This window comes from Podarcis tiliguerta (genome assembly GCF_965153285.1).
Source record: "Podarcis tiliguerta genome assembly, chromosome: 2".
In the NCBI taxonomy this organism is placed as follows: Eukaryota; Metazoa; Chordata; class Lepidosauria; order Squamata; family Lacertidae; genus Podarcis; species Podarcis tiliguerta.
Genome location: NC_139535.1, coordinates 67,725,135 through 67,833,012, shown reverse-complemented (window position 1 = coordinate 67,833,012; position 107,878 = coordinate 67,725,135). Strand labels below are relative to the sequence as shown.

The following is a 107,878-nucleotide window of genomic DNA, read 5'->3' as shown; positions in this document are numbered from 1 at the left end:
TTCTCTCTTGTTTCTTCATTGCCTGCACTTTTCTCTTGTATTGGAACCAGAAAAAGGACTCCTTGCTTTTGTCAGTTTGAATAAAATGCCCTCTGGCCTTATGGGATAGACAGATGTCTCTGTGGCTCAGTACTTCAACCAAACTTTTGCTTTGGTGCAGTCCATGTCCAATCTTAAATATAGGTTTGGTTCTGGCTTGGGTTAAAATCATCCTCTGTGCTGGATATTTTGGATAGTTGGCGCTTGTAAAAGTTCACTGGATGCTGCGAGTCAATTTTTTTAATGAGTTTTCTTGGGTATAAGCATTTTTGGGGATGCAAATCCCTGCGTCCTAAAGCAAGGGTGGGCAGGAAGTAAATCAGATCTCTGGGTTAAGGATTTATCATTACCGGTGTTTAACAATGGTAGCAGCAGAATGATTCTCCTCCCCTAAATTATATACCTTCCTGAAATAAAGAAAGCTGGAAGATGGTAACAATAAGTAGATTTTTGTGTGGAAGGCCTGTTGACTCTTGTATGAAAGACACAGAACATAATATCTCAGCAAGAATTCTGAGGGTTAGAACTTTCTGGAGCAGGAGAGCAGCTCTCTGGTACTTAATCACGGTATGAAATATTCAGGGCACAAAGCCTATGCAAAACCACAGAGCTGATTTTGGTCTGAATTTGAACTCTTGCTAATATTTCCATTTATGGAGTTCGTTTACTTCAGCATGGATATTGCATTACTTTGTGGCTGTTAGAGATGAGAGAAAATTTTTATGATAATCCAATCAAGTTAGGAGTCTCATTTTGTACCCCCCAAATAACTCCTTAAGTGCTAGGTTTATATGCAGTTTTCCAGCTGGGAGACTACTTAAAAATATCAGATTCTCAGTAGTGACTTTGTTAGATTCACTGAAGCTGTTTTTTGTACTGCTTGACCTTCTATCCTTATACACTGTTATTTCAAAAGGGCTAACCTCTAACTTCTCCACTATTAGCTGCTAAAAAACCTTTTTTTTAAAAAAAAAAAAAGTTAAATGAACAAGAATCTGCCTCATAAGCTATCCTACTCATTGAACAGAGTGATGCAATCAAATCACTTTCTAACTGAAGATTAGTGATGATTTCTGGGTGCAAAGACCTGGTTTTGCTAGAACTGTGTGGCTGCCACCAAAAGCCACAGTCTTGTGTCTCTTCTTCTTATCTCCTCATAATATGCATTCAAACAAAGGATGTAATATGACATCAGATCTGACGTATTTTGTTCTACCACATCTTTCCAATGAAAGAGAAGGACAGGAGGTGTGGGGTGAAGCTTTTGGACACAACCACGAATCTTTTATCGTCTCACAGAGTTGGAGAAGGCCTTGTAGCTCGTCTAAATCCAACCCTTTGCTTGAAAAAGGATATCCATAGCTAGAACACCCATTTTGCATGCCCTTTTAATAAATACCACTCATGAAATCACCTTCAACTTATCGGATATGCAAAAGCTATCCTCACTTAGATTAGCTTGGCACCGTGCATTAAGAAAGCTGGGGGTTTGGAGGCAGTACTGTCTCAGCTCTTCATTCCCACTGAGAGCTGAATGTTGAATAAGAAATGTCAGGCCTTGACCCCTTGCCCTCTCATCCTCCATTCCCAGTGTTATGTACTGAGTTGAATAGGATCCAAACTGCAGCAGTCTGATTGGTCCTAGAACAATAGGATCCAAATCGCAGCAGTCTGATTGGTCCTAGAACAATAGGATTCAGAATGCATCAGTCTGATTGGTCCTAGAACAATGCAGCAGTCTGATTGGTTGGCAGGAACCACCCAATCATGCTCCAGATATAAGTGAATCCACAACCTGATTGGCTTACAGTAGAATTCCAGAATTAGCCAATCATGTGCAGCCCATTGTGTAAATAATTTATACAAAGCAGATACTTTGAGGGGACTTTCATTCATTCCTCCTCACCACTATGAGCTGAATAAAGAGCATGAAATCACTTTGCGACTCTGAGTATATTTCACTGGCGACGAGGATGGGATCCCGCTGAGCTGACTGCCACACACCGCACCGCAGTACCGCCACCTGCCGCACCGCTGCCTCGCACCGTGTATCCAGGCTTCAGCTCCGGGACACAAGGAACTCAGAATGGCAACCAACAGCAGCTTCTCGCCGTTCAACCCAGCATCTGGAGACTGGGAAGCGTACGCCTCTCGTTTCACCTTCCTCCTAGAAGCCAAAGGGGTCACCGATGAAGAAGACGCCAAGAAGAGGGCAATATTCTTCAGCGTCTGCGGAGAGGAGACGTTTGAAATCGCCCGGGCTCTCCTTGCGCCTGAAGACGTCGCTACAGTTCCATACAAAACAATAATGGAACAGCTGAAGGGGCACTTTTCACCACAGCCCTCAGTGGTGGCTCGTCGAAATGCCTTCTACGCAAAGCGGCAAGCCCCTGGGGAAACCATAACTGGGTTTGTGACCTCTCTCCGCCAAGCCGCCCGGTTCTGCAACTTCTCAGAGCTGGAGAACATGCTTCGCGACCGCCTCGTCGGTGGCCTGAGGGATGAGAAGCTGCAACGACGCCTCTACGCTAAGAAGAACCTAACGTTCCAGGTCGCTCTGGAGGAGGCCCTGACAACGGAAGCTGCTGAGAAGTCGACGCAAGAGGCACGGCCGAGCCAGCCATCCCAACCGAGGGTCCACCACGAAGACCTCACCGACGACTCAGGATCCAACAGGGAGGAGGTGCACCGAGTACAGTAGCGCACTCAAGCAGCCCACATACCACAGCTGCCTCGACGAGAAGGAGGGAACTGCGCAAGCTGTGGAGAAAGTCACGAGAGGAGGACCTGCCGTTTCCGCAACGCAGAGTGCAGGCAGTGCAGAAAATCGGGGCACATCGCCCGGGTGTGTCGGGCTCGGCCCACCCGACGCCAGGCATCAGATGACCAATCCAAGAGCCCCAGGTCCCGGGGCCCAACGCACCAAGGCAACTCAACAGAGCTCACGGACTTCCAGGTATACCAGTTGCCCCACCCCAACGTAGAGAAAATTTATGTAGAGGTACAGATAGAGGGGGCCCCATGCCGCATGGAGCTTGACACGGGTTCAAATCTATCCATAATCTCGGCAAGGACCTTAAGGAAACTGTGTCCTACTGGGGGTCCCAAACTCAGGCCGGCCCCATTCACCCTCCGGGACTTCCAGAAACGTAAGGTCCCCACAATGGGGGTGGGGACCTTCAGGGTGCAATACCGAGGGCGGACGCGGCAACTGGACTTGCTTGTGGTCAAGGGCCCCTACATTAGCTTACTGGGATTGGCATGGTTTGGACCACTGGGGCTAGCCGTCACCGGGGTGAACAACACTAGCTTACAAGTGGACGTGGACGCCATATGCAAGGAATTTCCGGGGGTTTTTGATGGGAAATTGGGACAGTATACGGGCCCCCCCATTGCTCTACAGCTTGACCCCACAGTACGACCAGTCAGGCTCAAGGCCCGCCGGGTCCCGTTCGCCCTGAAACCCCGTATAGACGAGGAATTGGACCGGCTCGTGGAGCAAGGAGTGCTCGAGCCGGTGCCTAATGCCCCCTGGGAAACCCCAATCGTCACACCCGTCAAGCCTAATGGTTCGGTCCGCATCTGCGCAGACTACAAATGTACCATAAACAAGGCCCTCACGGCCCATGCATACCCAGTGCCAGTGGTCAGCCATGTCCTTGCCACCCTGGCTGGGTCGAAAATTTTTGGCAAGCTGGACTTGGCCCAAGCATATCAACAGCTACCAGTAGATGAGGCACAGAGGAGCGTTCAGGGTAAAGCGGCTGCAATTCGGCGTCAGCGTGGCACCAGGCATATTCCAGAACCTAATGGACTCTCTCCTTAAAGGAATTCCTGGCGTCACCCCCTTCTTCGATGATGTGTTGATTGCCGGGCCCACACCAGAGGAGTTTGAGGACCGCCTCCGCACCGTTCTGCACCGTTTCCAGACGGCGGGTCTCAAGGTGAAGCGGGAAAAATGTCTACTAGGAGTGCCTCAGGTGGACTTTCTGGGATTTATGGTGGACGCAGAAGGGGTACACCCGACTGGGGACAAGGTACGGGCCATTTGTGATGCCCCAGCGCCCAAGAACAAGACTGAACTTCAGGCCTTCTTGGGACTATTGAACTTTTACCATTCCTTCCTTCCCCACAAAGCGGCGGTAGCAGAGCCCCTACACAGACTTCTGGACAAGCGGGCCCCTTGGGTGTGGGGCCAGCGCCAGGAGGCTGCATTCCAGGCAGTCAAGGACTTGCTTGTCTCAAACTCGGTCTTGGCACACTTCGACGAGAGGCTGCCGGTGGTGCTAGCATGCGACGCCTCACCCTATGGCATTGGCGCTGTCCTGGGACACCAACTCCCGGATGGAAGAGAGGTACCAGTAGCATACTTTTCCCAGACACTCAGCGCAACTGAACGGAACTACTCACAAATAGACAAGGAGGGGCTGGCAATTGTGAAGGGAGTAAAAAATTTCCATGATTTCTTGTACGGGCGGCCCTTCACCGTGGTGACTGACCACAAGCCATTGCTTGGCTTGTTTGCCCCCGAAAAGCAGACCCCCCAAGTGCTGTCTCCTCGCGTCCTCAGGTGGTCAATTTTCCTTGCCAGCTACCAGTATGCACTGATTCACCGACCTGGGAAGGCGATGGGCCATGCGGACGCTCTCAGCAGGCTACCACTACCGGAAACAGGCCCCGACCCAGCACCTGCACAAGAGGTTATGAGCCTGGAGCTGCTTCCCGACCGCCCCATTCAGGCACAAGAAGTTGCACACCATTCCAAGAAAGACAGGGTCATCTCCCGGGTCCTGGACTGGGTGTGGAGGGGATGGCCCAGCAACAGCCCTGGGCCAGAATTCGCTGGCTACACAACCCGCAAACATGAACTGTCGGCCCACAAGGGGTGCCTGTTATGGGGAAGCAGGGTCGTTGTTCCCCAGCCCCTCCGCAAAAGGGTCCTCACAGCCCTACACGAGACACACCCAGGGGTAGTAAGAATGAAGGCTCTGGCCAGGAGTTATGTGTGGTGGCCGGGGATCGACGGAGAGATAGAGGCCTGGGTCAAACACTGCCAGGCCTGCCAAGAATCCCGCCCAGATCCCCCAAGGGCCCCAGTCCAGTCCTGGGAGTCCGCCCGAGCACCATGGTCACGCCTGCATGTGGACTTCGCTGGCCCCTTTCAGGGGAAAACATTCTTCATAGTGGTGGACTCCTACACCAAATGGCTGGAAGTCGCACTGGTACCGTCCACTTCTACATCCGCAGCCATCCGGGTACTACGCAGGCTGTTTGCAACCCACGGGCTCCCTGACACTCTCGTCTCAGACAACGGGACTGCATTCACATCAGGAGAATTCCAAACCTTCACAGCACAGAACGCCATCCGCCACATCCGTTCGGCGCCATTCCACCCTGCCACCAATGGCCAAGCAGAACGCATGGTGCGGACCACCAAGGACACCCTTCGCCGCATGACGCAAGGGGATTGGGAGTACCGCCTTGCCACATTCCTCCTAGCACAGCACAGCACCCCCAGCTCAACGACTGGCCGGAGCCCCGCTGAACTACTAATGGGTCGGCGCCTTGCAATCAGATTGGACCGCCTTCACCCCGATAGAGCTCAGGATGAGGTAGTGGTGGGGGAAGGCAGGAACCCCCGGACCTTCGAGGCCCAGGACCCAGTGTACGCAAAGAATTTTGGGGCAGGCCCAGCATGGGTACCCGCCACAGTCACCAGGGTCACTGGCCCCGTGTCATACGAGGTGCTAACGGATGGGGGGCAATGCTGGCGCCGCCACTGCGACCAGATACGGCGACGATTCCCGGGAGAAAACCAGGAGGAGGAAAGGTCAGAGGAGTCCCAAGGGAACAGAGCGGCAGTGAGGCCCATAGAGCAGGAGGGGCCAGCAGGAGAGGCAGAATCAGTAAATACAGAGAGGACCCGCGAGGCCGAAAGGACACTGGAACCAGAACCACGACTGAGCGAGCCGGTTGCGCCAGACCAAACAGGCCCATCACAGCCAGCATCCTTGGAACACGAGCCAGAACCTGAACCCCGGACCAGGGAACACCACAGGCCGCAACACACACGTAGGCCGCCGGCGTACCTCGAGGACTATGAATGTGACCTCCCGGGCAGGACTGGAACTTAGAGGGGAGGGGTGTTATGTACTGAGTTGAATAGGATCCAAACTGCAGCAGTCTGATTGGTCCTAGAACAATAGGATCCAAATCGCAGCAGTCTGATTGGTCCTAGAACAATAGGATTCAGAATGCATCAGTCTGATTGGTCCTAGAACAATGCAGCAGTCTGATTGGTTGGCAGGAATCACCCAATCATGCTCCAGATATAAGTGAATCCACAACCTGATTGGCTTACAGTAGAATTCCAGAATTAGCCAATCATGTGCAGCCCATTGTGTAAATAATGTATACAAAGCAGATACTTTGAGGGGACTTTCATTCATTCCTCCTCACCACTATGAGCTGAATAAAGAGCATGAAATCACTTTGCGACTCTGAGTATATTTCACCCAGCCTCCTTTGACCCCTTCAATAATGCTTTCTGTTGCTCTCCAACTAATGGAGGGAAACCATTGCAGAAATGGAAGCACTCTTAACTAATGAAGGTACCCCACACCTTTTAGTTGAACCCTGTTTTCCCAAGGTCTAGGAGGCTCCTGGCTTCAGAAAGTTGCCTTCGCTGAGAGGGAGGATGAAGAAATGATGATGAGTGGGAGGGAGGAAGCACATCCATTCCCACTTCTTGCCCCTCACTTGTTTGCTGAACACTGAAAGGTAATCCTGAACACAGCTATTATCTATAATCATTTCGGATTTCTCAGTTTCATATTAGACTGTGCATGGTTTGCTTCATGAACTTCTTTACTGGAAAGAAAGTAAACAAACATAGTGGTGTTTTAGATCATAATTAGATCATAATCTTCCGCCCCCTTTGTGCTTTTAAGCATGCCGAGTCATGCCTTTGTTTTTCTAGTTGCGCAGACTGTCAAAGATAGCCATGAAATGACCTGTAAAAGTCTAGGTCTTGCCTCTTATTTCTTTGTTTTTGTAGGAAATAGTCTTCCTGGACCACCAATGGGCAGATGTTATCAAGGAATTCAGCTGTACAGATCCCAGACACAAATGAATATCCGCCGGAGGTTCTTCTGGACATCTGGAATGGTTTATGCTACAGCAATGTGTTAGTCCAGTGGGATCTATGTGCGCTCTCACGCGTGTTGACCTTTGACCTTTCAACTCCGTGTAAATGCTGCTCAGGCTTCCTAAATATTTTGCAGCAATTACAACAGAGTATCATGTCTCTCTGTCATTACCACTTCATGGATGTGTCATCAGCTTCTTGGGGTCTGTTTTGTAGTTCTCCCCCTACAGAGCTTGCCGTCTTGGCTAGACTTCATCAGATTTCATGCTCTAATCTGAGGTGCCATTTCAGGCTGGGGGGCAAAGAAATTTTGGTTGAGCCTGCAAGCAAAATCTAAACAAAAAACAGAAAAACGGATTACATAAAACAGTTTAAGACCATGTTTTGTGATCCTTTCATCATAACTAGCATTGCGTGTTCCCGAAGAAATGACTAATTAGATGCTGCTTGCTAGATTCTGCTAGACACAGAAGATGGCTGTCCTCTGCCTTTGCTGAATGGTGTGCTGAATGACCATCATAGGTGTGTGTAAAACAATAAGGAATTTGTGAAGTATGCAATCAGAATGCTATGAAGTTTCCAATTGAGGTGACACTGATCAATAATTCTGGTCTCCAAGTTCATACTATATCTACTTGTGCAATTAAGGAAAGCAAGAAGATGATCGCATGTTATGCCATAATTTTTCCATCCCGGAGGGAGGAAATGATAACATGCATGTAGCAGTAAAGAATGGTTCCACTTGTTTTGCCAAATATTATTTATAAGATACCAACAGAAAAACTGTAGTGCTGCCATAGCAAATGGCTTCCGGGGTTCTGTTTCTTGAAAGAAAAGAAGCCAAATTATCCAGATGTAGCCTGCAGTTTCCTAACCATTGCCTTTGCCCACTTGGTAGAAAAACCCATTTCAGATCTTGGACAGCAACTTTTTATGAGTCAGTGCTTGCTGTTGGAGCAGAATACTGCACCCGTTTGCCCAGGTAGGGATGGTGTGGGTTACGAATGGGGTTAGCTGATGAAGACAGTTATAACACAACTCCATTGCTATTGGGCTACATTCAGACAGCTGAAATGGCATTTTATTTTCAGCTGCTAGCATGATGTGTCTTTCCAGCTGTTCTTTTTTTCAGGCCTGCTGACGCTGCACCCTAGAATTAAAGAAAACATGTCCATACATCTCTCAGATGGAAGACCATGAGCTCCAGCCTGTCTTTTTACAATGACTGCAGCTGGGAGGTTTGGCTTTGGATCTTCTCAACTCTTTCCCAAAAAATGAGTAGACATGGATTAGGAGACACAGCATTTTTTATTAGGTTTTTCTTAAGGCATTTGGAAGCTGTCCCCTAAATCAGTTTCTGCCTCATTGACTATAAACTGTCAAGTGGTCTTTTTCTGTGGCATAAATTCTCATCTGGTGTAAGTCAGCACACCACGTGGAGTGTGTGAATTTAGCTTGGATGAGTTGCTGGAAGTGTTGAATGAGTGCACTGAGTGGGTACTCAGTCATGAGGTTCACTGGGTGGCCAGCCCAACCTACCTCACAGGGTTGTTGTGATGATAAAATGGGGGTGGGGAGAGAACCATGTATGCCACCTTGACCTCTCTGGAGGAAAGATGCCATTATCATGTGTGCACAGCCTATGACTTCTTTGGGACTGCAGTGGTGGTCCAGAATTTCAGCCATTTGTTCGAACACTTCATTGCTTCCTGACCACTCAGTCCTAGGCATGCATATTCCAAAGTGAGGCCCATTGTGTTCAACAAGACTTACTCCTCATTGCAGTCTAAACCTGCTTACTCTCCCTGCACCCAACTTCTTTTTCTGTTTGAAGATGACCTCCTTGGAACTTGCACATTCTTGCTCCAGGAAAAGGTACCGCCTCGCCTGCTTTGCCTCTCCCATCACAGGCAGCTGCGCTATCTTTGCTGTATCAGTGTTGTAATAAGGTGAAAAGCTTCCCATGTCAATTCTGGAGGTGCAAAGCACAGAAACATCCCGTGGCATTAAGAGGAATTTGGCCCTCCCAACATAAATCAAGCAGAAGAATCTCATGGACTTCTGGATAACATAGTGCACCGTCGTTTTGGATTACCTCAGGGTAAACCCCCTTTTAAAGAAAATTAAAATATGTTGATTCTGATGTAAATTTTGTTTCTCCCAGCAGAGAGGAATATTCACATGAAAAATGTTGTGCTGTCAATACGAAAGCATATTGCTTCAGCAAGAAGCATCTAGGAGCAGAAGTGAGTCTAGTGTCAGGGTGACAGCTCTTTCTTAGAAGATCTTCTCTGCAGATTTGTCCCTGAAATAAAAACCTGCATGTGAGATATAGAAAGGTGGTTGCATAATGCTCTGATTTAATAAACCTTATTGGTGAAATACTCTTGAATGTGCCTTGAGATGATTCTATACCAGAGCCTGCAATTTGCTGCCCTCCAGATGTTGTGGACCCTACTGGCTGGGGTTGTAGTTCACAACATCTGGAAGGCACTACTAGTAAAGATAGATCTGCCCTACCAGTGTTTCTTTATCGTTTGGATTGTGCGCCCTAATTCAAGCTGCCAAGGCTGGCGATTTCTTGATGGAAAGGCCACTGGACTTTGTTCCATGAAACAAATGAAAGTCATGCAGAATTTGGGTTTTGACGTTCCTTGAAGCACAATTGCGGCAAATGGCAGCAGTCAAATATCTGTATAGCCAACAATAAGTTGAGATCTGCTGTGCTTCACATGCATATTTGACCACTTTAGCTCTGAGTATCTGCTCAAAGAGGTCTGGTCCAACCCTGGCGGGGTGACAAGGAAAGCCTGATGTTCAGCATAAACAAAGAGTGTCATAGTGGTAGGGAGATCGATTGCACACGTGCTCCAGCTGTTTTAAAGGATTATGCCGCACTCTCTAAGCAACACTATTTTCAAGTGCAAACAGCACTGTTTATTCCATTTTTTCCTGGTGCATTGGCAAAGTTCCCAGGAATGCTAATGGGAGTTACGTGCACTCAGAGGACAAGGATTTAGCTTGGGATGGATCATTAGAACTCTCTTCCATAGTAAATCTCTTGTAACACCTTCTTAGGCTTCTCTCCCAGCGTATTATTTATATGAGCTCTCTTTTTAATTATAAGGAGAAGTGCTGCCTTTGTACCACATATCTATAACCAAGCAACTAAACAGGAAACTAAACACAAGTATCTGGACACAAAACAAAGGCTAGAGTCCTTTGGTTTCCCTCCCCAGCTTAAACTGGGGCTTTCCATAATATTCCATTGCTAAGTGCCAAGTTATAGATATTAGCACCTGGGCCTAGCAATTATAGGTATCTCTACAGCTAAAGACGCGGGTGACGCTGTGGGGACGCGGATGGCACTGTAGGTTAAACCACTGAGCCTAGGGCTTGCTGATCAGAAGATCGGCAGTTCAAATCTCTGCGATGGGGTGAGCTTCCATTGCTCGGTCCCTGCTCCTGCCCACCTAGCAGTTCAAAAGCATGTCAAAGTGCAAGTAGATAAATAGGTACCGCTCCGGTGGGAAGGTAAACGGCATTTCTGTGCGCTGCTCTGGTTCGCCAGAAGCGGCTTAGTCATGCTGGCTACATGACCCGGAAGCTGTACGCCGGCTGCCTCGGCCAATAAAGTGAGATGAGCGCTGCAACCCCAGAGTCAGTCACGATTGGACCTAACGGTCAGGGGTCCCTTTACCTTATAGCTAAAGAAACAGATGTAATACAATTCTAAAATTCTCTAACAATTAAGGTGCTTGCAAATTCACTCCTGCACCAAAAACAAACAAATAGCAAGTTAAAATGCCGGATTTAATTTCCTTCCTGCAGTATAATTAGGATACTTCTTCTCACATCATATTGTGATTGCTTAATTACAACTTAATCTCCATATAGCCACACTTTCCTTTGGTTTCCCAGCCTCTTCAGCCTATGCTATTTCCCCAATCGAAATCACCTTTAAAAGGTGCTTATTTACCTATACTGGTTTTTTTGTTAAGGAATCCATATAGTGTTGTTCAAAGCAAAGGTTTTTTCTTCTCCTATACTACTTGGAACCTTTCCCTTATGGAGAAAATAGCTTCTGGTGGGGTTTTTTTTTACTGCAAAAATAACAGCAGGGAGTGGATTATAAAACCCTACCCAGCACATTAGTTCAAATCCAATGGATTCCTCTTCTAACATTTTAAAGAAATAATGCAGGGAGCCTTCAGAAGTAAATAAAGCTCCCCACTTTAGGAGACTGCCTTTCAATTTGTAACAAGTTGTGTGGGAAAGTGTGATGATCCAGTGATCCGATTATCTCAATGTCTTGTTTCACACATATTGGGTTAGTAGGGTACAGCCATCATGAGTAGGAGCCAGCTGCAGTAGTGGCACCTGCCCTGTGGAACGCCCTCCCATCAGATGACTTTTAGAAGACATCTGAAGGCAGCCCTGTTTAGGGAAGTTTTTAATGTTCGGTGTTTTATCAAGTTTTTAATATTCTGTTGGAAGCCGCCCAGAGTGGCTGGGGAAACCCAACCAGATAGGCAGGGTATAAATAATAAATTATTATTATTTATTATAATCGGTCTCACTACCATAAAACCGCCTCTGAGCAGAGAAAATAAAAAATGTGCATCTCTTCCAAGCAAAGCTGCTTTCTAAACTGCAAGAACTTCAGGCTTGTTGGGAAGGAGAAGTCTTTCCAACTTTTCACATTAGATAGGCCTGAGACAATATAGGCATACATTCTGAAATAAGCACTTGAATGCATTTCTGCATACTGAGAGGGTTGAGAGGCAAGCTTTTAGGTGGGTATAAAAATCTATTGCCTGGATTTGTTTAAGATTAGAAATCTTGTGGCATTTCTCTTACCAGGTTCCTGAAGACAAAAATGAATTGTGCATAAGGAAACAGATGTTCAGCCGGGGAAAGCCAGTTTTGAAGCCAGTGTGTTGCTATGTTAATTTATATTAATGGAAAACATGATCCAGGAATGATGCAAAATGACAGGAATGTTCCAATTGGAAAACAGAGACAACGTAAAGACTTCCAGGACCTCATGTTACATATACAAAAGCAGAAAAAGCAGGGGCAGATACTAATTTAGCCTTCTCACAGCAGGAAACCGAGGCCCAACTTTAAGAAAGCCCACATTTCCTTGTGTGAATGTTTATATGGGCATCCTTTATTTTATACCACCTTTCATAAATTAGCAGCATGGTGAATTACAATAAAAATATCAAAATGCAATAAAAGGAAAAAAGACCTAGAAAAAAACAAACACAACAACCCCAAAAATCATATTCTGATGAAATATTGAAAGTGCTAAATCAGAGCCTAACTGCAGTAACTGGTGGGCTGGAGGCAAATAAACTGAACCTCAATTTTTAAAAAAGAAAGAAGGCGGTACTATGGGACGTTGGTTTGTTTTCCCCAAGGAGTGTGTTCATCCTCTATCAGAAGATGCCACAGTTTCCCTAAAGCAACAGGTTGGCCCTTGAAGGTGCTCCATGATCCATCTTTGACACCGGAGGCTCATTTTGCTTTTGTGATATGGAATACCCTTTAACAGTCTATGCTGGTGTGCCATCTGCAATACTCCCTGGGCAGAGACTTCCATCCCTCAGTGATCCATGCTCTGATAACCTCCAGGTTAGATTGTACCAGGAGCAAGCCAGCCAGCAGTGAATCACACAAAGTAAGTGGAGTTAACTCTTTATTAGAAAAAGAAGAAAATAGGATCTGCACAGGAGTGTCACACCTAACAAACACAGCAACTCTTCTTCGGTAGGTCTTGCCCCTATGAAGCAATTGTGAAGGTCCTCACCTCCTCACAGCTGTCTAAGTCCCCTCCTCTTCAGGGTTTGCCCCCAAGCAATCTGAGACTACACCTGCATGTCAGTCTTTGCTCCCCCAGCTTCATGTCTCTTCTGGTTCTGAGAGACCAGCAGGGAGGGGAGCTTGTCACAGCAGGAGGGGGCGGCACCTGTGCCTCTTCAACAGCCAGACTCATCTCTGCCTCTTGGCCTCCCTCCTCTTCTGTTTCAGCTTCTGCCTCTGATAGTCTGCTCCCTCTTCTGCTTCTGACCAATTGTCATTGTCCTACCACCAATGCCCTGGCTCTGAGCCTTCTTCCCTTGAGGGTTCCTTAGATGGTTCCTCCCACCATTACTCTGCACCCATCCAGTCCATGACAGATTGCTATAATTCACTCTATGTGTGGCTGTTTTTGAAGCTGGTACAATAAACTGTAGTTCAGAACATGATAGCTAGATTACTGCCCGGGTGCTATTATCATATTATACCAGTTGCACTGGTTTTGAGTTCATTTCTGAGCCCAATGCAAAACCCTTTATGGCTCTGGACCAAGATACTTGTATTGCTGCTTGTATGTACCTTCCCACTCATTAATATCTTCAGTAGAGGGATGTAAAATATTCCTGTCTCAGATTCTGTAGAGCCACTGTTTATAATGCTAAGTGAGATGGACCAGTGGTTTGACACCGTATAAGGCAGTTTTCTGTGTTCTAATAGACATATACACTTCCCCCATCACTTTGTCCATATACACTCCTGGTGCATATGTGTCTCTTTCAAAGAAGATTGCATATATTTGAGTGACTTTCTCTAGAATCTCATTCCCATCCCAATCAAAGGACTCAGCAGCATATAGCACTTTCTGCAACCACATCACAGAGGTTCCACCAGCCTGGATGTCAGTGCATCAGTGGTGGTTCTGGCAGGTATTAAACATATTGGCAGTGATGGCAGGACCAGGTCCAAATCTAAACCATGGGAATGAAGTTAGCAATGGCAATGCTGATTTTGTGCTGATGTGAACCATCTGACTTGCCACAGTGCTACAACAGTTGCTCTCTGAAATTAAAGCACGTTTGAGTGGATCAGATCTGATTATTGTGTGAAACAACCACAGCATTGCTTGCATGCCTGCTGCTAGCTGTTTTGGCAGTCTGTTCCTGCAGAAGGTTGATCACACAAAATATGGTTTCAGCTGCTCTGAACTATTTGGCATGGTGTCATTAGTTTTCAGGAGACAACTCGGCCTGAGAATTCTATGCTACAATTGTGTAGAAAGGGATGGCAGTGGAAAAACAGACAAACACTGTCAATAGCCTTCCTTCCAACCCCCTTGCCCTCAAATAAACCCAACTCTTCTGCCTTCTCACCTTCTGCCTCCCCCCCATAACAAATGGCCTAATTGAAAAATCACTGTATGCATTGTGAATGACTGTTAGCTCCCAACTCTAATAGTCATCTTCACAACAGTCTTTGACATCCTCCTACCTTAGAATGACTTCAGCTTTAACTCAGCAGACAATGATATGTAGCGTCAAGGGATTCACAGCATCTGAAACCACCCCGCCAAAAAAACCCCCAAATCCCCAAACATAAACATGTTGTTGGACCAGAAAGTCTATTTCTGATTCTTGTTCCTTTTTGGCCATGGGCCAGTTTCCATATTAACTGCCTTTGTGTAGAATAAGCATGCTCAACGAAAGGATTGCAATGGCCTCGGACCACAATAAATTGCCTTTGGCTCATCTCGTATTTCAACATTATTCCCTGAAAATGCCTCTGGTGTTAGGGAACTATCTTCCTGGGACTGTGTGAAGCACTCATTAGCTGTCTCTGGAGCAGTCTGAGCTCAGTGGGGAAGCAGAAGAGGGGAGAGTTGCTGATTGGTTCTAACTCTTCTCAGTTGGCAAGTTGTCTACTTCTAAGCTATTCATAATGTGGGCATACCCAATTAGCTGGCCTGCACTGGGTGTACTTTTCCCCTTCAGAATCCTGAAGAAACTAGCAACTACCTTGGAGCTATCGTTTCAGCCATGGACTTCTGGGCATCAGCTTCCTGGTCTTTATTTCTTGCATGTTGCAGTGAAGAGAGGGAATAATAAAATCACAGAACTGTAGAATCTGAAGAAATCTTGAGGGTCATCAAGTCCAAATACCTTTAATGCAGGAATCTTTTGCCCAATATGCCCTAAGATTAAGAATCTCATGCTCTACTGACTGATCAAGTTGTAAGTTGTCAAGATGTAAGCAAGTATACGATTCAGGAACAAAACAAGCTCTAAAGATGCCCAGCCAATCCCACAATCAGGGGAAATGGTACAGAAGGACCACAAGGTCAATGTTGTCTACAGCACTCTGGTATCCTCCAAATGTTCTTGGATTACAGCTCCCGTCATTCCTCATGATCTGGATCTGGAGTTCAACAACATATGGGTGAAGCTGATCCACGCTGACTTGCAGCGACTATCCATGATTCTGGATAAGTGTCTCTCCCAGACCTTTGCATGCACTGATCTGCATCCCTTCATGATCTGGCCAATACCTAAGCAAGCTCTTGAAAAACTTGTTCCATTTAGTATTGTCTTTAGCTTCCATATTTCATTGCCGTCACATTGAATAGGAACCAAACCAAGGTGCTAGAAATCAAATTTAGCATCTGAGTGTTCAAATGAGGTCCAGCAGTTTATACCTGGTGAGGGTCTGACTCAGCTTCCTCCTGAGCTCCATTCTTTGTGCAAGCATTTCAGATCCTGTACGCAGGCATGCTTCTTCTCTCACAGACATGGTGACATAGGTTTCCATTCCAAAGCTTAGTGGAAACTGTGTGAGCAGATGGAAAAAAACAATAATGGCCCAACGTCTGTTGCTGTGGGAACACCAAAAATATCAAAGGGTTACAGTGAAGAAGGCTGACATCTTGAGCTGGCCACATAGTGAGCTCTGGTCTTGGAAAACAAAGTAACTAAGAAGCTAAATATGAATGACTAATTACCACTTTCATTCACTTGCTAGTCTCTTAATTCACTCTGACCTTTTCCATATAAATTGCTGCTCTCATCAACTTCTGGCAGACGTTTGACCTGCAGTCTGCATATTTACAGTTACCCCTCTGTTTATAAGCAAGACAACATACACTAGGCTGCCTTCACTTTTATTTTGTCTTTCTCTGGTGTGTCTTCTATGAAATAGTGCTCTTTCCCAGAAAAAAAAAGTTGGAAACTTGGAACAGGAACCTGATAAACACAGGCACACTTAAGAGCATTGTGTCATTTTAGCTTGCAATGACATTAGAAAATGTGGAATTCCTTGGCACGGCTGATTTTTTAAAATAAAAAATTGCCACTTTTTAGAATATATTTAATTACTATACATCCAGCCCTTCAATTTTCCTGCACAAGTGATATCTGACATACACATAGCACAGAGTCAATAGTTTATTTACAATAGGGTTGCTGCTGTTGAAGATTCCCCCATCAAATAAAAAACAACAACAGGATTTTGGCAGGGAGGGATCCTTCTGAATTTGCTCTCTTGAATTCTGTTGCTCTCTTGAATACATCACAATCGCCTGGAGCGCTGTGATGTATTCAACTCGCTGACTCTTGCGCTTGTTGTTCTCTGTGCGCAAAGTCATAGCGCTGGTGGTTCTTAGTTGGCTGGGGTGCGAGGTGTCTTGTCATAGCCAGTGTCAGCTCATTGAAAGTGCATGCCTCTATGTCCCTGGGTGCCACCAGACCTTCCAGTAGAGTGATGGCGGAACTTCTCAGCACCATCAGTAGCACTTCCACCTTGTCTGCCTCCCTAGTGAAGCCTTGTAGTCGGACATAGCTCCTTATTTGGCGGAGCCACTGCGGCAATTCTGCAGGATGGCTCATATCGAAGTCCGGTGGCTGCCGACTATGACTGGTGGCCATCCTCAGACCTGGAGCAGTCACTTGTGCGATTGTGGGTGGTTGCGAAGACGCGGCAGGCGCGGTTTATTTTCCGGGACTATTTGCTGAGTCCAGTGGGGCAGTGAGGTCGCGCTTACTGCAAGGTGGCAGGCGACAGTGCTGAGGTGCGGTCTTGGGCCTTTGGCAGCCGGCAGGAGCTCATACATCCCATCCTCATCACCAATGTTAAATGTTTGGAAAAAGTCAGAAGCCCAAGGCAGTATAAGTTCCTCAACTACGTTTATTCATCATTGTCAGTGACAATGGCTCACTCATAGGAAAACAAAACCCGAACTCACAGGACTACTGTGATGGCCTGGGAATCTGATTCAGAGGCTGAAGCGGAGGAACCCCAGCCTGCACAGGAGTCCCCGCCTCCATGGCCGGCTGAGCTGGGGCAGGGCCTTGGATCTGAAGCGCCTGCACCTGTGCCGGATCCTCAGGAGCAGGCACCAGGTGATTCCACTCTGGCTCTGGAGGTGATTGAGGACACAGTGCCTACAGGTGCGCCTCTCCCAGCCCTGTCAGGGGAAGGTGAGTCTCCCCCTGGGTCCAGTAACCCTCCAGCATCTCCTGAGCTGCAGAGGCTCAGGGCAGAGAGGCGGAGGGAACTGGGTTCTCTCAGGAGGAGTGCTCGCCTTAAGGCCAGGAGAGGCGGGTCACCCGTGGGCCGGGACCGCCCCTGGCCTCAGAGAAGATAAAGGCCAGTCAGCCCGGTCCCAGGTTGCGGGAGCAACGTCCTTGGAAACCTGTTTCTGCCAGCACCCAGACCTGTTCTTCAGGAGTTCCTGACACGCCCGGCTTCCTGCTTTGGACCCCGCTTCGCCCTTGGTGGACAGTCTCCAGATCCTCGACCCAGGACTGGACTCTGCCCACGCCTCTCGGTAACCCCCCCCCCGGGTCCAGCACAACTACACAATAAAAGCCCCAATATGAACTGACCGTTGACAGTTGACAGTTGAAAGTGCATGCGCTTACTTGCCATTAGAATGTTCGTCTACCAACACTTATACGATTGGTTAGAACGCACCTCGTAACATAAAAAGTGTGAAACCCAATACATAACAGTGATGGTAAGGTAATCATATGTGCCAGGAGTTGCCAACCTTTTTGAGCCAGAGGAGTATTGAAAAAGTTCTAGTTTTAGTTACAAATGACTGCCATGGGCACCAGGCCAGATAGATCACAAAATGGCTGCCATGGGGGCACTGCATAGCACAAAATGGCTGATGTGGAGCATGTGGCATGAGAGAAAATGGTTGCCATGGGATAATGGGTCTACAAGAGCAGAAAAGGATATCTCACCAACCCTTAACCCCACATCAGCCGCCCCATCAATGTTGGCGGCGGGGTGGGGGTGGGGAGCCACCACTGTGCAGGCCCACAGAGATAAGCTCTTTGTTCAGAACAGATGGAGGGTGAGCATTCAATCCTAGCATCCAATGAAACATAGACATGTTAATCAGAAGTGTTCGACGTAAGAGCAACTGAGGCAGTGCAGACAAGAACTGAGCAGGAAAAGCAAACAGTCTCATGTGTGCTGTGGAATTCTGAGGAAACAGTTACTGAAACCTTTTGTGGGTGCCACTGGAGATACCGGTAGGCCCAGCTGTGCTTATAAACCTAGATAATAAATAATGCTTAAATGAAGAGCCTTTTTTTTTTTGAAAAGCTGGCAGGGAGCCTTTTTTGAATAATTTACAGTGTACAGCAGGAGGCAACGGAGCAAAAAACAAACAAATCCTTTAACTGTTAGTTTGGCTTGCACCCTGGAGGCTTGTGTCAACAATCAGAGCTGGGCACCAAAATAGTAAAAATATGTCTGGGCTGTTCTATTTGTGCTGGGGGCTCACACAATTGTATGCTCCTCCATACAAAAAGGTATTTCAACACCAACAAGTTATGTACATTTCTGTTCACTGCTTCTTACAAAGGTTGTTACAGAGCTGGGAAAGAAGCATAAAAGGCATCTCTGGGTGGCATATAATCAATCAGTATGTGTAAATTAAGATGGATGTATTGGTGTTTATTGTACTTACGGTCCCTTGCTAAGGACCACTCCGCCTCTACCAGTCCAAAATCAGAAAGTATATCAAATTGCACTGCCTATATGCCTACCATAGTTTCGTCTGAGATTGAAATGAACCCAAAGAATTCAGCATGTACATACGCATTCCCATCACTGTCTACCACAGATCTCATACCAAGAGACAGTCCTATGCTAGAAATGTATGCTGCTTCATCTGCTAAAACTGAGTCTCTCTCAAAATTTGGCCACACAAATTTATTAACTCATTCTGTGCCTTCTTGCAGATGTGTACTTAGTATTTCCTCCCTGTTTTCAAATGTTTTTTGAATATTCTATCCCGTTCCTCAGCAAGAACTCAAAAGGTCTATCCTGTTACCTGTTGTACTGGTTTTCCAAGAAAGAGCAAAGTCAAGTCATCCACAATACACAATGGCTGATATTATCTAGAATACAGCTTCTATTTATTTCCCTCAATAGCTCTTGCATTTGATTTATTAAGCCAAATGACACCTTTTTCCTGTTCATGATAGAAAGGAAGATAAAAGCATCTTCATGTGAAACCTTATGCTATTGACTTTGTGAGTGCTCTTTGTACTTGGTACAGACTTTTGTATTAAATGTGCCCTGTACCCCTTGTGGGGAAATAAAATGCAATAACAGTATACAGGTGCTTTCAAAACAACAGAGAAGGCTAACCAAGGGGAACATTCAGAAAGCCATGCTTGGCAAAATACTCTTGGACCTCTACTATCATGCCTAAAGTCATAGCTACCTGAAGGGGTCCAGCACTGTGTGCGCAGCTCAGTTTTTAACAATTCTAATGGGGGATTTGCTTTCAATATGTATTTCCCTCCATCCAGCTTTTCCTGCTGTTCAGGTTGCACTGTACTAGCTTCCACCTTAGTATTTTCAGTTGGGATGTTCTCTGACCCTGGATATTTTCTGGTAGGAATTTTTCCACTTGGCAAATTGGGATGGGCCATTTGGTTTTCGCCTACCTTGTAGCAATCGTCACAGCTTTGTCAGGTTTGGTGGTTAGGCATTGGTTGATCTTATGATGGGGGAGGGGAGGTGTGGCCATCACCTGCCCCTCCAAGCTTAAGGGTATTCCATTAAAGGAATCCAGGGGTGTGGATCTTATCCAAAGTCTGGGGCTGGGCTAGGGCCATGCCACGGGAACCCGAGTTGGTTTGCATTGATGGGGCTCCCCCTACTGGTGGTTGACCCTTACTGGACTCCCTGCATGACGGGCAGGAGTCAGATATAGTTGGGTCAATTCCAGTGCCTAAGCCAATACCGCTCACATTCTGTAACCAATAAAGTTGTCGCCTAAATTTGCTCAATAACATTAACCTAATATCTGTGTCCTTGTGTCTTATTCATCAACAAGGGGGTGGTCTCTAGGTCTCGACACTCAACTGGCCTTCAAGGAGGCACTGATAGTTGGGCTTGGCAGCCATTTTGATAGAGTTAAGTGTTGTTTCCAAGGTGAAGAAAATATTGATTGAGGCCCATAGGATTTATCCAATAGTAAACATTAAGAGACAAAAGCTTAATGTTTGTGAGGTAGGATGGAATGTAGCCATTTTCAAAAAGCTGGGTGTGGTGTTTGTTTCAGGACTCCCACAACTTTCAAAGAGAGTCTCATGACTTGAATCTCAGGAAATATTTCATAAACAAACCTGACGGTCGCATGCAAATAACAAGTGAGATGCAATGCCAAGGTTTATAAATGAGCTGTCAGCCACATCTCAATGACCTGGCTTTGTTTGTGTACTCATGCCACAACTCCCTGGCTTAGTTCCACAAAGAGAGGTTTTATGAGAGTGCATTTATGAGAGTGCATCAAAGGCACTGATCAGCATCAGGGGAGTATGTCAGAACAGCTTATGCGTCTTCATTGGTGTAATTCTCTATGGCATATGAGAGAATCAGTTTAAATGCAGTGGCTGTTAATCTTTAAGCTTCATTCATACCAGTGGTGGTAAATCCACATGATGCCTTGGAACTCTTTACGAAATAAGTTCTCGATATTCTGGAAAAGCCACCAGGCGGGATTCACCCGACAAGCCCTGTCAGTGGAATCCCTGCGCAAGGACTTCTGCTTGCCTAGTGGGGCTTTTCTCCATCTTTCTCTCCCCCCCCCATGGACCCTGCACCAACATACCCCCAAATTGTTTCAGAGGGGTGTGAACAACTCCAGGACTGTACAGCGGTAGGGCAGCAGACCTGGCAAACTGGGATGCTTGTGCAGATAGAACAAGCGGAAGCATGCATCCTTGAATTCCACCCACTAGGTTTCATTGAAAGAGACCCACATCTTTTTAAAAGTGCTGCAAATGACTACCATTCACCCACATGCTAATATGTAGATAGCCATTTGTGGCTTTCTGAGGAGGGAATGCTTCTTAAGATGGCGCCTCCTGCTTTACATGTGGAAGAACAAAATGCAGTTTTTCTTTACAGCTATTGCTATTCATATATACATCTGCAGACGGAACCAACGGACCAATTGATTAACGTGTTGATATACACACTACTAACCAACATTTCTTCAGCTGGGTGTCAACCCCATTCAGCCCCTTTGCGCACACAGAATACAAGTCTGTGTTGGTTCCTAAGAGATTGGGAGAGATTGCTCCTGGATAATGTATTGGCATTCTTTGTTTTGTTCTCATATTTTTATTGTAATTCTTGACATTTTAGAAACTGGGAGGTCCAAACAAGCACATATTAGGCAGGCTTTGTACTGCTAAAGCTGCATCCTAAACCTGACATGCTCGGCAGGGACACCTGGCTCTGCTATCTGCCAGGATAACCCAATATCTGGTCATTTACATTTACTTGGAAATGTTTTGGCTTTCCTGCTTTGCTGGCAGGACAGTTGATGGGCACAGGCCCATCTCCTCTAATACTACAGAACACACACTCAGCATGTGAAAGAACTATGTTCAGTCTCTGGCCTCTCCCAGGGTAGAAAGATGTTTTTCCGAAATTCAGAAGTCACAGTAGGCAATACCAGGCTCGATGAACAAATAATCTGGTATATGGCAGCTTTCTATATTCCCTTGCATAGCTGTTCTGCAACAGGAGCAAAATGCAAAACTGTGTAGATGGGTCGTGTTGATGGGAATCAGCTATATGCTTTCCCTAGTGCCCTCCTCACTCTGTATCAGAGATGCAAACACAAATCCCAGATACAGGGAGCTGCTGCACTGTTTCAACATCCCATACCCTTTTAAAATGTGGCTCTTTTTATGGGGAGGGTATTATTGGGTTGGGACGTGGGTGGCGCTGTGGGTTAAACCACTGAGCCTAGGACTTGCCTACCAGAAGGTCGGTGTTTCGAATCCCTGTGATGGGGTGAGCTCCCATTGCTCGGTCCCTGCTCCCGCCAACTTAGCAGTTCGAAAGCACGTCAAAGTGCAAGTAGATAAATAGGTACCACTCCAGCAGGAAGGTAAATGGCATTTCCGTGCGCTGCTCTGGTTCACCAGAAGCGGCTTAGTCATGCTGGCCACATGACCAGGAAGCTGTACGCCAGCTCCCTCAGCCAATAAAGCGAGATGAGCGCGCAACTCCAGAGTCGGCCACGATTGGACCTAATGGTCAGGGTCCCTTTACCTTTTTTATTATTGGGTTCTTGTTTTTATTTTAATTTTATATACTGTGAACTTTTTATGTGAACCGCCCTGAGACCTTTGGGTATAGGGTGGTATATAAATTCAAATAATAATGATAATGATAATAATATACACACACTGCAGTAGCAACATTAGTAAGAGCCTGCCAAAGGCCCATCGTGGCCAACCAGATGTCTTTGGGAAGATCAAAATCAGGACCCGGGTACAATAATAATCTCCTCTCTTGTGCTCCCCAGCAACTGGCATGCTACAGTGATGCCAAAAGGGCAGTGCTGCCTACATTGCTCCCCTTTTGGTCCACAGTGTTTGTTTGTATTCACTGAATTTATATCCCGCCCTTCCTCCCAAAGGAGCTCAGGACAGAAACTGCAGATCTCACTATTGCCAGGAACTGCTGCAGATCTAAACAGTGTCTGCCAATCTTCCTGTTTGGAAGGTAGAACTCTCAGAGAGGAAAAAGTACCTGCATTTCCCAGGCGTGCATCCCATGTCTCCAGCTGCATCCACTGGACAAAACTGAGAGCACATTAAAGAGCCTTGAGGGGGTTACCCGAAGTAATATTTTAGTATTATTGTTGGTAGGCATTTTTAGTAAAGCCTTGCTCCTTGCTCTTTGTTCCTTTACCATTTCATAGTGAAATGTTTGCAGATGAGAATCAGTAATGCCAAGGCTCCCCCTCATGGCCATACTGTTAACATCTCCTTGTATACATTGTAGGAAAGATGCAACAGAAACACTGGTGGTTGTTTTTTAATATAAAAAATAAGCAAGTCATATGTGGCTTAATATTGGAATGCAAGAGAACCTAGCATTTTAAATCCACGCGTCAAACTTGTCGCAGTAGAACGACGAGTCATTATTTGACTATCAGTCATTATTAATACATGTAATAATTAAAATGCTGGACTGGTTTCTGGTGTGGTCCTTTGCCTACCTGCTCAGAGGTACACGCCGCGGAGTTCAGCAGAACAATTGTACAATTGCAGCCTTAGGCATAGTATGGCACTGTTAAGATCCGGTAGTTTGTTCATTCTACTTACATCCCCATGACCAGCGGGGGTCACATTTATCACCCATCCACTAAGGTAAACAGGGCTCAGACCCACCAACCTCCGTTGGCCCTCAGTCAGCCTCCACCTCCCTGCCTTCTTACTTACATCCACGGTAGGGGCTGGTGGACCTGACTGCTGGCATCTTCCTCCTTAGGCTCAGTTTTGCCCTTGTAGAACACAGTACGGAGAAAGATGGGGACAAAACTAAAACTGGTTCCACCCACTGTCAGATTCCCTGCCTTCAGCCCCACAAGTCCCAGCCACTACTGCCTATGACTTGAATTAAGTTAACTTTATTCCTCTTTTATAGATGGGGAAAGAAAATTGGACAGAGAACAACTTTTTTCCAAGGCTACCCAGACAGCATGAAGCTAAAGATGGGGTTTTAATTCAGGTGTTTCAGATAAGGATACAGATACCTACCTATCTCTGCTGGTTTTTGTTCTCTTCCTGGCCTCCTCTGACTCATTTTTATTCTGTGTCCTTCATGTAGCCCAATATTGCCAGAACATTCCTATATATTCTTGATTACTCAGCTGCATGTTGTGCTATGCTGCTCTGATACATAAAACCTTACTATGATAATATTTTAAATTCCACTTGTGGAATGCACAACCATTGTTATTCACAACATATGACACTGAAATCACCTGTTTTTTAAATTGAGCATGTGATTGTAATTTGTGACTGCCATCCATTGTTTCTGTTTGTTCAGTACCTTGCAATATCGTTACTCAGAGCACTGGATTGGAAAACTCACTGTCAGAATCCACACCCTTTCCCTTGTCCCCCCCCCCCCCCCCGGATGGATGCTCTCCCCATCATCAAGGTCTGCAAGGAAAGACTACACATCCATCAAAGTCCTGTAGTGACATAGAAAATATAAATCAGAGCCCAGGAAACTGCAGCAGTGTTCTGTATTCTGGTCCTATTCTTAAACAAAATACTGAATAGAATGAATGTATTTTGCCTATAATCTGAAGAGAGAATCGCAACTATTTCCCAAGCAAGAAAGAGTTCATATTTAGTTGTTTCCCTGTTTTAGCTATATCAGTGGTACCTTGGGTTACAGACGCTTCAGGTTACATATGCTTCAGGTTACAAACTCCGCTAACCCAGAAATAGTACCTCGGGTTAAGAACTTTGCTTCAGGATGAGAACAGAAATTGCGTGGCTGCGGCGGCGCGGCAGCAGCGGGAGGCCCCATTAGCTAAAGTGGTGCTTCAGGTTAAGAACAGCTTCAGGTTAAGAACAGACCTCCGGAACGAATTAAGTACTTTACCCGAGGTACCACTGTACAGTATAGTGCCATATGTTTTGGTGCCCCCTTGTGGAAAAATCATGCTATATTTACACATAGTTCATTCCTTGGGAAGATGCTTTGGGCCAGCTAACCACTGGTTTAGAGCAGCAGTCAGTTTCAAGCTGAGGTTCAGTCAAGTATCATGATCAGATGGGAGTTTCTAAAAGTATGAGAACTTGTTTTGTTTGTATATAGGTAATACATAAATAGCATAGAGTGCCTGGGTGTAGCCAAGGGGGGCAGGGGAGCAATTGTGCCCCCCAGATCAAGTAAAACAATACAATGGTACCTCGGGTTACATACGCTTCAGGTTACAGGCGCTTCAGGTTACAGACTCTGCTAACCCAGAAATAGTACCTCAGGTTAAGAACTTTGCTTCAGGATGAGTACAGAAATCGTGCTCCAGCAGTGCGGCAGCAGCTGGAGGCCCCATTAGCTAAAGTGGTGCTTCAGGTTAAGAACAGTTTCATGTTAAGCACGGACCTCTGGAACGAATTAAGTACGTAACCAGAGGTACCACTGTAGAATACTTAACTAACTGACCGATCACTTTGGTTCTGCCCCCCCAACAAAAGTGCCCCCGCCTAATTAAAAAAAACCTGGCTATGCCCATGATAGAGTGATACCCACAAGGAAGCCGAGCTGCCCTACTTTGTTTTAGTTCAGGAATATTTATTTATTTACGAACTACATTTCATAGAATCACAGAATCATAAATTGTGGAGTTGGAAGGGACCATGAGGGTTACCTTGTCCAATCCCCTGCAATGCAGGACTCTTTCACCCAGCATGGGGCTTGAACCCATGACCATGAGATTGAGACCCTCTTACTGTATGACAACAGCATGCACATTCAGTGAAAAACTTATTATCATTTTCCACTCTAATTTTGTATTCTGATTGCACTGCAGAACCTTTAGCTTTGCATGAATGTTTGGCTAAAATGGCATCGTGCAATAAGCATCATCCCAGTGGCTTCATTTCACCATGGGCTTGTCTCTCACATGACACTGAGGGCATGCCTGGGTTTGCCACCACATGGACCCTTGACAGGAAGCCATATCCTATCCTACTCCTCTGTCTAGTGCATTTGCATAATGCTGGTGTTTGCAAAGATACGTGTGCTGTATTCCCATGTTATATATTTAGCCGCGTACATATGGTGGCCCATGGAGGGGGGGGACAGAGCCACTCTTCTGACACCAGCACTGCTGCAGCTCACCTGGATGGAGGTTGAGGTGGGACAGGGTGGTGGGTAGATGGGATTGTGTGGGTGCTTTGAGGGAGCCAATCCAGGTCTACCATGGGTGTAGCTGTGCAACAATCCTGGTGTCAGGAAAGTGACTCCACAGCACCACCCCTACACACAGGCCACTCTTGGTACATGCTGAAAGCATGAAGCCCTTGGTACAGGCCAGACGTGCCATCTTCTCAAGATGATTGAGGGGACCTAATGTGATTCTTGAAGTCATGCTAGTGTTAGTGCGTGAAGCCAGGGGCAGAGCCAAATGCCCTCTGAACCATTGAGGGGCCCGGCCCCCTAAAAAAACAAACACGGGGTGTGGGTGTGTGAAAGTGCCTCGACCCTCAGGAGCTGACATCTATGGTACAGGCAAGATAAGCTTGCTTCTGTGGTAAATAAAACCTGTATTACCCCTGCATGTGTGACTGTAGTGTAGTACAGGTAAAAGGAACCCCAAAGGGGCTGAGGATATGTATTTGGGGGGGGGGAAACCTTTAGTCCCTGGTTATGTATGCATTATACCATTAAAACACATTCAAAGCACGTTCTTTAGCCCAAATAATTCTGGGCACTGTAGTTTACCCCTCACAGAGATGCAACTCCCAGCAACCCTTAACAAACTACAGTGCCCAGAATTCTTGGGGGCAGTATGTGCTCCAAGTGTGCTTTAAAGGTATGGTGTGTGTACAGTCCCAAGGGAGAGGAAGGAATTATTCCATTTTTAAAAGTTTTTTAATTGGTCTGGAAAGTTATAAACTAACTTTCTAGAATGTACTCTTAAGTACAGTGGTATCTCGGGTTAAGAACTTAATTCATTCCGGAGGTCCGTTCTTAACCTGAAACTGTTCTTAACCTGAAGCACCACTTTAGCTAATGGGGCCTCCAGTTGCTGCCGCGCCGCCGGAGCACGATTTCTGTTCTCATCCTGAAGCAAAGTTCTTAACCTGAGGTACTATTTCTGGGTTAGTGGAGTCTGTAACCTGAAGCGTCTGCAACCTGAAGTGTCTATAACCCGAGGTACCACTGTACATAACTATGAAAGAGTTCAAACTCTGATTTATTTATTTTTTACAAAGTATGCATTTCTGCTCATAAGTCCTATGATTAACATAAAAATAAATCCCTTTCAAAATAATCCAGAAACTGTACGTGTATTGATGTATGAACACTAGAGGGGGAAAATCCCTTTCTCGTATTCTAAGAGCCCCTGTGAAGTGTGCTGGTTAATTTATTTAATAAATCAGCCCTCTGAAGAGTCTACATGCTCAGTCATCCAACTATTTGCTTCTGCTGTGCAAACAGGGCCCAAGGAATTGCCAACAAGGAATAAGGCGTTATAGTTTAACTCCAGGAAGTTTGCTTAAAATAAAAAAACACTTCAGCAAGCACTCTTCGAACTCCATCACTTAACCATTTCTCGAGGAATCTGCCTCATTCCCTTCCCCTGCTAATGACTGACAAGGCAATGAAGAAAACCTACTGCTTTAACCTAGAGGGTATCTCAGCAATAATTTCTTTTCTATAATCAAGCTACTGAATCATATAATCAAACATCAAACATCATGAGGACAAGGATATTGAAAGTATCATTTTTTTTGTTAGTTTTGGGTAGCACACGTATGGGATTCTGCTCATGTGTAGAGAGAGAGAAAAGTGCTTTTAAAACAGAATCACAGTTGTACTAGACCAAAACTGAACTCCCTTTCCAAAGCCAAAACCACCAACTGCTCCCCCATCCCAGAATCAACTACACCTCCAGACTACAGTGTTCCACAGAGAACAGCTTTAGTGCATGACAATATTTCAGCATGACTCATGGAAATAAGTAATGTTGTGTGGTCAGGAGAAGGGAAAGCCACATCCCGTACGGTTCTCCATGTTACACCGTTGTATCAGATTTTGAGCTAATTTAAGGTGGGGAGTGATGAGTCACCACTTCTGACTATATGGACTACATATAGCCATTTATAATAGTAGTGTTACATGTTCCCCCAATCTCCGAGCTGTGCGGGATTCCAGGGGTACCAGGCTCGCTTAGCAGGGTCTGTGTTTCCTTTTGGACAATGAGGCACAGCGGACTCTGTGGTGTCTTTATGATATACAGTTTATTTGCACATATAGACAATCTGCGTCTAGATGGAGAGAGTACAGAGCATTCACATGCTATTAGGGCCCTGCTCCTTCCATTACTGCAGCCTCCGATTCCAACCCCCCCCCCAAAGAAACTATCATGTCTGACCCTCTCTGCAGAATAAAACAGTCAACCCACCCATTGGCAGAGGAAGAGGAGTGCGGGGGGAGTGCACCGCTCCCGGTAGCTCGATCCTGGTGGGGTGCCATCATGGCTGTCCCTCCGCCCGCGCTGTGCGCCACGCCCCTGCAGGTGGTGTGTCACGCCCCTGAGGATGCCACACCCCCTGGACGTGCGCCTCCCCCCCCCCAGTGCCGGAGCATGAAGCTCCACCACTGAGCCCACCTTCTCTCTGCCCCCCTCCAGCTTCCCAAACTGACGCTTGTTTCCTATTCGCTCACATCATCCAAACGGAAAGCCTACCCCCTTTTAAACCCTTTTGTCTCTGTCCACTAGCACACAGTTGGAGGAGGAGCACTACCCCTCCTTGTCTGGCATAGTCTTTGCTCTCCTAATGGCTTTCTTGATGGGTTAATGGCTCAGCCATTATTAGCTTTGTTCCTCCAATGACCCACACTCAGCAAGCTATGCCAGCCTGCGCTGGATTGTTAGCATGAACTGAATCCAGCAGAGTTTGGCACAGTTTAATCAAACCTTGACTCATTCTAATTTTTATTAGACCCGGGAATTTAGGGGGATCGGGCCCCCCACAAACTAATAGTGAACTCAGTCTCCAAGTGCTATCCTTATGTGGCCAAAATGGCATCACTCATGCACAATATGAGGTGTGTATTTCTGGCGTGTTTATGAAAATATGTTAAAATATTATATAGCTGGCAGCAAGGAATAGACTATGACCTTCAGATATTCCAAAATCTCTTTTCAACACAGAGTAGCGGGTAACTATAAACTGAGAAATGTAGTCATGCCTATTTTTAAGCAGCAGCTGTAATTTACATCGCTTTGAAGACAATGGGAAAATTCCATTTGATATATACCTTCAAAAATTGTGGAGCCCAGCTTGGGGTTCTCCTGCAGAAGAGAGAATCAGATCATGTCTCAATTTTAAAATGCAGACCTTGTACAAAACAGGATATGAACAACGTTGCTAAAGTTTTGCCTGTGTAGAATAACAATAAATGCTAACATTTGTGATGACCGTTTAAGCTATATCTGTTGCACATAAAAAGACAAATCAAGCCATTTTCTCCTTACATGCACCGTGGGTTCTGACCTCTCAGAGACATGTCTGGCCACATGGTAACGTTTAGACATTTTAAAAATAAAGCAAGCCACAGGCAATTGCTGGGGCTTTCCGTATTCCAAATGTCAGTTTGGTGCCTTTGCGAACGTGCAGGAGGGCATGCTTTCTAAGGCTGCCAGAGAATCATTTGCTTTTACCATAATTACATTAAATGAGCCACCAAAACCATCCCTTGGGCTTGCTTCTAAATGCTTCCGTTACTTTGCAGCCAGCCAATACTTGGTTTCTTAAATTTAGCAGAAGCAAAAGAATGTTATTGTTGAACAGGGCTTTTTCCTATCATATATGAGTTTGGTTTTGGTCAGTTAAGTTCTTGTTTCTACCTGTTAAAAGGGGGAAATGTAATTCTGCTGCTGTAATTTCTGCAATTTGATTTCATGGTTAAATCTCTGCCATCAAGGAATGCAAGCACATGAAGACAATTACCTTATAAATCACTGAGGGCCAAGCTGAACATGACAAGGGAGACCTGTGAGTAGGATTTCTAGTGGGTTTGTTTTAAAATAGTAGTAATTTATAGTAAGTTGTAGGAGCAGGCAGGCACCTGATTCAGAGTAGGATCATGGTATGAGGGGAAAGGGGATTTGAGACTTTCCTCACCACCATTTGCCCAATTGAAATTGCCCCATCTAAAGCTGATATTTACCCCATTGGGCATTTCCCATGGGTCACATCGGGAGAAAAAAATGTGTTAAGAGAAATACAAAGGAGGAGATGAATTGCAATCAAAGAAAATTAAAGACTATTAAACGAAAAGACTAGAACCTTGAAAATCATTCAGAGCATGATTTGTGCATTGTTCAGTATAACCAGTATGTTTTAAAAGTGATTGTTCTAGGAACAGTGCCCGCTGTTGATTAGGAATTCAAAATCTAAAACAAACCAGGCAAGTCTGAAGGATGATTTGCAAACCAGATGCTCTTCTTGTTTTGTAATTTAACATGAACACAACCCTTAAGAATAGGATCCTTTAGTAAGAAGAATTCTTACTAAGAATGCTTTTCCTTTGGCTGTCAGTCAACATGTTACTGACAGATTCAATAATAGTATACAGGCAAGTGTTTTCTTTTTGCGTATTGTATTGCATATTAATCTGAAAGCAGCGTAGAGGAAATACTAATCCTTCCACTTAAATGCTCCCATTGCAATATATCTGTATGTAGCAGCACAATTGTTTGTTGCAAGTCCACCAACAAAGCAAGGCTGTTATGTGGTTTGACAAATGGAGAAGGTTCACTAAAAGTTGTTTTTCAAGACCACCACCACCCCAGTTTCAGAGAAGTGAGATTCCAGTTGTTCCAGGTGCTCACCTAGGGTTTGTGTTTCTTTCTGGAAATGAGACATAGCAGAGACAGGTGGAGGAATCAAATCAGTAGTAGTTCCTCAGCTCCAGGCAGATGGCCCTTCTTTGCTGGACTTCCCTCCTGCACCCCCTTTTTCACAGCAGGCTCCCAGGGAGTAGAGAACTGTGTACCCTTCTCTGAGGCATCGCCTTCCCCCTTGTCTTCAGCTTTTGGGAATGAGGAACAGTGGAGACTGTGATGTCTTTAAGGTGTTTGGTTTATTTACACATATGTACAACCTGTGGAAGACAGAAGTGCCTGGTGTGCTCTGGTCCATGGGGTCACGAAGAGTCGGACACGACTAAATGACTAAACAACAACAATGTACAACCTGAGCCTATTACAATCTGCCCGCGGACTGTTTTGCCAGAGGGGTGCATGCAATAGTTATCTCTCGCTTGGACTACTGTAATGCACTCTATATGGGGCTACCTTTGAAGGTGACCTGGAAACTACAACTAATCCAGAATGTGGCAGCTAGACTGGTGACCGGGAGTGGCCGCCAAGACCACATAACACCAGTCTTGAAAGATCTACATTGGCTCCCAGTACGTTTCCGAGCACAATTCAAAGTGTTGATGCTGACCTTTAAAGCCCTAAACGGCCTCGGTCCAGTATACCTGAAGGAGTGTCTCCACCCCCATCGTTCTGCCCAGACACTGAGGTCCAGCGCCAAGGGCCTTCTGGCAGTTCCCTCGCTGCGAGAAGCCAAGTTACAGGGAACCAGGCAGAGGGCCTTCTTGGTAGTGGCACCAGCCCTGTGGAATGCCCTCCCACCAGATGTCAAAGAGAACAACAACTACCAGACTTTTAGAAGAAATCTGAAGGCAGCCCTGTTTTAATGTTTAACAGACTATTGTATTTTAATATTTTGTTGGGAGCCACCCAGAGAAGAAGAAGAAGAAGAAGAGTTTGGATTTGATATCCCGCCTTTCACTCCCTTTAAGGAGTCTCAAAGCAGCTAACATTCTCCTTTCCCTTCCTCCCCCACAACAAACACTCTGTGAGGTGAGTAGGGCTGAGAGACTTCAGAGAAGTGTGACTGGCCCAAGGTCACCCAGCAGCTGCATGTGGAGGAGCGGAGACGCGAACCCGGTTCCCCAGATTACGTGACTACCGCTCTTAACCACTACACCACACTGGGGAGGCCCAGCCAGATGGGCGGGGTAGAAATAATAAATTATTATTATTATTAGCATCAACACCCCCAGGGGATCTTGTTTCTCCCATAGTCACAGCCTTGGATTCAAGCAAGAATTAGCCATTGCCTTTCCAGCCTACAGCTTCTTCCTCTAGGTCACATCACAGCAAACCATCAACTCTGGCTGTTGTTCTTCTCACTTTCTCTGAGCTAGAGAAGGGGCCCCACCCATATGCCATTTGGCTCAGACAGCCCTCTCCTTGGCTTCCTTAATGGCTCATCACCCTCTTTCTGTTCTCCTGATGGCCCATCACCCCAGGCAATTTCCTCACCAGAAAACTGGCCTAGCTTATATGTTAACATTTGCTGAATCCAGGGGTTCAGTGTCTGGCACTCAGAAACTCATAACACAGTGGAGTCTGGCACCCAAAAACACATAACAATATATTCAGTGGAAAGTTGTTTCTATTAGCGGTAGTTTCTTCATTTCTTCTCTTGTTTTCCGTGAATGAACCACACACAGTCGTCTGTGAAAATCATCAGGATCTGAAGCCAAAAATCAAAGCATGCTGATTATATGGACAGGCAAACACTGAACTAAATTCCTTACACTGCAAGGATGTTCATGTTGGTTTGGATAATTTCCTCACTTTCAATTAATGCTGTTAAGTGTATCACTCCCCAGACTGAAGTGCTTCTAGGAATATGGTGGAGAGCCATAAAGGACCACGAGGAATTCCCTTCTCTAATCTGCTGCAATTAGTCTGAAGTGGTCAAAGCTTTCTCTCCCCCCCCCCCCTTAAAGTTGTTCATGGCTGTTAAGTTCTTCAATCCCCAAAGGTGCTAGATGCTGCTGCAGCAGAAATAGAATGTTGCAAGTTTAAAGAATGCCCGCCTACACGCTGCTCTAACTGTCATCCGAAAGCAGGTTGGTTGAGATCAGCAGAGTGTACTTTAAGGATCAACTTTTCTGTTTCACATTCTTTTATTGCAAGCTCCAGGACCATCTGGTTCAATATCTTCCACTGCAGTAAGCTTTTCTCAACGTAAAACAATCTCTTTACCTTGGAAACAGTGAGTGTGTTTTTCCTCACAGCGTCCTGTAGGCAGGTGGTTGACTAAAGTGAGACCTGTCTGTTAACATGAGCATTCAATCAGTTCACTTGTCAGTTTGTTTATAATATGATAACTTCACTGAAGGAGGAGGCAGCAGAATGACACCTGGAGCACACGTTCAAAACACAATTCTAAGCTTCATGTTCAAATGCCATCCTGATCCACATACCAATTTGAGAGAGAGAGAGAGAGAGGTGAAAACACAACACAACAGACTTCTCCCTTCAGGCTAGCAGGGTAAAAACTGACATGCAGTTCATATACAAAAGTATGACCCTCCACCACCACACCTGCCAGTTGTTTTTTTTTAGGCCTGTCTCTTTGCTCCTTGCTCCTACCTGACCTCCTACAAATGTCTAGATTAAGATCTGCTGCCCCTATGGGTCCTGCTGCCTGAGGCGGTCGCCTCACCTTGCCTCATGGGTGGGCCAGCTCTGCCTCCTAGAATGCGATAATGCCCCCCACCCCCACAAGAGCATCTCTCTTTTTTTGGTGATCACTCATAGCCGAGTAAGATTGTCTTCCATGAACACGGTCTAAACAGTGAGTCTGTAAGTGACTGTGGAGGCCAATTCTGGATCCACACATCCTTCCACAGTGGGGACATAGGTTTCTGGGCAGGAGTTGATCACGGTGAGGGTTTGCCAGGAGTGCCTTCCTCTTAGCACATTTCTCCCCTTCGTCCTGAGTTTGGGGGTCTTCAAAGTCCATGACACCTTTGGTAAAGTCTGTTCTCCAATTGGAGAGCTCGCAGGCCAGTGTTTCCCAATTGTCGGTGTTTATGCTATACTTTTAAAGATTTGCCTTGAGAGAGTCTTTAAACCTCTTTTGCTGACCACCAGCATTACGCTTTCCATTCTTAAATTGGGAATAGAGTACAGTAGTACCTCGCAAGACGAATGCCTCGGAAGACGAAAAACTCGCAAGACGAAAGAGTTTTTCGTTTTCTGAGTTGCTTCGCAAGACGGATTTTCCTATGGGCTTGCTTCGCAAGGCAGAACGTCTTGCGCCTTTTTTAAAAAACCGCCAATGCATTCCTATGGGAAACCGTCAATACACAGTGGTGCTTCGCAAGACGAAAAAACTCGCAAGACGAAAAAACTCGCATAACAAATTAATTTCGTCTTGCGAGGCACCACTGTACTTAATTCATTCCAGAGGTCCGTTCTTAACCTGAAGCACCACTTTAGCTAATGGGGCCTCCTGCTGCCGCTGCGCCACCAGAGCACGATTTCTGTTCTCATCCTGAAGCAAAGTTCTTAACCCAAGGTACTATTTCTGGGTTAGCGGAGTTTGTAACCTGAAGCGTATGTAACCCGAGGTACCACTGTAATCAGGCATCCACACAACATGACCAATCCAACAAAGTTGATGTTGAAGAATCATTGCTTTGACACTGGTGATCTTTGCTTCTTCCAGTACACTGGCATTAGTTTGCCTGTATTCCCAAGTGGTATGTAAAATTGTTCGGAGACACCCTTGATAGAATAAAGGAGCTGGAGATGATGTTTATAAGTGGTCCATGTTTCACAAGCATACAGTATGGTTGGTAGTACAATAGCTTTGTGAATAAGCATTTGGGTTTTCCTGCGAATGTTTTTTCTATCTCTTTGCACCATCTAAAAGGCCTTCCTTTCCTTGCCAATAATGCGTTCAAACTCACTGTCGTTCCCATCAAACAAGAGCGTCTAATTCTTGTCGGTGCTGAGTCTAAACGACCTAGGTAACGAGACGTCTCACTGACAAGTTGGGTGCTGCGTGCGTTTCGGGGAGGGTGTCGAGCGCACAGCTCTAACACCGTCGTCCAGGCTCCATCATCGCCGGGGAGGCTATTGGGAGCATTACGGTAGCGCTCTCTCCGTGCCGGGCGGAGGCGGGGCTTCCGACGTGGCAGCCGCTCAATCGGAGCGCAGAACGCCAAGGGCCTCCGCCAAAGGGGCGGGGGAAGCGCAGCTCCGGCTGGAAACGCCAAGGCTGTTCTAGAAAGCGCGGCGCGTGAAGCGGCGTGTTCCCGGGCGAGGCGCGGAAGGTGCGCCCCGCGGGCAGGGCAGGGTTGGCGCGCGCTTCGGGCGACCCCTTCCCCGCGGCCGCGGCGCCTTCAGCCGGCCGCTCCGTCGCCTCTGGCGCGCCCGGGGGCGCTTGTTCTCCGGCCGCTGTGCCCTCCCGCTGCCCCTTGCCCACCTCTGCTTCCCGCTGGGCTCTTCCTCGCCCTTGGCGCTCCTCACCTCTCCGCCTTCCCTCCGTGGGGCTCTCCCGCCCCCCGCCTCCTTCCGTGCCTCCCTCCCCGCCCGGTGCTGCAGCCTGGAGGCGACGGCGCACCTGCATGGCTCCCGCTTGACCTAGCATGGCTTCTCGCGGGCCCCCGCGACGGCGAGAGCCGAAGCCGCCGGCCGAGGAGGCGAGACGCGGGTGGAAAAGCGGCCGGGGATGACTTCATCTCTGGGACGAGCGGCGGCGGCGGCAGGGGAGGTTTCCGCGCCGTAATAAACTCCTGCCTAACTTGGTTTTCAGGCTCCCGAGGCAAGAAGTCCGACGGACGAGGCGGGCGCTGCCAACTTGTCGCCACAGCGGCTGCGGGCAGGTAAATCCGCTCCCTGGTCTGTACCGCTAGTGGGGAGGGAGTTATTTGGAGCAGTGTGACTTTCCACACACCCCAATCCGCCCCCCGTAGGCGATTTCCTACCTGAGGAATGTCTGTGGGAAACTTTGAGCTCAGGTAAGCAGCAGCAAGGGGGGTTGCAGTCCGCACAGCAAGAGAAAAGCTCTTGGCAGCATCCTCTGCATTTCCGAAGGGAAGGGAGTAATGTAAGTACAGGGCCACCCTCAGGTGCTTACCTGGGGCATAGACTAGCTACCTATGGAGTTGGAAGGGGCCACGTGGGTCATCTAGTCCAACCCTCTGCCATGCAGAAATCTCTTTGCTCGAAGTGGGGCTGGAACACACAACCTTGAGATTAAAAGTCTCATGTTCCTACTGACTGAGCTAGCCCTGTTTTTTCCAGTATACGCAAATGGTTGTGTGCATAAGCTGGGAAGGTGGACTTCTTACAACACAAAAAAAAAACCTGGAATGTCTCCTGTGGGGATTTCGAGAGGGGCAGTCCTCTTAGTCTTGTGGCACCTTAAAAAGCAGACTTCATCTGACACATGTATCCAGAGTTGTGTACATGCATGGTTTGGGGAGGGGGGTCGTGAACAGTGGGGGTTGGAAGGAAAGAAAATGTGTTTTATTTTCAGAGAGGAGGAAGCGGGTATTGAGTGGCTCTGAAAAATAATGCAAACCATCTTCTGACAGTGTCGATGGTAGATGGATTGAAGCAGGAAAGCTCCATTCTGTTTGTTTGTTTGTGGATGGGTGGGTTGGTGGTGGCGGGGAGCCCCAGGAGAGGCAGGAGAGCTCCCACTTCTCAAGGATCTCTGAGTTCAAGAGGCAATGTGGAGTAGGAACCTCTTGCACCTTTACCTTGCAAAACAGTTCTTTGACAGGAGAAAATATGAGAGGGGTCTTATGAAAAGTATGGCAGATTGATCATTTGCTGCTCAGAAAAGGAGGAATTAAGGGTAGTGACTTCTTGGTGATAGTCCTTTCCATCTGCCAGTTTCTCTACCTCCATAGAGTGCTATGGATAGCCTGATGCTCATTACTCTCCCCCTCCCAATGACTTTGATTTGACCCACCTTAATCTTGCACTTTTAAGAGTGACATATAAAGTTTGCTGCATAACTGTTTGGAGTGGCTCTTTGAAAATTGCAGCGCTTGTTGTTGCTGCTGTTATTGTTATATTTATTTATACCCCACCTTCTTCCCTGACAGGGACTCAAGGCGGTTTACAGATAAAAATAAGACAACTAAAAACTTTTTTAAAAAACCAATTATTTTTTTAAAAATATTAATCAATGTTTGAATTAAAACTATGCTTTGGAACTTCCCTGCTATATTGATTTAGACAGCCTGCTAAGAACTTATTTATTTCAGCAATAATTTAGTTATGTATACTTGTTTTTATTGATAAATCATGTATGCTGCGTGGAGACCTTTTGGTTAAGTGGTTGATACATTTTACAAAATAAAAAATTTAAAAAGCTTATCAGCGATTCAACAACCATTTCTTCTTGCACTGTTAAAGCGACAGTGAGTTGTGTTGTTTTCCTTCTTAGTTCTCAAGAGCTTTGGAGAAAAGGGATTTTTACATTTGGATTTTACCCAAGTCTTCTGGTGGTAGAGGAAAGGCATTTGTTGGATTTCTCCCATATAAGGTCGCCTAAGGCCACCCTCACACACCAAGCTTGTTACATAAGACTTTCCTAGTCTCTGGAAGTGGAGCAATGTGGATCATCTCATGGATCATCACTTTACCTCCAGGGTAGTCAACAAAGCTCTCCAGATTTTCAGCTCCCATCATACCCCAGAAACTATGGCCCAATAGGCAGGAACAATGGGAGTTGTAGGCCTACAGCAGCTGACAAAACATTGGTTAACTGTGCTTTACATGACATGGATGACATGGGTACATGAAATGGTACTGGCCAATTGTGGTATTTTTGTGCCCAGGCTATGCAGATAAAAGCTATGCACAGAAAATAGCATCAGGGAGATTTGGAAAGTGACAAATCCATTGTGATACAGATGTTCACTTTTGCTAGCTCATTGAAGTCTCTTCAAAATCTGCAAACCTCTTTGACCAAAACCATGGTGGGATAAAGAGAATGGATCTGTGTAGCATGTATAAGAATATAAATATAATAGTTCCATCAAGGCTCTGAAATATTATTATTGGTAGTGTCTTCAGGATACTGAATGCCAGTACCACTTTCCTTTGATTAGGGTGCATGCAATCTTGCAGATGGTTTATAAGATCATCCTTAAATCAGCATGAAAAAATCCACACAAAGTTGAGACAAAATGCAACAATTATAACAGTAATTCACCATGGGCCCTAGTAGTTCCCAAAGGAAGTGGTGGCTGCTGCTTCTGATTCCAGCGGGATGCCTTTCTACACTACATGATCTCATTTAACCACAGTCTGTAATTCATGATTCATGAGTGCTGTGGTTTACGTTATCCAAGAAGCCAAATGAGATTGGGGACACTTTTCAGTCCCACTGATTTCAGTGGGAACAGTTAAGCAACTTCTCAGGAAGCAGAATTGATCACCAGTTCTTTATAGCCTCCTTCCACTGGTGGGACGATGTCCTGAAATTCAAGGTAATGGGTTTCTTTTACCACACCTACCATAATGTCATTTTTCTTTCTTTGGTAGTTCATATTTGTATACTCTGGTGGTATCCAACAAAGTTGTTTGCTGTTGGGAGATACATTAGCTGAGGTCGGGGGTAGGTCCTCTCTGTTACAGCATCTGCTCCATTGGGTGTACACCTAGGAGTAGCTGCAATATGTAGGACTGAGTTAGCCTTCAGCTAACTTGTAAGTGTGCTTTTGACAATAAGGAGTTAATTCTTCACTCCAGACAGAGGCAGTACCTGGCCCAAGGTCATCCCAGTGAGCTTTGTGGTCAAATGGGGATTTGAAGCCTGGTCTTCCAGGTCCTAGTCCAACAGTCTTTCTCATTATCCCACACTGGCTTTCATACAAGTTCCATTAGCACAAAGACTTCTGGCTGCACAACGGAATCTCTCCTGCATAGCTCCCTGTGAGTCTCCCAAATGCCCACTGGACCTGTTCCGGATAGCGCCCCCCCCCCAATCCCCTGGAGCAGATTCAGGGAGGGCACCAGGGAGACATAGAAAGAAGAGAGAAGAGAAGTTCCATTGTACAAACTGAAATCATTTGTGCTAATATAACTACTTCATGGCGTTGGGTTATTTATAGTTTCAAATTATAAAGTTGAAGTTCTGCTTTAACCAAATATGAAAGTGAACTTGTTTTTGACTAGTAAACAAATATTCAGATTCAATGAATACTTCTTCCTCATTATTTTTCCACTCTCCCCCTACATTTCTTCCTTTTTTAAATCCTGATTCCTCATCACCTCTGTTTGTCTTTGTCCATTTGATATCTAAAGCACACACACACACACACACACACACACACAAACCCAGTGGATATCTTTCCTACCTTATTCCATTTGGTAGTGTAAGACATATATTTTTCCATGTTCCTTTCGATTTTAGGGACACAGAACAGGGCTAGCTAAGAGCATTGCTTTGTGCCCTACCACTGCTTAATATTAGACAGTTCGTGAAAGAGGATCCCTGGGTCCCTGCAATAGTCAGCCTGCAATTATGTAGAAATGTTGTGGAATTCTTAGAGCACAGAGCTGGCTTTATATGCAGTTGCCTCATCCATCAAAATTACATATAACTTCCTTGGCACAGTACAGATGACCTGGCTGCTGCTTGCGCCAGATGCATTAAATTTGCATGAGTGCCCTAGTGCACCATGTTTAGTATGGAGTTTCTGGGATAGAAAACATGCACACACCCCACATTTCTATCTTCTAACAGCTCCACATACAGCGAAAGGGCATGCATTCTGCTTAACAGAATGAAAACGAGTAGCACTTTTTCACTGTTTGGGTGGCAGTGGGAACTTCTACCATCTCCTCTTCCCCCGTCCCCCTTTTACTGATTTGGAAGAAAACAGAAATCCCATCCAAGTCATTGACATATAGTGGTCTCTTACATCAGTGGACTCTCTCGTCTGTTTTGCAGCTACATTAGGAAGAGACAAGTTGGTTGTGTGGAAGAATTGCCAATAATTTTCAGGAGGTAATTCTTCAAGCAGATTCTGCTAAACGAATTATAGGTAACCACAGCGGTTATTTGACCAGCAGGGAGCCATATCTTAAGTTGACAAAAATGATACTAATGCGCAGTGTGCCTGTAGTGTTTTCCCCCTTGGGTGTTTTACACGCTACATTGCAGTCTGGTCCTATGTGTGTTCATTTGTAAAATAGGCCAGTACTGCTGCAGTATAGCCATAATATACGTAGATGGTAAATTGAAGGTACAAGATAGTGGCCTGTCTCAGACCACCCCTGAGTTCATAGCTAAGCAGAGCTCTGAATCAGAAATGGCCAGCACATAATCCTAACCACACAGTACTGCGCTAGCTGTCTCTGTAATGGGTAAAAGCTTAAGGGCAGTTTATGGAGCTGCATGATTTTTGTTTATTTACCTGTTCAATCTCTCTGATTTGTGCAGCTTGTGTGAGTGGGAGGAGTGTTTGCGTAAATGGGTACAGTTTTATACATCCATTTAAGCTTAATGATTCAATCGAGTCTATTGCTTTCCTGCTGCTTGGAAGTAGTGCCAGTTCAATGACTGAACGTAATCAACATGAGTCATGCTTAAAGGACATTTCATATATGACTCTTTTGAGGTTTTCCATATGCTTAAAAAACATTAATTTGTAGCCACAGAATGTAGAGTTATGCATTTCAGAGCCATAGCTAGAAATCATCACCAAGGATTAATGACTAACCCCTGCAGGTTTTATAATATTTAAAAAGAATATGAAGAAAATCTGATCACTCTTGTCTCTGCTAGAAAATGTAAACTCTTGCCAGTGTCAATAGGTTGAGACTTTAACAAAAATCTGGGCATTGGCAGAGTTTACATTCTCTTGCAAGGACTAGAGTGATAATCAGAGGGATATAATTTTATATATGTGTTAACATCTAATTTATTATTTTTATATCCTACATTTCCTCCAAGGAGCTCAAGGTGTCATCCAGGGTTCTCTTCATCTCCATGTTATCCTCACAACAACCCTGTGAGGTAGGTTAGGCTGAGAAATAGTGATAGGACCAAGGTCACCCAGTGATCTTAGTGGCAGAGTGGGGATTCGAACCCAGCTCTCCCAGGTCCTGGAGCCTGACACTCTCGCTTTCACTCCTCCTGCCTATCTGTCCCTATATAGAGGCACATAGACATAAATATATGAGCCGTTATAGGGCCAGGATAGAGCAGTTGTTTCTGTGGAAGCAGACCTGCTTTCTAACCACTGAAAACTGCCTGGTTTTGTGGACCTTAAACTCCCTTCATCAAGCAGATTCCATCACCTTAAGTTCTAGTAATTGGACCATAGACTCATTTTAGGTTTGATACAGTTGTCCCTTTGCAGTGGCACAGAGCCACATATGTCTAGGAATCTAGTCTAACTTGAGCTTGTATAACCAAAAAGCACAGAATTACAATGTTCAAACAATGCTGTCTCACTCAGGACTGGCAGGGAATCAAGCAACAGAACAACATAAGACATAGGAGCCAACCAACTTTGTAGGACTAGATAGAATCCCATTAGTCCTTTTTCTGTCCTGATTGGCAGTTGCAGAGAATATTCTTGCCATCTGCAGCGGTGCAGTTACTGCAGCGCAGCAGATAACAGACTTGCATAGCAATTCCTACCTCTAGCAAGTTGCTGCAGTACTGTAGTGAGTAAGATGTCTGAACCTCCTGCTGCCAGAGACCTTGGTTTAAGACATTGGTGTAGCACTCTTTAATGTGGCATGTGCTTATTACAGACTGCTGCTTGCTTCTGCTTTGCCAAATGTGATTATGAAGGCCTACTTTCATAGCTGTCAACTTTTCCCTTTTCTTGTGAGGAATCCTATTCAGAATAATGGAGTTTCCCTTAAAAAAAGGGAAAAGTTGACAGCTATTTCTAGGTCTCACAGCATCAAACGAGGAAATAAGCTTGCTTCTAGATTGTACCATGTCAGGCTACAAGACAGGGTCCTGTTACTGGATTCTTCTCCCGACGTAGAGAAAGTTGCTATCCACAGAGAAGCACAGCTACAAAGCTGTCCCTCATTTAGTTTTCTGTGTGCAGGAAAGCGTTCTTTTTTAAAATCTCCATGTTCATTTTGAATTTGTACAATCAAGAAACAGATTAAATCTCCTCATTTGATGTTTATAAAAACGAGGTCTATGGATAATGCTTGTAATGTTTACTCGTACTGAAAAAGAATGATATATATGGAAGGATATGTACAAAGGAATGTTGCCCATGGACTGAAAAGAGCTCCCCACCTTGACCGTAGGGGAGAGGAAACATTTCATAATTAAATATAGTCGTTAAGTTAAATGTTTCTGATTACTTGAGCTATGGTCTACAACACACCTAATTCCATTGGGATTTGCTTCCAAGCATTTTGGAACTGGGATTTTGGAATGATTTTCAATTTGGTCTTCATGATATATATATATTCCAAGACTGTTTTTGATTTATCTGTCAGGATGTTACTTATTAACATTCTGGGCTTTCAGCACCAAAAGGCAGTTTTATGTCTGGTACTCTATAAGTCTTGGCTAGCTCCAGACTGGGAAGATAAAGCAGACAATTCAGAAAGCGTAGATCCATCGCTGTACTTTGCACTGGATTTAAGTGATTATTTACATCTATATACAGGGTAAGAGAAGGTTCAAACAGTGGAATTTAAAAGTGCCAGAGAACTGTGAGCTTTGGCAAAATAAAAAAAATAAAAAAATGCTTTAGCTGTGAAATGCAGTGAAGCATGAAGGAGACTTTAGGAGCTAATCCAGATTCTGGGTATTTCTTAAGCTTACATAACACAAATCACAAGGTTACTAACATTATTGGAATAAGGACCCTACTGATTTCTAAGAAACAGCATTTGAAGCACCACGTCTTCATATGCTGTTAGGGAGGAGGAGGAAAGCCACACCCCAAGGATTTGATTATTGTTTAGCATTTAGATGCTTTAATAATTTGCAGATGCACATTAGGCACTTGGCAAGGGAGGTGGTGATGCAGGCATGTGGAGTGGATGCATGCAAAGCTTTGAGGGGTGTAATAATGCTGAACTCCAAAGCAAGGAGCCAGCTGGAAGGCAGATATCTTTCAGGAAAACTGGGGGGGGGGCTTAGAATGAGGGCTCTTGTATTTGATGGGTGAGCGCAGTCCTCTGGAAATGCTAGTGCGCTCCTTAAGGGTTTTTAATCAAAGCACTATGTTGGACCAGAAAAGGCTAAGAATAATACTGACCCCTGGGTTTCATATTGCTGGACACTCAGACAAATCTAGATTGTTCTGAAGACACGGAGCGGATTGGGAATGACTCCAGATTCTGGAAGCTCTGTCTTGTGATTTCTGTGCGATTGGAAGGCTGCAAATGAGAAATACGATTTTAAACATTTAGAAGTACGTTCTGGAGACAGTAATTACAGGGTGAAGAACTGATGGATACTTTCCAGGGCAGATACCACAATGTAAAAGGAATAACAAAACAGTTTCTCCTTGTGTAATGCTGGCTATTTCCTCGGAAAGTGCCTTGGAACTGCATCACAATTAGAGATGTCGAGCCTCAGTATTCATGGGCAAAGTTAACTCTTCTCTGAGCAGGAGACATGCTGCTGCCTGCTGTATATTACACCAGTAAGAAAGGGCCTGTGATTTAAACAAAAAAAAAGCAGCAAGTTATTCAGGCTTATGGAACTAATTTCACAGTTCTTTAGATTCTGGCTGATATAGACAAGAGTTGTTGTTTTTATTTAGCTTCCTCCCCCCCCCCCTTCAGCTTACAGAATATAATATTCTCACGCAATGATCATTTTGTCCAATGTCACACCCTCACAATTTGCGATGGGTTTGGCATTTAAATGTTGTTCCCTTGGCCTCCTTGTTTCAATATTTTTTGTTTTCAGTCCTGTGCACACTTACATGTAAGTCTAATTGAACACAGTGGGACTTACTTGCGTGTAAGCATACATAGGCTCAGGCGTCAAGACACTGAACTGTAGCCACGCTGTCTTAACAGAAAGGAGGCACATGTTTGGCATTTAATTGGCTTTGGCTTGTTAAAAAAAGCAAAACCCCTTTGTTTATCCCTCCCCCCACCAACAATTTAATGAAGAGTGCTGTGGGTTTCTCCTCACTGCTTCCATACGTGAAATCAAACAGGCCCAGAGGAAGGCCTGTCCTGAATCTAACCTCAAATTGTTGTTTATGTAAGAGACATGTCTTCATGGATTCAGCACAGGGTCACACCCCAGAAGCATATACTAAGTGTCATCTAGGACAAGCCCTCATCTAAATTAAGATTGGTTAAACTGTGTCGTACAGCTCAAATTTAGATACACTGAGAAGCAATGCTGTACAGTATATAGACCCCCTGCTTCCCAGTATAACTATCAGCTTTATTAAAGCAGAGGATCATTCTCACCTGCAAGTGCTTGATTCTCTAAAACAGAAGAAGGTGAACCTCAAGGGCTCAAATTATGGAGGGAAAGATGTGACGCCCTTAAAAAAAATCCACTTTGTCCCACCCCCAAATTTTTACCCATTTATCTCCCTCTCTAGATTTCTGAAATGAAGTAGCTAAGGGGGCAGATTCCCTTGGATGTGGGGACGATCTGGCTGCGACATCTGTCACCCCATTGATCGCCAGGGTTGATTTGGTTGATCTGGCTGGCTGGGCGGGTGTCCCCTCCCTCGCTCACTGCTCCATGTGCATCCCTCCCGAAGCTGCACGCTCGGTGGAAGAGGACGACCGTCCCAGATAGAAGGAGTGTACCGTTCTTCGGTTAAGGGTATACGATAGCTGCCCTCCCCTGCTAGAACCTCCAAACAAGCTCAGATACGTAGGGATTCCTAACCACAAGGTTGTTCACGTAGACATGGGACAGAAGGTGAAAATGGATGATTCACCTAACTAAGGGTCAGATTTTGCAGGCTTATGTTGGCATCCATCTATCTCGGGAGACAACGGAGAGGTGCGCCTTGGGGTGGGGGTGAGGTCAAGCTTTAGGAAGGTTGCAGCGCTTGCTGTGGTCTTACAGACTGATGTGGGAGAGACATGCAGCTGGGGCAGATGAAGGCGTCTTGGTTTTGCAGCTACAGGTGCATTTCAGCAACAATAGCTAAAGAAAGTGACTGACCACAGCAGCATCAGGGAGGTATACCTTATGGTGTATAGTAACGATGTTGTCACAGTCGCTAACAGCACTATGTAGAGATTGGGGTAGATGTTCAAACCTTTTGGACATGGGTTTCACAGTCCAAGTTAAAAATAGAGTGTTTATTTGAGGAACATTGGAAAAACAGATTTGTAGTAAGCCCTCCCTCAACTGACAGAATTCCCACCCTCCCTCAACTGCCATCCCATGCTGCTGTCAAAAACCCCTCCTATTTCACACCCCCAGCATTTCATACACCAAGTGATGTCTTCTCCCATCTCCTTGAAACACAAGCCCCAAACATGGTCCTTTATTATGTCCTTTCCTGTTGATCTTCACAGTCTGCAGTGGATTGTATTAAGGTCCCAGCCTGCTCTCCCGCCTGTAGCCTCTCTTGAAGCAGACAAAGTACAAATCAGATTAAATGTAAAATGTATAAAAAACCTCCCAGAGAGTGGCCATGTTTATAATTCACAGTGAGACATAAGCTATGATAGGCTTCTCGTGAATGAGCAAGTCTGTTCTTGGCTTGCTGATGTGGTTTGTTTAGGGATAACCACAGTTTGATGACACAATGAACCATGGTTTGTGGATTGTTCTGCTTACGGGAGGAGCAAAGCAGGAGTGATTGGGCAGCATTGCTTAGTACACTGCTGGTTCACGGCAAGCCATAGTTAATGGCCTACTGTGGCATGCAAACACAACCAATGTTTTGTGTCCAGATCAATTTATAGACTTTTTTAAAAAAAGTCAAACTTTTATTCTGAGCTGGATATTGATATACTGAATTTTGTTTGTCAGCAGGGGGTGGTTAGTTCCGGTTTGGGGAGAAAATACAAAGTTAGGTCCAATTGTTGCTTCAGATTTGGCTTGACTTCTCTTGTTTAATAAGGTGTTGCTTATTAAGGCTATAGTCTTCTGCACACTTACTTGGGAATAAACTCTTAACTCAGTGGGACTTAACTTCAGTGTATAAATGCATAAGACTGCACTGATAATCCACTAATGAGTTTTGGAGATACTAAGAGCTCTAGAGCAACAGGTGACATTGAAGAAATAAATTCAGAACAGCCATATGGAATGCATAAGACTCTTCATGGTGTTCATCTGTTTCCACAGCTGTGATATGCGGAACTGTTCAGCTTCCTTAAAATCCTGCATTTCTGAAACGTGTCATCTGTACTGGTATATTTTCTAGCTAATCATGTGTGACACGTAAGTTCTGGGCAATATATACTTAGAGGGAGAGTGCAAAAATGTAAGAGACCACTTCTTTTCCTGCGGCAGGAAGAAAGACGGTTGTGATTTTGACTGTTGCTTTAGGCCAGCTTGAGTTTTATTTAGAAATGTAATTTATCAGCCTCTTTCTTTTTTTAAGCTAAGCAAAATAATACAACTAGCTTGAGAAAGAGGAAATATATTTGCAACAGTTTGGACTTGTTGACTTTTATGGTTCTCAGATGTTTGCGGAACCCTTGCAGTAAAATCTTTTCAAATTATTTTTTAAAGGGGGCGGAGAGAGGGGTTGATTATTTGGACAGGAAGCAAGGCAACACCAAACAGCTCGAGCTTTTAAAAACAACAACTGAGTCCTTGAAAAAGGTTGCTGTGGACCTCCCGATCTCCTCTGATGGGAGAAGCTTTTCATACATTCATAGAATCATAGAATTGTAGAGTTGGAAGGGATCCTAAGGGTCATCTTGTACAACCCCCTTTGCCTGGGTGGGCTCAAACCACCAACCTTCTGGTTTACAGCCAGATGCACTGACTGGTTGGGCTGTGGCTCTAATCCAGGCTTCCTCAAACTCGGCCCTTCAGATGTTTTGAGACTACAATTCCCATCATCCCTGACCACTGTTCCTGCTAGCTAGGGATCATGGGAGTTGTAGGCCAAAAACATCTGGAGGGCTGAGTTTGAGGAAGCCTGCTAATCTCACTGCAGCGTTACCCTTGCCTCTAGGCTGCAGCTCAATAGAAGAGGCTAAGGGGGGGGAATGAGGGAGTCACATGACAAGAGCTTGAACAGCACTTTTCACCCAAGTATAGCAGGGCAGTATGGGCTGGGCAGTGTTGCTTACCTGAATTAACAGTCGGAGAAGGAAAGGAGGGGAAGGGGTTTCCAGGGAAATTGCTTGAGCAGTGCATTTATTCCTGATAGCTGCAGCTCAGTGGAAATCGCGGAACCCCTTAGACTGCTTTATGGAACACAGTTTGAGAAATGCTGGCTTAAACTAATACTGTATGTGCTGCTGTAAAGAGCAAGATGACACAAAGGGACTTGATGGATTAACCCACAAGATTAACTGGAAAATGTTGTGATTATTATCCACTTTTGCATGCATTAGAATTGTGGCCACAGGGAGCACATGTGGCATATTAGGAATAATTGAATGTAACAACTAAATTAAATGCTGCTGTTAAAATAACAAGACTAAACGTATTTTAAATAGAATATTATTGTCCCTGTCTATACATTCTGCTATTCATTTGCCTCTAAGCTTCCTGTTTACATTTCGTTCATATAACAATGTGGACTCTGATCCATGAAAGTTTATGCCCAGAGTAGCCAATGCAATCTCACTCTTTCTCCTTCCAAATGTGGATTTCCCCAGTCTGGGAGTAATCCCATTAAGTGGTTACAAACCCAGACACCTGGAGCAGCAGATGCAACGTAGCAGTATTTATTTTGCTGATGGATCAGTAAACCACATCAGCTACTCCCTTTTCCACAGCCCTTAATTTCTCCTTACCTTCATTATTATTATTATTTATTAAAATTGTTAGTCACTTTTTACAAAAGTAACTCAAAGCAGCTTACTGTAAACAAACATAATACATACATACATACATACATACATACATACATTAAAACAATCATAAAACAAACAGGGAAAAACTAAAATACAAACCTGTTTTTAAAAGGCAGGATTTAAACCAGCTCACCCACTCAAGGAGGCCTCAGATGAGTAAAAGCGGAAAGCCTGATGAAAAATAAACACTTTAGCCTGGGTGCCTAAACATATGTAATGATGGCGCCAGGGGAGCCTCCCTGAGGAGAGCGTTTCACAATCAGAGAGGCTCCACTGAAAAAGGCCTCTTCTCGTGTTTCAAACCTTCAGACCTCTTGTGGAGAGGGCACATGAAGAAGGGCCTCAGGTGACAATTGCAGGATCCAGGTAAGTCCGTGTGGTATTGGAGTATAAGGTTTTATAGGTCAAAAACCAGTGCTTTGAATTGATCCCAGAAACTAATGGGTAGCCAATGTAATTGGGTTAGGATTTGTGTTATGTGCTCAGACTGTCTTGACCCAGTGAACAACCTGGCTGCTGAATTCTGCACCAGCTGCATTTTCTGAACCATCTTGCAGTAATCTAACCTAAAGGCAACAAAGATTAGGCTATCCCTGTGCAGGAAGAAATGTTGGCACTCTGAGTAAGAATCATGGCTACATGGTGGGTAGTGCGAGTGGCAAGCCCAAGAGGCCCAGTGGTTTAGACCACAGCGCCACCTGTGTCCCTCACCGCGATGGAGTGAGCTCCCGTTCTCTGTCCCAAAACAGTTCGAAAGCATGCCAGTGCAAGTAGATAAATAGGTACTGCTGTGGTGGGAAGGTAAACGACATTTCCATGCGCTCTGGTTTCCGTCACAGTGTTCCGTTGCGCCAGAAGCAGTTTAGTCATGCTGGCCACATGACCCAGAAAGCTGTCTGTGGACAAACACCAACTCCCTCGGCCTGAAGTGACATGAGCGCCACAACCCCATAGTCACCTTTGACTGGACTTAACCTTCCAGGGGTCCCTTACCTTTTACCTATAGTCTGAGTGGATTTCAGATCATTTGATGGGAATATGGGCTGATTTTCTACCACTCGTCAAATATTATTAAGAAATATTTTTTTCTTGCACAGTGGTTAATTTATGGCTTGGAAAAATATAAAAATACAAGGCAACCCTAAATCCATTGTAATTTAAGGCAGTTGCCATTTTGGGACACATGTATCTCAAAGTCAAGTCGTTGTGCGTGTCTTGGTGTTCCTGTGCCAGATCATCAGTGCTTTCTGGAATGTGAAGAAATAAAAAAAGGCCAGAGTTTTTGTTAGGTTTGTGTGCAATGCTGTATGAAAGGCTAATTTCTTAACAAAGCACAGTCTGAATGAGCAGGGTGGTGATACATTTTGTGAATAAGAATATAGAGGTTTGCAAAACCATAACATGCTTAGACACCCAAGTGAGTCACTAATGCAGCGGACAGGCATTTTAGCAGCTGGAAAAATAATGATACTGCAGGTGGGCTGGAGAGAATACCTATCCTCTTTTGATATCTTGGACTGTTTCTCCGGTATTAAGCTGCATACCTTTTCTTTTGTGCTGCCAGGAGCCCTGAAGAACGCCCATACATTCCTCCCGAAGTAAGACTCCCTTGCATGTTTGAGGAAGCAAATTCTTTTTGCTGCCTCAGCCAGCCAGGGGTCCCCATGCTTTCAAATTATAATGTAGCACTTGGAATTTTTCAGCATGTAAAATGATCTTCTAAATAAACCTGTCAGAACATGGCATTTTCCTTTCTGTCTTCTGGCCAACACAAGCGAAACGTATCATACAAAGGCAAAATAGTGACTTTTAATTTTCTCCTCCCCCACCTCCATCTGCTAATCCAAAACATTTATTTCTCTGCCTGAATGAACAAGTTGTGTGTGTGTTTTTATCATTCACATACTTATAAAATCCTTATCCATAAGCTTCCCTTCCACTTTAGACTCTAGGAAGATGTGGGGACACGTAAGCAGGAGTCGTACAGGCTCTCTGCACATGTATACTTTTGCTCTTCTTCCCCAAGCTATAGCCATGCTGGGATGATAAAGAGTTGTTTGCTTTTGTTTGAAGTTAAACAGCTGCACAATATGGAAAGAATATAAAAGTCCATTGCCAGGTGTCTTCCTTCTTCCCAGCAAAATCCATCTTTTGTGTTTACTTTCCGCTTATTGACGCTCATAACTCTTGTGTACCATGGCAAAGCTGCAAAAGATTCAGACCACTGGATGAAGTAAATAATGTTCTTGGACTTGGCAGGTACCCTGAACTCCGAAGCATGTGAGGCAGGAGGTGGGGAGGGGAATGAGAGCGGCGTTTGCTCGTTTTAGCTGGAAAATTCCTTCAGTGTCGCTTAGCCAAGATGTGTGTAATGTCTCCAGGAAACAAGAACAAGCACTTCAGATGGGCTGCCATGGCATAATATATCCAAATATATGTGCCTCCGGAATTCTTTTGGCTGGCTCCCCTGTTCTGTTATATCGCTTATTGTGTTATTGCTCTTGGCAGACCCCTTCATGGTACTTGTCACTCAGCTTTACAAAAGTCTCAGATTACCTGTGAATTGGTTTAGGAGCTGAAACTTCTTTCTTTTCTCTCTCTCCTAAGGGAGCTCTTGTTAAGTGGCACTGGGCAGATATTTCGGTGTGACATCATTTAGCGTTTTATGGACTAGCAAAGAGTCCATGATTATAATGGGCAGGAGGAGGCTGTAGGGAAAGGCCTGTGGATCAGCAAACAAGTGCCAGCATAGCTTAAGAGACAGAGCGCAGCTGGGGATATTTCTCTTGGTTCAAGAACTGGGACTGACAGCACTCTATGCTTGCCCAACAGCTGCTGGAATCCTGGTGGTGATGGGTACAAGGGGGTGGGGAAGTATGTATTCCTGTGCATTTCACAGGACCATTGCCATCCCACTCCCAAGCCAGGTACATCTGAGTAAGTTTCCTTTAGTAGGGGAAAGAAGTGGTTCATGGAATCTACTCTGAGCAAAAGTTAGTCGACTACAACCCAAAGGATTCAACTAACCTGGATGCCAGTGCAAGGACTCCTGTTAGTTTAACAGGGCTTTCCTCTCTCTCCTGACTCCAAATCTGCTCTGGAGGGTTGGGAGATTTCCTAGAACACAGGAATGGAAGAGGGGGGAATCATTCTATCTAGAAAGCAAAAAAAATTTGCACGGATTGAACGATCGTGACAGCGTGATGTTGAATTCCGCTCATCACTTTCTACTGATTCATCTTTGGAAATTGTTAACTTCTTTGGCACAATGTTTTCATTGTGTCAGATTTCTGCACACTAAATAGGGGCATTTGGTTTGCATGAGATTTGCTGTGAATGGCAGCCTCCCCATTTTAGGCCGAATTGGACAAATGCGCCTGAATTGCAGTGTAGGTTTCTTTTGGTATGGCTGAACATTTGAATTCAATAAAGTCGGAAAACGTGGCTGATTTTTTACTACAGATTGTGGAATTTGGGGCTTGTATTTTCCTTTTTTCTTCAGTTGTCATGAATTTATTTATTTTTAAATATCTTGCAGACATTTTATTGATTCAGAATGACGCCGTGGATGATACCATTACTGCTAACCTGCATTATTTGCACCAGCCTGACAAGAGCTGAATTTTTCACTTCTATAGGTATGAAAAAGCTCAGGCAAAATAGGAAAATGGTGAAACATAGTTTACATCAATTAATGTGTGATCATAATCAATATTATTAATGCAATCATCTGGAATAGACTCCACTCTTTGGTTGTGTTTTACTCTTTCCAACATGAGAATTACCATTCCTCTCTTTAGAATGGTTTAAAGGTGGTTTTCTTGTCCTGGATTCTTTGCAACCCATTAACCATCTTTTGCAGTTGGCGCACAACAGGAAACTCTATGTGGCTTTCTGGTTTGTTTCACTGCTTACACTATGGGGCTGCATGTGGGTGCATGGGGCTTATATGTATTCTGGCCATTGCTAGGTATTAGTAGTGTTCTGCTATGGGCTAACTTGAAAAAACATGTGACATTGTCTTTAAAAACACATCGCATTATCACCGCTGTAGATTAGAATTGCCACTATACGTTCCTCCTTGTAAAATCACCTCATTTATCCCACTCTGAACAAATTGCTGCAGTTGTGGAGGGTGCTTATGAATGCTCCCCTGGAAATTTTGAGAATGTCCCAGAATTTCTGTTTTTAATTGTTCCATATATTTTTTTTACAATGTCCCAAGAGAGTTGGGCTGTAATTGCATTAGAAGAATATCTGTGGAAATATGCTGACGATGTTATGCCATTCCAAATAACTGATGTGAGGTGTGTGCATCAGTTCATTTTTGTGAACTAATTAGCTGTTGTAAGCATAATAACTCTAGAAACTCAGAATTGACAGGAGGAGGCAGGGAGACAACCACTACTTAAAACCTTTCTGGAGCATTGCACCTGTTACGCCTTTGGCATTTTCAGATTTTATTACTGCATTTTGCAATAAAATAAAATACAGCATGACTTCAGATTAAAATATAATTTTGCAGATTTTGCATGAACTGTGGCAGCTTTATAAAGGCTATGAAGGATCAAATTGCTGTTGTAAACAAAAACATCACATCAAACGTAATAGGCCATGCTGAGGATTGATTGCTAGATTAATTGGCATGTCTTGCTCTTGAGCTAGTATTAAGCTAGTAACTCAATACAGTTAGTCTGAAGCTCTGTGACTCTGTGTCACCATATCAAGTTTAAAAGGCCAACTTACTCTTGCATGTTCCTTTTCTTCAGGATACAGTGGCCTAAACCGAACAAACTGTTTAAAGTAACTCTGTGTTTGAGCAGACAAAGGTAGCATGGATAAGTGCTGCTGATAAAACAGCATACCCTTGACTATCGAGAAAGCTAATATGCATGGTTCTGTGAATGATTACAATGAATGTTCTATGCCTTGGCCAAATAGTTTTCTGTTTCCCATTCCTCATGCATGAATTATTTTCATTTTCCTCTCTATGAAATATATATACAGATATACTCTTAAAGCTGTTGTGAAATAAAATAACCATGGCAAAAGGAATGCAACAAAAACTCCCTTCCCTAGATTCCGAAGGCCAGATTCAGCTTAGTTGTTGTGCTAGTGGAAGCTGGTGCAATGGGACTTCTCCCCTCTCCTCCCTCCTCACCCTCCACAGATCTGCTCAGGTGGGTCAGGAGAACCCCTAGAACTGCCCATGGGAGAGGAGAAGGAGGCATCATTCCGTATGGCAAGCAGAAGCGTTTGCGCTGGTAGAATAATTGCCTGAATGTGATGTCGAATTCCACCCATAGATTGTTAGAAATGGAGCTGCAGTAACATTGGCAGAATACATGTTCTGAACTAGAACAAATGCTTTAGTGACGTTATAAATTCCAGCCTGCTGTGATAGTCTCCCTGTGTCTTTTCCTTAATCTGCAGTATTTATTTGCTCTCAACCTATATTTCTGGATACAGATGGCTTCTTGGGTTTCTAATAATACTTTTCTTTCCTTTTTTTCATTTAAGGCCAGATGACAGACCTCATTTATGCAGAAAAAGATCTGGTTCAGTCATTAAAGGCATATATTCAAGAAGAAGAATCTAAGCTTGCTAAAATCAAGAGGTAAAGTGAGATTAGACAAAGTGATACTTTGCCATTTTAACATAGCACCTCTGCTCTTCCTTGTCACTGGAGATTGTTGCCCCTATGTTTGTCTTTGGGATCTGAGCCAGAAGAGTAAGTGAGGAAGCACAGAGGAGGTTGCAGCACTGAGGCTCAGGTGAAAGTGGCTCAAGGTTTGAGAAACTCTGGCTCTAGCACTCCACCTTATCAGATGCTGTGTCAGCTCAAAGGCTTAAAAACCAGGCTGTAAAAAAGCAATGACAAAAGTGTTTTAAAATAAATTTCCCTGTGGCGATTCACTTTGCAATTTGATTGTTTAACTAGCAAAGTGCAAGAGGCATAACGATAGCTGAGCAATTCACACAGCTCAAGAAAGAAAAAGGATACAGGGACGGAGGAAGGCAATTGGGGCTTTTGTATCTCTATCACAACCCTCCCAGAGCACGTCATATGCCTGGGCTAAAAATAAAATCAAAACTGCACTTGAGGCATATACTCGTGTTTTCCAGTTGGGCTGAGAAGATGGAATCCCTAACTGTTAAATCGACTTCAGATCCAGAAGGTTATCTTGCCCACCCAGTCAATGCATATAAACTGGTAAAGCGTCTCAACACAGAATGGCTGCAGCTGGAGAATCTGGTTCTTGAGGATGCAACCAAAGGTGAGGATCTCAAAGAAACCAAGCTTTTGAAATAATCAGTGTGGAAAGCAACATGCCTTTTCTTCTTTAATGCCACAGTGTCTGTTCAAGAAGCCTCCTCTCCTCATCTGTGTTTGTTTTCAAAAAAGGGTCAACGGGCACCCATGTTTGTGTCAATGAGTTCAGTTCCTTGCCCCATTCACAAGAACATTGGGGTTGCTTTTAATTCCATTCAGCGACAGAAATATTCACTAACCAGGAATCGCCATTAAACTCTTCCCAATCGGTCCTAAACTATAGTCACGAGTGTTCACTAATGTGTATGTAGGCTCCCTCTCTTCCTCACTCGTGGTCTTCAAGCAGGGCTGGTGGACAGCCTTCTGCTGGGGATGCTCTTGCTCGTCCATCGTCCAAGGGGATTGGAATAGATGGCTCACAAGCCACACCATTCCAGCTTGACTGCTTCTGCCATATTCAGTAAGATGGAGTGGTGCTGAGTGGCCCAAAACCTTTCTCTCCTTTTTATTCATTTATTTGAAATATTTGTATACCACCCTTCCTTATAAATGCATATGCATATAGTTGCAAATAGGTTCATTAAAACAACAAAAATAATAATACAGCAAATCACAGTAGAAGACATCAATAAAAGCAAGGTTTTAGAAATAAGCACTTGGCACCACAGCAACAATGTTTTATTCAAAACTAATGAAACAACTCCAGATGTTTCTACAGGAAAGAAGTCCCAAATGTTTCCCTCAGGGTATCATTAATCAGATGTTTCGTCAAAAATATGTTGCTTTTGCTGCCTCTCCAGCAAGTGATAGCTGTGTTGAACTGTCCTTAAAAATCATTATTTGCCACCTGGCAAACCACCCACAACTGGTGAGTGCGTTCCATAACAAATAGGAATCATGTGCCCACCAAGTCTTCATTCTCCAAAAGGTTCAAAAGCACATGACGTAAACGATGTCAGAAATATTCAGGGAATAAGATCTGCACAATTCAGCAAGAGAGTTAGAGGGCAGAGGGCAGAATCCACAAGGTGAGTGGGTTTGTATGCTAATCTAGAAGGCCCGTTCCCACTAAATGAACTGATGTTCCTACCCTCTCGGTCATGTGTGTATGGTATTATGGCTGTGATACTCACCCAGAGCAGGTTTAACCAAGAGAAGGTTTTCCCATCCCCATCTCCTTTCAAATCTGGTCTTGTAGAATATACGTTGTCATTGGAACGTAATGCTTGAATCTTGTATGGATCACTTTTCCTTTCATATACAGGCTTCGATGCTTTTAGTTGCTGGCTTTGTTGGGTCGCAATGGCGCATGGCAATTAAATTCTCCTCTCCAGCTGTGAATTTCAGAAGTTCATGAGTTTGCTGCGAACCTAAAGCTTGTGGAAGCTGTTTTCTAAAACGCAATGTTAAGGGAAGCTATCTGTAATACTGTTTCGTTGTTCTTCTAGAACTGTCCCATATACTAAAGCTTACCTATTTTGCAAGACAGCTTTTGGGACAAGAAAGATTTTGCTAATGCTTGACTATAAAGGAGGAAATGCTGTTTCTCAGAAATCAACCACATATGTTTTGTGCGTGTGTGCACTCAGGCTAAAGGGGAAAGACTTTGAAACGTGCTCTTTTCAGCCAGGAGGTATGGCACATGTTGCAGCGGTTTTCCAAATAAAATCGAACTTCTACAGCCTTCTGAGAGCAGCAGAAGATGGCTATCTTTATTGATGAAGGATTTGTGCAAAACTGATAATGGATGATGGTTGCTTCACAGTTGGTGCTTCGTGTTTCCTTTGTTTCTAAGATATTGGCCATATGTGACTGAGTACTGGGAGTGCAGCCAGGCCTATCTCACATCCTGCTGCAGAATGGCTTGTGCTTGAAGCTCTTTGCCTTCTATAGCTGACAGTGAAATCTGGCTCTGTACATTGTTTGCTGGATCACAGCTATTGGAACAGGGTGGGTGGTTTGGAACTGTCTTCTTTTACAGCTAAGGAAAAAGCCAGTCATAAGCTACTTTTCCTCCTGTTATTTCTGGTACCGGAGCCGTTGAAAAGGCTGTGCAGTTTGAGCTTACCTCACTATATCTTCTCTCAAACTCTTTTTGTTGTCAAATCTTCTCATAATTCAATTAGTCTACAGCAGACTTCTGCAACCTGGTACTCTCCAGATGTTTTGGTGAACTACAACTCGCATCATTCTTGGCTATTGGCTGTGATGACTAGACAGGCTGCTCTGGAACCATTCCTTTCGGGGAGCACTCATTGTTGGGAAACCTTGTTGGTTTCTTTGTTTGGGTCACAATTTTTATCAGCCGTTTCCATTCCTGGAATTTTCTTGAAATGATGTCTACTAGCTTCAGGAGAACCATCGCTTCTGATAGTCCCATAAGAGAAGGTGTGCTGTATGTATAAAGCCATGTTAATGAATACATCACCCTTGCATTAGGTTGGTGGCCCTTAGCTGAATGTTGAACTTTTGTACTTGTTTTTATTTGAGGTGTTACTAGATCTGTAAACAGGAGATATAATTAGAATACATATTTAAGATGGATTCAGAAGACCTGCATTTTTCCTTCCATGTGGGATCGGTTGGGCAGAGATACATCATGGGAGCTATGTGTGATGGATGGCAACCATGCTCTCAGCAAGTCACTGCTCCATTTCAGGTGCAAAAATGAAACCATAGTCTGGCCATCAGAGTGGAGCCTTGGACTCGTGTGTTCTTTTCTCCCCACCTTTGTTTCTTCTTTCTTCATTCTCTGCATCATTTCTTGATTTGGGCAAGCCATGAGTTCTCATTGCGTATATCCAGATTGGTCAAACAACGGTTTGTGCAAATCACAGTTAGCCTTCAAACCAGAATTGGAAACTATAGCATGGTATGGTTTGTCTAAACCAGGTGGTGAGTTTGGGATTTGGAACATGTGAGGAAAAGCAGGAGGATCAAATGTGCAAATCTGAGGCGTATTTCCAGTAGCCAATCCATGGTTTTGTTGCTACATCCGAGCTGAACCACTGGGTACTGGGAAAGCATGATAGCCATTGAGTGCATCATGTATTGAACCCCATTACTCTGGATGGGATGAGCCTGTATCACTCCAGATGTTGTTAGACTCCAGCTCCCCTCATTCCTGACCATTGACCATGCCGGCAGGAGTAGATGGAAGTTGGAGTCTTAAGAACAACTGAATGGACGCAGGCTCTCAATTTCTGCCGAACGTGGAACACTTCATTAGAAAGCTCCAAACATTCCTTCCCTGTTGCCTAAACCCACTTTTAATTGCTTGCTTATTCAGATTTCCCCCTGTAATATCTCTTGCGTGTTTAGTTCATGAATTTTTATCTTCATGCCAAATAGCAAAAGCTACGGTATATATATTTATAGTTTTACAGAGCCCGATGAGAACATTGATAGTTCATGTTTAAATTTCATCTGTTGGAATTCCACAAGGGATTGTTGTAGATAGAATAAATGTTTCCTATTGCCAACCAATCTGGTATCACTTATATGCATCTGAGACCCATAGTGCTAACCATTTCCGTCTTGTTCAAATAAAGGTTTTATTGCAAATCTCACAATTCACCGTCAGTTCTTCCCAAATGAAGAAGATGAGACGGGAGCTGCCAAGGCATTGATGCGTTTGCAGGACACCTACAAGCTTGACCCGGAAACAATATCAAAAGGAGCATTTCCAGGTGATGGTCAGAAGCTACTTGTTGACTTTATTAAACACACTGATTCTTGTGTTTTGGTTTCTCAATATATATGTTCAATAACAGTTGAGTAAGCGGTGAAGCAAAGTTTTCTTCTACAGTGAGTTTCCTCTCAAACACAATTGCTGGTGGTGGTACCGTGCCAGTTTTTCTGCATTTCCAGACCTGTGGTCAGCCGTGAAAGTCTTGTAATCTTCACCAGATTTTGGAAAAGCCTACTAAGCCATATCTAGAGCATCAACATGAAACCACAGAAACAAGCCTGGGGATTTATAATACTCTCGTCATAGTTTGTTGCAATTTGCTTATGTTTCCAACAAGAATACAGAATCTAGATTGTTGGCTGAATTATTTTTGCAAATGCAAGCACTGCTTAAGTAGAGCTATTCTCCTTAAGACTGGTGTTAAGCAGTGGAGCTATTCTCCTTAAGACTGGTGTGTTAGCTCAGTATTTCTGGACTAGAGGGCATTTTAAGGTCACCACGTAGGATTTTCAAGCAGAACAAGAACTTGGCAAACTGTATTAACACAGATAATTGAGATTCTCATGCATTTGAACATTTTTTAGGCAAGAAAAGTAACTCACACAGGCTTCGTGTTGAGTATAAACATGTTTGGCTTTAAATCGCATTAACTCATTCTGGTTTCTCACATGGATCTGTTTATTTGGAAAGTAGTGACTATGAATGTCCGCAGGCAAATGTATATAAATATAGTTTCACCATGAAAGAATTATGCCCACAATCTGTTAATTCTCCAAATCAGAGCACTGAAGCTTATAGTAGGGGTATGTTGTTCCATTTGTGGACAAATTCTAGATTCACAACAGTTCTGTGAGGTTCTCCAGGCTATTTGGATAATGCTTTGCACTCAGTACTAGAACATACAGCCTGTGTTTGCACATCACATTAAGCCATAGTAATGTTTAACTGCTCAGGTAGCTTTACTTGTTGTGTCTTCCAAATCCATGTGTGCAGAAGTGGCTGGCTTCCATAGTGTGCCATCTCCGCCCTGGTTAGAAACAGTGGCATTGCTGCTGGGAAAGCCAGCATTACAGCTCCACCTCGCCAGGCAAGCCACTTGGGCACATCCATACTTGTTTACTTTGTTTGAGGGAAACAAACAAAGCGTGAGTGGTGAAGAACAAGCCTTCGCTATCCCTCATGGTTTGGAGCAGGCTTCCTCGAATTTGGCCCTCCGGATGTTTTGAGACTACAATTCCCATCATCCCTGACCACTGGCCCTGCTAGCTAGGGATCATGGGAGTTGTGGGCCAAAAAATATCTGGAGGGCCAAGTCTGAGGAAGCCTGGTTTGGAGAGAAACAAACCACAAATTACATGCCATGCCTCGGCTCTGAGCTGCGAAAAGGCAGCCCTCCCATTGAAGTTAAAAAGGACCCGGTGGGTGGGTGGAAACGCTGGGTTCAGAGAAGGCATGTTTCAGGACACTCCTTCTTTGCGTTCTTCTGCTCATCCTGCATCTTTTTTAAAAGCAGAAGGTCTTTCATTGTAGTTTAAAGGATCCTTTGTGAAGGAGGAATTTGGGCTCTGAATGTTCTTCATGTTCCCTCTTCTCCACTGGTGGCAACAAGCGCTGCATTATTAAAACACACCACTGCTTTTCATTTTCAAGTTATTTAATGTATGTCAGCCAAGAGTTTGAAAAAGGGAACGAATGACGTCCTCTTCAATGGAGTGCTTGGTTACTCACTTTCAGCTGCACAGCAAAAAAGGAAATACGTTTTTTCAACCAGCCCCACCCCAGTCCTTTCAACTGCAAGTAGCCTGTCTAGCAGCTTAAAGGATCCTAAAAATTGGGGGGGGGGGCGGATTGAGCTCAGAGGTTGTGTCCTGGATGGAATGTGTCCTCCTGGCTCCAGCCATCCCCCTTTAGGCCCCAGCTGGAAGGAAAGTGAGTGAGAGGCTGAAATCAAGTGAGTGGTCCAACTTCCAAGTCAGTTTTCTCTGGGTTTGCTTTTTCAATATTCTGCAGTGTGCCAAGGCAGCATGAGAGCAGTGAACATGCACAGACATTGTTTCTGGTTGGTTCTGTAGGCGTTGTGGGTAGGCAAGTGAGGTCATTTAAGAAATCCATTGTTTTCTTGGATTGTCATCATTTTATTAGTGTGCCGCTTTTCAGTAGTGCTCAACCATGCTCAAAACAGCTCACAACAAAGTCGGGAGTGTTTTGCATAATAACATATAGCAACATTTCAAGAACATAAGTATGATAAAATTGAAATACAAATGTTTATAGGCCAAACTCCTCCTGTTAATAAATATATAGGAAGATTAAATGATCCACTCATGGAATTGCAAACGCAGTGTTACAAATAGCAGCAAAACAGTACAACATATCAAATGCAAGGCATTGCCCCCAGCTACAACCCCAAAGCTAGTCTGGACTAGGCCGGGTGGAAATGAGCCAGAGAAGCTGATGCCAGGTTTTACAGGACTCAAAACTGGATGGTCTCTAGGTACCTTCAGCAGCAAGAGCAGCCTTTGGAGCTGAAGGCCTGTACCTGACAGAGAAACAGGGACATCGGCTCAGTGTGTCCATTTGAAAACATGGGGGTGATAAATGGAACAGGATAATTCCAGATGGCTTTAACATTCAGGAAAGTTGTAAATGTGAGTAGAAGTCACTAGGGCTTACTTAACATTTGCGTCTCTCAAATTCAGGAACAAAGTACAGATCAGTCCTGACAGTGGACGACTGCTTTAGCATGGGCAAAACAGCGTATAATGATGCGGATTATTACCACACCGTGCTCTGGATGCAGCAGGCGTTGAAAAAGCACGATGATGGTGAAGAGGCAGCCATCACGAAGGCGGAGATCCTGGATTATCTCAGCTATGGCGTCTTCCAACTTGGCGACATACAAAGGGCTATGGAGCTCACGAGGCGGTTGGTGTCTCTTGGTAAGAAGGACACATCATGCATTCTTCTAGCACGCTGGAAAGCTACCCTCACCTCAAGTGGAGAAGCCAAAGTAGGATAAAGTGCTGCTTTTTGTGATATGGTAAACATTTAGGACCAGGGCGGAGGAACTGTGTTCCAGCCTAAGGACTGCATTCCTTCCTGAAGAACCTTCCAGGGATCATGTGCCAGAGGTGGGCGTGGCCTAAATTGAAAGTGGGCGGGGCAGTGCTCCATTCCAGCCTCACTACAATCAGAGGTTTCTGTACACAGGAGACAGCACATTTGAAGGGCACATTCTGTACAGACAAAAGCAGTCAGAGAGGGCCTGGAACCAGCTTCAATCTGATAAAGGTTTCCCTAAGTGGGAGGGAGTGGGAGACAACCAACCAACTTGCTGCATTGCATAGAGTCATCCTGCTTTCTGTGTTGAAATCCTGCCAAGATTTTCACTTCTTTCCTGATGCCTCACTGCTGTGTGCCAGGGAGGGGGAACCTGTGACTCGACTACCAGCTCCCATCATCCCTGACCAATAGTGATTCTGACTGGGACTGATGGGAGGTGGAATTCAAGAACATCTGGCAAGCCAGGTGTTTCTCACCCCTGTTATATACCTAGACGGTGGTACCTTGGTTTTCGAGCGTCTCAGAAGCCAAACGTTTTGGTTTTTGAACGCTGAAAACCCAGAAGTAATTGCTTCTGTTTTCGAACACGCCTCAGAAGTTGAATGGCTTCCGCTGTGTGCTTTTCTCCATTGACTTTGCCAACCGCCCTTTGCGCCTCAGTTGTTGAACGATCTTCCGGGACGGATTACATTTGACAACTGAGGTACCACTGTACTTGGAATGAAGTCCTGTTGAATTTAGCATGCTTTACTATAGGATTGCCCAAGTTGTTTGGGTGTTTTCTGCCAAGTGAAAAGTCTTTTGTTCCCATAGAGTAGAATCTGTCTCCTCCGGTACATAAACACTTAGACTAACTATTCAACTTAGCTCACAATAGTTCAGCTTCTATTTCCTTATGCTTCACAAGGCCAGGCGTTTAAAGTTAAGTTACTGGACCTGAAATGGCTCCTTTCCCTTAAGCTTCCTCTCCTATATGCTCTGTACCCCTTCCCTTTCCGGGTATTTCATGCATTTTGCATGCCGTTTGCTAGTTGCTGGCTATTACAGCTTCACTCTAAATGTATGATTAAATGATCCTTGACTTACTTTTAAGTTTTAAAAGCCCTCCGAGGTGTCATGTTGTATCAAATGTTAATGTTTTACACTGAATATAAAATGGAAAAGCAATACCATTGCCTGCAGCAGGATTTCTGAATTGTCTAGAGAGCATAATTCATCAACATCCCCACACATTTGGACAGATTTGATAAATTCCTCTCAGAAACATATGGTGGTGTTGGCAAACTAGCAGACATAGAAGGTCTCTGAGTCACTCCTTCGCCTTGTGACATCTGGCATCAGTCAGTCACTTGGATTAATGTTCAGTTTATCTAACCTGGAACAGTAATCCACTCTATTTCTCTCAGAAATCCCTTAAACTGGGGTAGCCAACATGGCGTCCTCAATATGTTGTTGGACCACAGCTCCCTCCACACCTGACCACTGGCCATACTGGCGGGAGCTGATGGGAATTGGAGTCCAGCAACTTCTGGAGGAACCACATTAGGTATTCCTCCACTTACGCCAACAATGAAAACTTGAAGATTGTTCTGGATTTTTTTTTAGCAGGCAAAATTTTGATAGCCATTGCGGGGCGGGGCGGGTGATAGGTGGGAAAGCAGGGAGACAAACAGTAGAGGGAGCCAGAGCCAATGACAGGCAGATCCAACTAACTCTGTACCCACCCTTTCCTCTGCTGAATTCTAACAGGGCAACACAGGCAGAGGAGGAGGAGGCTGACAGATTATGTCACCCCCTGGACTGGTTGTAAGAAGGCAGGCAGGTGGGGGCTGGCAGTGCTTCATTTGACATAATGGACCAGCCTTCACTTGTGATTCCTATAGGAATGATGACATGCTGGTGTTAAATTTGCCATTGAAGTAGGGGAGATAGTGTTGAAATGCTGATTTAGGCATATTCCTTTTAATCGTCTAGTCTGTTGTAGGGCTGGTGAGAAGCAATGTGTAACAGGTCAAGATGGAAATTTCAGTAACATCATTTAGCTTCAATTTCATGGCAGTCTCCTATGTTTCTAACCCAGCTCACAAAGAGTGTTTGGGGGCATGGCTAACAGCTTGGGGAGAGACTCTGAGTGAGGCAAAAGCTTAGCTGCCTTGGCTGGTTGCTTAGGCATCAGCAACTAATACTGGAAAAGATCACTGAACAACAGAAGGAATGCTCACACCCATGTTCTCGCTGCTTCTGTATGCACAGGAAATTTAAAGCAAGATATTTGCAATGTCCTCCAGTGCGGGCACCCTTACAAACCCATGTGCTTGCAGTGAAGAATGGTACATGCATGCTTTGCTTTGTATCTCTGATCTGTAAGGGATGAAGATGTGTGTGGATTGAGGGGTTGATTTTGTTTTAAATGACAGCAAGGATTCTTTTTCTGGCTAACGGTGCAAAACAAATAGCGAGTGATATGGCTAAGCCAACCATCCATGAGTGGCAAAATATAGTTTTTGTTGTGGCAGCCTTTTTATTTTTAAGCACTGATTCTCCCATCCCACAAAGCTATTGCAACCTCTCCAAGAGAAAAAGCTAAACCCGGAAAGCAGATTTTGAGTCGGGGAGAATGAATGACTTCTTGTCATTTCAGCTCCCTGCCCTAGTCTGTTCTGAAGTTTTTTCTGCTAGTGATCTCTAAAATATCCTGAACCTTAGAGTCAATCTTTGTATTGCTCTCCACCATACGCATACTAGAAAGAGAGGTTTACCTCATTTTGGAGGCAGTGCAAAGAATTTCTCATTCCATTACTTGATTGGCATGTTCTGATCATCATGAAAATAGATGCTTCCTTTATTCTAAAGCTTGTGCTCCTTTTAAAGGCAACAAGATACTATATGTCAGGGGTAGATAATGTTGTGTCTTCCAGGTTGCATTGAACTATAGCTCCCATCAGCCCTAGCCAGCATGGCCAATGGTGGTGGATAATGGAGTCCAATAACACCTAGAGGGACCATGTTTGCTCCCTCTGCCATATGTGGTACAGCAGGAATAGTATTCTTTATCAAACTGAAAGAGTCCGTTGAACTGCTTCTTTCCTTGGTGTGCTTTTTTACTTTTAACCAGAATCAAGATCTTAACTTTAATTGACTCCAGAGAGCTCGCTTTCCGTGGTTTTATTTTTCAAGTAGTGTTGGGAGGAGGGGAGAGTACACTTGACTGCACAAAATAATTGGTGTAATGTTGTAGGCTTGAAGTCCCCCTTTGATCAGATTCCTCAGATAGTATCACTTTATCTGTCTCCTCTCTCTCGCCTTTCTTTCCCAACCAAGATCCCAGTCACGAGAGGGCAGGCAGCAACATGCGGTACTTTGAGAGGCTGCTGGAGAAAGAAAAAGAAGCCAAGACAATCAATGAGACCTCAGATACGATAGAGCCAACAACTCATGGTGGGATATATGAAAGGCCCCAGGACTACCTGCCAGAGCGTGAAATCTATGAGGCTCTTTGCAGAGGAGAAGGTGTGAAAATGGTGAGAGAAAGACCATTCCAAAGGCAGATTTAACCTATCGTGCTGCAGTAAATCTTCTGGGAATGCATCCCCCCACACAAACTGACCCTACCCTTTGGCTTCCGAAAAAGTCCACAGGGAATTTCAGGATTGCAGAATATTTTAGTTTAAACATTAAGTCATTTTTTAATGAAAACAAATAAAAGCAAAAGCAAAACAATCTTTCTGAGTCAAAATTCTGAACCCAGTATCAGACTGGAAATCACAAAGTTGCTATTTCTGAACAGGTGTCATCTGTATCCCCCAAACCAGTATGATCCTTTGAATCATATCCGAAAATTTATTCATAATCATAATCTCAAATCCTTTTAAAGCCAGCTTTTCTGCTGCTTTCGTATCAGTGGAGACCCCAGTTGTAAGCTAAGACCTTTTTTTTTTTTTCAGAAGCAAGAGTTTAACTTGTGAGAAATGATTAAGAAGAGCTGTTGAAGTATCATGTTGCTATATTTGATTCTTGGGGACATAACTACCAAACATGGTATATAGAATAATAAGAGTTGGAGGGTCCCTTTTGTGGGTCATCTTCTCAACATCCTGCTCAGTGCAGGATACTCAGAGGTACAGTATCCCCAGTCAGGGAGATCCCACCACACTCCTTGGTCATTAGTTGAATTGTCAAGCTGTTCTTGAAGAAGCTCCCCTTGAAACCTTTCTCAGATGAGTACTCTTGAAGATGGTTTCCCAACAAATTATAAATGCATAACTGCTCAATTAATATTAGACACAACACTGAAGTCTATTTATATGTAGAGATTAATTAACCTTGACTGAACCTAAACTCAACATTCAAAATAGTACATTTATCTGAATTTGTTCATAGACACCTCGAAGACAGAAGAGGTTGTTCTGTAGGTACCACAATGGGAACCAAAATCCCCACCTCCTTATAGCACCTTTTAAAGAAGAAGATGAATGGGACAGCCCTCACATTGTCAGGTACTATGACGTGTTATCTGATGAAGAAATAGAGAAGATTAAGGAGCTGGCTAAACCAAAAGTAAGTGCTTCAAGTCTTTGTCAGTCTTTCACTGGGCTAATGACATATTTTGATTGAAATAGTGAGCTTGGGTGACTTAGAGATGTCAAGAACTCATTGTCTTAGTTCCAAGAGTGTGATTTACTGTGATGAAGCAAAGTTCGTCCCAGCTACATCAGGAGTGGTTGTAACAAGTCACAGGATAATCACATCTTACACACATTTATCTTGAGCAATTTCCACCATATGTGTTTGGAGGTGAGCTGGTTGAAATTGCACAAGTTAAATCCAAGCAAGACAGAGAGCTTAAAAGCTCTTTTTGCACTGAGTCTTGTTTGGAGTTAGCGGGCACATAAGCTCTCCACCTTTGTTGGGGGACAAGGCCACAACCAGATCAAGGCACTGGTTCTGGGAGTACTAGGGATTCTTTTGCTCTCTTCCCTTCCTCCGCTATCTGCAGGATGGCTCTAGGGTTTGGGTTATGCAGTTTTCACGTACATGTGGTGACCATTTTGCATGAGGGTTCTGTTCCCGGCCCCCACACATGTCAGCAGGCCACGCATAAGTCCGCCCCACCCCATTCTGCCTTCATTTTGCCCTTTTCTGTGTTCCAAAGGATTCATGTGTTGATGCTTGTGCATCCATTGGGCATGCCTAAAATGGTTGCCACCTGTATATGCAGAATCCCCGCCACATAAGATGCAATCATACTGTAGTTGCAATAGGTCTATGTGCCAGTGAACCCATAGTCAAATCAAACCACTTCATTGGAACTCCATTGTAGAATAGAGAGCATCTTTCCTTGACCCATCAGCAGAATCATTTCTAAGTGTATTTTTTGTTCCAGGCACAAACTTCTCCTTATTCTTTTTTTCTCCTTTTCTTTTTATAGCTGTCTATATTTCATTCTTGGCTCCAAACTATGTCTGAATGACACAGACAGCACAAGTTAAGGAGATTTTAGGCCATAGTTAGTTAGTAGGCCTGGGTGCTAATATTTTATTCTTTTAGTCGTTAAAACACACAGTACGAGATTTGTGGCAGCGCTAGACCAGTGATGTTGACTTGAATGTTTTATTCATTATAATTTGTGCTGCCTGGCACAAAACTGAAATGAGAAATATTTCTATTGGACCACTTGAGAATGACCTTTTCCAGTCTCTGACCCCTTTTCTTCCTTTCCCAACCATTTTTTTATAACTGTTGCAGCCACATTGTTTTTTATGTTGTTTATTGAGCTCCCTTGCATATAGTTTTAAAGCCATTCTAATAAGAAGTGAAAACTGAATTGATAGAACATATGAAGCTGCCTTGTTTTGGCCTGGTTTGGGCATAACACTGAAGTCAGCCTCATAGCCTAACCCTTCTTCAAGGCATACCCTCACGGCCTACCCCTGTCCCAAGGAAGATGCCACTTCCATTTTCAGTGCTATGTCCAAACCCTAAACAGGTTAATATTAATTCTGGTTTGAGGCCAACCCTAAACTTTAAGGAAACAAGCCAACTTCATACACTATGCTTTGAAGTTGACTTGTTTCAATAAACCATCATTTTTTTGTTTATGTGCACTCTGCTCTGGCCTCTCACATAAGAACATAATGATGAATTTTGGTTAGGTTTTTTTAATGGAAGTGAAAACTTCCAGTCTCATCCTTGCAGCCATGCCAGAGAAAGAGAGGAAAGGAGAGAGTGCCCGAGACTCACTGACTTCATGTTAAATCATACTTTAGCATACGATTCTAAGAAAACCATTGAGTGAGATGATTGCCCTGTCTAGCTTGGTATTGTCTACTTTGACTGAGACACACTGCACAGTTTCTTTCAGATGTCTTTCATATCACCCGTTAACCTGAAATCCGTTTAACCTAAGATAGCAGGAATTGAACCCTATGATCCTAGGTTCTCTTTCATTGAAGCATGTTCTCTTCCAAGAGCTATGGCCCTTCATATGAAATATATTTTTAAAAATAGCTCTTTCATAATGTGGCATTCTACAAGACTCTGGTACTGAAATTATAATTGCATTTATTGCTCATGCAGCTGTAACAGAAAAGAAAGTCGGTAGCACAGGGTCAGTATAACTTTTCTACCTTTATTGCTAAATGAATGTAACCCCCTGGAGATGGAATAAGAAACAGATACCTTTTGGAGAGCATGATTTTTTTTTTGAGATGCTTTTAAAATAATAACTCTTTGTTCATCAACCAGTTTGCCTTGGCTGAAATTCTTCTATCTGCCTCACGGCTTTCACCTCTGTAAACTCTGGGGTGTTTTCCTGATGGTTCATCATTACCTCATACTTAGAAAACAGCAACTTAGCCTAGCTTTGAATCAACTTTGAAAAGCAGCAGGCATGTTTTCTATATATGTTGTTTAAAAAGAAATCCTTCCCAGGTGCATTTCTAGGTGCGTTTGGAAGCACAACACTTTTCCAGAATGACCGTCTTTGGCATGATATTTGAGTTGATTTAGAAGGTTTAATTTTTGTATTCTACTTTACCAAAAACGAATGTTGAGCTCAAAGTGGCCTACAATAATCACAATAGCATTAAAGAACAAGAAACATTGCAATCACTATACTGTCAAAGGCAATAGCATATAAAGCAAACAACAATGAATTCATCAAAACAATTAATACAGTTCAATAAAGTCACAGTAACTCAGTATTGCCAAGATACTTCCTAATCACATGGAATTTTACTTGTGAAGTCAGATTTAGTTTTTAAATGAAGGCACATCTAGTTTAGAGAAAGGTTCATTTTTCAGAATCAGCAGGGTGTTTGAAATTGAAAGGTGTGCAAGTCTTAAAAAATGCACAGCTTCTTCATACTTTGCTTTGATGTATTTAGGCAAGCAATTGAGATGCACTCTGATCACATTACTTCTGGACTGTACAAAGTGTTTTACTTTGAAACCATGGTGATTTCAGCCTGTGGGGGAAAGACTAAAGGAATTGGATATTTTTGCTTAAAATAAAGTTGTTTTACTGTAGTACAAGTGAGCTAAAAATGAAGATTTATAGTGGAACAAATCTTTGGCGTTAATGTTAATTGCATCATCTCTGCAAAACATTTATCAAATGCAGATGTGATTGGGTTAGGAAATTTTATTTCTCATCTAGCTCTTGTACTCATTGGATAACCATTTATTGTACAATACGGCAGAGTGTAGAGAAGTGTTTACTGCAGAGGCAACACTCTGCCATCAACTGAAAGGAATGCCAGTGCCTATTGTGATATTGCTGAAGTTCAATATGTAATTGCCGAGTTCATAATAATGTTCATGGACTACACAATTCTCCAATGCTTAGGATCTTCAAATGGTTCCCAGTGGTTACTGAAGCCTTTGGTGGCTTCTGCTTAGCATCCACCGTTTGGATAAAGACAATGACATTTTATTATAAGAAGCTGTAATTGACTTTACAGGTCAATGCAGAACTCGAGGGGGAAAGTAAACATTTTCTGCAACTGTAATCCAGTGGTGCGTGTGACCGCTGACTTGATTCCAAATTTTGCTGAGGAGCTATATCACATCACTAGTTAATATTAGGATGTAGGCTGTATATTTTCCTTTCTTGCTTGTTTATGGCAACTGAAGCATTCAGATAGGAACCGTATGGCAAGGATAAGACAATTGCAGGCATAAATATAGAGCTCAGAATTTTAATCACTGTAAGCAAAACTTCATTGTACAATTAAAGTTCAACAGATCAAATTTCTGGCCATAATTTATGGAGCAAGAGCCTGCAACAGAATAGCAGATGAGTCAGAATTCTGGCACTTTGTTGTGCCAAAAACTGCATGCCGAGACAAGAAAATTAATAGGCGGATTTCAGAGCATATGAGAGAATCTGGAGGAAAACATTATCAAACACTGAAGGGGGGAGGGAATGATAAGGTGGAAAACAGCTATTGCTGTGTAGATTGTAATGGACACAGTAAATCTTAGCTTAAGTTTGATTTAAATAAATGTGGCAGCATCATAACTGCTGAAAAAGAAACAAGTTTTACTGGAGGGTCACTTTGAGGAATGATGGAGGCTAGTGGGCCAGGGCCCCCCACCATTGCCCAAAATGGATTGCTGGCAAGTTCCGTCTTCATAAATACCATTCCCTCCACTTATTTCTCTTGTTTCTGGGTTAGCAACTGAGGGCCCCATGCTCTCCTTCAAAGCCCCGTTCTGGCTCAGGCTGCTGTTCCATATTAGAATTTGCTGCCTTTCAGAGCAATTATGTGCCAAATCTTTGTACCAATCTCTGTTTTTCCCAGTTAAGTCCTTTGCGTTGATATATTAGAAATACTAGGAATCCTCTCCCTTTTTTTTGAGGATAATTAATCCTCCTCAGCTTCACTGAGCTACACTAGTCTTGCAAATGCATTTAATATTTCTTGTCGTATGCAGTTTTAACTGTTCAGGTGGCATCGGTTAATGAGAAACAAATAGCACAAATATGAATACAGTACAAATATGAACAAGGCCCTGTTACTGAGTCACCAGCTGCTGAGGTATGACCTCTGGAAGGTTTCCCAGAAGGGGATATGATCCTTGGGTTGAAAAAAGGTTCCCCACCCCTGATCTAAAACTAAAGATGCTTCCAACTCTAGCAGCACTCCAGAAGCATCTTTTAAATGCATTCGCCTCAAAGAAGAAGCCATTCCTATCACAGGTGTTTGGTGCAGTGATGCTTGGTCAGGTGCTGTGACTGTGCCACCCATCCTGATTTTACTAGTCTGTTTCAGTCAGTAGCAGTTGGCACCAGGATTGGTACAGACCTATTGGCAGATATAATGTGTGTTCATTCATTGTATCTGGCACCTCCATTAGAGCAGCCTTCCCCAATCTGGTGCCCTCCAGAGGTTTGGGACAGCAACTGCATGCTAGCTGGAGCTGAGGGGTGTTTCAGTACAAAACATCGGAAGGGGTGGTTATGGAGGCTTCTCTGCAATCAGCCCTTACCCAACCCTGCCTGTAAACAAAAAGAGGGACTCCTTTCCTCTTACATAGTCACTTTCTGTTTCTGCGTTGCATTGACTAATGCAAGATGTAATCTTCAAGAGTTTATCGCAGCTGAAGGTTGGGGGCTCTTGTTTTGTTCTCCGAAACCTGTTTCTTAGACAGTATGGTTTATATAAATCTTCTGATGGAGCTTAAAATTCATATGAGATAAATTTATCATTGCCAGTAATGCAGTATATCATCTTTCTCAGTATACATGATAAAATCATCTACCCATAACAGAGTTTTATCCGAATCAGAAATGGGAAGGCTGTGAATGAAGGACAGGAGGTGCAACTTGTATTAATTTTGTCAGTAATTTGTGTGTGTGTGTGTGCTACTGAAGTTATTAAACCTTGCCTTTCTTTTGATAACAGTTGGCAAGAGCTACCGTACGTGACCCCAAGACGGGCGTATTAACTACAGCAAACTACCGAGTGTCTAAAAGGTAAGCTGTCCGAGGACCATTATCATTCTCATTGCTGTAGGAGTCATTTCCAAGTACTGTTGATGAAAGGTGAAACTCTGAGAAGTTGGGGGTTTTATTTTTTGTAAACTGAACACATGCTGAGCATTCACAGAAGCAATTTGTCAACTTCTCTTTAAAGATTAGCAATAGGATAGGATTGGGGAACATCTCCTGGTGTTGCTGGGTTCCAGCTTCCACCCACCCCAGCCAGAATAGCAAAAAATGCAGGGAGTTGTGGATTGGGGGGGGGGGCGCGGAATATACTTCGTTTTACAGTGATTGGAGAGAACGGTCTAATTTCTCTGTGAAATCTTCTCCTCTGCAAGTTCATGGCTGGAGGAAAATGATGATCTTGTTATCGCCAAAGTGAATCATCGAATGGAGCAGATCACAGGATTAACAGTGAAAACAGCTGAATTACTGCAGGTAAGTACAAAAGCACACTGCCAGTTATTCTTCCATAGGCATGGGAGACAATCAGTACTGCAGTCTCCATGCTGCAATTTATGAAGCAGGGGCATTTGTTAACTCTGTGGGGCCATAACTTATAACTTACAGAAACAGAATCAAAAAAGGAGGCGAGGGAAGGGAAAGATAATATTATGTTCGTTCCGCAAGCCTCCTGCTGGGCGGGTCGTAGCCAGGAGGTCACCAAACTTGGGGGAAGCTATGGGCCCATTTGCAGTTCGGAGAAAGTGTTGTGGGAACCACACGTGCCCTGCAACCAAGCACACACTGCAGCCTAGTCTACCAGCTGCAACAGAATGCTTCTTTCAAGGCTTAATTTCGCAGGTGGAAAGGGACCATGTGGGCACAAGGGATGTCTCTGAATGCACATGTGCACCCAGGAGTGCTGCATCAGCAACCCCCCACAGCAGCCTGACATATGAATTACCGCTTTTGATTTATGGCCCTTATCTGAATCAGTAGAGATTTTCAGCGCTGAAGTGTTTTCATATTGGTTTGGTTCATCTCAGTTCAGTGCGTTGGAGTACCAGATCCTAGGGAATGCTGTAGTTTCTGGCAGATAGAGCAGGCTGAAGAGCTGAGGTTATGGGTTCATGGGGCAGAGTGTGCCAATGGGAACTGTGAATGCAGTAGTGGATGGAGACCATGTCTCCTCCAGCTGCTGTTTTTTGAACTCCATCCAGGACAAAGTTGTGGAATTCAGTCATGAACAAGCCAATTTCACTTCATAATCCTTTCTCCCTACATCTCCAACTAACTGTCTGATATTTCCATTATGTCAGCATTATCAGATGAGACTCTTGAGTGATGTCCAACTGAGATATATATTGAAATCAGTAAGCTTAAATTACTTGGAAGTCCATTGGTTTCAATGAGTCTGCTCAATGAGAATGACTTAATCAACCATTGCTCTATATGTCCAAGACTGAACTGCTCCCTGGAGGAAATTTTGAGGGTTTGTGCTGGGGGCTGCAAAGGAAAGGAGAGGAGGGACAAGTTTGTTACACAAGTGGATTTCTGTTGCTTAAGTGGAGCAGCAGCACTGAATACAACTGATCACCTAGGTTTCTTCTTTTAACCTACAGAATAAATCTTTTATTTCTATTTCATTACCTTTTCTTTTGTCGTTTTCCTCCTACCTTAGGTTGCTAATTACGGCATGGGAGGGCAGTATGAACCACACTTTGACTTCTCACGGGTAAGATTTCAATTTCAAAGATGTTCTGTGTTCCTGCTAAGCATACATAACTTTTAAGGGTCAAACTAGAGATAAGAGAGATTCCTAATGAGATCTGACATATTTTTATGCACTCAGGAGCAGCCGTGCGGGCATGGCTGATTTTGGATCAGGGCTACAAGCTCTGCTCATTCTTTCTCCAGCCACATGCTCACACTCACACAACCCTCTCTAGTTTCCATCACAGGTCTGTTGGCTCAGCCACAGGTTTCTCTGCAGTTCAATTTATTTCCACATTTTGGAAACGTTGTGATCCAGCTACCTGTGATCTTAGGAATAAAGCACAGCCAATTGCACTGATGTCATAAGATAGCACTTACCTGTATAGTGTCATGGATGTCAGCCATAAATTTACCATACATGCTGATTGGGCAGCTAAAGAATTCTCTCACACCTTGCCAGCATGCATGGTGCCTGTGTGGAATAAACCTTGTTTGATCACAGGATAAAACATTAAACTTTGGCTTGGTGTAGTTGCTATATTGGCCTTGTATGCTATGCCACATTAATAAATAAGCTAGCCAACTATTTAGCCTGGGATTCTAAAGGCTGAAGTTCAGTGAACAATTGCCTTAGGATAACCCCCATTGGACAACTTCCTCTCAAACACTATAAATGTGCATAGGATCAGGGCTGCACACCCCGCTTTCCAAAGCTAAAACAGGGAACCTTGGAAGTTGGGTTAAAGTTCTTGTTTGTTTCAGCGACCCTTTGACAACACACTCAAATCGGATGGAAATAGGCTAGCGACGTTTCTTAACTATGTAAGTACCTCTGTGTCCTTCTATGCGTGCTTGAAGTTTGCAGTTCACTTTCATTTAATTTTATAGAAAGAGGAACCTGATGTTTTCAAGCATTTAGGGACTGGGAATCGCTTGGCCACTTTTTTAAGCTATGTAAGTATGACCAATCCTGTATATGTGGAGTGAGACCTCTTTGTCATGCCACTGGCATAAATACAACTTACTGCATGAAATGTAGTTATTTACTAGGCTGTAGACCAGGGGTGGCTAAACCTTTTTGCAGCCCAAGAACCGCCTTCTCCCTGGGTCAGCCCTGCAGCAATAGCATTGGATGTAGCCAAAGTGGGCTTAGCAGGTCCACATGTTCACATACCAGACAGATCCAGATCACACTTCCATGCCTCTGTTCTGTTAGTTTCTGTTTGTTGCTACTGTGCAGTGCTTTGGAGTCACAAGACTCTGTTTACATTCCAGAGATTCCATACTGTTGGAAGTCTCACGGAAGACAGGAGACAGATGTGACATTACTGGTTTCCTGTTCCTTTTTTCCCCAGTTGCTCTCTGCTCTCACAGAGAGAGGATGTTTCTTTTCTGTCTGCGTAATTAGAAATAAAACTCTTTAGCCATGCAGCTCATACTATCTCGGCTCCTTCCGTGTGCTGGATACTCTGCGTAAGGGGAACGTGCTTGGAGCCTCATCAAAGGCTCAGGTCGTTAATTATCGGCGGAGGGCGATTCCAGAAGAGTCGCTTGGTCGAACGCAAGTCCGACATGTTCTACATGACATGCACAACCAACCCATGTAGTTCAGGAGAAGAGAGCACTGGGTGCCTACCTGTCTCACTCTGAGAGGTCAGCTCTGACCCTGGTGATTCAAGAACATGTTGAACTGGTCCTGGTCTCAGTGCTGTGGCCATCCAGTGTAGACCTTGAATGTGGAGATTTCCTTGGTCCTTTTCAGCATAACACATAGTCACAATATCTGTGACAGAGAATTCATTGTGCTTCTTCTTGTTTGTCAAAGAATTCAATCTGCTCTGCTGAGCTAACTGCTATAGTTGTGGTTTCAGTAAGAGCTGTGATTAAGGTACTATTTATTTATAAATTATAATATATCTACATATTTATAAAGATGTTTAAAAATCTGCACTGCTGAGGAATGGGAGTTCCAAAGGATTGGGGACCACCACAGTATCTTTGTGTATTATAAAAATGTGTTCAACAGGTATAGCTATAACTAGTCTGCAAGTATAGGGATTCTGTGTGTTTGTGTAATATCCAATTAAATCAAGTGGGCATATTTTCAAGACTTTGGGCTTGTGGAGTGCTGCTGCTGGTTCCTGGTGTTATGTTGCCATTGCTGTTTTGAATTTGCTGGGCATACCTGTGCATATATCAAAATGGCCACTATATGGCGACCTAGTAGTATTTTTTTTTAAAAAAAAGATTTTATTGTTACCATTTACTTTAACACACCATACAGAAAAAGAAAACAAATTTCCATCACCACCAAACAAAAAAGAAGGGAATTAATACATCAACTAATAGCCTTCAAATCATTAAATAAAAGTGGTCTTTTTCTATCGACCAGACTTCCCGTCTATTCCTTATTACAGATTCTGTATTATTTGTTCACTGCCATTGCATAACTAGTTTTGTTCAAGTTTAATATCCCTTGATCCATTCATAGGTTTTACAACATTCTTAACACTGCTACTGAAAATATTCAAACGCTGCAAACGACCTTAGACTACAATTATTATTTTTCAAGTATATTTTAAAAACTTCCCATTTTGAGATAAATACCTGTTTTGGTTTATTTTTATTTTTTTCTGACATGCTATCTAATTCTGCATATTCAGCCAATTTTTGAATCCATTCTGATATTGATGGGACTTTATCACTTTTCCAATTTGCCACAATGAGAACTCTTGCTGCAACCATAGCATATAAGAAGATCTCTTTAACGTTTTTAGGAATATCCAAATCTGTGATTCCCAAAAGGAAAGCTTCTGGTTTCCTACTGAAAGATATTCTAAACATTTTTTCCAATTCTCTGTGGATATCCTCCCCAAACACCTTGATTTCTTTACACTGCCACCACATATGGAATAGAGTACCTGGCTTTTCTTTACACCTCCAGCAGTTATTTGGGACAGTTTTGAACATCTTGGACAGTTTCCAAGGGGTTAAATACCACTGATGCTGCATTTTAATAAAATTCTCTCTCGGAGAGTAATAGGCTGTAATATTCCAGTTTATTTTCCACAGGTTTTCCCACTGCTTCTTAGTTATTGAGTACCCAAAATCTTGTGACCACTTAATCATAGACGCTGTAACCTCCTTCTCCTTGACTTCCCAGTCAAGGAGGATTCGGCATACTTTAGAAAAGTGTTTTAATGACCTAGTAGTCTTTAATGGGCCATACGAATCTTCAAACCTGTTATGTTCAAAAATTCTCATCTCCACACCAGCTATTCCACATAGCACTGACTAGACAGAGCCACAATATTTTCCTTCTCACTGCTGCCACTGGCTTTGGATTCGTCTTTGAAATGAGCTGAATCTGATTTATACCTCTTTAGAGGAATCTTGCTTCCTTGCCTTAATTAAAGACAATGGCTTGGGTCCTAACTTACCTCCATCAACAGAACAGAGTTCTGTTTGCAGAACAGTGATTTTCTGTTTCCCACTTCACTCTGCACCAGCTGCACTCCTGGAAATCCGTTCCTGAGGGTTGGTGGACCTTGGAAATGGTCTGAGTTATAGTGCAGATGGAGGGGGTAGTTGGCAAAAATGGTTATTCCCCCCTCCCAATCCTCGCATAAACAGAATGGTAACTTAGGATTCAAATCATTGCATGGAAGTAAGTGTCACTCCATTACAGTACAAGTTGGTGGCTCACTGACCTGAAATTACTCTAACACAGAAATAGAGCAGTGTCTGTTTTATTGCCACATGTCAGACCTATAAATGACTCACTCTGAGACATGTATAATTGAGCAGTGTTATCAATGCCAAGGTATGCTTCAAATTTGCTAAGGAAACATGTGGCTAAATGGCAATGTTGCTTTTTCTCACCAAATGAGTACCATAAAAATAAAAAAAAAATCTGGAAGGGATTCAGGCTACAATCCTAAATGCACATTCTAGGAAATAAGCTCTGCTGATCACAGTGAGGCTTTCAATATGCATAGGATTCCACTATTAATTTCAATTGAAAGCAGGCACCATACCTATTTTTAAGCCAGATTGTAAGTCAGTTACCGCTGTCTGACTTTTGAAACCCTGTAAATATGAGATAACTAAAATCACTGGCTAACAAGGGGGGGGGTCCTTAAAAATGCTTTTATTTATCCAGATCAATCCACAACCCATAATCTAATTGACCCTTTGTTCTGATTAATTAAATTATGGATTGTGGCTTGTCAAGCATTTTAAGACTCCCTTGTTAGCCATTGATTTTAGGCATCTCATATTTATAAGCTTTTAAAAGTCAGACAGCAGTAACTGACTTAACATTTCTATAGAGGAAACGATACATTAATCTGTGCAGTCTTACAAATCATCAATGACTTTTATGGATATTCTCCCCGCCCCCCCCAGATGAGTGATGTAGAAGCTGGAGGTGCCACAGTTTTCCCAGACTTTGGAGCAGCAATTTGGCCCAAGAAGGTAACAGCTGAACTTGTCTATTACTCATGTTTCCCCACTAAAACTGCTATGACCACTGTTTTCGCTCTAAATATTTCCCAGCCTTGTTTGTGTTCTGCACCCCTCCTGCCCAGTTGACCATATGGTGTGGCAACTGGCTTGATTAACAAATGTGGTAGTGATTTCTGGGCTTAGATTTGCAATGCAAAATGATTAAAAGCAAGCACATTCCAGCACTACTAATTAAAAAATGCAATCAGGCCGTCTGCTAAATCTGATTCAGGAAGCATCTGCCTGAATTTTAAAATGCCTGAATGATGTTCACTGTTTTAGGAACTTTCTAGACATTGGCCCAGTTCCCATGCAACACCGAACCATCATTTAAAGCAAGCTATGGTTTACTGTGAACAAATAGCATTCTGGTGCATGCTGCACAGATGTTCCCATGACACTTGTCCAGTGATTGGTGCTGACAGCAGTCCCCTTTAGTATTGGCTGCACTCGGCATGCACCAGAATACTACTCGTTCACAGTAAACCATAGTTTGTTTTAAATGGTGGATTGGTGTGACGTGGAAACTGGGCCAAACAATGCTACTTTTGCAAGCTTGTTAAAAGTGAGAAATTTATAAGCAAGGAGCTGACTGGAAGTGATTGTGGTCTTCTTGTATTAATGTAAGCTATAGGTTTGGTGGCATATGAAGGGAAACATGCACAAACAGTATTTTTTATTTCAGTGAAAACTTTTCTTTTACTTTCAGGGGACTGCGGTATTTTGGTATAACCTCTTCAGAAGTGGAGAAGGTGATTACCGGACACGGCATGCAGCATGTCCGGTGTTAGTAGGGTGCAAGTGGGGTAAGTAAGACTCCCAGGTCCTTGGTTTTAGGACAGGCTCACTAAGCACTAGGCAGGAGTGGGGAACCTTTGTCCCTTCCACTGGTCCTTGGGTGTGGCGTGCCATCATAACAGAAGACCCATAGATGCACCCAGCTCTCCCTCTTCACCCCCCGGGGTCATGAGCACAAGTTACTCCCATGAATGCCCATGTTTTTTGGGGTCAAAGTCCAGGCAGAAAGGGAAAAAGAGAGCTCAGTCGAGTCCTTTCCCAGTCCCCATCCTGCATGCACATGTGGGATGCATCGGACCTTTAATTTTGAAGCATCACAAGATCTAGATTTGGGGTTGGTTCCAGTGTGTTTATCTCGTTTCTACTGTCTATAATATGTGGCAAAGGGGGAAATAAATGGAGGAATGTGTGCAATTCAACCAGTTTTTCCCCTTGCTGCTTCAGCTAAATTTTGTTCCGCAGTGCCCAACGTGAGACGGTTGCATACGGGCCTGGTGCCCCAGTTCTAACGAAAACTTTTATTGTTTACAGTATCAAACAAGTGGTTTCATGAAAGAGGAAATGAGTTCTTAAGGCCATGTGGGACAACAGAAGTCGACTGAAACCATCCCGGGCATTAGTCAGCTGGCTTCCCCATCTCACCACAACTTTGTGCATCGTCCAGTTCATTTCTAAGAAATGACTCCTACTCTACTATGAAACACAATGATGGCACTATTTATTTAAATAAATAAAGGCAGTGGCTATCGATGGAAGAAGGGAGCTCTTTTGACTATTGGTGCTGGGTGGCTGTTTCTCCATTTCTCGTTTCCCTGCTCTCTTTCAGTTTCTGAAAGAACCACCCAAACTTCCCTGCTCACGCTTTCAGTGTTTGGGCGCTTTGGCCACGTGCCTTCTGAACTTCCACCATTTTTTTTTAAAGATGTTAAAAGATTTGTCATCGAACCATATTTTTTATTCCAAATGTAAAAAAAAATAATTTTATTGTATTTCTAGGGCGTGCAGTTTTAACCAAAAAAATACAAAGTGCTCTTTTAAAAGATGTGGTGTGGTGCTTTTCTTTAGTCAAAAAAGTTGCTTGTATCCTCAGTTTTATCGTTTCTGTAACATTGAGCCTGCAAAGGAGCAACGAAGAAGATCGTTCTTCTTTTCCTATTATGCAGAGTTAGGAGCCTTATGTGGTCAAGCATCTCAAAGTCCTAAGTTTCTGGTGGTTCCTGTGCAGTTCAGCAGGGCTCACCAATGTGGTGCCCATGGGCAGAAGCACTTGAGACCTTCTCCCGGTGCTCATCAAGCCTCGGAGCACTGCTTCCCCCTTGAAAAGTACATAGAGCCAAAGGAGAAATGCTTCATTTTATCTCTTTCGTTCTCTTTCTGGGGGAGGAGGAGTTGGTCCAGAGGAGGTGGGAGAGCATTGTCCAAAAACGGGGTGGGGGGCTGACAACAGCACTTGGTTGAAAAATCCCATTGGCCTAAAAAGGTTGGTGGCCCCTGCAACAGAACATGCCTAGCAGTTTTTAAATTGGATATTGTGGGAAACTTTAGCTGACAAGAGTCCATCAAACTAGAGGAGGGGGCAGAATAATCATTCACGCACAAGTACAGTTGCTCATTGTGATATGTATATTTGAATGCTTCTCCCTCTTTGGTTAATCGAAGTTGCCAGTGCTGATGCAAGATGCACTCACTCCAAGGACTCAAGCCTCCCTCCCCGCCCCCAACCATGGGATATTCATTTCCGCTGCCCCCAGCCTTGTGCAGTGAGGGGCTTTGAAGAGACTGGCTGCTTTCACAAAAGCCTAACAGATGTGTACAGGATGAGAAATGCAACCACACTTCTCTTTAGTAGCATGGGCATTTTAATAGCAATCTGAGCAGATCTGAACTTTGGTTCTCTGGCAAAGTATAGGAGGCTGCCATGAGGCACCATGTATTTTTGTGATCTTTTGGCTATCTACAAAGCTCCATTTGTTGTGCTTTAGCTACATTTGCTAAAACCTCTAGGCTCACAATAACACATGCAACAATGTGTGCGTGCTTTACAGCAATATGTGCAACGTATGGCAGACACGTAAACACTGAGATGAAGCTGTCGAAAACCACAGTTGCAGACTGAAAGTTCTTGGAATGCCTTTATGAGGAAATCAAAAGATCCCTCCACCCTTTTTTTTGATTGCCTCAGCATCTACAACGAATGATAAAGACTTAAGGGCTAATGATCAAGAGTAGTAAATTGTCATCAATTGATTGCACCATTTGGTGCAGCTTGACACCTAGAAAGTACTTGTAGTGTGCTGCAAATAATAAAGCAAATACAAAGCTAAAGGTAGAAAGCAACTTAGACCAGTCTGCACCAAAGCAAAGGATTCTTGTTTATTTCGTGCCTTATAGTATTCCTGACAGCTTAGATTTCATTCAACCTGGAACCAGAGAAGTCATCTTTAGCTATCCTCCGGGAGAACAAAGGAACAAGCATGGCTGCCTTGTTACTTAGACTAGAACTAGAAACTTTTCTATCCAGGTCATATGTTTCCAACATTGTTTTCTTACCTGCAAGCATCTCTCTTTCTGTGTGCTTGCAACAAGTACCACCTACTCTCTAACCAAGATCCACTACATTAAATGCTGCTTGCTTTGCATATCAGAAGGGTTTCCATAGGTCATGGGCTGGCAAACTAAGGTCTGAGGGCCAGATCAGGCCCAATTGCCTTCTGGATCCGGCCCACGGACGGTCCAGGAATCGCCGTGTGGATCACTAGCGCACGCATTCTTTCCTTCTCCCTCCCTTTCCCTCACATGGCGGCGGCAGTGCCTCCTCCCTCCCTTCCTCCTCCTGGCTTCTCCCCGCCCTGCCTAGAGGAGGAAGGGGGCTGGGCTTTGTTGGTGCCAGCGGCAGCAGTGCTTGAGCAGCTGCCATTTTAAGCAGCCCCTCTCCAGAGCCCTTTTGTGCGCCATTCATTGTCCTGCTGCCGCCGTCACAAGACACAGGTAAGCAGCCACCAGGGCTTGTGGTGCTCTTGCATCATTTTTTTTTTTTTTTAATATAGTCTCCCCCACCCCCAAGGTCTGAGGGACAGTGGACCAGCCCCCTGCTGAAAAAGTTTGCTGACCCCTGCCATAGGTAAGTGACCCTGTTATCACATTGCTTATGTTCTTAGCATAAGAAGAAGAAGAGTCTGGATTTGATATCCAGCTTTATCACTACCCAAAGGAGTCTCAAAGCAGCTACCATTCTCCTTTCCCTTCCTCCCCCACAACAAACACTCTGTGAGGTGAGTGGGGCTGAGAGACTTCAGAGAAGTATGACTGACCCAAGGTCACCCAGCAGCTGCATGTGGAACCCGGTTCACCAGATTGCAAGACTACCGCTCTTAACTGCTACACCACACTGGCTCTCAGTGTAGCATAAGAGTAAAGCTAGCTACAGATTTTCTCCCTGTTGGCAATTTGGACAGACGGCAGGTGCATCCTCATGTTACACTAAACCCCTCTTCTGAAAACCGAGTTGCACCCAAGCTCTCAACAATAAGAACATAAGACAAGCCTGTTGGCTCAGGCCAGTGGACCATCTAGATCAGCTTCCTGTTTTCACAGTGGCCAACCAGATGCCTGTGGGAAGCCTGCAAGCTGGACATTGGCACAATAGCACTCTGCCCACCTGCAGTTCCCAGCAGCTGCTATTCTAAGAGTGGAGGTAGACCTGCCAACTCTTCTCTTCCCATCGCTGAAGGCGCAGTCTATTAATTTCCACAACTATAAATAGTTCAAGTGGTTTTTCACATCCTCTTCCCTTGTAACTGCGTCTATCACTGCATCTTTCACTAGGTAGAAAGATTTTGCATATTTATTTTTTTAAGTGCATTTATCTTACTTATATGTATATTTTAGGTGATCTAAACTGGTAGAAGTAATAGGTTTGTTGCACCATGGTGGAATCTGCTTCATGCATTGGCATTTGCACCTGGGTTTAGCTCACAACGTTTTTGGAAATGTTAAAACCTACTTGCAGCATAGGTGGGAGGACTGGAAAATAGCTGAGGCTGTTCCATGGAGTCTGGTAGCACGCCAACAAAAGTTTAAAAGGAAAATATAGACATCAAATTGACATTTTTCTACTGCCAGGGAATGACATTTTTACATTCAGAGGCTATACAATTGTGCATTTTGATTCTCATGGTCTGTCCCACTTCCACCAAATGCTAAAACTTTCAGAATTCAACATATATCCAGATCTTTTAGCCCATGAAATGAAACAAACAAATGAGGTTTGTTTCTTAGGAAATGATGAGGCTTCTTCCAGACTGGGCATTTCATAATGGAATTGCCACATGCTCATTTTTTAAAGGGGCATTGCATGATGTAATAAGCAAAATACTCCATACTGGCTGCTATTAGGAGTAAATAGTAGATGGAACCATGGTCTTATTTAGCACATAGCAGTTCCCCTGCGTGTTCTCCTGATCAAGCTCCCATTCTTGTCTGGAGCAGAGTCAGCAAACTAAGAGTGATGCTCTGAATAACCAAGAATCTGATGTCAGTCTTGAGGTCTACATCAAACAAAGATGTGCCTGGGCTTATACTGCTCTCTTGAACAATCTGTGGCTGAATATGGTACCATCATACCATGAATATGGTATGATGACAAGCTGTACACATTAAATCATACTTTATTTAAACAGCCACATCACTCAAAAGTCTGGTTCCCATTACAGCATTCAAAAAAGCCTTCCTTGATTGACATCATGGGCGCTTAACAAAGCTTTTCAAATGAAAGGAAGAAGAAAAAGTTCACTCTGATGTGTGACTAACTTCATCTGACACGAAGATGTGGGCCGGGTCAAGAGGCAGCATTCTGTTTCTCCGCTTTGCCAGCCTGTTTGTGCATCTCAGTTTCTGGATTAAGGAACAATGTGCTGCTTTTAATCACTGAGTGGCTAGTATGATGTCAGATGATTCAGAAATGCTGTGCGTGTGTGTCACTGCCAAAACAAGTTGTTGCCAATGCCGCACTCTAAATTTATCACCCCAGAAATATTTCTTTGGCCGATAAACTTAAAAATAAATAAATCAGATGGTTGTTGCTTTAAAAAGGGTTAACTTTATGGTAACCGCTGCGATGCAAATGAGTGTAAACAATACCAGAAGTTAGAAAAAATTCCTTTTACTCATTGGTCAGTCATCTTTGACTTGGCTCTGATCTTCCTTACCTGAATTAAATCTACATAGTGCCAGTATCAAGACAATGGTACTGGTGTGATTTTGTTTTTTTTACACTGTTTCCTCAATGGTAGCTGATAGTTAGGAAAGAGCTGAGCATCTCTATGCTTTTGATTGAGATGTCTATTGAAGTTTAGGGACAGCCATTCAGATGAGGAGGTGGATGCATGAGTGTGTGAGAGAGTGGAGAGGGGGAGAAAGCTAAAACAGCAATTTGGAAGAGGGAGGGAGGGAGCTATGAGCCAGCTGAAGGCACCCTGGGGCCATACAGAGCCTCTTTCTGGAATCTGGTGAGAGGCAGCAGATCAGCTGCCTTGTAGGAGAGCCTGCTTTTTGCAGCCACGTATCCTTGTATATTCATAAACCAAGCACATTATTAACAATGCCGTACATGCTCAGGACTCTCATCCAAAGAAAAATATCCAGACGCTGCTGTCCCTGGAAAGTCTCCCTGCTCAGGGTAGTGGGGAGAACATCGAACGCCATTGCTGTGCTTTACAAATTGGCAGCTGAGGCCGGTCTCTGCCCCAAGGAGGTGTTCAAATAAAGCAAAAAAGCAAACCAAGGGTCATAACTTTTTCAGACATTGAAACAAGGTGGAGGCATAGAGCTACCGCCCTTTCGATTTGCTGTACATTCCTTTTGCACAAATGGAAACAGAGGCAAAATTACAAAGTGTTAAAGGAAGGGGCTGCTGCTGCTCCCGTGGGCTGCATTAGCCCTAAGTGCAGTATTTTACACCAAGAATTTTAGGGATAAAATGTAGAGAGAGAAAAAAAGAGGCTTTGAGAACAGAATTCTAGATTCCCTTCTCAGGGCTTCCTCCTCAGGGCTTAGCTACACATCCACAAACAATCTGAAAATTGCTGAGATGAGCAAGCTCTGAATTTCCCTGTACTTGCTCTATACCAAGAATGACATTTTTGCACCTGGCGTAGGCTCCCTTGCCTGCCTCAGTGCCTCAGTACAATTTCCAGAGAAGTGGCTGGAAAAAACCAGCAGAGAATCTTGTGACACCTGAGAGACTAACCAGTTTATTATGGAATAAGCTTTTGGAATACAGTCCCCTTCATCACAGGCTCAGCACAGGAAATCTTGAGTTAAAGGAAGAGGAGCGTAAACAGTGAGCATAAAATGGATTGTGCACTGTGAGGTCAAGAGGGAAATGAAATGCAGGAAGTACATTATTAACAGTGGCCATTCATTAAATAGTTGTTGGTGAAAACACAAACATACGGGGATGTCAACAGGATTTCCTGGGCCCAGTACACTGTTGGATAATTGCAATTTGTTTGATGTGGACTGCCTTTGGACCTGTCTCAGAAGCAGCAGCAAGTGCAGAATGCCCTGGTGAGGTTGCCTGTGGGGAACTGCTGACCATCAACATACAATATTGGTGAGGAAAGCTGTGCTCTGGTTGCCAATATGCAATATTTATTTTGACATATAAAGCCCTAGCTGACTCGGGACACAGATAATGTGAAAGATCGCCCACTCCATTCATTCATTCATTCATTCATTCATTTCCTAAATTTATATACCGCTTGATGGTAGAAAAACTCCCAGAGCGGTTTATTTATTTATCGCACTTTTCCCTGCCGCCCAAGGAGCTCAAGGTGGTATAAATGGTTCTCCCACCCTCGTGTGAACCCCACAACCAGCTTGTGGGGGAGCTTGGGCTGAGAGGCAATGACTGGCCCAAGGTCACCCAGTGAGCTTCATGACTGAGTGGGTATTTGAACCCTGATCTCCCAGGTCCCAGTCCAACACACTGTCCTCAACACCATGCACACAACTGAACTCTGAAATCTTCTGGGGGTGCCCTTTAAAGGTCCTCTGCAATACACAGTCCTCAGTCATGAAGTCCTCTGCAATACACTTATGTGGTGATTTGGGTGAGGGTGTTCTCAGTTGTGGAACCGATCTTGACAGTGAACAAGACCGAAACAAAATAAAAACGAAATCCCCAAGGTTATGTACAACGTATACAATTCCCACCCCCTCCTACAACAGGACTGTGTGGACAATGAAGAGGGGGGTTATAAATAATTTTAATGAAATAAAATGAATAAAAGGTGAAAGATGCAAGTTTAGAAATCACAAAAAACCCAAACAGAAAGACAACGCACCTCTCCATAGCAGGGAAGGCGGAGGCCAGGAGACCTCATACCTGCTCATGCTGCTGTCCAGCTGTTAGATGTTTGTGGACAACTTCAACATCTCTGCTTGCCCTTCTTGGATCTCATTATCTTTAAATTGGATTTCTGAACACAAGAAGACCCACCCTGCTGCAGCACCCAATTCTCACCATGGCCAACCAGATACCTACGGGAAACCTCAAAGCAGAACCTGAAGGCAACAGCACTCTCTTCCCCGTCGCAAATTCTCAACAAATGCCATTCAGAGGCACATTGCCTCCGACTGTGGTGGCAGAGCATAACCTCCAGGGGTCCTTGTAACCACTGGGCCTTCAAACAGAGAACTGTCCTCTGACTATATTGCAAAAAGAGGGCTGTCCTGTGGAAAGTGGGCCTTGCAGCCACCCTATATTAGCTCCAGGAATGCAAGAAGAAGCTTAACCCTCTCCTAACCTGCTGTTTCCTGCTCCACATGTGTTCTTTCCCTTGTAATCAAGCATTTTTAACCCTGTGGAGGGGGAAGTCCACATCGAGTGCTAAGAGCATTGTGCTTCTCCGTGATATTGGGTGACTGGGGTGCATTTATTTGGCCTATGATGATTCCTTCCCTTCTCATTCCTTGCCATTTTCATTGTCCGTTGTGCATGTGTAAATTTGCAACCATGCTAATTCTCCCAGATATCATGCTATTGGGGGGGGGGTGTGATTTATACTGTATCAACTTTACTAGGTATTGCTGCATGACCATAAAATAGTCAAAATGCAGTGCTTAATGGAGGAGCAGGGTTGGAAAGAGAGAAAAAACCCAAGCATACAGTTCCAGAAGGGGGAGAAAAACCCCCTATGTATTTACAGGGGAAATACTAAGGCCAGGTCCAGGACAAAGAGGGGAAACTAAATATATACATGCTGCGTAGCAAGGTTGCTAGTGTGGTCACAGTCAGTTTTGAGATAAAAATCATTTTTTTGAAAAACCCATATACCCTGTGGCTTTTCTCCATAAAGAGTAGAACGCGAAATGACTGTACAGCAAGCAAATTCTTGCATGACCTGGTTATGAAAAGTATCTGAGTGACAAGCATTCAGTGCCATTGGTTGACCCTGCTGAGAATGAACCACAATCTGATTAGTTATTGGTGTTCTGAAAGCAATAGATTGATATCCATTTCACTGCCTTAAGAAGAGGGGTGAATATAGGAATGACCTAAGTAAAATGTACATGTTCCAAACTCCTGATTCTTCCCTCAGAACTGGCCCTACCATTAACCAGAAGGAGGCAACTGCCTCATGTGGTAGATGCTGATAGGCAGGGACTAGTGGCAAGGCATTGGTGAACAAGGTCTCTGTGTGTGCCACATGGCCCGCCCTGCCCTTAGCCCTCAGGTACAGTAGAGGGTGTTGCCCGGCCACCAGAGAAGCAAGCTATTCCAGTCTGCTTTGACAGGTAGAAGAGAAGGGGACACCATTTTGTCCTTTGCATCCAGCAGCAAAGTTTCTCAAGCTGGCCATGTTGCCCTGAGTTTTAGCTAAATCATGCCTTCCTCAGAGCCTTCTGTGAATAGTAGCTAAGGGGCCTTCACAAAAAGCATAGCCGATGACCCCTCTCCCTTTGTAGGCAGTGCCCATCCTCCTAATACGAGAAGCAAACCAAGCTGTATACTTTATCACATGGGTGTTATCAAAAGCTATACCTCAAATCTAGCCAGCAGCCAAAAATATTGTGGCGAGGAGAGCAGGGTGGCGGGGTTAGATGAAATTTGAGACTCATAACAGAATCTGTCATCGTGTAAATCCACAAATCAAAGTCAGCCATGTTGACCCACAAGAAAAATTCAAAAACTCACATTAGGGTGATACCTTGAGTTGGCCAGCCAACAGGAGCAGCTCTTGGTGGGGCATCATTGCCACTTACCAGGAGGGACTAAAGGTAAAGGTACCCCTGCCCATACGGGCCAGTCTTGACAGACTCTAGGGTTGTGCGCCCATCTCACTCAAGAGGCCGGGGGCCAGCGCTGTCCAGAGACACTTCCGGGTCACGTGGCCAGCGTGACATCGCTGCTCTGGCGAGCCAGAGCCACACACGGAAACGCCGTTTACCTTCCCGCTAGTAAGCGGTCCCTATTTATCTACTTGCCCCTGGGGGTGCTTTCGAACTGCTAGGTTGGCAGGCGCTGGGACCGAGCAACGGGAGCGCACCCCGCCGCGGGGATTCGAACCGCCGACCTTTCGATCGGCAAGTCCTAGGCGCTGAGGCTTTTACCCACAGCGCCACCCGCGTCCCACCAGGAAGGACTAGGTAGTGGTGAAATGGATGCTCTGATTGAACACAGACAGAGCCAATCCAGTGCTCCCAGGCAGATACAATTTTGCTGCCATCTTGCTCCTCTCCCTCCTGGTAAGTGGCCATGGGTGAAACTCTGTCTTACCTGCCCCCCCCAGATAGATGATAGATAGATGATAGATGATAGATAGATAGATAGATAGATAGATAGATAGATAGATAGATAGATAGATGATATAGATAGATAGATAGATAGATAGATAGATAGATAGATAGATGATAGATAGATATAGATGTTAGATAGATAGATGATAAATAGAGATAGATAGATGATGATGATGATAGATGATAGAGATAGATAGATAGATAGATAGATGATACATGATAGATAGATAGATAGATAGATAGATATAGATATAGATAGATAGATGATAGATAGATAGATGATAGATAGATAGATAGATAGATAGATAGATAAGATGATAGATAGATAGATAGATAGATAGATAGATAGATGATAGATAGATGATAGAAAAATATAGGTAGATAGATGATATAGATAGATAGATAGATGATAGATAGATAGATGATAGATAGATAGATAGAGATAGATGATAGATAGATAGATAGATGGATAGATAGATAGATGGATAGATAGATGATAGATAGATAGATAGATAGATAGATGATAGATAGATATAGATATAGATATAGATATATAGATAGATATAGATAGATATAGATATAGATATAGATAGATTATAGATAGATAGATGATAGATAGATAGATAATAGACAGATAGATAGATGATAGATTGATGATAGATGATAGATAGATAGATATAGATAGATAGATAGATAGATAGATAGATAGATGATAGATAGATAGATGATAGATAGATAGATATAGATAGATGATAGATGATAGATGATAGATGATAGATGATAGATGATAGATGATAGATAGATATCTGCAGGCATAACTCTACATCTGGCTAGATGGCAAACCAAGCAAAAAATAAAATAGGGTGCAGAGAGGGAGAGGAAATATGCAACTTTGGTGGGTGGTGAAGTTATCTCTGTCTGTATCTTGTAAGACAGAGTGAGGAAAGAAGGCACCTGGCATTCAGATGAGGGTTTTTTTTTAGATGCTGACGGGTTATCAGGTTGTACTGAGCCCTCTGTGCAACTTGAGACTGGAATAGCACAAAAAACAGCAGCCTCCCCCCATATCCTTCTTCTTCTGGACCCCTCCCTCCACCCCTCCTGGATATTGTACTATAAAGGCTTTGGCATCTTGTCCTTTGGTTGCTGGTGTGCGAATATCACTCAGTTGTAGCATTTGGTACCATGCCAAGCTGGTTACCCGGATCCAGTCACAGTTATGTTGGTGTAGTAACATAATACAAGTGGTTGTGAGAAGCAGAACGGTTTGAGAACTGGATATGTGTTGTTGGATCTCATGCTACTCTAGAACTGTGCACCTGCAGGAAAGAATCACCTCACTGACTGTCAGAAGCAGATGTCAGGAGCAGGTCAGCAATAAATCACACATTGTACGTCAACTCTTTATTCAAGGAAACAAGGTCTGCTAAGGAGGCCAGGCCTAGTGAGCACAGCAACTCATCCCAGTAGATCTTGCCCCTATGAGGCAGTTGTGTGGACTGAAATTCTCCACCTTCCCACAGTTGCCTAAGTCTTCTCCTCACCTGGGTCTTTCCCAAGAAATCTGAGATGTCACAGTATGGCTTTGTGTCTACCTTTACTCCTCCCTTTTCATATCTCTTCTGGTTCTGGAAGACCAGGGGGAGGGAAGCTGGTCGCAGCAGGAGGGCGACACACCCTGAATTTCCCCCCAGCCTAATTCATCTCTGGCTCTTGGCTCCCCTCCTCTCCAGCTTCCACTTCTACCTCTGATTCTGGGCTGCCCTCTGCCACTGACTATTCCTGCTCACTAAACCCTGTCACCTCTCCAACTTCCAACACTTCCTACTCCCAGTCTGCTCCCTCTTCTCCCTCTGACCACCATCATCATCCCACCCCCACCCCCTGGCACTGAGCCTTCTTCCCTTGGGGGTTCCTCAGCTGGTGCCTCCCACCCCCTCTCTGCATCTAGCCAGTCCATGACAAGAGAAGGACAATGCTTGTGTGTGCAATAACCACGTCAGTCACCCAACCTGTATCACTGCTTCCTGCCACTATTAAAATATAAGGGATGATAGGAGCTGCAGGCTGTCTGGAGGGTCACAGGTTGCCTACCCGTTTAAAACAATGCCTGGTTGGAGTCTGGGATTTGACACAAAAATGGTAATTACCTTTAATGGCCACTTGATGAAAGCTACCGTAATTAAAAGACGGTTTCTTGATACAGAGATTTAGAAAGACATCAACAGTTGGGGAAGGGTAACACAGCCCACCATGTACAGCAACAGAGAGATTGGCAGGTATGTACAGGGTAAGTCTTTTGAAAGAGGACCTGTGGAACATGTGTACTCTGTATCCACGGGGCCTCTTTTAAAGGACTCACCCTTTATGTGTGCAAATGCATATACAGTGGTACCTTCGTTCTCAAACGCCTTGGTTCTCAAACACCAAAAACCCGGAAGTGTTCCGGTTTTCGAACTTTTTTTCAGAAGCCAAATGTCCGATGCAGCTGTCGGCTATTTCTGGAGCACCTGCACCAATCAGAAGCTGTGCCTTTGCCTTGATTTTCAAACATTTTGGAAGTCAAATAGACTTCCAGAATGGATTAAGTTTGGCGCTTTTGTTTTTGCTATTTATTTTGCGTTTTTGTTTTTGAGGCTTTTTCGGTTAATTTGTTGTAACTGTGTGGAATCCAGTTCAGCTACTGATTGATTGATTGATTGTGTGACTGTGGAAATGGATATAAGCCCCACATCCAAACAATGCAGGTAAGATTTTTTTTTTTTAATTCATAATAAAATTGATGGTAAATTGCTGTTTTAGGGGTTGTTTTTAAAAGTCTGGAACGGATTCATCTGTTTTGCTTTACTTTCTATGGGAAAGCACGCCTTGATTTTGTAACGCTTTGGTTTTGGAACGGACTTCCGGAACGGATTAAGTTTGTTAACCAAGCTACCACTGTACGTGGAAAGGAACTGTTTAAGAGAGATGGAGGGACAGAGAAACAGAACTGAGAATTAGCCTAAATCTGGAAGCATCTGGAGGTGCCTCTGTGTGGAGATCAAAAGAGAGATAGCACATTTGCATCCTGGGGGTGGGTGCTTGACGCTTCTCACGCTCCGCTTGCGTCTTTCGTATCATAAAACAGATATTACAAAAAGCACCGTAAGCCTCCAGCATTCTTTCCTCCAAAGGAAACAAAACCCAGGTGGAAACGAAGCCCTTGGAACATCTTGCCCTTCTTGTGGGGAGTGAATTGTGCACAACCTGTGTGAATTAACCTCAATCCAACTTAACAGCAATAAAGAAATCCAGGGAAACTCTCCTTGGTCTTGGCAGGAATGCGGTGGGGCAGGAGGGAGGAATGGTCTACAATGGGGATTGGGAACCTTCAGCCCTTCAGATGCTGTTGGGACTCCAACTCCCATCAGTCCTGACCTACAGGACCAATGGTCAGGGATGATGGGACTTGTGGTCCAGCATAGGGTTGTCATGCATCCGGAATTCCCTGGACATACACGGAATACTGCAGCCTCAAACAGTGTCTGGGCAGAAATCAGCTAAATGTCCAGGAATATCCACACACATGGCAGCTGATGTTGGCAGTGTTATTTTTGCATATTTCCCTCAAAAATAGCTCTAAAACGTCCAATTTATTTGCAATTTTGCGCGCGCACGCACACACACACACACACAAAAGGCCAATGACTTTGGGCAAAACTAAAAAAAGTTCCACAACTTTTCTGTCCAGATTTTCACTTTTTGAAATATGGCAACACTAGTCCAGCAACATTATAATTTACATTTATTTATATATTGATTGATTGATTGATTGATTGATTGCACTTATATCCTACCTCCCTTCCCCCCCACCCACCCCCACACTGCAAGGAGCACAAGGTGGTGTACACAGTACTCCCCTCATCTCATTTAATCTCCAGAATAATATTATGAGGTAGGTTAGGCTGAGAGGCAGTGACTGGCCCAAGGTCACCCACTGAGTTTCACGGCTGAGTGGAGATTTGAACCCAGCTCCTAGTCCGACACTAACCACTGCACAGGTCCCCGACCCCTGGCTTATAGGCATCTTTTTTGAAAACAACATTTACCCTCAGAAATCAGAAAACAAAACTTTTATAGCTAGCATTTATCAACAACGGCAGGCAGGAAGCTGCGAGAAGCATCAGTGACCACCACTGACAACAACCTTCTCTGTTGGGTTGCCACTTCCCCTCTCAGCCACAGCGCTGTTTAAAATTGGTGCCTGAGGGAGGCTGCTGCTATCTATCAACACATCACACACCTTTCTGGTGTTTTCTTCTGCTTTACTCAAAGGGACAATTCACGTTTGTTAAAGACTGAATGCTTTTCAGACTCCACACTTTGCCTGAGTGCAATTAATGAGGTTGTATTTGCCTTGACTCCTTGAATATGAGCACCAGGTAGGTTTGCTTCTTATCGCTAATAATATATACAAAGGTGACCTTTTTAAAATTAAGAAGGGTTTTTCCGTGACAGTAATTAAAAAATGTCAGAGTGGCCATTCTAAATATACTAGGCAGTTATAGATGTGTGTGTGTTTCCCCTTTCCCCTTGTGCAATGTGCTTATTGTATTGTTTCGTTGAGGGTGGGAACCATATCTCAGAAGACAGGCCCACACACTGAGGGAAAAACCTGTGTTCCAGTCTGTTACCCTCAGTCCCATAGTTTATAACATGCGTCACGACAGTGGAGAAAATTAGCAACGATGGATACAGGAGATTTCAAAGTTGAACTCGAAACAGAGAATGCCAAATGCACAGTTGTCCACCTCAACAAAGAGAGACCGGGGGTGGGGGGGAGGTCCAATTGCGAGCGGAGAGCCGTTAGCAAAGCAGTGATGACTTAAAAGCTGTTTGGTGACAGGGAATCCATGCAGAGTCGAGTCATAAATTGGACAATGCTGGGAATTGCACAGGCAGTTTCTGAGTAACTCTGATCAAAGAGTGGAAGAAGCTGCATGGCTAGAAATACCAAAGTTCAGGTTGCTGACTTTAAAATGGCTGCTATTCAGCTCCCTCTCTTTTTTGCATACATGCAAGCAGATACGCATGTATGCATGAACATTCCCTGTGTAACTTCCCTCTCAGGCAAAGCCTCTCAAAGGAATGTGACTAGTTCTTTATTTATAAAAGTATTTCTATGCTGCCCCTTCATAAAATACCAGGGGAGTGTACAGCAGTATAAAAACATTTAAAACAAAAACATCAAAAGCAGTATAGAACAAGCATTAAAATGACTGGCTCAACTTAAACAGGTTTAAACAACTGAATAGGCTGGTTGATGGGGGTGGGGGGACTTCTCAAGAGATGCTTGAAAGTCAAAAGCCAGAATGCCAGCTAAGGCAACTCACAACATTTCTCTGGATGATGTCCATGATCAAGCTTGGACATCAGAGCTCAGGCTATCCTTAAGGTAGCCTGCCCTGGACCCAAGTTATTCAGGGTTTTGTATATTAACAAAAGGGCCTTGAACACGGCCCAGTAAAATATGGGCAGTCCATGTAGATGTTCTAGCAATAGTGTCACCAGCTGCCCCAGCAGTCTAGCCTCTGCATTCTGCACCAGCTTTAGCTTCCATGTGTCAGATGCCTGGAGCTCATAGCCCAGCAGCAAGACACACAACCATATACTTGTCATTAGGGAAGAGAAGAGGTGTGAAAATTATCCCAGGTCAGATATTTGCAAATATGCAAGAAATGTGTCAGCGCAGCATGGAAATGACTCTCCCTACATTCCTGGGATCTTTCCATCCTACTTCTGACTTGGTCCTGATGATCCCAAAGAGCATGTGTCCCATAGCCACCCGAGGCAATCTTTCTCTTCCTGTCCCTATTTTGTTTCCTGCAAGACAGCCCGAGTGCTCTTAAACAGACCCACCAGCACCATAAATGATGACAGTGAACCACCATTGCTACCAGTGGATTGGTGATGGCTGCTGCTACTCTATAGCAGTGCTGGAGCTGAAATCTGGTGTGTGGCTCTGCAGTTGTGATCTTGAGCTGCAGCGAGGACCCAAACACAGACAATTAAGGGCTGAGCTAGCAGAAGTGATTAGCGTTCAAAGTTCAGGGCCACTGTGAATTGATCTCCTGGTGCTGCAACTGCTACTGCTACTGCACTGGACGAACTAAAATAAATTGAAGGTTGAAAGTAGTTAAGCGACATTTTTTAAAAATGAAAACCTTTGTGGGTTTAGAGAAACTGAGATGCTAACCACAGAAAGCTTTACTTTGTAAGTATAAGAAAGGCAGTTTGAAGTCCAGGCTGCATTTGGGAACTTTTTGATAGTTGGAAATTTTGCTTTCGTAAAGTCAGTGTTCTAAGAAACACATCATCGTTGAACTCACCACCAGAAATAATGGAAAGGCAACTTTCTTTACTCATTTCTAATGACCAATAATTCCATTCTCTCCTACTCCTCTCCTATTTATAACTAAATATAGCATATTAGATCCAGATTGTTAGTCTCACTTTAGCGCCATTGAAACCAGTAGGGCAAGTTAGTCATCATGACTTCAGTTCCCTTGATTTCATTGGAACTCAAGTGTCACTAACTCAGTCTGGATCCAACCCAACACCTTCACTGATTTAAAAACTTTTTAAAAAAAGTTTGTGAGAAAGGAATAGTTGTAAAAACACACACACACACACACACACACACACACACCAAACAAACCCACAGCTATTATCTGCACTGTCTTTGGATGTTCCGTATTTGTGTGAACTGGACAAAGTGGCAGAAGGCACTTTGACAACATTAGTTAGCTTTATATCAGGTGAGAAAGCTATATTAAAAACTTAGATCACTTAGCTTCCTCAAATTAACCTGGAAGTAATTGATTGGTATACCCTGGTATTTACATTTAATAAATGTCAGAACGATAGCTGTATGCCAATCCATAATTTATATGTTGCAGTGTAGGTCCAGATGCTTTTGAAAACCACTAAGTTCAGATGAACTTCCTTTGATAAGGAGCTCCAAAGTGTTGGAGCAAACCCCACAAACCATCTCATCATCAATTCCTTTCTGAAGCAGGCTCTTAATGAGTGATGGCTGTATGCAGAAAAGAGTTTTCTCAGGTATACAATTTCCATTAAAATGCACCATTTTAATAGGTCACCACCTATAACTTGAATAGCATCTTTAAATTAACAGATACTGAAAGATTGGCTGAATATGTTTTCACCAGGGGTGTTAGTACTTGGGCTGCCACATTTTGCACCAAACAAACTTCAAGGCCAAGCCCATATTAGCAGAGTTTTAGGTTCCAAAAGCACACCAGAAGGTTGCGACTATCTGACACTCACAGCTACCCAATAAAATGCCACTTGTACCCATGGTGCTAGAGATCACGCAATACTATGGCACCCATCATTTCTGGGTTCAGCTTTGAGAGTGAATACTTCAGCAGACTGCTCATGAGGAGTAGTCACAAGAGCTTTGGTCATAGAAAACAGGCTACAGCAAACACTGGGTGAGTTTAAAGGCATTTATCACCATTGGCAGTGAAACAAAGCAAAACACTGTAGTAGGTCTCTTGAATTCCATGGGAGTAACTCCCAGGTAAATGTGCAATGGATTGTAGCCATCAACATTCTTAACTGGCTTATCTTGAAATTGAGCAATTTCCTCCCAAAGTGTTTTTCTTCTCTAAGAGCCTAAGTTCAAACTAAGATAAAATTAAAAACAACTCTCGCGAAACAGAGAGCATCTGCCTAGAAACCACAATGAAAAATATCTGCTCTAAAAGTGGTTTGTTTCCTGGAAGCTGTTTTTGCCAGCATGTAGAAGTAGAAAGGAGTGAAAGGCCACTGAATGTGAACAAATTCACTACTAATGCACTACCTGACATTCCTTTTGTGGGAGGGGTGGGGAATAGGTCAGTGGCATAGAATATGGTATCCATGCATGATTAGGGGTAGAGCTCTTGGTCCGCATGCACAAAGTCTTAATATCCATCCACATCCAATCTCCACATAAGGTGTGGGCTGGAAACAACTTTGGCAGCTGTGACCCTGAGCAGATGCCAATCAATGTAGACCCAGGATGAGGAACCTGTGGTTCTCCAGATGTTGAACTGAGTCTCCCATCATCCCTAACCAAGGGAGGGCCACAAATCCCCCACCTTGATGAAAACAGCACAGAGTTAGATGAAACAATAGTTTGACCCTGTGGGTGGCAGTTTTATACATGAATAAATGTGTTTACAGTGCCCTTGAAGAAACTTAACTTTATTTCCATTTCAAAAGAGTTAAGCAATGTATTTGCAATTGGTTATGCTCCAGAGATCAGGTGCGCTTGTATAGTGTCTGGAGACAGCATTTGTACTAGGCACCCAGAACAAATGTTTTAAGGGTTCTGAATACAGCTTTCAAGGATCAAATGGTAAATGATCAGAATAACTTAAAATAAGAGCAAGCGTTTCAATATAAGCAACATTTCCACCTGGTTTGGAAATCTGTTAAATCGGTATCCTCAAGGAAGAAATTGGAAATATGGGTTAGCCATAAATACAGTGGTACCTCTGGTTAAGAACTTAATTCGTTCCGGAGGTCCATTTTTAACCTGAAACTGTTCTTAACCTGAGGTACCACTTTAGCTAATGGGGCCTCCCGCTGCCGTCACGCCGCCACCGTGCGATTTCTGTTCTCATCCTGAAGCAAAGTTCTTAACCCGAGGTACTATTTCTGGGTTACCGGAGTATGTAACCTGAAGTGTCTGTAACCCGAGGTACCACTGCAGTATATCTAGAAAGCCTTGTTCAAAACACATTCAGAATACATTGCATTTTATGAATACTTCTGGCAGTTGTTTGAAAAGATGTGTGTGTGTGTGTGTGTGTGTGTGTGTGTGTGTGTCTGTGTCTGTGTGTGTGTGTGTGTGTGTGTGTGTGTGTGTCTCAAAGCAAGGAAAAGGCAGTAGAGAAGAAGAGGGAAGAGAAAAATGTTTAAAAGAGCATAAGAAGGGAGCCTTTTATTTTCATCTCTCAAAATTATCCGTTCATCTGCTTACTGTGACTATCTTTCAGCTCTATCATGAAACACATCACAAATTATTGTGAGAGGATTTACTTTGCTATTAATAGGGGGGAAATATACACACAGTCCAACATTTATCCCCTTTTGCTTATGAAGATAATTCCTTGGTGTTATTTAGAATGGTGGCCCTATAAGAACAGAGCAATATTTAGGAGGAAGATGTATGCTTTGCCCATTTTCCTGGATGTTACCATATGAAATGAGCAATTTCAAGGATCAACATTTTTTAGATAAAGCCAGATGTGACTGGATTCTTAGTGGTGGAGGTGGCAGCATTTTTGCAACTAAAAAAGCGAAAACAATAAAATGCAAATAGATGCAGCTGTTTCTTTCTATGGGAAAAACATTAATATACAAGCTCATGCATTTAGAATTTCAAATCTCCTGTTTTGCTATGTCAAAGATTGCCAGAATTATCATTTGGACTGACTTTATTTCTTACATAACGGCAAAAGAGCATGGCTATTACCTGCCTTCAACACATGAATGCCTATGGAGCAGTATTCTGAAATGAATTTTTTTTAGCAACTCCTTTTCTTTTTCATATCTCACAACATTCTGGAAATGGTGGCAGATTGATTTGAGGATATCACATCCCAGCCACCTGGCTCTCATACCACCTGGGGAACTGAGACATGGTCACAGAAGAGTGTACTAGTCTGCTTGCACCTACCCTTCCTTTGTTTGAGGTTTTGTTGCTCCTGGATAAGAGACTAATCATTTGCTAGGCTTAGCAAACAGCCTCCATAAGTTCCCTGGGATCTCCCATAGCTTCCTTAGGTAGGGTGGGGTTTAAGGCAGAAGAGTGTTCAGTATAAGCTGAGGCCACATAGGCTTATGAAACAAGAAGTTAGTTTACTAAGATGGAAAAATATAAGACAGGCAACTGTCCTCCCCCCAAAAAAGATGTAATTAATTAATTAATTGAACTTATTAGCTGCTTGTCATTCAAAGGTTTCCAAACGGCTTACAGCCACATGCGCACACACATTAAATATCCAAAAATGTCAGAATCCCAAAAATATTCCCTTTGGAGCAAAAAAAAGCCAAAATTGGAGAAAATCCATCTTTTGTTCCTGGCCTACACAGACCTTTAAACTCAACAGACTCTCACTAGTATTCCTACTCATGAGTAATAATAATAATAACAACAATTTATTATTTATACCCCACCCATCTGGCCCAGCCTCCCCAGCCACTCTGGACGGCTTCCAACAAAATATTAAAATACAGTAATGCATCAAACATTAAAAGCTTCCCAAAACAGGGCTGCCTTCAGATGTCTTCTAAAAGTCTGGTAGTTGTTGTTCTCTTTGACATCTGATGGGAGGGCATTCCACAGGGTGGGTGCCACTATCGAGAAGGCCCTCTGCCTGGTTCCCTGTAACTTGGCTTCTCGCAGTGAGGGAACCGCCAGAAGGCCCTCAGCGCTGGACCTCAGTGTCCGAGTAGAACGATGGGGGTGGAGACGCTCCTTCAGATATACTGGACCGAGGCTGTTTAGTAACTTTTGTTATCATGCTGAGATCCCTTTGAACCAAAGAATTTCCAGAGTAGAAAATGCGGTGTGGTGGGGGCGGGTCGCCCCGGGTGTCACCACTGAGGGGGTGACAAAATGCCAGGCAGCACTCCCCGCGGGGCCTGCAGCGCACCTGAGCCATGCTTCTCTCCTGGGAGTGACGCGGTGGCTTGGGCACCCGCAGACTCCACGCTGCCCCAAACAGTCTGCCTGCCGCCTCCCCCTCAGCTATAGGGCGGCTGAGTGGGAGGCAGGCAGACTCCTTGGAGGCCCCACAGAGCATCCTGCCCCAGGCACCCAATTGGCTTGCTCTGCCACTGGATATAGGACCCCCCCTGGTCAATCACAGATCCCTACCTCAGGTTGCATGTTTGTATGGTTCTTTTAAATCTGTCACCCTCAGATGAGGGATGTGAAGTCCTGTGCCTCAGCAATGATGGTTGCCTTTGTCTTGATGTTTGGAATCTTGAGGCACTTACTGGGACACCAAGCCATCCCCATAACCCCATCACAGACTGCAATAAGACATACAAGCAATACATTCATTATCAATACAGTTGAGGGCAGTAAAGCCTCATTTCTTCACAGCCATCAAAACATTATGGACAAAAGAAGATGGCAGCTGCCAGCCTGCCACCACTATTGAGGGGGAAAGGCAACCAATGGAGTGGAAATGATGAAAGAGGCTCACCATTAAGAGATATGCTCCTAATATGCGTATGTGGACAACATTCCATGCATACAGTTTAGAATATGGTTCCATTTTACAGCTGAGGAACATTGATGCGCAGCAGTAGGTAATAGTCACAGATCAGTCAATGAATCCATGTCATAAAAGTAGACATGTTAAAAATTAAATGACCTAAGAGAGGTTTTCCCCAAAACCTCTGAGCAAACATGGCATCTCCCACCCACATTTATGAGTAATTAGCAGAGTTTACAGAGTGATGGCATAAGCCCAAGCACCCTTTCCTTTAGAAATTAAGTACTGACCTCACCTCTGCTGCCAAGCAACTAGACCCAGAGAACACATACATTTCTCACCACTGAACAAGTCCACTCAAAAGCACTTAAAAAGCAAGTTGCCTCTGACAATATACTTAGCTCAGCGTTTTCATTACAAAGGTTGAGGACCTCTGTTTACACACACACACACACCTACCTTCTTGTCTCCTTTTCACTCTCCTCATTCCTTTATTCCAGCAGCAGCGTTAATTTTTTTAAAAAAATAATCTCATTTTAAAGCACATTACCACCACAGTGGAAGAAAGCACTTTTTGTTTCCAGTGTTCATCATTAACTGATGTGGTATATTAAGGGAATGAGTAACGGCCCAACCTCCTCCTATTCCCCCACTTTTTTATGACTGGAAGGTTTCATGTTGCTCACCAGTGGTCATTGCAATGTTCCCAATGAAAGCAAAGACTTGTCCTCTGCTTAGTGGGCTTAAGCTACAGGAGGGTAGATTTCAGTTGAAAATTAGGAGAACCTTCTTTACTGTAAGAGCATTTCAGCTATGGAGCCAATTACTTGTGGGACTGGTAATCTGCCTCATCAGAAGCCTTCAAGTAGAGGCTGACAAGGCATCATTTTGGGAGGTTCTAGCTCTTGATTCCCTCCATTGATCAGAGGGTTGGACTACATAGCCTACAAAAGAATTGAGGAAATGTGTGCCTCCCATTTCAAAACTTGAGTGTCTCTAGCAACTGACACATTTACAGTGTTTGAGTAGAGGTCTGTGCCACAGGGGCTGTTGAGGAGAGGCCTTATAGGCTTTCCTCTTGCTGAGGAGAGATGTTGCAGGTTTCCTTCTTGCCTGCTACCATCTCCTCCCTCCCCATTTTAGGAGGGGAAAGAGGGGATGGGCAATGGTGGGGTGCAGGCCCCAATTTGAGGATGAGTTTGTTGTGGTGGGGAACTGTGTCCCCATTGGAATGAGACTACTTTTAAGTCAGGCAGGTGCATTTGCATATTAGAGCTCCCTCCATCAGATAATCTCTCCTATTCCTGACCAAGTATCTGGTTGCGTTTTGGACCCTATGACACAAGAGGATGTTATTCCATGTGCAAATGGTGTGTGTGTGAAGTGACTCTGGAGCTTCACAAATGGTTTATCATGAGGAGAAATCTCTGTGTGGTTTCACTGCCCACATATGTGGTTTCATTTTGTCAAACGAGCCATTTCCCCACCCGCCAACAGCAATATCACTTGACTAGGAAAAAGTATACACAGAATAATGTATGAATGTATTACGTGCCAGTTTTTCCACATACACATATTCTTCATATATGAAATAAGTTACACAGGGTTTAGTGGGTTTACTCCAAAGAATTTGCCATTTTGTCCTGCACTGTAGCACAGTGCCATCCCCATCTCCATGAAGCTGACTGTTTTAAGGACTTTTTTTAAGATAGGCAAATGTCCCCATAATATATCATTCTGTCCTTCAATCCCTGTAACATGAATTAATTTTGTCTGTTGTACTGGTGGGAGGCTGCTGGTTTCTTTGTATGCTAGCTACAGATATGAAACTGCTCCATGATTATAAATGGAGGGTACTGATCCGGGTGTGCAAAGGGATATTATCCAGAAAAATGAACGTGGCAGGCTTTGCAGGTCAGAGAGCTTTGTGTGAACTAAAGTTTCAGCAATCACTTTCATATAGGCTCTAAAATTTCTTTGGCCATCATTACCAGATAATATGAGCTGAAATTGTTCTTGACCTTTGTATCACTTACATGCAAACCTCAGCAATGACAGTTAGGAAAAATGATTCAAGGAGATGGAATAGAGAAAACCCCAGTGTACAAGTATATTCACCATGGGACCATAGTTGAACATTCCATCTCACAATAATAATAAAAACCAAGAATTGCACAAAATAAATTTATTTAAATATGTTATATACCTACAAAACTTTCGTAAATACATTTTTGTTGGCCTCGTTCGCAAATATTATGCAATACTTTATAAATAAAATTATAAATAATTTTGCAAAGAACAATAATACTATATATAAATTACCTGCATTCCTGTGTAGATATTTTTTAGTTTTGCAATCCTCAACTTTCAGCTAGAATTGAAGTATAAATGGCTAGACAACCAGGGACAATCATCTTTAAAAAGTGCTTTCAGTTAAAAGCAGCATGTTACATAAGAGGGTCTATAACTTACGGCTTCACCAGGGCCCAAAATATTTCTCACAATCCCATTTGAAAGAAGTCCCTAGCCTATGTTGAGTGTTACCTTCCAGAGGAGCTGTGGTCATTAAAAGAAATGGAGGATCTATGTCTTAACTGACAGCCCAGTTCCTGTGGAATAAACATCAAAAAGGAAATCTCACAAGATTTGAGATGTGTTCGGTGGAAGCTAGTCTTTTAGGGCAAATGGGGCACTGCCCCACAAAGCTCAGCCTGCCCTCAGCAAGCCCCCACCCAATAGCTGCCAGCTTCCTACTTATAACCAGCCCAGAGTAGCACCCTCCAGCTTCCTCCTCTTTAGACTCTGATGCCCTTGTAGAACTCAGCAGAGAGGAGGCTGGAAACAAAGACAGAATTAGCTGGTTCTGCATATGATTGGGTCTGGTTCCATCCAATCCAATGTCCCCTGCCTTCTCTCCTACCAATCCCAAAGGGCACCAGTCTTCACTGGATGGATTTCTGGTGCCATTTGCCCGTAATCCATGAGTCCCAAACCCAACAGTTGGGAGACACATCAGACAAAGACAAAATTTGGAGCACACTTTCTTTCTTTAGCCCCATTTCTCCTGTTTTTGTTTTTGTTTATTATATTGGTATTGCTTGATCATTTATAATTTGGGGAGGGTGGGTGTATTTTTAGGTGGTGAAGGGAGGATGGCAGGGAGTATAAAGCAGGAAAATGTCTGGGGGATTTCTTGTGTGCTAAAATTTGTGGAAATATCAATTAAATATTGAATAACATAATAATAATATAATAATTTATTATTTATACCCCGCCCATATGGCTGGATTTCCCCAGCCACTCTGGGCAGCTTCCAACCGAATATTAAAAACAATACAGCGTCAGACATTAAAAACTTTCCTAAACAGTTGTCTTCTGTTGTCTTTTAAAAGTAAGATAGTTGTTTATTGCCTTGACATCTGCTGGGAGGGCATTCCACAGGGCAGACGCCACTACCGAGAAGGCCCTATGCAAAATGAGGTCATAAGTAGTAGTATTTCTAGAATGATTTCATGTACAGAAATAAATATGTATTACGATTCGATAACATTAAATAATATATTAAATAAATAAATAAATAGTTTCATCTTTGACACACTGTTATAAGTTAACAAGCAAATTGAATTCCTTTTCTTCTTCTTCTTCTTCCATGATACATACTGATGAGAGTCCTGGTTTGTTCAACACACTTGATTAGTCAAAGAGATCCTCTTGAACAGCAGAGCAAACGATCCTTTGCACGGTCCAAGTTCACAGCGTTGCTTTTTTGGGTCGCAAATGACTGTGCAAGGTTTTCAGAAAGCGATCAAGGTATTCTAAGAGTTTGTCAACACTTTTGAGTGGTGCTGTACAATTCTCATTCTTCTCCTGTGGGGCAAAAATTTGCATTGAAAAATTAGATTGTTTGCGGCTTGCTTTCAGTCAGGTGCTTTAGGTTGCCAATGGGTCATTGAGAAATCACAAACAAGTCATGGGCAATTATTAAAAATAATAAATGTCAAATTATTTCTGGAAAGGAAAAACCAGGATTGAATGGTGTAAAAATACTGGGTTGGCATTTTTCTGTTAAATCATTTTTATTAATTTTCCAATAAAAAACATCCAATTAACATATCAAATTAGGGTTAGCATTTTTATGCCCATGATGGATGGAAAACTGTGGAAAACCTTCACATATGAGGGGTGCCAATCTCACAATAAACACTTGTCTGGAACCACCCAGAGTGCAGTGTGAGCAAATATTATCTTCCACAGGGCAGATATGTTGAGTATGGTGTCCCATGAATCCTGATTTAGGTGGAAGTTGGCATCACTTGTATCACTAACTTATCAGGCTATTTATTACTGACCACACACATGTGACTAATCCAGGGACAGTCAAATTGGTGCCCTGCCAACACTGTTGAATTCAATTCTCATCAGTCCCAACCATCATGGCCAGTGGTCAGGAATGGTGGGAGTTGTAGTCCAACAACATCTGGACAGCACCATGTTGGCCACTCCTGAAGCATTTAAAAATATGTTGGTTTTGTCAACTGATTGCATTAACCCAACATATCAATATTTCTAATGAAGATAACCTTCACCACCAGAAGTTCCTTTAGGCTGCCATCCTAAATTTAGTTCTGTACACGCAAAGGATTACTTTGTTAGGCATGGTAGCATATGACCAGTGACAATGAAATTGCAAATTCAAAAAGGCATCTTAAGGATGCCAGGGATTTAACGTAGGACCATCTGCATGCAGAGCAAATGCTCTACCACTAAGCTGCAGACCCTCCCCAAATCAGTCATCTTCATGACCATCAAGTATCTTAATGGCCATCAAAATACAACCAGTGGAACTTATCTGTTGCAGCTCCATCATGGTTTATTTCCAAAGATGGGAATTGAAATTAATACTCTGGGAATCTGCACTTGATGTACAAAGTCAGCTGCTTCTCCCTCAATGCTCTTTCCTAACTTGATTGCTGTATCAACATTGGATCCTTACCAAGAACCTAAGGAGGAAGCTCTGCTCCACCAAATGATATGTGCCCCATTCTCTCAACAAGAGGTCTGCATGCAGAATTTAACTTCTGTATGTGCACCTGTGGTGACTGAAGACAGGGCACCGGAGCTCAGAAAGCACATCTATGTTCACACCACATGGATCTTCCAGGCCTATTGAAGGAAGCATCCTTTTGATGCAAGTGGTAATATTCTGGAGTTGCTAGTTCTTGCATATGACTAGGGTTGAACCAGGTCTGTATTTTAAGCATATATACCACAATTTCCCACTTTGTGATAATTTTCCTGGCCCTCCAGCCACATTACTAAATCCTAACAGTAGAGAGCTGAACCTTATTCTTATGGAACAGTCCTGTCAGCAGTTTCACTGACAGAGTGGTTCATAGGACTGAGGACCCAGATCCCAAGGTGGCACGAGAAGACAACCTATCTAGTTTGTATGTGATGGCAGCTGATATTTAATGGGAACTGCCCCACTCATGACCAGGGCTGCATCAACACTCCACACACCTTCTGCTCCAAGTCTCTGCGCAACTCAGATGTTCACTTGAGGGTTCCCTTCACCCCCAGAGCAGCACATGCATTAGATGGATTTGTAGCCATTCTCAGGAGTGCCTGAGGACTATCAGAGTGGTTCCAGATCCCCAGCTCTAGCCCACAACTGCAACCAATATTTTAACATTACTGTTAAGATGTGGTCAGGGAAATCCTGATGGGAATTTAGAGAATTACAGTGGGATTTGGGAGAGGTTATGTGTTAATAAAAATAAAAATAATCTATTTGTACCTTGCCCACCGGACTGGGTTGCCCCCTCCACTCTGGGCAGAGCAGCGTAAATAGATCAGAGCTGGTCAGCTCTGATACACTACACATACTTAGAATGTTGAATTTGCTACTGCTGCACAAACACCTGTTTATAACCACTGCAAATAAGATAGCACCTCGTGGTTTGGCTGCCTTTGATACAACAGTGCTTCAGCATCATAGCTAAGGCTCTGGATTTTGTGGCTTTGGATTATTATAGGCCCTATAGCAATATGGATCAATCAGGATGTACAAATAGGGACAAACTGGAGCTAAACTAAAGCAACTTTGTAAGGTTTCTGTAAGGGTAAATATGTTCCAATATACTGTTGCTGAAAACTTAGCTAAAATAGCTTTACTTACCTCGTTTTTTGGCAAATCTTTTTTTAAGTGCTTAAGGCTTCTGCGCAAGTTGTCAATGTGCACGTTGTCATCAGTTTCAGCCCTCACTAATTCCAATGAGTTGATAAATACATCCAAATTATCCTTTACACAAAATTCCTGAAATGAGAGTATGTGAGGAATTATGTAGCCTTCTGTAGAATAACATACTATATGCCAAAGTTATTTAAGACCAGACACAATTCAGTATTCTTGCACAATTCCCATTTACATATTTCTAAGAGCCTTCCACAGAAGAACTTTCAGGAAAGTCATGCCTACTCTTTTAAGGAGTAGTATTTGTTCTGAATAGATATCTTTTCCTGACCCAGGCTTAGAATGCCATGTTGATATCCATAAATGATAGACATTTCATTAGGTGAATGTTCTGTACCTCACAAGCCCTTTTAAGACCACTCACAATAAGTGGGAACTAACTTTGGCAGGATCATGCTTTACCATTTTAAGGGAAATCCATTATTTTGAAAGATAGGTTCCCATTTGAAAATAACCCACTTCCAAGGATGTCTTTTAAGCCAGGACATCCTAATGTCGTACCCATGTTCCCTCCTTTTCAATATGCCAATTGCTTTACACACCAAAAGTACTTCTTCTAGCAACCCATACCCAATATTTGAAATGATTCAACATTTTAAATAAATAATAATAATGTTTTAATTTCTTACCTGGAAGTTTTCTGGGACAAGTAGTGATGTCTGTAAATATTAAATGACAAAATGTAGTTAAGTAGTGGCTGTGTGAAAGTCAAAGTACATGTTCAATTAGACAAGGTTAAAAATTAGATATGCCTTGATAGTCCCCTTTGCCTGTCCCCCTTCTTCAAGGGTTGCCTCAACCTTAGGAACACATCAAGGCAGAGGATTACAAGAGGCTCAGCAAATGGCAAAGCCCCATTATTGACTGGAAGAGGAGAATTCTATGTAACTTTTCATGTCTTATTATCCTAACCCATGGGTAGGCAAACTAAGGCCCGGGGGCCGGATCTGGCCCAATTGCCTTCTCAATCCGGCCCATGGACGGTCTGGGAATCAGTGTGTTTTTACATGAGTAGAATGTGGCCTTTTATTTAAAATGCATCTCTGGGTTATTTGTGGGGCATAGGAATTCGTTCATTCCCCCCCCCCCCAAAAAAAATATATAGTCCAGCTGCCCACAAGGTCTGAGGGACAGTGGACCGGCCTCCTGCTGAAAAAGTTTACTGACCACTGGACCTAACCTATCCCTGTGGCATTTTAGAAAGGATGCAGCTTCATGGGATCTCTGAATACTGCACCTCTGAAGACACTATCTCTGAATGTACACATGGAAAGGCTCAGTAGCACAGCCTGGGTAGCTCAGTTAGTTAGAGTTTGGTGCTGATAATGGTAAGGTTCAATCTGCGTATGGGACAGCTGCATACATCGGACTAGATGATCCTCAGGATCTCTTCCAAGTCTACAATTCTATGATTCTATGATCTGCTTTGTATGCAGAAGGTCCCATATTCAACTCCCAGCATCCCTAACCCTGTCTGAAACCTGGAAAGCCATTGCCAGTCAGTGCAATGACTCAGAAAACTGAACTAGATGGACCAATGGTCTGAATCACATTATGACAGCTTCCTATAACATAATATAATAAGAGGAGTTTCCTATGTACCTATTAACTTTTAATCAGGTAGGCCCTAAATTCCATTGAACCTATGCCAGGGAAAAGTGCAGGGTTCCAAAGACACATTTCCACACGTAAATCTTCTATAATTTCCTTTACTTTCTCATGTGCCCACCACTGCAATTCCGATTCATTCAGAAAGGCTTGGTTTTATACGCATGTTTTCTCAGAATCAAGGTTCACTGAATTTAGTGGAGCTGAGGAGGTCTTTCCTAAATAAGCATGCAAAGGATGGCAGGTTTAGTTTCTTACCATGGCTGGATCCTTGGGTATCAGTTTGGTCTGCAAATAGCAAAATACAAAACGAGGTTAGCTGGTAGAAATGCATTCTTTCGTGATCAAATGTTTTAAAGTTCAGTCAAACATTAGTTAACTTTGCTTTACAGTTATAGCATACCCTTCGTGTCAAATCTTCCAGACGCTGCTGTGTTTCTATAAGCCCACCCAGTATATGTTCTTTTCTCGCGGTCAGATTGTGTGCTGGTCTGCAATTGATGTATGCTCCAAGGCAAAGGATGATCAAACAGTGGGGCAGCATTGTGGTGATAGCAGTGTGCTTCAGTTTCCTTGTTCTGAACCTGGTAAGACTTTGATGCTCTTATATATACACATGAAGCTAAAGGAAATGATTAATATCTCACCACAAAAGTCAAGCATACCCAACGGAGGTGGAGGGGTGGGAAATTACCTTGAATAATGGAATCTCCTAGCTGCTTATCTGATGCTTGGGTGCATATGATTTGTTGTGAAGAATGCTTGAATTTTAAAGGGAAATGTATACATATATGGGCACAGAGATAAGCACTTTTAAGTTCAATTGATTTTAGTGAGGAGTTAAGCATGCAATAGTACATAAGAACATAAGAACAGCCTGTTGGATCTGCCCAATGGCCCATCTTGTCCAGCATCCTGGTCTCACAATGCCAACCAAATGCCTGCAAAAAACTCATAAGCCGGACCTGAGCACAAGAGTGTTCTCCCTTCCTACAGTTTCTAGCAACAGATACAGTAGTACCTCAGGTTAAGAACTTAATTCGTTCTGGAGGTCCCTTCTTAACCTGAAACTGTTC

The 107,878-nt window shown here is 43.7% G+C and overlaps 2 protein-coding genes across 12 annotated transcripts; one reads left to right on the top strand and one right to left on the bottom strand.

The window, feature by feature from the left end:
- The first annotated feature begins 32,960 nt into the window (after positions 1-32,960).
- On the top strand, positions 32,961-78,900 carry P4HA2 (prolyl 4-hydroxylase subunit alpha 2). Of its 10 annotated transcripts, none has more exons than XM_083428743.1 (17): positions 33,019-33,103; positions 35,701-35,770; positions 46,189-46,284; positions 51,418-51,517; positions 53,400-53,496; positions 54,006-54,157; positions 57,705-57,842; positions 60,544-60,783; positions 64,229-64,428; positions 65,288-65,464; positions 70,816-70,886; positions 71,234-71,333; positions 72,520-72,573; positions 73,443-73,508; positions 76,962-77,030; positions 77,770-77,866; positions 78,390-78,900. In XM_083428743.1, the coding sequence occupies exons 4-17, from the start codon at positions 51,436-51,438 to the stop codon at positions 78,458-78,460; spliced, it is 1,614 nt and encodes a 537-aa protein (XP_083284869.1). In that variant the 5' UTR covers positions 33,019-33,103; positions 35,701-35,770; positions 46,189-46,284; positions 51,418-51,435; the 3' UTR covers positions 78,461-78,900. The 10 variants fall into 10 exon arrangements, with proteins under 10 accessions (XP_083284866.1, XP_083284871.1, XP_083284869.1 ...); XM_083428741.1 differs by lacking the exon at positions 33,019-33,103 and adding an exon at positions 35,105-35,218; XM_083428740.1 differs by lacking the exons at positions 33,019-33,103; positions 46,189-46,284 and adding an exon at positions 32,961-33,001.
- Positions 78,888-107,346, bottom strand: LOC310672109 (uncharacterized protein; the record flags this gene model as incomplete). 2 transcript variants are annotated; one of them, XM_083428753.1, is made up of 5 exons in its annotated part: positions 78,888-78,973; positions 105,120-105,257; positions 105,824-105,853; positions 107,061-107,090; positions 107,206-107,346. In XM_083428753.1, 5 exons carry the CDS (start codon positions 107,344-107,346, stop codon positions 78,920-78,922), a joined length of 393 nt encoding a protein of 130 aa, XP_083284879.1. In that variant the 3' UTR covers positions 78,888-78,919. The 2 variants fall into 2 exon arrangements, with proteins under 2 accessions (XP_083284879.1, XP_083284878.1); XM_083428752.1 differs by lacking the exon at positions 78,888-78,973 and adding an exon at positions 102,019-102,808.
- Positions 107,347-107,878: the final 532 nt, after the last annotated feature.

Coding starts and splice junctions, on each gene's coding strand:
- P4HA2 (XM_083428740.1), top strand. CDS start 51,436: ATGACGCCGTGGATGATACCATTACTGCTAACCTGCATTATTTGCACC. Junction 65,465..70,815: donor AGGAGCTGGCTAAACCAAAA/GTAAGTGCTTCA, acceptor TTTTGATAACAG/TTGGCAAGAGCTACCGTACG. Junction 72,574..73,442: donor CACACTTTGACTTCTCACGG/GTAAGATTTCAA, acceptor TTAATTTTATAG/AAAGAGGAACCTGATGTTTT.